Raw genomic sequence first — 126,729 nt, 5'->3', positions numbered from 1 at the left:
GATTTTGGTTGTTGCATGACATAGCCATAATCATCAATTTTCTTTTTTAAGTTTAACAAGAACTTTAATGAATATGATAATAACAAAAGGTTTGCGTGAAAAACATCAGTTTCAGCTGCCATTATCACCCTATTGCGCATCAACTTGAGAGGATCTGGGCAGGTGGACCTTTCTCATCTCAATTTGCTATTGAAAAGATGGATAGATAGGCATTGAAAAGATGTTTCTGACAAAACTTAACTCCATTTGGCAATAACTATGATTCACGAGACTTCGAACCTGGTCTTTTTGCAAGTTTTCTAGACATGCTGAAAATTGACAATAATAATAATAAGCATTTGCTTGTCTCGTGAAAGACTGACCTTCGCACTTTTGGTGACCATCCATCAAATTAATATTTGAACAAATTAAAGAAAAAACGATTCATGTGTTTTGATATAGTAAAGAATATGTTAATTGTTGAATTATTAATTAATTGTGCGTGTTTAGAATTAAATACTTATTGCAAAATTAAAGCAAGGTAATGTAATGATATCATTATAGAAATTGGTTTCAATCTTGGTTTATCTATGTTTTATTTTGATTTCTAATTTTATTTAAGGATAGAAGAAAGAAAAAAAGATGGAAAAAAGAGCAAACAACCGATAATCTTTTATTTTTAGCTAAGAAAAATGTCATAAAATTGTTTTTGATGAATCACTAGAAAACTAAAGACCCAATAGCATAAATAAAATAAAATAAAGAAATTTAGTTTCAAAACTTTGAATTTTTTTTTTTGCATGGATTTTAAAGATGATTAAAATTGAATTTGAAATTAGTAATTGGATTCTAAAAGTTGCAGAGATGATTTTAGATGTTTTAGATAAAAATAGTGTTGGGAAGCTTACTCTTGAACAACTATATAATCATATTGTTTTTAGATGATGTATTTTTCAATTTATTTTTTATTTTTTAATGGATTCTTGGCTTAAGCAAGCCTTTTCTTTCAAAAGATATAAATAAAGGAAAAAAAACAAAAAAGTATATTAATTCAAATTCAAGAAAAGTTTCCTCAATTGAATTACAATTATTAAAACTTGGAAGGTTTCTTTTCACCATCTCTCTTTTCAATGTATGGAACCTCTCGAGGAATGAGCTTTGTAATGGCTTCCTAGTATTCTTATTTGCCACCTTCTTGAGGGAATTTCTCTTAGTTTGGCATGCAAGCAGTCGCAGATTTCTTCCTATCATAAGAGAGAAGGTACCAGAAATGTGGTTTTCTATAAATTTTACCTTATTTATTTTTTATGATTTCTGCTGCCTTGTCTCGTCAAATGCTCATTATACTTTTCAATTTCATTAATAATTCAGTACACATGAAGAATAATGGCATGGTTCCCGACGATATTTTAAACTTATACTCAATCCACATGAGATTTATGTAAAATAAAATAAAAATCAATTAACTATGCATTGATAATTCACCACATCATCATATTCTTTATGATGTCAGTCTTACATCAAACAAAAAAAACAATAAAAAAGAAACCTTTAAAGGGGTAACTAAACTCATTAAACCTTAAGTTTGTTATTCAGTAATCACCGATTCAAGTTTTTTTAGTACCATTATAGATTTACATAGTGATTAATTTTAAAATATATAAAATTAATTAAAATACATACAAATTAATTTGAAGATCTATATTAATAATTAAAAAAACAGAGAAAGGGGGATACACAGTATTGTCCAGTCAATTGGTTGTGGCTTTATAGGGTGTTTGTTTTTATGATTACTTTTGCTTTTAAAACAAACCACATAAAATAAATATTTAATAAAATATAAAGTGTTGTTTACTGTTTATGAGCCCCAGTTAATTTTGCACTGAAAAAGTAGTTGAATTAAAAGCAGCTTTAAGCTACTTTATTTGAACTATGTAAATGAATTATAATTAACTATTCGCTTTAGAATTATAATTCACTCTACACTGTTTATTTTACAAAAATAAATAGTGCAAAGTGAATTAATTTACTTGCACAGCTCACGTGAATAGTCAATGACATCTCCACTGTTCATGGTCAGACCGAAACCTAGCTAAATGTATTGGACTGGTCTGATTTAATAAAAAAATTTAATTTTTTTATTTTTAATTATGTTTTATTAAAAAAAATTAGTGTTTAACAATATTTAATGACATTACATAAATTAGAAGGAAATCACATGATAGCATAGCATTTGCAGAATTTGATCATAATTCTAATTTTATTCCTAATAATATTTTATCTGATTTTGTTGCACACTCAAAAAACCATGAAAATTATAGTACTTGTCAGATGAATTTCGTACGTGATAGAATTGTAGATAGTTTAATCAAATAATAAAAAATATTTTATATAAAGTATTATTTATTTCAAGATATAATAGCAATAATTAAATCTATAGTATTTAAATGAAAAACTATTAATATTAATATATATCTTTTTTAGTTATTTTATAACCTTAATTTAAAAGGAATTATTAATCAGACATTTTAAATTATTTTTTATTTGATTTTAATTTCAACTACAATATTAATAAAAAAATATATAAATACAAAATCAACCTTAATTAAAAATATTTTTTATAAAATATTTTTTTTAAATCACAATTAAATTACAAATACTACCGGAACACCAAATATACAATCCAAACTATCGGAGTGCGAGGCTGCCATCGGAGGTTAGATGAATTCTTATGTGCTGTACTCACAAGTGGGCAGGCCTAGTTCATATGCTAGACGCCAATCATTTTTTTCCTGCTTTTCCCGATTCAATCCGTGATTCAAGAACAATTCTCCAATTGATGGCGGAACGCAAATATATGCACAGTAAAAATAATTATTTTTAATGATTACTCTCACACCATATATCTGTTAAATTAACTAAGAATAAATATATTAAAAAAAATTATAATTCTTAATAATATGTTTATTGTAAATATAAAATCTTAACCTAAATACAAATAATATATATATATAAATTAAACTAAAAATATTATTTTACTCTTAATAAATAAAACTATGTAAATATTATTTAATAATATCTACATCTTCACTTTTCATGAGACAATTTCATATCATCAATGTATATAAATACCTCATGTTATAAAATAACAACAAAACAGAACACCGTACAATGCCACACATAACAATATTCACAATTACACCCTTATATGTTTTTTTACATTATTTTTCATTTATAGTTTACCCTCTTAAATATCAAAGAATCTCCTTTCTAACATGGAACTTGCTTCGTAGAAGTTTGTGAACCGCAGACCCCGTCTACAAAGACTATAGTTCAATTCACGTTCATTCCAACGGCTAGTCGATCAAAAGACTTAAAATCCCATTCAAAGTAAGCTAGACCAGGCAGATTTAATTTGAACCTGTGTGTTGAACTTGTTAGATTTAAAAAAATAGACAAGAGAGGAAAGGTTGAAGATATGAGACTCTGTTCCAATCACTACAACAAAGGATAAAAAAAATAGCATCAACTGTTATGGAAGCAGTAAATCTTTCCCTGTCAGCATGAATAATAACCATCTTATTTTGTGCAAAAGTAATACCTTGTTGCCAAGCGTGTAAAGACCAACATCTGCATATTATATAAAGTGAGAGCGGCTTGTCTCCTTCCACTACTATGAGTTTGAGCTTTGGTGTGTACGTCTATCACCCTTGCAGTGTTTTACATGCCTACTAGATTTGTAGGGTATTCAGTGGGTCATGGGGATTAGTCGTGGTGCGGTCCGGATACTCTACATAAATAAAATAAAAAAACAAAAAAAAAAAAGTAGAGAGTGGCTCCATATCAGGTAGAGGTCTAGTTTTCAATACTTCCTGGGGTTAATTAGGTTGGAAAACATGTGCATTCGGAAAGTCATTCGGAAAGTCTTCGTAATATGAGTTGAGGAATCCTGATCTCCTGTTCTCATGAAAAAATTATGACAGTGAGTGTCAGAAAGTGGATAGATTAATGAAAATATCCGTATAGAATGAAAAAATAGGACAAAGAATTATGGTAAAGGTAATAAAATTGATGGTGCGTATTTACACCTGCATATTGTTCCACTGGAATTTCATATTACATAGTGTATCTATAAATATAAAAAAAAAACTATAATTCTTAATAATATGTTTATTATGAGTATATAGTTTTAATCTAAATACAAATAAAATATATATAAATTAAACTAAAAATATTATTTTACTCTTAATAAATAAAACTATGTAAATATTATTTAATAATATCTACATCTTCACTTTTCATGAGACAATTTCATATCATCAATGTATATAAATACCTTATGTTATAAAATAACAACAAAACAGAACACCATACAATGCCACACATAGCAGTATTCACAATTACACCCTTATATATGTGTTTTTATTATTATTATTATACATTATTTTTCATTTGTAGTTTACCCTCTTAAATATCAAAGAATCTCCTTTCTAACATGGAACTTGCTTCGTAGAAGTTTGTGAACCGCAGACCCCGTCTACAAAGACTATAGTTCAATTCACGTTCATTCCAACGGCTAGTCGATCAAAAGACTTAAAATCCCATTCAAAGTAAGCTAGACCAGGCAGATTTAATTTGAACCTGTGTGTTGAACTTGTTAGATTTAAAAAAATAGACAAGAGAGGAAAGGTTGAAGATATGAGACTCTGTTCCAATCACTACAACAAAGGATAAAAAAAATAGCATCAACTGTTATGGAAGCAGTAAATCTTCCCTATCAGCATGAATAGTAACCATCTTATTTTTGTGCACAAGTAATACCTTGTTGGCAAGCGCGTAAAGACCCACATCTGCATTATATAAAGTAGAAAATGAATGATAAAAACTTGAAATCAAGAAATTTGTTTTTTTTATAGTTTCAGATTTGAATTATTAGTTGTTTATATGATGACAACTGAAGGCTTATATGATCATTAATTTTAAGACTCGTGGGATTAGTTATGATATACATAAGTTTATCTAGACATTTATATTAATTAAAAAAAAAATAGAGTGGCTCCATACCAGGTAAAGGTATGGTTTTCAATACTTCCTGGGGTTAATTAGGTTGGAAAACATGTGTATTCGGAAAGTCTTCGTGATATGAGTTGAGGAATCCCTGATCTCATGTTCTTATGAAAAAATTATGACAGTGAGTGTCAGAAAGTGGATAGATTAATGAAAATATCCGTATAAAATGAAAAAATAGGACAAAGAATTATGGTAAAGGTAATAAAATTGATGGTGCGTATTTACACTTGCGTATTTTAGGCCACTTAGAAGATATTGTTCCACTGGAATTACATATTATATAGTGCATCTTGTTTTTCTAAAAGTCATTTCTAAAAAAAAATGCATTTTATATTTATAAATAACCAAGATCATTATCTCTTAGTTGTTATGAGATAAATCATGTTGTCATAGTCTTTTAGACAAGGGGCTTAGAAAGTCGCACATGATTGATGTTTCCATAAATAGCATCAACTTTTATGTGTGTCCACACCTATATATAGCAGACACTCCAAAAGTTATTATTCTACTATTTTGTTTAAACATCTTGTGAAAAGAGAGTTACCTTTTGTGTTTATAAGTGATTAAAGTAATTGTCTCTTGATGGAAGTGAGATTGATGGGCTTATTATGGCCTCTTAGACAAGGGATTTAGGTGGTAGTTAATGTATCTATAGATGACACCAATGATGATGTGTGTTCACACTCATATATGATAGGCTTCCTAAATTATATTATTTTAGTAAAATCATATAATATGTTAATTGATGTGAAAATCATCAAAAATTAATTATATTAAACAGTTAACTTTCTAGGAGGAGCCAAATGTGAGGTTATGGATAATTACTTTTAAGTTAAAATTCTCTTAATTCTTTACTATTTATAAATATTTTAAATTTTAAAATTATTTTTTGTTATTTGATATTATATTTGTATTTTATAATTTAAAGTTAATTTATTATTATTATTATTATTATTATTATTATAATAGAGTACTACATTGGTCACAATGGTGAAATACAAAAGAAATGCAAGGCTCTGGAATACCAGGAACACCATCGGCTAACAATGAACTCAGAGGACGACAACGACAACAACAGAACACAATCAATTTTCACTCTTAACAACGACAACAACAGAACACAATCAATTTTCACTCTTACATGGATTATTGAATAAACAGACACAACAATTCCTCAAGGCTGAGATTGGACATAAGTGTAGAGATTATGAGAACAGCCTCTTGACACTGCTACTGCCGCTTTCCATAAGCTTTTTGCCAATCTTGTACGTAGCATAAGCATCAATGGTTGCAGACTCAATCTGTTCAGGGCAAAGAGTATGATCAAACCAATTTGACCATAAAACATTGAGAGGTTTTGAGTCAGATTTTAGTGAAGCTATTCTGTAAGCCAATTCCCTTGCACTATAAACAGCGAATCGAGGTTGGTCATATATTTTAGCAGCCAGTTCACTCAACTCCACCGAATTCCGAACCACCAGACCGTCAACACATCTTAGCCTTTGAAGATCTTCCTTGACATGAACTCCTACAAACATAATGTCCTTAATTGAAAGAAAGCGTTTTAGAGATGGCGAGATATGATTAGGAGAGAGCCTTATTAGGACGCAGCCAAGTTTGGTGCAGAAAGTCAACACGGCAATGTGATGTTCTACTCTCCTAGGAAGGTGCTCTGACTTGTCAGACTGAGAATGATTCTCGGTGTTTCTGCCAGACGTGCTTCCTGATCTGCTAGCAGAAGTCCCTTTGAAGCCCCACTCGATGTCAAACCCAACAACCATGTCACCAATTTTAATCATGTCCTGCAATAATATATAGAGGCAAAGATGCGAATCATCATCCGATACCACCTCTGTCACCAGTGTAGCACCATCGTTCATTGTAAGCTGAGGTCCACGAAGTGTTTCCATTGTTGCATACACCGAGTGAACGCTGAGTGAACTTCTATCGGGTGTATGATTACACGGATTCTGATTTTAATGCTGTAACACGAAATAGAAATCCCAGATGAGGGCATGATCAGAAGATGATTAATTATGCAAGAACAGCAAATCAATGAGGATATCTACTGGCTCTTAGCAATTCAGCTTTGTCTTATCTACTGTACTTGTAGCATTTCTGTATCAATCTGCAGTTGATGCAACCATAGGATATTCAAAAAAAAAAAAATCAAAACAATCATGTTCGACAGTAGCAACTAGCAATGAAACACGAAATGAATCATATTCTGACCCAGAAAGCAGCCTTACACAAATTTCATTTACAGCAAAGAATTACAGAAACTTTACCAGATAAATGAGAAAAGAAACGAAAAAAAAATCATAAAGATACTTATCTATCATAGTAACGATTCGCGGGCCAATCTCATGAAGAAAAAATAATGTACATTAACTGAGAAGATGTTGCAGAAACAAATACTCCACAATTCCTGCATACTAGATTTTAAGATTTTGAAGTTCTGATATTATAGATTCTGAAAGATTAGTTGCATAAGAAATGTTGTCCTTAAACAGAATACAAGATGTAATAGTCATAACAGGTGAAAAAATAAAATCTATCTGTCGAAACACCTTCCTGGAGGCTCAAAACTTGATGCTAGGAGTGCAGATGAACGTCTTCAAGCAATTTTATCAGTGCATAAAATGTATCCTAAGATAATCATACAAGACTCCAAACATAAAGACTAATGCCAAAGGAAAAGTGCAGAGGAGAAAATCCGAAACAATGTGCTATCAGGATCAAGAACAAATAACCTCATCAACCCACTGCGATTCATAACACAAAGGCAGGCCATCATATCAGAAGGAAAGGAAAAATAATCATATATCAAATATTAAATACAAGAACTCTTAATGCCAATCTGTTTCAGAGCCAAAATTTCCTAGAAAACTTGTTTGAACGTCCATTTACGTATACAAAAAATTGAAATGAAATGAAAGACACATTAAGGAGGGAGAAGGAAACAGCCAACTGTGAATTCATAAAAATTAGAGGCTGCTCTTTCGTGTTCTGACGCAAAATTTCTCAGAAAATGCCCCCATTGCTATGACAAAAGACATGGAGAGGGGAAAAAAAATAACTCTCAAGCAAATCATACAAGAATTTCAAATCCAAAACAAATGGTCTTTAGATATAATAACAAAACCATAACCATATTTCCCTACCTATTCTTTAAAGCATTACTAATTTAGAGAGTCCGAAAGAGGGAGAGAGGAATAAGAACTTACATAGAAGCTATGCAGCATTTTCTACCAGTATCAACAATGACAAAGGAGAGGGTACCTTAAATTCATACCTCGAAAAAAACAGGCATGCAAATTCATGCCTTAAATTTAGGTACTACTGCTATTTTAGGATAGGATGGTCAACATGGATTGATCAAGATAACTGAGAATCTTAAGGTTTATCCCTAACCATCAATTTTTCCGAGAAACTTGTCATTTTTGCCAGACGCCAAAGAATCTAGCAGAACCACGCATACCGACCATATCATAATGTACTGAAAGGATCAACACTAACCACAGCCCATTAGACATGCTGACTGTTGCTCCTAATAGAGAGAAAACCCATCTCTTAATCGCTGGTAAAGTCCACGACTGTTTCTCCAACCTTATATGCAAGTCTAATATTTTAATATGATCAAAGCTTAAGATATTCTTTATGTCAACATGACCATATAAAGCCATGGCTGGCTAAGAACCTTAGCTTGCCAATTCACTCAGCTCCATTGGGACCTCATCACAACTGATCCATAGTCATTTCTAGCTTTTCAATTTTAAATGAACCACGACAAAAATAGCATCTTTGAAAGTGTAGGAAAGCACAAGGAAAAGAGTTCCACGTGAGAAAGAGTTGTATATTAATCCGCAATCTTAAAAAGAATACACAGTGTATAAGGTTTTACAGATAGATTATCTTTAACCTTCTCCTCAACGTTAGCTATTTTAAAACTAAAGGATAATATCACAACGTTAACGAACAAATTAGTTATCCCGAAATACCAGCAAGAAATTTCATTTTTGAATTCAATCTCCAATATGCCCCCTCAACCGAATGGGTAGGTCTTGAACACGAAGGTTATCCTGCAGTAGCTGAAAACAAATGGCTGACAGTGGCTTAGTTAATAAATCTGCAAACTAATCCCTAGTCGATACAAAGGAGACCTGAAGTTTTTTTTGCTAAAACTTGATCCCTGACATAGTGAGAATCAATTTCATTATGTTTAGTTCTGGCATGAAAAATTAGATTAAAAAACAAGTAATTAGTTGCTCTAATATTATCACACTATATTCTTGGATTGGTCACTAAGGAAAGCTGCAGATCTTAGAGAATGGATTGGAGCCAATGCATTTCAGCTGCTGTATTTAAGAGGGATTTATAATTAGATTCAGTATTGCAATGAGTAACATTGCAATGAGTAATAGTTTGTTGTTGCAGCTCCAATTGATTAGATTGGTTCCATGAAAAATACCATAACCCCAATACTATGTTTATCATCTTTGTCACCAGCCCAATCAGCATTATTAAACCCCTGAAGAGAGTGATCTTATATACTTCTAAAATGAATGTCATAGGTCACTATAGATTTTAAGTATCAAAGGATGCATTTGACAGCTTGCTAATGATTGTTCTTGGATTGATGCATGAAGTTACTAACACGGTGAACCACAGAAGCAATATCTAGATGAGTGAATTATTAAGACAGCTAATGGCAAAACGAATCCACAGACTTCTAGTTGGAAATCATGTGTATATTAATGCAAACAGATAGTGCAGCAGTATTTTAGAAAAATAATTGTAAATCATTCTATATTTAACTTACTATAATTTCTCTGTAATTCCTTATATTCAGCATATATTGTATATAAAACTGATCCTCAACAAAATCAAAAATGTGTGCAAAATTTCTGTTGAAAATACTCTGTTAGAAGATGACTTACATAACCAACCAACAGATTATGAAGTTCTTTGAAGGTCAAGGGTTTCTCCCTCACGCGTGAATTGGTGTAGCAATTTCCCTAAAATCATAACTTAAACCATAAATAATGCAAAGAGTTAGATCATCATCAGAGATGAGATGATCGATTAGAGCAATTTCATCGACAGACACTTTTATTGCATAGAGATACTCCTGACATCGATCGATTTTCTTTTAAAATCAAGGTAATTTCTTTCTTGAGTTGCATAGCTCTCATTTGAGATAGACTAGCATACATGTGATTTAGTTTTTTCCATGTCTCATGAGATGTTTTAGTGGTGGAAATAAGGGGAGTGATTAAGGTGGAGGTGAAAACAGGAATCGCATTGAGAATTAATTTATCATGCTAAACTCAATGGGTTATTTTCAAAGTAGATTGGGGAGTGCTATAAGATGAAAGGTACATTGATAGACCAGTGACATGGTCCATTAGATCATACCCAATTGAAAGAGTTTTGGATTGGGCACGTCATTATAAAAAGGTGGAAGGGATTAATTTCTCATTGATTTGAGTTGTAATATTGAGAGTAATCTGCGGATTTTCTATGTGGGAGGTGGACTGGTTGGTCAGATTTTGAGACGGAGACATGTTAGCAGCAAGGATCATAGTCTCATTTGAGTTATGGTGCTTTGATACCATAAAGAAAAGAATAATAAAGAGGAGAGTATAATAGCGGGGAGTGTAACGAATTACATAAATCGCAATAGCACTTTTGGGAACTCTTTCTAGAAGAATCATCATAAACCAACCGGTTTCTCACGAATCCTTGGGCCCTAATAAAGACAACTAGTATAATAACAAGTCATTAGGCCGACCCAATACAAATCAAAGAAGACATCAGCCCTAATGCTAATTTTGTGACCAAATTGGTCACACAGCCAAGACATGACCCCGCTTGAATTCTCACACAGTCACAGCAAATTACACTTCTACCTTTAATGCCACAAATAATAAATGGCTCATGGACTCTGTTGCATCCCATAATATTATTGGTAATCTCAACAACCTATCAATTCACTCAGAATATGATGGAATTGAGGAGGTTGTGCTCGGTGATGGTTCAGGTTTGGCTGTCTCACATGTAGGATCCGTAACTTTAAAATCAAAACACAAAACTTCTATTCTTAAAGACACTTTATGTTCCAAATATCTCTAAAAATCTTATATATGTGCATCATTTTACTACTCAAAATAATGTCTTTATTGAATTTCACCCGTCTTATTTTTTTGTGAAGGACACGAACTTGAGGGTGATATTAGCAAAAGGTGCACGTGAAAATGGTCTCTAATATTATCACACTGTAGTCCTGAACTGGTCACTAAGGGTAGCTGCAGATCATGGAGAATGGATTGGAGCCAATGTATTTCAGCTGTTGTATTTGAGAGGGATTTATAATTAGATTCAGTATTGCAATGAGTAACAGTTTGTTGTTGTTTGCAGCTCCAACTTATTAGATTGGTTCCATGAAAAATACAATAGGCCCCAACACTATGTTTATCATCTCTATCACCAACCCAATCAGCATTATTGAACCCCTAAAGAGAGTGATCTGATGTACTTCCAAAATGAATGCCATAGGTCACTGTGGATTTTAAGTATTAAAGGATGAATTTGACAGCTTGCCAACGATTGCCTTTGGGTTGATGCAAGAATTTACTAACACGGTGAACCTCAAAAACAATATCTAGACGAGTGAATTATTAAGACAACTAATGGCAAAATGAATCTACTAGACTCCTAGCCAGAAATTATATATATATATATATATATATATATATTAATGCAAAGAAATAGTGAAGCAGTATACTAGAAAAACAATCGTAAATCATTCTATATTTAACTTACTATAATTCCTCTGTAATTCCCTTACATTCAGCATATATTGTGTATAAAACTGATCCTCAACAAAATCAAAATCATGGAAAATTTCTATTGACAATACTCAGTTATACTCTCCTCTTTGTTATACTTTTATTTGTGGTATCAAAACACCATAACTCAAATAAGATTATGATCCTTGCTGCCAACATGTCTTTGTCTTAAAATCTGACCAACCAATCCACCTCCCACATAAAAAATATGATGGTTATTCTTAACATTACAACGCAAATCAATGAGAAATTAATCCTTTCCACCTTTCCACAATGGCATGTCGAATTTGGAGCACTTCTAATTGGGTATAATTTGATGTGTTATGTCACTGGTCTATTAGTATACCTTTCATCTGATGGCACTCCCCAATCTGCCTTGAAAATAACTTATTGGGTTCCACATGACAAATTACTTAAATCACTCCCCTCATCGCCACCACTAAAACGTCCCATGAGGCATGGAAAAAACTAAATCACATGTATGCTAGTCTATCTCAAATGAGAGCTATGCAACTCAAGAAAGAAATTACCTTGATTCAAAAAGAAAATTGATCAATTATAGAGTATCTCCACACAGTAAAAGCGTTGGCTGATGAAATTGCTCTAATTGATCAACCCATCGCTGATGATGATCTAACCCTTTGTATTCTTCATGGTTTGGGTTTTGATTTCAAGGAAATTGTTGCACCAATTCATGCGAGAGAGAAATCCTTGACCTTCAAAGAACTTCATGATCTACTGATTGGTTATGATAGTTACCTTCAGCAGTTGGAATCAGTTACCTAACAACTTGTGGCTTCGATGGATTACACAAATCCCAAAAGCACTTTTGGGAACTCTTTCTAAAAGAATCATCACAAACCAACTGGTTTCTTATAAATCCCCAAGCCCTAACAAAGACAACCAGTATAATAATAAATCATTAGGCTGATCCAATACAAATTAAAGAAGATGTCAACCTAATTGCCAATTTTGTGACCAAATTGGTCACACGACCAAGACATGACCCCGCTTGAATTCTCATGCAGTCACAACAAATTGCACTTCTACCTCTAATGTCACAGACCATAAATGGCTTATGGACTTTGTTACATCCTATAATATTACTGGTGATCTCAATAACTTATTAATTCACTCAGAATATGATGACATTAATGAAGTTGTGCTCGATGATTTAGATTTCATCACTAATATGAATTTAATCATTGCTAGAAAAATCATCACTTCTGATGTTTAGATTACTTATGTTATTAGTCAGATGATGTGTTGCGCTAGAGTTAGGATGTCACTCTTGTTTAGCTAATTATTGCTGAGGTTGATTAAAGATAAGGTTTGCTTGAAGATTTGGAAGTGGTTGTGGAGTTTGAAAAATAGGATCAAAATGTTTCCAACAATAGGAGGTTATATGACTAGATTTCTCACAAAATTGACACAACAAACTATTATGTTTCCATGACCATTGCCACGATTGTCATTGAATTGACCATATCACCTACCTTTGGGAGTTGTTGAGTAGTTGCAACTTAGTCAACCTGTTAAGGATTGTTGTTAAGTGATAATATTGGTAAAGGTAATTGGCTAGGATAGAGGTTGATTATTATGTTGAATACAAGTCTCACACGTCAAGAGCTTATAATAAACCTCTTCTAAGATGAGAGAGGTATCATAGTGAGTGACCATGGAAACAAGAGAGTCATATTCTGAACCAAACCTAAAAATAAATACATGAATAAATACATGATGATATCATTACACATTAGTGGTTGTCTAGCATTAACCAGCTCGTCTATGAGATATGTGATTGCCATGAATTAATCACTAGTAGATTAACTTTTTTTTTCACAAAGTAAAAAGAGCTTAAAATCAAACTTGTACTACTTTAGTATAAGACTTCAGAGGAGGTGTTGTAAGGAGCAACCTATGTTAATACCTCATCTAAAAAAAAGGAATCGATGCAGCTAAAGATGCTATTATTTTGGGCTTCCTAATTAGCATAGGATGGGTTAAGAAGTGTAGAACCATTAGAGGTAGTGATGGTTTTAGCAAGCTGGTGAATGGTGTCATTTAAGTAGCCATAAACTTTTTGACCATTGAGGTGGGGTAATATGGTGGCTTTCGTTGTTGGGTAGTTCAGGCATGTGTGTTTAGTGAGGTTGAGAGAAGGACGGGTTGAAAATATAAATATTGCATTCAAAAGCAGTTAAAGTTATGAAATTTTAGGAGTCAGACATTTAGATGTAAGTCTTAGACAACTTTAATACCATATAGAAAAGCATAAGAAGAAGAATTTTAAAAGAAAATAAGTAGTATATTAATCTACAATCTTAGAAGAATACAGTGTATAAGAAGGTTTTATAGATAGATTATTTATAACTTTTGTTGGAAAAGTCTTAATCCTTTTACCTCTATATGTAATTAAAATTAGAATCACCCAATCAACAAAATAATACAATTAATCACACAAATCAATATCAAGATTTTACATGAAAAACTCAATATTGGAAAAATCACGGAACTACAGTCCACTTAAAAAACTTCCACTGTCAATAAATAATAGGTTCACAAGTGTTCTTCTTTATATATAACTAAGGGCTACAATATACATATCATCAAGAATAATCTATTCTTGAAATACAATAAAATTAAAGAGAGAAGTATTTGAGAAAATCTCATAACATCAATACCCTCGTTTTCTAACAAAATAGTCAACTTTTGCACCACTAATCTTCAATCCAACCATCTAGAATGAAGAGTGACGTGTTTAAAAGTTGTCAAAATCTCAGACTAATCCAATGGTTAACGAGCTGGAAATTATAGAATGGAGATAGATTATTCAGATGTCTCTTCTTCCTTTCTTTATCCTATGTTCTCTCCTTTCTTTTCTAAAATTCAATTATGCTGCTATAGAGCAGATCTTTTTTTATTAAAAAAAATAACTTTCCCCTCTTTTAATTAATTTTATGGTGGTTCCATTATCACATGGTGCTAGACCACGCACAACAAATCTCTCCCTCACATACTATATGAGGAATTCACCATATTGGTTATCAACTTATAAGCTTTCATTTAGGAGGCTCTACCAAACCTGTTTCCCTTCTACAAAACTCAATTTTTTCTCTTGGTTGAGGCTTGGTCATCATATTTGACACATTATTATCGATATGGATATTCTCAACAACAAGAAACTTCATTTTCATAACATCTTGAATTCATTAATATATAACCTTAATGTGCTTTGATTGAGAGTGAAAAGTAGGATGCTTACTGAGAAGGATTGCACTTTAATTGTCATAATGTAATATAAAGTTTTACTGAACTAGGCTAAGTTTATGTAAGAACTTCTTCATTTATAAAACCTTTTGTCCCCATTAGTAAGAGCAATATATTAAGCCTTTGTAGTGGATAATACAACATATTTTTGTAACTTTGATTGTCATAAGACTATTCCCCCTACAAAGTTCATCAAATATCCTGATATGAACTTTCTAAAATCAACATCACCAACTATATTTGCTCTGTATATCCATACAACATAGATTTATTATTGTCAAAACATAAGTTGAAACTAAAAATACCTTTGAAATACCTGAGTATCTATGTTAACCAGTGTTCCTTACCAAGATTGGAGAGGAACCAACTAACCACACCAACAGCATAAGCTATATATAACCTTGTATAAACCATGACATACATTAAACTATTAATTGCGGATGCACAAGGAACATTTTTCATCTTATTTATTTCTTCATCACTTGAAGGACACTACTTAGAACTTAGTTTAAAGTGGCTTACAAGTGGAGAACAAACAGGTTTGAGTTGCTCATGTTGAATATCTCAAGTACCTTTTGAGCATATCTCTTCTGAGATAGCCAAAGTTTCTTTTTCTTCTTGTTATGTATAATCTTCTTGCCAATAATCTATTTTTTTGTCCTAAGTCTTTAACTTTTCCTTCAAAATCTGAATCTTTTTAGCATTATAGTCAATCAACATATCATTCATATACAACAAGAGAATAATAAAGTTTCCATCTAAAAACCTTTTCATAAATATACAATGATCAGAAGTGGTCTTGACATAACTATGATCCATCATGAAAGAATCAAACTTTTTGTACCATTGCCTTGAAACTTGCTTTAACCTATATAAACTCCTTTTCAACTTGCAAACTAACTACTCTTTGCCTTTTGCTTTAAACCTTTCAAGCTACTCTATATAGATTTCTTTATCTAAATCACCATAAAGAAAGACAATTTTCACATTAAGATGTTTAACTTCAAGATTCAAACTAGCAGTTAATCCAAGCATAACTCAGATTAAAGACATCTTGACCATTAGTGAAAAAATTCTTCAAAATCAACACCTTTTTTATACCAAAACTTTTCACAACCAATCTAGCCTAGTACCTTAACTATGATCATCAATTTTCAACCTAAGCACCCATTTGTTCTTGAGTGCTCTCTTACCTTTAAGAAGTTTTATTAACTCAAAAGTATGGTTTTAATGCAAAGATTTCATCTCTTTTTGCATTGTTTTCAACCACTCATTTTTCTTTTCATATAACATAACTTTATTAAAGCATTCTAGCTCTCATCCATCAGTAATCAACACATGCCCATGAGGAGAATATTTGGTGGAAGGTTGGCGAGGTCTAGTTGACCTCTTTAACTATAGCTCATCTAAAGCTTCTTGAATAACTTGTTCATGAATAACATTAATATCATCATTAGCTAACTCATGATCACCAACTAATCATTTAATAAGAAAACCATCATTATCATTATTTTGCAAATCTTTTCCATAATTAAAAGTCATCAAAGGTAATTATGGAGTAGGTCTTGGATTTGAATTAAATGGAATAAAAATAGTAAACTATGTTTTCTCTTTATATTCAAAGTCTTCAATGGTTTAATCTTCACTTTTGGATCCCACAACTTTTAGCCAAACTCATCATCTTCAAAGCCCAAGAAAATACACTGTTTTATATTGCTATTAAGCTTGGACCTTTCATATCTAAGAACATGTACAAACGATCGACATCTAAATGCTTTGTATCCAAACACTCTTAAGTATCTATAAAAAAACATCATTTCCTTTCCATACCATATCGCTCTGATACTAATAAAAAATTATCACAGGGTTAAATTTTTCACACTAAAAACCAACCCTATATGGTAGTCTAGTCTCAACTAGACTAAGCTTTACCTCACCCTTGTCGCTCGTGTTTCCTACAACTATTTATTTTGCTCACCCATAAAGGTTCCCATAATCTCCTTATCATAAACAAATAACAAACACAAGCAAAGCACGTTGAGAATACAAGAAGATCTCTTAATATTTATTGATCTCATCAATAAAGAATTACACAATATAAGGTGTGTATTGCATAGTAATTGCATCCTACACAGCCAAGGCTTTGTAGACTATTTAAAGACAAATATATGAGTTATAAAGCACAATCATAATTCTTATTTTTCAGGACATAGTGGGGCACTTTCTCTCCTGTGTTCTCTATGAACTTAGTGGCCTATTTGCCAGCAAGTAGTGGGGACTTTCTCTATTATGATCTTATGATCTTAGTGGCTTGTAAAGTATCCTAGTTCTACTATGTTCTGCCTCTATGATCGTTTTATTTGTCCACCTAGTAATCCAAACTGCCAGTTTCTACTACGTCTGATGCTAACTTAGAAGGTCCATGATCTAAGCCCCACGTCCATTCTAAGTCAGGAGCTTAATGACTGCACGAACCATCGCATGTTGTCTACCAAATTCATCACTACCTATACAAGGCTACTACTTTCATCTTTGCCAAATTCTATGCTTTGTGCATTCATTAGCGCACCATCATGCCTGGAGCTCTAACAAACCACCCTTACTAGAAGAGTATGACATCCTTGTCATAATAGACATGAGGTAACCTTGCACCTCATCCTTGAATTGGCACAAATCAGTGTCTTTCTCCCATGAAACTTTTGTGTTTTTCTCTCATTTTACTTACTCAATTCATCAATTCTTTCTATGTTAGCTAAGTCAATAATGATCTATAATCTTGACGATACCATTATCAAATTGTTTGTGAATAGTTGGAGGAGTTCTTTGTGAATTACTTATTTTGGATCTTCTTGATCTTCATGGAATGATCACAAGTAACATACATAAAAAGTAGGATGAAGTTTTATTTGTTCGAGTAGCTTTAACCTATAAGCAACAACCCCTACCTTTTTTATAATTTCAAAAGGTCCATTGTACTTTGGCATTAACCCTTAATGCTTTGTCTTCACCATAATTTTATTCTAGATTTGTGAAGTTAACTTGAGCAACACCTTGTCACCCTCGCTGAATTTTAGTAGTCTTCACTTTTGGTTGGTGTAATTGACCATCTTTTTCCTTACCCTACATAAGCTATCTTAGGTTGCTTAAACAATTCTTATCACTCTATCACAAACTTATACACCACGGGACTTTTCCCACTAGATTTTTGCACTGCAATCTCAGCAGGAGTTTGGGGTTGTGCTCCCCAAACCAACTCAAACAGACTTACTTTTATTGCCAAGGATTTTTAAAGACTGTAGCAAAATTGAGCACTATCTAGCAACTTTAACTAGTTTTGTTGCATTGTTGTCATGTAGTGTCTCAAATATTCCTCTAGTAAAGCGTTTATCCTTTCCATCTGTCCATTGAGTTGCAGATGGTTGACAGTCAAAAACTTCAGCCTTGTCCCTATCATGTTAAACAACACTGTCCAAATATATCCTTGAATTCACATCACAATCACTTATAAAGGTACTCTAAAATACTTCACCATGTTTTAGTAGAATAATTTAGCAGCCACTTCTGTTGTACACACTATCAAGGCAGCCACAAATACTGCACGTTTGGTGAATCTGTCTACAATAACCATGATAGTGTTCATGTTATCAACCTTCAAAAACTCAACAATAAAGCTTATCAAAACCGACACCTAGGGTTTGTCTAGGATCGACAGTGGCTATAACAAGCTTATCTCTCGTTGTTGTAAAGTCTTGTCTTGTTAGCACACTAGACAATTCTTAACATAAAGTTCTATGTCATCATCCATCTTTATCTAATAATAAGTCTGTGATAAAAGAGCAACCATCCTTTCCCTACCTAGATGCCCATCCCATTACGGGTCATGAGTCTTCATTATTAAATATTTTTGTAACTCTCCTTTCAACACAAAGATTCGACCCCTTTTTGTATAGAGTAGGTCTTGTTCCAGCCAATTATGTATTGTCCATTCTCATATAAGATCAACGAGCTTCTTGTACACTATATTTCCCCTAGCACCTTAATGAAGTTGATCCAACATGTTTGACTCCACCTTAACAATAACAAGAATAATAATAATTATCTCACGTCTATTGATTGTATACACAACTTAATTACGCCTCCCTAATTTGTGCTCCCATACGAAGTCATAATTAGCTAAGAATTTGTACCATCAAGATTATTGCTATGATAATTTCTTCTATATTTGGAAGAATATGTTACAATGTTGTCAGTCTTGACAACAAATCTTAGCCCTAACAGGTATACTATCCATATACCAGGGCAGTGCTTCATTGTCATCATCTTTTTCTCATGGGTTGAGTATTTATGTTTAGCATTATTTAACTTGTTGCTCATAATTTTTTACCTATGTTTTTGATAAATTTTTAGAAAAAATCAAAAATAGCAAAAAAACAACAAAAACCCTAAAACAAAAATACATTTTGATATATTTGCATTATTTTTAGCATTTTTAACATCATCTTAAAAGAATTTAAATTTTCAAAAGTATTTTAAACGTGTTCAACTTTTAACACGTTAATTTTACAATCACTGATTTTTTAAGTTGATGTTGATATTGCTCGCTTTAAAAAATATAAAAAAATCAAAATTATGCTACTGTGAAATAGAAAAGGGGGAGAAAAATTTACTGACAGGGAGAGAAGAGAAAAATTTACTGAGGCGGAGAAAAATTTGCTTGGGAGGGAAGAAAAATTAAGAGAAAAAAAAAGGGAAAAGAGGAAAACCAAAAAAATCTATCCTCTCTACAGCTGCCTCTTTCCCTTTGAAAAAGCAAAAACCTAAATCCACTTTGAGGAGCCGCGGTTGCAAGTTCTTTATTGAAAAATAAAGAACTGGAGCTCTTTGACTCGAACAAGAGCTTTGGGTCCCACAACCATTTCTTCCCCAACTCACCACCACAAGCCTCGACCCTAGCATTTCCCTCTGCTGGCCAAAAAGACAGTCACCTCGCCCTTTAAAGAAAAAACTCTGCCAAAAAGCCGGTCACCCCACCCTTTGAAGAAAAAACCAGAGTTCTCTTCCTTGGGGGCTTTCCCAAAAAACCAAAAAGCTCCCTCATTTTCCTTCATCTCCCAGCTGGCTTGCTCTTCTTCTTTACCCATAGAAGTCAGCCGCCGCTGCACACACCGAACAAACTCCCCTCCGTCAGCTACAGCAGCGGCAACAGAGATGTCCCTATCATCACTAGAACCACAGATTGGCCTTCCCCGGTGATATCTCCGCCTCAACACCGTCAGCCACCTCTCCCATCTCCACAGCAGCTCCAGCGGCCGCGGGCGACAACAAATCTCTTCTTCATCTCCACCTGTCAAACCTAACAAAAGCCTAGCAGCTGGCGGCCCTCTTGGTCATACAACCAACCACCTGAAATAAAGAAGGGGAAACAAAAAGGAAAAGAACCGATCTGTAGAGGAGCCGATCTGAAATGGAGAAAAAGAGAAAGATGTAGATTTGAAAACAAAGGAAAGAAAACTAAAATCGACTGCCTGTTGTGTTTTTGGGTGTTTTGCAGGTCACACCAGCAAGGATGGGAAGAGGGGAGGAAGCTATGACTGACCCCTATTTTTTCCAGTGTTTTGTGAGGCGGCGCGTGGAAGAGATACGCCACCACTACTTTTGTGGTCCAAAAGGACTCCCCTACAATTCATGGAGCTTTAGGGCTTATTTTGCAAATTTTAAATTTTTCATGTAATTTTTTTATTTAGTTTTGAATTTTTATTATTTGTAGTGTTGATGTAACAAAAGAAAAGAAAAGAAAAGAAATATAGTGAAAGTGTATACGTGTTTGTATTTGTTCTATGGATGTTTCTTTTTGTTTATGATAAAATTGCAAAGAATAAAGAAGAATTTAATATTTTGATTTGCTCACGGTTAAGAATTATAAACTTAAAAAATAAGTTACATTTCTAATATCTAATGAAAAGACAACAATTATTAAAACTTTTTTAACACATCAAAGTCACGAAGCAGCTTACCTCAGGTAGGGTGTTTTAGGGGTGCTAAAACCTTCTCTAACCACAACCAGCCATTTCCCGTGAATTTCTGACAAGACCATACACCCGAGTTTCTTAGTAGCCCTTAATTAAATACTAGATGGCAACTCTAACGAACCAAATCAAGCAACATAATGAAAGATCGCCAACGAATCGTCGCGTGGTGATGTGCGACATAACTTATGACTCTTAAAAGTAATTGAATACCCCTCTTGCATGAGCAATCCCTCTAATGGCCCTATTCAAAGCATCAGTATGCATTTCAAAAGGTTTATTAAAATCAGGTAGCCTCAAGACTGGAGCTGACGCTACTGCTATCTTCGACTTCTCAAAAGTTGTTAACAGTCAACTAACCATTTCTATTTTTTATTCTTCTTTAGAAGATCTAAGAGAGGAGTTTTTTTTTTTTTTTTGTATAGTCCTTAATGAATTGTTTGTAGTAATTTGCAAGCCCAAAAAGTGATCTCAACTCCAGGACTGTCTTTGGTGCTGACCATTCAAAGATGGCTTGAATTTTCCATTGATCCATCTCCACATGTCCCTCCCTAATTAAATGGCCTGAGAACATAATCTTAGTTTTTGCAAACTCATATTTTTCTCTCTTTACATAAGCCCAAAAATCATATTGGGGTGTAACATGGTAAGAAGCTATTGAAAGTGGTATCCTAACATACAAGATTTTAACATAACCATCATCGCAAACAATGGCAACATCATAATCAAATACAATTGTAGTTGCACCATTCTCTTTATTCTTATATTTATCTTTGTCCTTTTTATCTCTTTTATATTTTCTACAATCTTTTTTAATATGCCCCAACTCATCCCAATAATAAGACTTAATTCCCTTTTTTGACTGAAATCTTCCTCTTCCAATTGCCTTTTTTTTTTTATCAAATTCTCTATTACTAGATTTGATATCTTGTTTATTATAAAAAAAAAACCTATTTTAACTTCTCCCTTGACTTTCTGTAACAAATGCATGGGACACATAAGTGTTTGTCTCTTTCCTTCTCTCTTCATTGAGAATAATATCATCCTTCACTTTCTTTAAAGTGATCTCTCTATTCAGAGTAGAATTGTTAAGTGACATCACCTAAATCTCTCAACTATCCACCAATGAACTTAATAAGATTAGTGTATCTCATCAGTTAACTCAATAAAATAATGCAATCAATCACACAAATCAATACTAAGATTTTTATGTAGAAAACTCGATGCGGGAAAACTCATGGGGTGATAGTCTACCTAAAACACTTCCATTATTAATAAATAATTAAGTACTACAAATATACATATATATCATCAAGAACAATCTACTCTTGGAATACAATAAGATTAAAAAGAGAAGTGTTGGACAAAAACTCACAACATTGATAGTCACATTTTCTAACACAAAAACCAATTTTTGCATTACCAATCTTCGATACCACTTTGTTAGAAAAAATATGAACAATTAGACACTAATCTAGCCAAATCACAATTCATAATTGTCAAGTCCTAATCATTTTCCCTTTTCCCTCCTTGTATAATTGAAATTAGGATCACCCAATCAATAAAATAATACAATCAATCACACAAATTAACATAAAAAATTTTATGTGAAAAACTCAATATAGAAAAAAAAATCACGGAACCGTAATCTAGCTAAAAAACTTTCACTATCAATAAATTAAGCACTACAAATATACATATCATCAAGAACAATCTACTAGTAGAATACAATAAGATTAAAGAGAGAAGTGTTAGACAAAAAGTCACAACACTGATAGTTACGTTTTCTAACACAAAAACCAACTTTTTCATTACCAGTCTTCTATCCAACCATTTAGAATAAAGAGTAATATATTTAAAAGCTATTGTAAAAATTTCAGTATGATCCAACTGTTAACGATTTGAAAATCAAAGAATGAAAATAAACAATTTAATTGCCCCTTCTTCCTTTCTTTCTCCTATGTTCTCTCTTCCTTCCCCTCTCTTAATTAATTTTGGTATGTGTGGTGCACCATGTAGCTAGATATTCCTACCTTCATTCTTCAATTTCCAACTCAACATCGGGTTGAGATTTTGACAATTGTTTCTAGACACATTACTTTTCATTTTAGATGGTTGGATCAAAGATTGATGGTGCAGAAATTAGTTTTCTTGTTAGAAAACGAGACTATCAACATTGTGAGTTTTTTTCAAATACTTCTTTTTTTAATCTTGTTGTATTGTAATAATAGATTATTCTTGATAATATATATATTATAACCGATAGTTATATCTAAAAAAGAACACTTATGAACCTATAATTAATTTGTTGGTAGTGGAAATTTTTTAGGTGGCTTATGGTCCCATGGTTTTTCACATATCAGGTTTTCCATGTAAAAATATTAGTGTAGATTTGTATGATTGATTGCATTACTATTGATTAGACGATCACAATGAAAAAAAGAGATTAGGACTTGGCAATTATAAATTATAATTGGTTAGATTAGTACGTAGTTATTCATATTTTTCCCAAAAACCTTCACCTCTGCGTTGCTATTTTAAAACTAAAAGACAAATGTCACAACGTTAACGACTAAATTAGTTATCCTGAAATATTAGCAAGGAATTTCAGTTTTGAACTCAATCCCCAACAGAAACTAAGAACAGGGAGAAATATTAGCCTCACAAGACCAATTCGTTTGGAAACTGATATGTGTATGCTAGAGTTTTGTCACAGTTGTGAATTATCTATTTTCATGCCTTGTTTTGATTTGAAAAGTGAACTTGATTTATTGTTCTATATTTGTACTTATTTTTTGTTTAATATATTTGTATGTTCACTCTCTTCTTATTATGTTTATATTAATTATTTTACAAATATACAAATATATAAATAAACGATTTCCAATATATAAATAATCTTTCTCTTGGATTCTTTCTTTGTTCTTTTTACCTAATAATCTTCTCTAGATATCTGATTTAACTCATGTTCATGTTCAATCCAATGTCACAAATAAATAAATAAAGCATCAAAGAGAGAGAAAGAAGACAGAAATTTTACGTGGTATTGTATACACATCCAACCAAACCCCCTTGGAAACCATTCTTTTATTGGAGAGAAGGGTGTCAGGATGATGAAATGTGGAGCCAAATGATTGCGCTATCCCTCCTGACAACAAGTTGTTGTTTTCCCTGTAACCTCAACAGATGGCAGGAGTTTTGAGATATCTGTGGCTTCATTACTAATTTATATACTAAGATCAGACAAATTTCAGAAAATGTATCTACCCTGGAAGTGGTCGCTCTGGTCAAACATATGCACACAAGAGGCAGATTGGTTCTGTTTTGATTTCAGAATCAGCGAATGCGATTCAAGTGAGAAAATGGCTCTGGATTTGCTTTAGGAGCGGCCTTAGCAGCAATTTCAGGAACCCCAAAAACATTCCAGAATCTGAGTGTTTCATCCCCTGCCGCTGTTGCCACTGTACAACCATCCGGACTCTGTAGGAAAATGGCACAAAGTTAATAAATTAAAGCTTGAAATAAAGATTATTAAGAGAATCAATTTCGGTTTTCAAATTATTACCTGAGCCATGTAAAGGACTCTAGAAGTATGGCCAGTGAGCTCTGCCATTTTCACCATTGATGGATATTTCCAAACAGTGAGTTGATTCTGAGTAAACCCATGAGAGCTAAGTAGTTCCCTTTCATTCTTGTTCCACAAAAGAGAACAAACCTGAGATCCGGTATCAATCGAGTTCAAGCAGGCACCTGTATGTGTATTCCAAAACTTAATACTCCTATCTCCTCCACCTCCTCCAGAGGCTAGCAAATTCCCTTGGAAAGGACACCATGCCAGGGCTTTCACTGCTGAAGTATGGTCCTCAAGCCTGTGAAGCCACTGTGTTGCTGAGTTTGATAATGCTGTAGATCTATCCCATATATGGATTAGATTATCATTGCCTCCACTTGCTAATTGCTGACCTGAAGCGGACCATTTAAGCCCACAAACCTCCTGTGTATGCCCTCTGTAAGTCTCAACAATGTGTGATCTAATTCTCACGTCATTGTTAATGATTTGACCATCCATTCCCCCTGTTGTCAGGATGTGATTATTCCATGCCATTGACCCAACTCGCGATCTGTGGCCTCCTTTCAAAGCTCTTAGCTGTAGGGAAATCACCAAAACAAATACTATAAGCAAACAGTAACAAGAGAAACTTTACCAAAGAAGGACAACATCAAAAGAGGTATGGGCTTATATATTACCTGTCTATTGGAAGCAGAATCCCATAACTGTATATGAGAATTGTTCAAGCCTATGGCAATATGGCGTCCATCAGGAGCCCAATTGACACTGGTAACGGGTCCATCTTCATCATCAACCGTGACCAATTCTGATGTAGAACCGTCTGAAGCATCCCACAAATAAACAGTGCTTCCAAGAGCTATAGCTAAAACATTGCTGCTGCCCCAATCCAATAAGTTGAGGTAGAAATCATCCACAAGATCCGGTGCATCCAATGTCCTCTCAGAAGTCTGAGGAATATGTCGGCGAGGCTTGGCTGTTTTGTGCTGGTGGTGATGATGAGAGTGGTCTTGAGGCATCAACTCAACAGGTGCAGGAGGCTTGTTCTTGAAAGCTAGAATTCGAGTTCGGTTCATGTTCAAGGAATCAGCAAGTTGCTTCCTGTAAGCCTCTCTTGACGGCGAGTTCACTGTTGGGTTCTCTTTTCCTTTTCTCCCTTCTGTTAGCATGAAACGGGCATAATCCATATCCATGGCTGACCTGTTTGGTATAAATCTATCCAACTGTTGCAAGAATCATATTACAATAACAACTGATAAGAACACAAAATTCGTTATTACATCATTATCAGATATCATCAAGAAAACCAAATCAAAATCTTACGTTTTCTTTAGAGTTCGTTCTCGGAAGAAACTGCTGTTGAAGAGGGAAACGAGATTGTGCTCTCAAGCTTGAAGAAGTGTTCATAGATCCTGCATCCATAACGAAAAACAGCCAAAAACAAATAATATACAGATAGATAGGAAAAAAAACAAAAATAAAGAAACCCTACAAGATTGTGCCTTCTGCAAAACAGAAATGTTAGAGATGAAATTAAGAAACGCAATTAATAAGAAAGAAGGAGAAAGAGAAGGAGAAAGTCAGAGAAAGAGAAGGAGGAAGAGGGGGTCTAGGCGATGTGTTCTTGATCTTTGCAGAGTATTTGATTCGATTTGATTGGGATTTTTCGGAGGAAGTTGATAGGTTTATATAGTTTTAGAATGCGGCTTTTCAAAGATGAAGAACGAATAGAGACTAAACCCTAGGGTTTTGTTTGCAACGGCTACTTTTTCTTAAAGAACCGTTGTAAATTTGGTTTGACCAAACTGTCCGTTCAGGAGAGCTGTAATTGGAAATTTCATTTCATCAATTCTTGGACTAAAATGTAAAAAAGGCTTAGGTCCCAGCTGCTTAAGGAAAGGCCCAAATAGAATAGTGTTTAAGGTTGTGTTTGTTAAATTTCTCTTAATAAAAGGGATATAAATTTATTTGGATGGAAAATAAATATAAAAATATAAAAAAAAATTATCATATTTTAAATTGAATTTCTTTCATTTTAAAATATAAAAGATCGATAAAAATATTTTTTTTTCTATCTTTATTGTGGTGGTTTTATATATCTCGGGATAATAATTAAACAATACTTAAAAATTAAAAAAGAAAGACGTTACAATTTATATAGTGGACTATATATATTTTATTTTATATTCAATGGGAGGATTATGACTTTAAATGGAATGACTTCAACAGAAAATAAATGGGAAATTATAATAATAGTTTTTTAGATATCTTGAAATTACGTAGAGCATTTAAAAGTTTGAAGATTTGATATAAATCTAATTTTATACAAAGAAAAAAATTCCTTGATGACAATTAAAAAAATATTTAAATAAATTTATATAAAAAATAAAGAAGAAATTTAAAACGAAACTCATAACAAAATTGACCAAAATTAAATAATAAAATTGCTATTATTCACATTCTAAAATAATAATCATACATGTCCATTATTTTATATTATTTATAGTGGCTTTTTTAAATGGCCGTGTTCCTTATTTTGGATTAAAAAAAGGTGGGATTCTATAATATTTTTTAAAATTAAATATATAAAAAGGTTTTTGTCAAATCTTCAAGTATTTTGATGGTTAAAGAAGATTCTCATGAGAGTTATCATTAACAAAACCTTATTGGTAAACTCTAAATTAATTTTTAACTTAACAAGATTTATTAAAAACTCGATTATAATTTGTTAATTATTTTTTATATTTTATTAAAATAACATAGTTTTGATTTATAAAAATATTAGAATTGATCGTGTGACTCAATCAAAACTCAGTAATTGTGTTCCAGATCTTAAGCTAAGTGATTAGTACTTAAAAGTGCATTTTTATCATGGTTTTATATCATCATTTTGCACTTGAAGTATCAATAACTCCTTAACTAAAGCATGTTTTATAATAATATATCTAATAATATAAGATACCTATAAATTGTGGTAAATGTCTATTTTTAATGCAGGTCTATCACATAAATGAAAGGATTGATTGATGACTTGAAGAACTTAAATTACAACGATAAAGAGATGGCCAAACTTAGAAAAGAGATGTCGGTGCAATCCAAACCGGAACACTGTTCGGTAATTGGGTCATATCTAGAGCTACAGATCTCAGATTTAGGTCCAATTTATATGGATAGAAAGGTAAGACATAGGCCTACAACTTTCATATGGAGCCCAAGATCTAAAAAGGCCATTATCAAGTCCAAATTGTAGCAACAACAAAGAAGCCCGAATCTGTCTTCCAGCCCGAGCACTGTTCGGTATTTTGGCCATATCTGGAGTTCTAGAAGTCCAAATGAGCTGAAGTTTTTACACAAGAAAGCTGAGACAATTGCCTACAACTTTCATGTTTACAACTGGCTCCAATTTTGACGTTATCAATGACGTTTTGGGCAGACAAGAGAAGATAAGGATTGTCACCAAGTCAAAAGTTGGTCACCCACTTATCAATTAGTCATCAAATCAATAGTTCCCATTTTTGGCCTATAAAAGGAGGCATTTGCCATGCATTTAGGCATCTTGATTTCCAGATCAAGATCATGCTCTTCCTTTCTCTCTTTGTATTTTTTATGCTTTGTTTTCATTAATATTAAGTTTATGCCTTTCATTTCCTTTCCTTTACTTAGTTAACTTTTATGTTCTTATTTTGTTTATCTATTTTGCTTTCTTTCATTATGTCTAGCTAAGTTAATTATGTCAAGGTGAAAAGGTTACACTAATGGTGTAAGAATAAGTATAATGTAAACTTAATATGGACTTTAATGTTTGATACTAACATGTTTTATATTTGCTATCTTGTTCACTCTTTAATACTTTGCTTGTTAAATGACTAATCTTGATTTATGTTATATAACACTTGGTACAACAAATGCTTGGCACTTTCATAGCCCATAATGTATGGTATAACCGACACCTGAGCTATGAAAGGAACTTGATTTGTTGTTAACATAAGTTATAATCATGAATGCTTGACGAGATTTACAAGTATTAGCATTAATTGAATAAGATGACTAATGTAATCATGTTAACAATATATAATCTGATTGGAACCTCCTTTGTGTGTGGTTTCCAATTCAATAATAAGAGTTTATACTATACTTGTTTGATATACCATTAGTGGAACCTCTAACCTTGACATTTGTTATTATCATTGTTTAATCGTTACATTAATATTCCATCTCAAAGTTCTCATCATCTTCTTCTTCTTCTCTTTCTTTATTATTATTATTATTATTACTACTACTACTACTACTACTACTACTACTACTACTACTACTACTACTACTACTACTACTACTACTACTACTACTACTACTACTACTACTACTACTACTACTATTATAGTGGCTTTTTTAAATGTCCGTGTTCCTTATTTTTGATTAAAAAAAAGATGGGATTCTATAATATTTTTTAAAATTAAATATATAAAAAGGTTTTTGTCAAATCTTCAAGTATTTTGATGGTTAAAGAAGATTCTCATGAGAGTTATCATTAACAAAACCTTATTGGTAAACTCTAAATTAATTTTTAACTTAACAAGATTTATTAAAAACTCGATTATAATTTGTTAATTATTTTTTATATTTTATTAAAATAACATAGTTTTGATTTATAAAAATATTAAAATTGATCATGTGACTCAATCAAAACTCAGTAATTGTGTTCCAGATCTTAAGCTAAGTCAATCACTGGACTATCACTGGACTAAGTTTAACTAAAATTAAAAATTACAAACAAATATTCAATCACTGGACTAAGTTTAAACTGTAGCAAACTAAAATTAAAAATTACAAACAAATATAAAAGAAAGAAAACAATAAAAGATAAAATATACAACTAAAAAGGAAAGCTCACGACTTATTTGGCAAACTTTCTGATCTTCTTAGTAAGCCTAATCATATGTAAATAAAGTTTCTTTCAGCTGTTTTCAACCATAAAGCTAGATGATGAATAATTAATTCAAATATCGAATTCTAATATGGGATTTCATCTTGAAAAATCAAAATATTTCTAGTCAACCAAATACTCCACAAAATACTATAGGCCAGAGTAAAGATAGCTTAACGTGGAAACTTCCTTCTAATTAGAACACTTCATTGAATCATGGGAGATTCTAAAGAACTTGGCATGCACCATTCTAAACCTATCCATTTCATAAAACAGCTTCATATCTTCTAGATTTCATAACACTCAAAGAAAAGATGCTCAATAGTTTCCCTATCAAAATCACAAAAAGAATAGCTCACAAGTGCAATGTCTATTAAATTTCTTCTAACAAGGAAGTCTCTAGCACATATTCTGCAATGTAGTAACCATATGAAAACATCAATTTTTGGAGGAGCCATTCCTTTCCATAGAAGAGGAGAAAAGGAGGAGACGTCAGGATATGCAATCCTATCATTTAAGGTGTTACATGATTTGACAGTACTGTGTTTTTCATTTCTTTCAATACTCTAGTGTTTGGAGTCTTTATGATGTTGTTCCAAGCAAGCTCTGTACAGCTTTATAAGAAGAAGATTAAGTTGTTCAAGTTCCTAAGATCTTAGAGGCCTTTTCCAAGATAGATTTTAGGACCAACAATTATAATTCAAGAACCCCATCTTTTCAATTCTACCTGCTGGCTGTTGGTAGGAGAAATCACTTATGGTGGTTTTGAAACACTCGAAGGGGATAAAACACACTGTTTTATTTCAAGAACAACAAGCTTACAACATAAACAAAAGCTTACAATACACACCTTCTTTTTCTCTCTTTCTCTCTAGTATTTCTCTCAAATCTCTCCACACATTATAACATAAACTCGGCTAGCTATTTATACACGAATTCAAAACAAGAAAATTCAACCTTCAAGTGTGAAGGCAGTTGTGGCCGATAGTGTGAAAGCGACTCGTAGCTGGTGGCTGGCGGCTGGATGGTTGGACGGTGACAGCTGGTGGTTGCCTTCCTTGACCTTCTAGATTGAATTTACTTCAACACTGGCGTAGTAGAAAGAACAAACTATTGAGGAAATGGATACTTAAGAATATCAATTTTTAACCACTAATCTGTTTAAAAACAAATATCCTTCCCATTACCCATTTTATAGCAAATGTTGTCTTGAAGAGTTACTGAGATTTGATCTGCAGTGTTGGAAATTGAGTAAATACCTTGCCAAGTATCAGATAAAAGAGTATTAAAATAAGGAAGCCCATTCTCAAAGGTAGATCTATACTTCTTGGATGTTATCTCTTGTTAACCTCGTATATTTTGATCTCCAAGCCTCCATATCCATTTAAAAAGTAGAGCTTTGTTTTTTCTACTCTTAAACCACCTCTAATTTTTTCTCTCACCACTAAATTCCAAGAAACCTTGTAAATCTTTTTAGTGTCAGATGTTCTAGCCCAAAGAAATCTTCATTTAATAAATGTAATCACATGGCCAATGCCTATTAACATAAGAGAAATGGACATGTAGTGAAGATGCAAGGAGTTCAGCACGATTCTAATCAAACAGACACCACCAGTCATGATTAACAACCTTTTTTTCCACATTCCCAATCTTGAATGGATACGTAAAATCATTGGTTTCCATGTAGATCGATAGCCTTTCTGGGTTAGCACCCAATGGAAGGCATAAAATTTGACTAGAAGGGAATCCTATCTGTAAAAGATTGAACCTACTATACCAGTCGTACTTAAACTCATAATCTAAGTTTATTCCTACCAATGAGCTTTTGTGAAAGTTCACTCATAATCCTGAGGCTAGCTCAAACCATCTTATAATTAATCCCCTTAGCATGAGTCAATGAATTGTAGTTATTTAGTATAAAAATCAAAGTGTCATCTATATATTGAGGACGACCATTTCAATATGCAATACCTTTGAAATAACCAAATGTAGATGCTCTTTGAAATATATGGACTCTCTGTTTGGAATTGTGATATAATTGGCAAAAGGAGTGTATTTCTTTTTTGGGATTATTTTTATTTATATACTTACACTTTAGAAATGCTAAATTTTTTATATTTGTGGGCAGGATTTATGAAATAAATATTACAAGTTGATTCTCTAAAAATAATATTGTTTTTTTAACATTCTAATAAAAGAAAAAAAATACCAAACCAATCCTTTTTTTTATAGTAATTATTTTCCAAAAATAATATTGCTAGAAAAAAATATAAACAGTAAGTAAAAACACTATTCATTTAAATAGTGTTTTAACAATTTTAGCTTTTCTATAAAAAAAAACCTATAAAACTAGCTATTGTAAGCATCTAAGTCTTTTCATAAAGACCATTAATTATTATCAAATTAATAGGAACAAATAAGTTTTTGTACATTTCAAAAGCATAGTTAAGTAATCAAAATACTTTTGAAGATAAAATAAAAATTAAAACTTGCATTAAGGATTATTTTATATTTTCAAAATGATTTTTTTGTTGTTATGAGGTCAATTTGAGGTGAAATTTTATATTTAAAAAAATAAAAATAATTAAAAAATAAAAAGCACAATAAAACAACTAAAATACCTTTAAAAACAAAAAAGACTTATGTCAATCAGCATTTTTGTTATTTCAAAATGATTTTTATTTTATTTTTATATCAACTGAGGAGCAATTTGATATTAGACTAAATAAAAAAAATACAAATAAAAGGTTGTTTCCATGTATGTTTGCTCTCACCCTTTAAATAATGCATGCAACACCTCCTAATAGTTAAAATTCAACTTCATTATGTATTTGAAAGTATTATTATGTTCATCTTTTTAAGGTGGTGCCTATTGTTGGTGGTGGCATGACTTATTACTGATAATAAATTTTTTTCTTTTCTCTCTTCTTTCCCTTGAAGTTTACACTATCCATGTAAAATTTAGAGTTGTTCTTTGATGAGATTTTCATTTTGATTTTTGTTTTTTTAATTTTTAATTTTTGTTATTAACACTTTTATAAAATTTTAATTTATTTTTAATTTTATTATTTAATCCTAATTTGGGATATGTGGTTATTTTTTAATTTTGTCATCATTCTTTTAATTTTTTTTGTTCTTTTTAGGTAAACTGATTTTTCTTTTTAATCTTACCCTTCAATAAAAAACTTGTTTTTACTTTTTATTTCAATTGTAACCCTTATTTTTTTAAAACCATTTTATTAAATTGATCTTTCTTTTCACATTTTGTATTTTCAAACTTATTTAAAAAAAAACACTTTTAAAAAACACATTCTATCTTGATGTATTTTAAAATGTGTTTTATTTAAAAATATATTAAATTAATATTTTTTGTATTTTCTAATAATTTTAATATATTAATGTCAAAAACAAAATAAAAAAATATTTCAATAAATTTCCAAGGGGAAAATACTTTTTAAAAGAAGATTGTACGAAATAATGGTGTCTTTAGCATAAAGCCACGTGGGTCACCTAATCTTTGCACCCTCTGATTGATTCTAAAATGGTCACAGATACATTGATAAAGATCAATCACTATGCTTATGCTTCTAAGGTAATGTGAGAATGTCCCATGCCAATAATAATGGTGCTTGGTGTTCTTCCCGAAGGAAGCTGCCCTGAGCACATGGCCTCCAGCTTCTACACCATGTTTTATGGGGTTTTGAGCTCTTATTACCTTTTAAATGCACAAACATCTGTGTCTTCTTCCACAGTGGCTGTTATATTTTAAACCTGTAATAAATTCCAGGAGCCAGCTGAGCGCATGTGCAAACTTAGAAACACAGTACTGCAGTTATGTTTTGGTAAGGACAGCATCTGGTAGGCGAAGACAATGACTGTTAAGCCTGTCACTTTTGCAACCCCGTGAGACCCACCATCTTCCTCTCACACAGATACAAAGTTCCGAGCTGTCTAGGGTTTTTCTTTTTCTTTTTTCTCTCAACATTGTAACATGGGGGAGATTCTCCTGTACCAGATAAATCCTGATTAGGTAAACATTTAGCATTATATTGTTTATTTCATGCAGCAGTATATAACATATGCAACATATTTAATTTTATTTGCGTTTATTCAGTAATGATGCATGAATCACCAACTTTACTTGTGGTTCTTGCTCGGGAAAAAAATCTTGAGTTATCAGGTGATTATTTTTTAATTATTTTTTGTTAAAATAACATTATTTTATTTTTAAAAAAAACTTTTTAATTATTTTTTATTAAAATAACATCATTTTACTTTATAAAAAAAAACTTTTATTAAGGTTGATTTGAGCGAGTTTATACAAAATTCACTAAAATCAATCCGCTTATGAATTAACTTATCGAATCAGCTAAATTTTACCAGATGAATATCTTTTTATTCAAATTTAAACTTAGGTAAAGTTTTAGTTCACAAATCTTAATTAATTCTGAACTATATGGTTAAATCTTATTTCAAAACTCAGCAAAAGGTGGGAAGTCTTGGACAAATATCGAAGAGGAGTGGAAAATGTGGCATGATTGTGCCTGGATATAGAAGGAGTGGACTCGTTGTACATTGAGGGATAAAAAGTGAAATGCTTACCGTAATCACCTTCATTAGTCATAATCATGATAAGTAATCTAGTTCAAGATAACATAAATTGCAATCTCTGTTATAATGATTCGGGTTTTAATTTAAATTAATTGACATTGATTTAGATAAATTCTATTTATTCCGTTAAAATTTAATCTAAACTTGATTTAATTGATATTAAAAATCAAATTTAAAAAAATAAGATGATATTTTTTTAATAAAATAATAATTCATTTAACTTGACTCCTGAGTTAACTCAATAACTTCTTTTAATATAATATTAAAAATCAAATTTAAAAAAAAATAAGATGATATTATTTTAATAAAATAAATAATTCATTTAACTTGACTCTGAGTTAACTCAATAACTTCTTTTAATATCAAACCCCTAATAAATGGAACAATCATACTTTTAATATATCATCCTGGGATTAACAGAAGATAGTTTCAATTAAATGTCCACAGGAAAAGTACAGATTCAGTTTCAATTAAATGTCCACAGGAATGGAATCACCAAAAACAAATCATCATTACCAGATTATTACCAGTTGAGTTGACCATGGGATCAATCAATAATAAAATTAAGTATCAGAGAATAATCATTTCCATGTTTTGGTGTCTGGTGGATTTCAAATAATTCCAAGCCTTTACAGTCATTAAGTACAAATAATTAGCTGGTTCAGATCCCGAGAACCCACGTAACACATTAAAGTAATGCTCAATGTTCATTAATTATAGCATGCTAGCTAGTTAACTTGTTCTTCTCTCGTACAACATCCTCTTGCCACGCTGTGTCTGTTCCACGGAGCCAGAAATGCCACACAACTAGAAGGAAACTAACTCGAAAGAACAAGAAGATGCAAACCCTTTTGCTGTTCTTCCTCTGTTGCTTTGGTCTTCCTCTTGTTTTTGTTGAAGGAGATCAAAGTGTGCAACAGTATGAAGAATTGTCAACTTTGTTGTTAATCAGATCTAGCCTGATTGATCCTTCAAATCAACTTGAGGGTTGGAGAATGCCAAGAAATGCAGCTGAGAATCAGTCACCCCATTGTAACTGGACTGGAATATGGTGCAACTCCAAGGGGTTTGTGGAGAGGCTTGACCTTTCCAATATGAATCTCACTGGCAATGTATCGGATCATATTCAAGATTTGCAGAGTCTTTCTTTTCTCAACTTCTCTTGTAATGGGTTTGATTCTTCATTGCCAAGAGCACTAGGAACTCTTACATCATTGAAGACCATTGATGTAAGTCAGAACAACTTCGTTGGCAGCTTCCCAACTGGTCTTGGAATGGCCTCAGGCTTGACTGCAGTAAATGCATCCAGCAACAACTTCTCAGGTTATCTTCCTGAAGATCTTGGAAATGCAACATCTCTCGAAAGCTTAGATTTTCGAGGGAGCTTCTTTGAAGGCTCAATTCCTGGTTCTTTCAAGAATCTGCAGAAATTGAAGTTTCTTGGCCTCTCTGGTAATAATCTGACTGGAAGGATTCCAAGAGAGATAGGCCAACTTGCTTCTCTAGAGACCATCATTCTTGGGTACAATGAGTTCGAAGGTGAAATCCCAGAAGAGATTGGGAACCTCACCAATCTTCGGTATCTTGACCTTGCAGTTGGCAGCCTTAGTGGTCAGATTCCAGCTGAGTTGGGTAGGCTAAAGCAACTTACCACAGTTTATCTGTACAAGAACAATTTCACAGGAAAGATTCCACCAGAACTCGGCGATGCAACGTCGCTAGTGTTCCTGGATCTTTCTGACAATCAGATTTCAGGAGAGATCCCAGTGGAGTTAGCAGAACTGAAGAATTTGCAGCTCCTGAATTTGATGCGCAATCAACTGAAGGGTACAATTCCTACCAAGCTTGGTGAGCTAGCCAAACTGGAGGTGCTTGAGCTATGGAAGAATTTTCTGACTGGTCCTTTGCCTGAGAATCTAGGACAGAACTCACCCTTGCAATGGTTAGATGTGTCATCAAATTCATTGTCAGGTGAGATTCCACCAGGTTTGTGTCATTCTGGCAATCTCACTAAACTCATCGTCTTCAACAATTCCTTCTCTGGCCCAATCCCCACAAGTCTCTCAACCTGTAAGTCATTAGTACGTGTTCGCATGCAAAATAATCTTATTTCTGGGACAATTCTAGTTGGTCTTGGAAGTCTTCCAATGCTTCAAAGGCTGGAATTAGCTGACAACAATCTAACTGGCCAAATACCAGATGACATTGGTTTGTCTACATCACTTTCGTTCATTGATGTCTCTGGAAACCACCTTCAATCATCTCTCCCATATAGCATTTTATCCATTCCTAGCCTTCAGATATTCATGGCCTCCAACAACCACTTGGAAGGACAAATCCCAGACCAATTCCAAGATTGCCCATCACTAACTCTTCTTGACCTTTCAAGCAACCATTTATCTGGAAAAATCCCAGAGAGCATTGCTTCATGTGAAAAGCTGGTGAATCTAAACTTGCAAAACAATCAATTTACTGGGGAGATCCCGAAAGCAATCTCAACAATGCCAACATTGGCCATTCTTGACCTGTCCAACAATTCTCTGGTCGGTCGGATCCCGGAGAACTTTGGGAACTCACCAGCCTTAGAAACGTTAGACTTATCATTCAATAAGCTTGAGGGTCCGGTTCCCTCCAACGGAATGTTGACGACCATAAATCCTAATGATCTTGTTGGCAACGCTGGTCTTTGCGGTGGCATACTCCCACCCTGCTCTACTGCTTCTTCTGCATCAAAACAACAGCAGAATTTGCTCGTCAAGCACGTTATTATTGGATTCATGGTCGGAATCTCAATCATCTTATCTCTTGTAATCGCATTTTTTACTGGGAGATTGATATATAAAAGATGGTATTTATACAACAGTTTCTTTTATGATTGGTTTAACAATAGCAACAAGGAATGGCCTTGGACATTAGTAGCTTTCCAACGAATCAGTTTCACTAGTAGTGATATTATAGCTTGCATTATGGAATCAAATATCATCGGCATGGGAGGGACTGGCATTGTGTACAAGGCTGAGGCTTACCGGCCACATGCGACTGTAGCAGTGAAGAAGCTTTGGAGAACAGAAAGAGACAATGAGGACGGTGATGATCTATTCAGAGAAGTGAATCTCTTAGGGAGGCTTCGGCATAGAAACATTGTTCGGCTTTTAGGGTATATTCATAATGAAACAGATGTACTGATGGTTTATGAGTACATGCCTAATGGAAACCTTGGAACAGCTTTACACGGTAAAGATGCTGGAAATTTGTTGGTGGACTGGGTCTCGCGGTACAACGTAGCAGTTGGAGTTGCACAGGGGCTAAACTACCTCCACCATGATTGTCACCCACCAGTCATCCACCGCGATATCAAGTCCAACAACATACTGCTTGATTCAAACCTCGAGGCAAGGATAGCAGATTTCGGCTTGGCCAGGATGATGAGATACAAGAATGAGACAGTATCAATGGTGGCTGGTTCTTATGGATATATTGCACCTGGTAAGTTGCTTGTCTATTCTTCAGATAGATTGTTCTATATCAGTGCATGAACCATAAATTATGGATAGGTTGTTCTTTCATCTAAGTAGCTTGCTATACAAATCATCTCATATCCATCCATTCACATGCTACTTTACCAAGGCTGCAAGACCAAGAGTTGGAAAAACTCTCAAATTGCATGTTGATAATCTAGACTGCTGCTGATGTTTTTATTTCTCGTGACAGAATATGGATACACTCTGAAGGTTGATGAGAAGAGTGACATATATAGTTTTGGGGTGGTGCTTTTGGAGCTACTGACAGGAAAAATGCCATTAGACCCTGCATTTGGTGAGTCTGTTGATATTGTTGAATGGGTTCGAAGAAAGATCAGAAACAACAGAGCTTTAGAAGAAGCACTAGACCACAGCATAGCTGGACATTGCAAAGATGTGCAGGAAGAGATGCTTCTTGTTCTCCGCATTGCGATTCTCTGCACCGCAAAGCTGCCTAAGGACAGACCATCTATGAGGGATGTCATTACAATGCTTGGAGAGGCAAAGCCTCGAAGGAAAAGTATTTGTTACAATGGGGTGCAAAATCCTAGCAAAGAGAGGCCAATCTTTAGCAACTCACCTGTAATAGGCCTTCTGTAGGAGGAATTTCCCCAGGCTACTGTTCTTGCGCACCTCTTTTTTTTCTCTCTTTCTTTTTATGTAAATCTTTTGACTCTCACTACAAAAAATTTTCCGTTGAGTCTAGTTGCAGATATAAACTATATAAATGCTCATGCTTTCATTTAGTCTTTCAAGGAATAAAATAAGCAGATGTCAAACTGCACTGCAAACTGATATGAACTAAGCTTCTGCTCAAGAACTAGATCCATTCCAGTGTACAAGTCAAGAATTAAAATCCCATCATAAGCACCAGAAAGCCTTCAAACATGTTTCCCTTTTGTTGCTGAAAAATCAGAATTACAATTCAAGGAAAGAGAGGAGCCACAAAGTCCTCCAACCTAAAAGATTGAGATCACTAAAGTTGAGAAGGAAAAAAAAATGGGTTCTCTTCTCAAGCCTAGCTCCTTCCTGTACAGCTAATTTCATGATATTTCAATGGTCAAAAAGACTGCTAAATTAAGCTATTAATAAGAACAGAAACCTACATTTCATACATGAACAAGCAAACTAAGTTGGTTATAGAATCAGCCTTCGTCTCAGTAGCACAACCACACGTTCCCTTCATCCTAGGTGGGTACACCCAAAAGAGCAGGTCCTGCTCCATTTCCCTGATCTAGAAAGGTGCTAGACAATGGCTGAAGAAGATCAAGGATAGAACAGAGCCAAGACCAGTCCATTTACACACAAATGAAGGCAGTAAGTTGAATCACAGACAATTAGGAAAATCATTTGGTGCACCTCTAATGTTGAAAAAAAAATAGATGAGGAAAAGAAAAAAAAGTTTCTTTCGGTCAGTGATTCAAGGACAGCAAGTCCATTGTTTTTCCTTCCAACTCATGCTGCCTAATGTGAGATTTTGCCAGAGGTATCTTTAGATTGATCAAGGGGAACTGCTAAAGCGTAATAATACTGCTCAACAAATTTCCAGGAAAACAGATCATCCGCAAAGTAAATACGTTTGGTCACAAATTCTTACAGAAAGCAACATTTGCAATCCTCCTGTCCCCCTCCCCTCAAGGGAGGTTACGGGGGAGACACAGAAAGAAGATTGAAACCTACCTCTGTATAATTAGCTCTGGTAAGAGAAAAGGGCTCCTTCTCCCGCATGCCACAATCATCTTCAAACATTCTCTCTAAATCCTGAAAGAAAATGAAGTTTTATCATAATTAACATTAATATTACAGCGACAACAACAAACAGAATCAACTTTTATATTAATAGGCTCAAGTGAAATCAGCAAAACCTACACTGTTAAGCAGTAAAATACCAAAGGTTTGTTGAGATAATACAATTCATTATTTATCAGAATGGTTTGAAAAATTATCAGAGAAAAATTGGGTCAAGATCTTCGCTGAACAAATTAGCAAAAATGGAAGCCTGGTATAAATGTTTCAAAAGTAGCATTCACCAGCTTTTCCGAAGCTGCTCAAGAAGCGTTAAACAGATTTAAATGCCTGATAACTGGAGACAGAACAAGGAGTCTTCAAGGTAGAGCAGCTTAAATGGTTTTAGTGTAACAGCTTTTACCTTGCCTGTTAAGATCTCAAATCCGAGCAATTCTTCAGCAATCTTTTCAAGAACTCGATGATTTGAGCCACAACGTAAGTTTCTGTCCTCCAATATATTTAAGGTTGTAAAGAATAGGAATACCCCTTTGTTAGTATAGTAAATTGCGGGAATGTCACGAGGTAGCTGTCTGTTGCGATTAGCTTATGACAAATAAACAACAACAAAAAAAAGTTACAATGACTAAAGAAAAGAATGAATGCTCACGTATGAAAAGATATTTTTTAAATATTTTTATAAAAATCTTAATGATTTTATTTAATGATAAAGTAAAAATTAAATGAGGAATGAATAATTTCATAAAAATATATAAAAAATATCTTAATTATCACCGAATCAAATGTTAAAGGAGAAATTAAAACAATTAATTTAAAAAAAAAAAACAAAAAACTCACTCTAATTTACACATCAAACTCACAAACCGATTGAAAGATTGGGATAACCTATACAAAATAAATAAAAAAATGATGAAAGTCAACTCTCAATCAAAATAAATAAATAACAAAATAAGAAAAAAAAAGTTAACTCATAACCTGTGATATAAGTCGAGATAATATCATATAAAGAAAAGCAATAAAAAATATAAAGTTAAAGGTCCAAAACCTAATGTCAAATGATAAAAAAATTGAAGTCAAATCAAGTTATTTTTTAAAACTTGTAATCTAAGTTATAAGATTGAATTATCCAATTGAAAATATATAACCCAAAAAAAATCATGAAAAAAAATTCAAATCATCCAAAATTAACAAAAAAAATAGCAATCAAAAGATAATGATCAAATCTATATAAAAATTAAATAAAATAAAGTAAAAGGAGATGAAATTTGAAAAATATGATAAATCAAGAAAATGATTAAAAAATAATAATTAAAAGAATGGAAACAAACATGATTGATGAAAAAATAAAAGGAGGATGAAATTGAAAAAAAATTAATTTTATAAATTATTTCAAATAAAATAAATAATAATTAAAAAATAAAGATCATATCTAATTAAAAAATAAATTGAATGACTACTTTGAAAAACTTAAAATTCATACACAAAAATCAAGGATGAGAAAGGAAAAAAAAAGAAAAAAAAGGAAGGCTATCAATATCAAACAAGAGATTTGTTAACAACATGCACTATTTAGTCATCTACCGAAAAGATTCCAACATTTCCTGGTAAGCCAAGTTTTGGTCATTGTACGATTCCACATGTTTTTTTTTTAAATTGTTTGCACCACTAAGTGTAATGTATTTATTAACCTTTTCAAATAAAATTTATATTTATTAAATTAGTACACCACACCCTAGTAAACTTGATGCTAGCTTAAAAAATCATGTTGAAAAGACAAAAAAACTCATATATCCCGGTTGAAGAAATTTGGCATTTGAGGGTATATTAGTAATTTTATTCTACTTTAGAAAATAAAAATACAAAAACAACCTATAACTCCAATTATTGAAAGTCTTTCAAGGCTAATTTAATAATTTTATTGTGCTAAAATATAAAAAATGCCTCAATCCTCAATCCTCCAATTAATTTAATAATCACCATTGGGTTTTGTAAAATAATTATTTTATCTTTAATAGTTAGTGTAACAATTTTTTGATGAAAATGGCAAACAATAATTTCACTTCAGCAATCTATTATCATTTGTGTTTCTAGGTAATAATGCCATCCCTATAATATTATAGAAACAATTTGTCAATTGCTACCAAAAATCTAGACTTATGGTAGCTGGTAATTTTTTTTTTTCTATATCCTACTACATCATAGCATCTTAGGTGAAAATCTAATGGATTTATTATATGAGCCTTATAATCATGTATTTCTAATTTTTCTATAAAAATGGGATTCCTAAATGAGAGGGGAAAACACTATACACACATGAATTACTATTCACTACAATAGTTAAATAATTTATTTTTATACTTCAAAGAAATAAACAAAGATACACTTAATTTTATATTTTCACACAACTCATCAATCATTTAATAATTATGTAGGGTATCTACATCTTTTTTACATTTTTAAATAGTTAAATGACTTAATTATCACCGAGTTAAAAAAAAATTGTTAACCAAGTATATTTATCTCTTTTAATGTTTTTTTAAATAAGGTGAAAAGTCATCTTAACCCTTGAAATGAAGAAAGAATGAATCATAAGCCTAGGGCCTTCTAGTCTTTTCACTTAGCTTTTTTTGTAAATTTCAGAAACATAAAGGGTAAATTGGTCTTTCCATGTTGATTTATTGATTTTTTAACTAAAAAAATTGATAATACATATTTTTCATGCGTGGGAGGTGCCCACTCTTTTTGTATGTTGCATCAAATTCATCATTCCTATGTGTTGTTCAAAGCACTTTGTATCCTCCCTCGCTTGGTGTGGCATATGTCAATGGCTGGACAGTTTGTTATTGGTAGACATTTTTTTTTCTTTTATTTTTTTTTCTTTTTTCATTTAAAAAAAATTGTTCTTTTTGTTTTTGATATTTCAATTTTAGTCCTCATTCTTTTAATTTTTAATTTGGCTGTTTTATATAAGTTTTAATTATCTTTAATTTAGTCCTTTAATTCCAATTTGCCATATATTTGTTTTTTCCAATTCAGTGCTTATTGGTTTGGTTTCTAGTTTTTTTATTGGTCATTTTGTAAAAGTTTTAATTTTACCATTCAATTCAAGTTTATAATGCATTATTTTTTTTAATTTGATCCTTATCATTTTGATTTTTTTTAGTTAAAGTTATTTAACCTTATAATAAAAAATATTGAGTTGCCCTTAAATTTATTTTTTGTTTTAATTTTAACCTTTTAATTATCATACTTTTTCATTAGATCTTTTCAACTATTTTTTTTTTCAATTTCATTTTTTAAGTTTTGATTTACTGGGATTGAGTTTCATAATTTTTTCATATATAATGTTTTTGATTTAATGACTTAAGTCACAAATTTAAAAAGTCAATGCGAGCCAACATTCTTTTTTTTCTCCTAATTTTATAGTTTGAAATTATTATTTTTTTTAAATTTAACTTTGTGATTTTCTTCGATTACTATTTTTTCAGGCTATCCTGATCTTATTACTTCAACTATAAGTTTTATATGTCAACTCGGGTTGATTTACTTTTTATTGCCCAAGTTACTATATTTCACTATTTTATGTTTTTTTTTGTTATTTTTATTTATTTTTATATCTTTAGAGGTTTTTTTTTCAAGGTAGCATAATTTTTTTAATAAAATTTTATCTATTTACTATCATTTTCCATTTCTTTATCATCTAATAAAAATAAAATTAGCTTAGCAAACCTAAATGAGGTTATAATTCAAGTTGTTGGTTTCTATTATTTTTTTAAAATGCATTTACGGCGCACAAACATTATTTTTTATGAAAAAAAAAAAAGACCCACAAAGCAGCAAGTGTCATGTCTAGTCCAAAACTACTTTCTAGCCTTAATTTTTATGAATTTAATATTAAGGGTTGTTTGTTTACTAGGCCCTGCACGACGACGTACCTTGCAAAAGCATATATTTCATGCTTTTGTATTAATGGATGATGTACCTTGCAAAAGCATGTATTTCATGCTTTTGTATTAATGGATGATTCTGTGATTACAATGTAATTAGGGACTACTTTGTAACATAATAAAAGTAAAAGGACAACTTTTGTTCTTCTTAAACATTACGAACCATATGCACCTTAAAACATAAATTATAATTAAGTTAAATTCAAAACAACCCCATACCAAAATTCAAAATCATAAAAACCCTATTCAAACACATTACCAATTAATTAAAAGCCCCAAATCCTCTTCCCTGTACATCAGAAGTCACGTTCAATCCTCGAGGCTAATTCTCTAAAGTAAATTACTTTCCTGCTAAAATTCTGTTGTGTTTTTGTTATTCATCGATTTCGATTCAGTTTCGAATTAAAAATTCTTATTTTTTTTATTGAAAAAACAACGAACATTACTGGGTTTTGTAGTAATACATTAAATTTGAAATTTTGAAGGAATAATCGGCATTATAAGCATGATTCCTCTCTGGTTTTTGTTTCTTTTAAGATTTGTTGCTGTTTCTGTTCCTGGGTTTTGCTTGAGTTCCACATAAAGCTCATTCCTGTTTTTTTTTTTTTTTGGAGGGGCTATATTGATAGCCAATGTGAGTAAAAATGGAGGAAAAAAATGAGGAAGTTGAGGACATTGACAGTGCTTCAAGTGATTCATTTATTGATGATGATGAGAATGATGAGCCTTCTACATCTGGACAAGAGGATGGGACCCGTATTCAGGTTTTTTTCGTTGCTTTATGTTAAGTGTTAAGTGTTATTTATCACTGTTGTTGATAGGTAAGTATACTACTTTTTTTATGTGAATGTTATTATTTTTGGATATTGGTATTATAGCTTTGAACCCAGCAGTTTAAACTTATGAAATAAGAACCTGGTTTGATGCGGATTTTCCAATGACCAATCTTGAGTTAATGAATATTTCATCAAGTGGAAATTTAAAGAGACATGCTTGATAAAAGGGCAGAAAGAAGAGAAACAAACGGTTTTAGGTTAACAATAGGACTAGCGAGAGTAACAATAGTTGTTTTCCATGGTAGGATATGGTACCATATGAAAGTTATAGGTGGATTATGTCCACAATAAGAGATCATTTTAAACTTTGTGTAAGTTTAAAACTTGTCAATCTTGTAGAGCAAACAGTTCCATTTTTACTTTCATTGTGCAGGTGCCTTTGACTGATCAAGAAGTAGAGGAATTGGTTGCCGAGTTCTTGGAAGTTGAGAGTAAGGTATCTTTTTTTGGCTTAATCTCAGCATTCTGCTTCTTCTTTTTTTTTTTAATTATTTGAAAAGATTCACAGAAACTTACTTTAGGCTGCAGACGCCCAAGAAGCACTGGAAAAAGAGTCTGTTGCAAAAGTTGAGAGTGATGTGAGAGAGGAGTTGGCACAAAGTCTTCAGGGTGATGATGTTAGTTTCTTGTGCTGCTTTTTAACTTTTTTAGGAGTTCTCATTATATCAACCTTGCCTATCATTTATGCTTTTCTTTCTTATCCATGTCTATAGCTGGAGGCGGCTGTTGAAGATGAGATGGCAACTTTCAGGGAAGAGTGGGAAAATGTGCTTGATGAGCTTGAGACTGAGAGCTACCATTTGTTGGTCTGCTTCTTTCCTCAGTTTGTGTAAATTCTTCTGTTCTTAATGCATTTTACAGTGCACACATCCTTTTTTTCCTGAAATACAGTGCATGTATCTTGAGACATTAACCAGGCAAGGTCCAAATTTGATACATCTCCCATGTCATTTTCGCTGCAAAAAGCTTCTTTGATTCATGAGCTGTTGCTGTATTTTTTTTGCTGTTGTCTTGCCCTTCAATATCCACAATGCAATTCCATTGTATATGAAGCTTACACAGGAGGGGCTTAAATTCATTCTCTTGTTGTTGCTTCTATTCTATTTTGAACTTCTTGCATCAGGATATTGTTGCTACTGTTATTTATATGATTCTAGCATATTCAGTTTGGCTAGTGGCTGCATGGGCATCGCTCAACTTATGCTTTTTACCATTTTTCCATGGTTTTGAGTTCATGCATACAAGCTATCAATTTGTCAAACAGACTGATTGAAATGGAACAACTGAGCATTGTAGTTATCAGCAAGCAGGTCTGAGTTGTGATGTGATGCGATGTGAGACAGAATGGTTTTAAGAATAGTATATATAGGGTTGTAGGGCTTGCAAATTAGTTGTGATTGCACATTTACCAAGAAGTGCTGTTTTAGGAGTGTTAGAATGAAGGAGGAGGACCAAAGATGTATACTATTCTTAGTTTGAAGAAAGTAACTACAGATCAAAAGGCAGATTCCAGATGTCTTCAAACGCACTTGAATTCTGAAATCAGCTGTTTTAGGGCTTTTACATAGACATGGAGACCGCTCAACCCCTGCACACCCTGTATTTAAGGCAGTTTTGAAGCATCATTAGGATTAGAATCTTGGGAAGTAGATAGTTAAATACTTGACCAAAAGACATATTAAAGGATCACAAAAAACTTGGTGTAGGCCTTATTAGGATATAACTAAGGCCTGTTCCAAGAAATCAGATTTAAACTCTTTGATTTTGAAAGGGGTGTTCTATGTTAAGCTAGCCTGAGATGCAACATCATATATTGTATTCTTATGGAGTTGGATTGACTGAATCATTTGCAGTTGATTTTGCAAAGGAAAGTGAAGTGGTAGAATCTTAAGACTCTTATCTGTCGATTCTGGAGTGTGGATTCTCAGAATTGTTTTGAATGGTTTGGAGTTTGGTTGTTGACTACATTCCTTTAATGATTCCAGCTGTAGAAGAGCTACTAGATCGCAATCATTAAGTCTAACTAATCCATTAATCCATGAAGTATGAGCAGTTCTTCAAAATTCACATATTATGGAACCGTTAGATTTTGGATTGTTAAGGAAGTAGTATGATTTAGTGACAATGTTTATGGTGACTGTAACTGTTAAGGTAACATGGTTGCTAGCATGGACTAAGCCATTTTCTTTTTCTTTTTTATTTTTGTGAAGTGACCATCTTTGATCATTGCCTATAGGAAATGAAGTTGTCATGTTATATTTCCTTTCACTTCCCCTAATTCACATGCTTTGCCTAACAGGAACAACTTGATGGATCTGGTATTGAGCTACCAAACCTTTATAAGTGGATCGAAAGTCAGGCTCCTAATGGTTGCTGCACTGAAGCTTGGAAAAGGAGGGCACACTGGGTGGGATCTCAGGTGACCAAGGAAACTATTGATTCAGTTTCTGATGCTGAGAAATATCTTCAAATCCATAGGCCTGCTAGACGGTAAGGTTTTCATTTTTCAGCAAGGTGAATTGTGCAAGGTTTGAAATCCGTTTAAATGATATACTTTCTGGGCTTAGACGTCATGGTAAATTATTGGAGGAGGGTGCAAGTGGATTTCTGCAGAAAAAACTTTCCGTGGATGGAAGTGAGGCTATTGTAGAAAATGGAGAAGTAGACTGGGTCTCTATGAAGAAACTATTCTCAACTAGCAGTGGGGAGGATGTTGCTTCATTTGGTAGTAAGCATTGGGCTTCTGTTTACCTGGCCAATACTCCACAGGAAGCTGCACGTATGGGACTTAAATTTCCTGGAGTCAATGAGGTGACAAATTAAATTTGAGAGTATAATTAGCCACATTATGACATTTCTGCTTAATGCCTTCTGTCTTGAGCATTTCTCAACCCTTCAGCAGCTTGATGTTGTATCATTTGAAATGAAAATTGATTCAAAATATTACTGGGTGACAAGTGCTAAATGTTTTTATCTGATTCTGGTTGATCTGATCTATTGGTTCATTATGTTTTGTCTTCATGCTTAGTATAAACCATCTGTACTTTCAGGACTTGTCTTTTTATTAAATGGGGTTTTCTTTTCCAATTCTGTTTTTCTGCCATTGTAATTCAAAGCAAAGCAATCTAAACATTGAATCAGGTTTGAAGAAGCGTATCCCCTCACCCATTCATGGGAAAATGTTTTTAGCTGAGTTTCGTAATAGACTCTGGCTTTTTTAAGTTTCTAATTGACTGACAATTACTGTCAGGATTGGTTGGATATATGTTTTGTGGTTTTGGTCTCTCTGTTACAGTTCCTTTTATCATCATTATTCTAAAGTTCCAACTCGACAATGTTCTTTTTGATTGAATCTTCCAACGGTTTTGAGATTTTCTTTTTGTCAGGTTGAGGAGATTGAAGACATTGATGAGGATTCCATTGATCCATTTGTTGCAGAGGCTGTGGCAAATGAAAAGGAACTTGTTCTTTCAGAGGAACAGAGAAAAAGTTATAGAAAGGTTGGTCAATATTCTTATGTTGAATATTATGATTTTCCTTTCCTGAAAATTTAAGATTAAGATTCTGGACATTGAATTACTTGCTTTTTGGAGTACTAAAATGATTAGCTAGTTCATTAGAATAACTAGCACAGCCATTGAAGAACTTAATCCATCAATAATCAGATGGTTCAAAATGCTGCTTTCCTTGAACTATCTTTGCTCTGATGAGGTGATCCGAGTGTCCCTGGATTCTTACAATTAAAGTTCCTATTGATTCTCATTCCCATTGGTGGTCAAGCAGCCGTGTTTCTACTGGTGCTTTAGGAACTCCTTGAATTTTTTTTTGTTAGTGATTGAGATTTTTTTTGATATTTGGAACTTTGTGATTGTAATTTTTATTTCTTAATCCAGAAAATCCAAACCTTCGTGGTACCTTGGGATTATTGTATGATAATTTTCCTAGCTTCATTGTGATGTCATGCTTCTGTTGTTTCATGGGAGTTTTCTTAGCTGAGGTTCAGTGGGATTGGGCTGGCCTTCTATGATATTCCTTTTGCTTTCATCTCTTGGAGGATGACTTTTGTCCAACATGCTTTTGCTTTTCTTTTCAGTCAGTAAATATAATTTTCTTGTTTCTAGAATTGTATTGGTATTTCATCTTGCAATTTGTGTCCGGTAGATTATAGTGATTGTCAAGCTTCTTTGATTGTATGCTTTGTTGATATTTAAATTGTATATTTCTTGTGCTTGTACATTGAAAGGTTCTTGTTTCTGTACATTGAAAGGTCAAAGAGGAAGATGATGCAAAGATTGATTGGAAACTTCAACTTCATTTGAAACAGAGGAGACAGCGTAAGAGATGTAAACAGGTGAGACTTCCACTCATTGTTTTCTTCATTTGTCATTTCCTGTTATCTAAGCCATGAATTCTATCTTCTGGTGGTGAATGATGGGACTCTTGACATGATCTCATAATAGCGGAAGGCTGTAAAATTTTGGTTGTTCTGAGTCTGAAATTGTTCCATATTAAACTAGGTCTTGGAAACTCAATTGATTGCATATGCTGATTCTGTCATGTTTTTAAAGTCCAACTGTTTCTAATTAAACTATTATAGTTTGAATTAGGTGTAGGAAATTTAATTCATTGTGTAGTGTTTGCTTCAGCTATTATGTCTTCAATAGTTCAACTGTTCTTTTTTTAATTTTTGGCGGGGATGCTACAGAGCATATAATCTCAAGGCAATCCTTCAATATTGAATTCCTAGTAATTAGAGTAAAACTATATGTTCTCTTGAAATGGACTGGTCATGTTCCTTTTTCTTGAACTCTTCTTGAACATGGATGAGCCACACAGCCTCTGGATGATGATTACAATGAAGTCACATGCCAAGATTTGAAGAAAGACAAGCTTTCTGTAGACCTTGTAATGGAACATTCTACAGGTAAGAGCAATTCAGTTTTCCCAGACTCTGCGCTACCTGATGCCACTGAACCTAGAAGGTCCAAGCGTCCAAATGAGAGTGAGGATCTAAGCATCAATGATAAGAAGATTCGGACTGTTATCATAGACAGTGATGATGAAGCGGACATTCTGGAGGATAAATCAGTACACAACATTAAAGTTGAGGATCAATCAACTTTGCAAGAGAACACTGGGGACCCTACAACTGATTGCAATCCTTCACAGGGTTCAAACGAGAAGTTTCTGTGCACTGCCTGTGATAAAGTGGCTGTTGAAGCGCACTCACATCCACTTTTGAAAGTAATAGTTTGCAAAGACTGTAAATTCTTAATGGAGGAAAAGATGCATGCAAAGGTATGAACTTTAATTTTTCCCTGTGCATTTAACCAAGTTGCTTTAAATAAGTTATAAAATGCTAAAATATCACGCTTCATAGATACACATGCAAGCAGTTACCTAAGATTATTGTCGTAACTAGGTGGTTTTCTGGTTAGCCATCGTAATAATTCTAATGAGTGGATCAGCTTACTAGGATTCTTGTTTTACTTGAACAACGTTAGGAAGATGCTCTCTTTTGTTGCATTTATGATGTGATATATTGATGAAATGTAAAATAGTTTTACATTTCATCAGAGAACAATGGAAGCACAATAATTTTAACCCTTATGGAATTATCAATGTTACTGTTATCCCTAGTCAGTAGCTAATAAAAACTCAAGATGTAACAAGAACATTTACCTCCATTTTTACAAGCCATAGAAGTCTGATGATTATAAGACTGCTGGTTCTTACAATTGGCTATGACAAATCCAAGCAGTTGACTCTATTTCTTTTAGCATGCGTAACAAAAACAACAAATTAGAACTCTGATTGCTTGGAGTCTGAAACATTTTTAAATCTTTGAATTTCTCCCTGCAGACTGTTACATCTTGCTAGGATCATGGAATTTGCAAAAAGTGAAAGATTACTAACTTATTGTTTTTATTTTAAATGCTTTTTATCCTATTATATTTTCCACAATTCCATTCCTGAGCTTAACTTGTTGCAGGATCCTGACTGTTCTGAGTGTTACTGTGGATGGTGTGGACAGAACATTGAATTGGTAAGTTGTAAGTCATGCAGAACATTATTCTGCACTGCTTGTATAAAACGGAACATTGGTGAAGAGTACTTGCCTAAGGTTCCAGCTTCTGGTTGGCAATGTTGTTGTTGCTCTCCAAGTCTGCTACAAATGTTTACATTACAGTTAGAGAAAGCCATGGGTTCTGGCGATACAATGATTACAAGCTCTGATAGTGATTCAGAGTCCTCAGATACAGATGGTGGTGTTACAATCAGGTATCCTGTTGTTCCTTATGAGACAGACCTTTGTCTGTAGTTTTATGTATTATTCCCTACCGTATCTAAAATTTGTTATGAGATTGTATCTCAAACATAATTCTCAAATTATGCTACTTTGTATCAGATCTAAGAGAAAGATGAAAAAGAAGATTAGAAGGATCATTGACGATGCTGAATTAGGAGAAGAGACCAAGAGAAAAATTGCTATTGAAAAGCTGCTCTTTTTTTTTTTAATGATTGATTTGATTAAATCAGGCATGTCAGTACTGATTATGCATTGTGTTGTGATCTTATGCAGGAACGTCAAGAACGCTTGAAATCCCTGAAAGTACAGTTTTCTGACAAATCCAAGATGATCAATCCTGCAGGCTGCAGTGGAAACTTAACTGAGGGTGCTAGTGTTGAAGTGCTTGGTGATGCCACAACAGGTTATATTGTGAATGTCGTGAGGGAAAAAGGTGAAGAAGCTGTGAGGATTCCTCCAAGCATTTCGTCGAAATTGAAAGCCCATCAGGTTTCATTCTATCCTATGCAGGTTTCCATACTTAGTTTAGTGGTCTCATTAGTTGGTTGCGTCATTCTGTTTCTTGTATCCAAACTGTAATTACAGTGCTTGAAAACTTAGTGCGCTACCCTTCAGGGTTCTTAACCCACCACCTTGTCAAAGAACCATCTCAATCCAACAACTTAAGCTTTTAGGTGAGGTCTCAAGATATAATTTTATATTATTCTCCAACACACCCCCTCAAGTGAAAGTGCTTTGGGCTTGAAACTTGTACAGGCATACATTACCTTGTGCTTAATTTTTATCAAATAAATAGGGATGATGAGATTCGAACTTGAGACCATTTAGTCATTAAGGCTTTGATATCATGTCAAAGAACCATCTCAACCCAACAACTTAAGCTTTTAGGTGAGGTCTTAAGATATGATTTTATATTATTCTCCAACACACCTTGCTCAAAATTAATTTTTGGTTCTCAACTTGCTTTCTTATTATTCCAGCAATTAAGATTTCAGCACATTTTACATCAGCAGGCATTAAATATGGGCATTTAAAGTGTAGGAAGCGAGGGCCTGAATGGGGGTCCATTTGATGTGCTTCCTTGTCAAATGTTACAGCTCTTATTTTTCATTCTTATTTCTATTTTATTATAAATGTTTCTTTTTATTGCTTACCCAAGTTGATTTGAGATTGCAGGTGGCAGGGATAAGATTTTTGTGGGAAAATATTATACAGTCAATTGGAAAAGCAAGGTCTGGTGATAAAGGTCTTGGTTGCATTTTAGCGCATATGATGGGCCTTGGTAAAACTTTTCAGGTACTCTGTTTGGTTCCTCTTTTGAATCCACTTCCCATGGGTAATATATGAGGGGATATAATGTGAGTGGTGTTGAGAATGTTTGCCACTAAATCTGATAAGTGTTAACTGGTGAGTTTTTGCCAATTTATTTCAACCTTCTAGATACGTTATTCTCTCTACCCCTGATGTCCGCAATTAAATGTTAACTCCAAATATTCTAAATTATATAATTATGTACTTAATTATAGCATGGTGAACAATCCGTTTAATGGTTGTAGTTTTAGTGGCAGTGCTAGTAATAGCAGGAACCCCTGAATGCTGACTGCCATGCCATAATTTAATTGTGCAGCATAGCATTATAGTTGTTTAATTTGGTTGGATAGATAGCTAGATTTAATGAATTGCATCTACAGGTCATAGCTTTTCTGTACATTGCCATGAGAAGTGTTGATCTGGGTTTGAGAACAGTGCTCATTGTGACTCCTGTGAATGTGCTGCATAACTGGCGCAAGGAGTTCATGAAGTGGACACCTTCAGAAGTAAAGCCACTCCGTGTTTTCATGCTGGAGGATGTGTCGAGGTTTTATTACATAACTTTCCCCTTTCTTTCTTTTGACTGAATGGCAAAGGAAATTGTCAAATTAATTTTACTTGTGAAGTTTCAAGTGTAGTATTATCTGAATATATGCTCTTAACTAAGCTAGATTGCAAGTTCTTTTATATGGATTGTTAATGATGGCAGCAATTCGGCATTTATCCCTTGAAAATATTGTGGAAATTGTTGTCAATGAGTTTTGGGTATTTTACTAAAAGAATAGCAAATGTACCTGATGTCCAAATATAAAAAGAAAAGCTAAGATTGCTAATATTTTTACAGCATCCACCAACTGATCAGGCAATGTCATGTATTCTTTACCCGTGTTCTAATCTGTGAGCTCACTTTAATTTTTACACTTGTCTTGTGAGGTTTAACATATCGAGATCCATTTTATTTTCTTAGAGTTTGAGCGCAATTGGGGAGAAAAATCAATTTTGGTGTTTCTTTTGTTGGAAAAGATACAAAAATGGAAAGACTGACATCTAATTAATCTAGGTCTGGCTATTGTGAACTATTGATAGTTTAGGTATCCGGCAGAATATCTTGAATATTTTACATAGAAAGGTTTAGTCAAGGCAGTGTCATTATATCCAGTTTAGGATTAGATAATAAGTCCACCTCACTCACTCACCCCCTCTTTCTCTCTTTCTCTCTTACACTCTCTCTTTCTGTTTGGATCTTCCATTCTGAACCTTTTTAATTTACTGTTGGTTTCTGGCATTAGGGAGAGAAGAGCGGAATTGCTTGCAAAGTGGAGAGCTAAAGGTGGTGTATTCTTGATTGGCTACTCTGCCTTTCGGAACTTAACCCTTGGAAAGAACGTGAAGGAACCAAAACTGGCTAGAGAAATTTGTAATGCCTTGCAGGTAATTTGTGTCTTAACCTTCCGCTCAGTCCGTGCTTTGAATCACTCAAGACCAATCATTGATCTTGATACACACAATTAAACATTGCATTGATGAAAATTGCTTTTCTAATATCAGGATGGACCTGATATACTTGTTTGTGATGAAGCTCATATAATCAAGAATACCAGGGCTGATACAACCCAAGCACTGAAACTCGTGAAATGCCAGAGAAGGATAGCATTAACTGGATCACCTCTTCAGAACAATCTAATGGAGTATTATTGTGTAAGTTGGTCAAGATGATTAAAGATTCTGATTCTCTAGTCAAGGGTATGCTTCTTATAGGATTTATTATCCGAAACAGATGGTTGATTTTGTAAGAGAAGGTTTTCTTGGCAGCAGCCACGAGTTCAGGAATCGGTAAACTTTATATCTGACATTTTTCTGGCTGCTTTCTCCTTTTGACCTGCTCCAGTACATCTTAATTAGGTGTTCTCATGCTTGCAGTTTCCAAAATCCTATAGAAAATGGACAACATACTAATTCAACGGTTGATGATGTAAAGATAATGAACCAAAGATCTCATATTCTCTATGAACAATTGAAAGGGTTTGTTCAAAGAATGGACATGAGTGTGGTGAAGAAAGACCTGCCACCTAAAACTGTATTTGTAGTGGCTGTAAAGCTCTCGCCATTACAGAGGAAATTGTACAAGAGATTCCTTGATGTGCATGGGTTCACAAATGGCAGGGTTTCGAATGAAAAGATGAGGAAGAGCTTTTTTGCTGGTTACCAGGCATTGGCTCAGGTTTGTTGTTGATTATTATGTCTGTCGTGCCTGTAGTAAGCTCTTCCTTTATGATAGATGGGCACACACTTATACATATGATATCATGTCTTTTATGTTCCATTTACCCATTTTGGTAGTACAATGTGACATATGACCATGTGTATGTGTATGTAACACCCATCAATACAACTTAAAAGTAATACCCCTGTCTTAAAGTCTTATAAAATTGATTTGGTTTATCTGGACATTCAATTGCTTAAACTTTAAAGTTATATATCCATTATTTCACAGTTTTCTTTCATGCAGTCAAAACCAAATTACCGAGGTTTCCTCCCTGACTATTTTTGTTGAAGAATATTGCTAAAGTTGACATAATAAATAGTTTGGCATTATGAAAGAAAACTTAGAAAACCAAAATTGGCTAAAACTTTTGCTCAATTTTAATGTGCAAACTTGTGTCAACTACCAGTAAAGAATATGATCATTTTACTGTAGGTATTGTTACCAAATTCATGGGACATTTGGGTCGTGGTACAGGGTTTGGGAATTACATTTGCAGATATGTGAATTCACGATATTTAGGGGGCATTTAGTACATTGATCTGTGGTTAGTAGCAGGCCATTGGTTATATTTTGATCATTACCTAGTTAAATTTACTTGACTTTAGAAAAACTCTTCCTTAATTAGTTCTTTTTTTCTTCTTAGAACAATAGGATATTCTTTTACTTTTGTTGGAATGATTCGGGCCTCTATTAAAAGTTGGAAAATGAGTAAACAAGTTACAAGTAAATAAAATATAGGAGTAATGACACCAAAAAAGGATATTATATCACCGCCCCTGGAAAGAATTAGGATTTTTTGGTGTTTTTATACACATCCTTGATCCCACTATCTCTACAATTTCCCCATCCCCTTCATTTCTCTTTCTTCTAATGTACAAAATTCAAAACAGACTCCTTGTCTTCTCAAAGGGACTCCAACCTAGTGCTAGAAAAAAAGAAAAAATAATTCTCCTCTGCTGCCTTCTCACCCCCATTTCCATGAATCTGAACACATTTGAGAATAGAGGAGAGAAAGCAGAATAGGATGAAATTTTACTTCTTTTCCTAAGCATTGGGTTAGAGTCTTTGAAAAGATAAAGAGTTGTTTTTGAATTTTGTATATTAGAAGACAAAGAATAGAAGGGGAAGGGGTAGAGATAGTGGGATTGTAAATTGTGTAAAAATCAGCTAAAAACCTATTCATTCCTTTGGCGCATCAATATTAAATCCTTTTCTTTTTAGTATCAGTTACTTCTATATTTTATTTACTAGCAACTTGTCTTTGCATTTTTCAATTTTATTTAAGGTCAGAATCTTTTCCAAATGAATAAAATAAAATAATTATAATAATTTATTTTTTTGGGATAAAAACTAACTGAGGAAGAGTTTTCTTAAGACAAGTAAATTTAATACTGTAATTGGTCAAAGTATAAGAACTAATTGCCTACTACAAACCACAAATTACCATAATAACTACCCCATACACATCATAAAGGCACGGATCTGCAGATTACATTCCTGAACCCTGTAACATCTCTTGAATCTGGTTCTGGTTGGTGGGCGTAACTGTATTTCCTTGAAGATCTTAACTCATTGCACATAAAGAACCCTCTATACATCCATGCTTTTACATTTTCTACAAAAATAGACAAAGATTCAGGTTAGTTTCTCATATGTAAGATTTTCTATGAAAAATGGATCATCAAATCATACAATCCTGATCATGCTGGTGCATGATCTAGTATGTGATTCACTATGTTCTGGATCGTTCATTCTGAAACGAAAAATGTGAGTGATTTCATGAATTGAGTAGCACTCTGTAGAAGTTGCAGTGAGCATTTAGAAAACTACAGGGTACAACAGATTATTTGTGCCACAGCGTTTGTGGAAGGTTTAAGTGAATAGGATTCGTTGTGATGGGAGTAAAATGTTGTATATATGGTTGTTGTGAGTTCATTTTGATTTGTGAAAGATTTCATGCATAGCTGGTTCTTCGACTTGAAAAAAATTATCTAATGATTCCTGCAAAAAAACATATTTGTAATTGGATTTTGCTAGTATCTGGCACCTTTTGTCTTTATATTTGTTTGTATTTTCAATTTTCTGCGGTCTCCATTTTAGATGACTTTGGTAGGTGATATGTAGAGGCTTCTAGCCATTTTTTTTACAATAGCTAGTGGAAGCAAACATCTGAAATGGTTACTACAGTTTCTCTGAGAGTCTAGTTACAGAGAATAAGGGAGTTTGTTTAAATTTTATTGATGTTGTCTTTAACTGTTCACTCAATTGTTGAAGGAATGGAGTGGGTTCCATATATCTAAGGCAAATCTTACTGAGCAAGATGGAATGCTGTCATTATCATCAGTCCAATTCTCAGTCTTATTTGCAATTAAGATATTGTAGCCAATGTTAAAAAGGCTGGCTGAATCAGCTTTCAATGATGCATGTTTAAATTAATTTGTCCTTTTGTTCTCTTGTTTTAATGAGCTTTTCATTGTTCATTGCAGATATGGAACCATCCTGGAATATTGCAATTGAGGAAAGGTAGAGATTACATTGGCCGTGAGGACAATGTTGAGAATGTTCTTGCAGATGACTGCTCTAGTGATGAAAATGTAGATTACAATACAATTGTTGGAGGTACTCTATTTCACAATTATATCATATTGCTTAGCAGTTCATGCTTGTGTTTAGAATTCATGGATATCATTCTTCTACAACCAGATCCACCTAAGTTCTCCATGTATGGTGATGTGTCTATTTTTTATTGCCTTTTGTGCTTGCAGAGAAGTCAAGGAATCAAAATGATGTCGTTCAAGGGAAAAGTGATGATGGATTTTTTCAAAAGGTGTGAGAATAAACAAACACCAATCAATCACTGTTCTTTACTGAAGTTTTCTGAAATTGCTGAATTCTCTCCCTCTTGTTGATTGAATAAATGTTTTCCTTCGTTTTTTTTTTTTTTCCTTTCCAGGATTGGTGGAATGATCTTCTGCATGAAAATAATTATAAAGTGATTGATTATAGTGGCAAAATGGTATTGCTGCTTGACATTTTAGTCATGTCTTCTAATGTGGGTGATAAGACATTGGTTTTTAGCCAGAGCATACCCACTTTAGATCTTATAGAGCTTTATCTTTCAAGATTAACTCGACATGGGAAAAAGGGAAAATTCTGGAGAAAAGGAAAAGACTGGTATAGGTGCGCATATACAGCTATGAAGTGCTTTCACTCGTGGTTTCTCTGCTTTTTCATGATATAGATTTGAAGTTATTTATATGGACTTCATATGTCTTCATAATTGCAATAAGAGAATAATAGTTTACTTCCTTTCCTGTACCCAACAGGCTAGATGGAAGAACAGAGAGCTCTGAAAGGCAAAGGTTGGTTGAGAGGTTCAATGATCCCGAGAATAAGCGGGTCAAATGTACTTTGATTTCTACTAGGGCTGGTTCTCTTGGGATTAATCTCTATGCTGCTAACCGGGTGGTTATTGTTGATGGCTCTTGGAATCCAACGTATGATCTTCAGGCCATATATCGGGCTTGGAGGTGGGATCCATCTATTGTTTTTATTCAACTGAAACATGCCCTCTTTTGTCATGATTGAACCTAAAATTATCATTTTTCAGGTATGGCCAGACTAAGCCAGTGTTTGCTTACAGATTAATGGCACATGGAACCATGGAGGAAAAAATCTATAAGCGTCAGGTGATGGAATTACTACTTGTAGCATTAAATTAGCCTGTATTCTGAGTACTTTTAATGAAGAGAATGATTTAATCAGGTCACAAAGGAAGGACTTGCTGCAAGGGTGGTTGATAGACAACAAGTATATAGGACCATGTCCAGAGAAGAAATGTTGCATCTATTTGAATTTGGTGATGATGAGAAATCTGACACTCTAAATGACATTAGCCAAGAATATAGACATGCAGATACCAGGAATGTTACCTGCCAAACCGGAAATTCTTTGAAAGAGAACATTCCTTGTTCTCATGGAAGCTGCTCATCTGATAAGTTAATGGAAAGCTTGCTTGACAAGCACCGTCAGAGGTAGTGTTTTTTTTCTTTCGCTAGAAAAGAAAAATAGTTTCTTAGCTTCAGTCCATTTTGGATGCTTACATTCAACCCTGTCATTTGGAACAAGGTTGGAACGTAGGAATATCTGATTGAGAGTATATTGATAACTGATTTCTGAGCCACAATCTTTCTTCTTTTTTAACATGTCATAGACTGAATTATACTTTCTTCCAGCAGTTGGAGTAGGTTTTTGAATCACTCAATACAGTAATAACTTCGACTGCCTATTGGTACTTTCTTTCATGCATTTATTTCACTTCATAAAAGCTTAGCTTCTGATCTTCTTCCTTGTCTTTAGGTGGATTTTTGATTACCATGAACATGAGACTCTTTTGCAAGAGAATGAAGAGGAAAAACTAACAAAGGAGGAGCAAGACATGGCTTGGGAAGTATACAAGAGATCATTAGAATGGGAAGAAGTGCAGCGAGTTTCCCTTGATGACTCTACATATGAGCGAAAGCCACAAATGTCAAACGGGGCATCTTCTGCCCTAGACTTTAGCAGCATATCTGTGCCAAGCATGGCCCCTCCTGCATCTGAGGCTTCCAATGCAGCACCATCCAAGAGCATTTTAAGGAGTCGTGTGGTGCAGCGGAAATGCACTAATCTCTCTCATTTGCTAACCCTAAGAAGTCAGGGCACAAAAGCTGGGTGCACTACCGTCTGCGGGGAATGTGCCCAGGAGATAAGTTGGGAAGATCTGAATCGGGAGGGTAAGGCAGCACGGTAAAGGCATCATCCCTTGATTTTTTTTCTTTTCATGTACGCTATATATCTAGTGTAATGTATTTTGATTGTAAAGGGAAGCAGCTGCAAGTTCAAATTCATTTGTTTTGGTAGATAATATTGGCAGGCACATTCTAGCTCATCTTTTTGGCCCCTTTCGTTCTTTGAGGGTACAGAGGAACAGGGATTTTGGGATGGTTGTAGATAAATTGGAGGGAATGAGCCTGTGTAAATCTCAGCTCATACGATCCTTTTCGATGTAGGAATTGTTGTGGAGGCAGTTATAGTCAAGAAAGTAGTTCCACTAATTTCCAACACTAATCCTTTCAAAATATGTTAATAAATGTTCTTGTATGTTCTTCCATCGTTTCACTGGATGTTCCCGAGTCTATTTCCAATGCGCAATTTAGATTCCTGTGGTAGGTTCTTGGTAGAGTTGGAGCAACTACACGCTGCTTACATATCAGCATCAAGATTAGCTTTTCTCTGTCATTGTAATTAAAAACTTGCTTGTCTGATGAAAAGCATCTATCACCGTTTTAGCAACACAATTATAGCAAGTTCGTAGCATTTTCTGCACACTTTTCCGTTAGGTTTTCGCCAATTCTTCTCTTGTGGAGGACGTTGGTGCTTGATGAACTAGCATCAATCTTGATATAGGATTGTTACACGCAGGTCAATGATGGTACTCGCTAGCAGCCAGCCTCACTTGTGTAATGGTTGGCTGCCTTTCTCATGGATAGTTCTCTCTCTACACAACTACAAGTATATTCACCTACACTTCCCAGCAGATCAATATCAATACTAATTTTTTTTTAAATATAAAAAAATATGTTAAATATATAGAAAATAATTTAAGCGTAGTCTTGGGTTGGATCTGAGCAAATTGAATTTGACAATTATTATAGAATTGAATTTGACAATTATTATATACCCTGTCAAATTCAAATGAATTATGTCAAATTCAAATGAATTATATTTGAGATGGCTGTTGGATCTAATTTATTGGGAAGCCTATGAATAATAATAATAATAATAATAATAATAATAATAATAATAATAATAATAACAACAACACTAACAATAATAATAATAGTCCAAGCAAATAACAAATAAAAAAAGGATAATTATGTATTTTAGTTGTTAGAAAAAAAAAATATAATTAATCAATAATTGATGGCAATTATATTTACACGTGCCGCTCTACGTTGAAGAGAAGAGAGCATGATTATGCATCTAGTTATAAAACAAATGATCAAATTTAGCTAAATTTAGTTTTCGAGAAGCGTTTCATGTGTTTTTTTTATGACAAAGACGCTTTCCACAATTTTTTTTTATTTATTAAAATAATGTCATTTGAGATTTTTTTTTAATTATAAAATTAAAACAATATTATTTTGTTATTTTATTAAAATAAAGTTGTTCTCATAAAAAAAAGAATATTAAACATGAAATCCAGTTCGATCAAAGTTTTAAATATACAAGTCATTGAGTTAAACCACTAGGTATGTAGGATTCTGTATCTAATGATCCCAAACAAAACAAGAATTCCATACAAGCTGCTCAACATCTCTTTATTATTTACTGTAATTTATGGTGGAGCTGCCTCCTCTTTTGGCAAATGCATGATTATTTTACGAAATTATAGTGACAAGTCTTCATTAGAGAGACTTATGACCTTCCAATATGTGGGGTAACATTACGACCTTTTAAGCTGACCAGATAAGTCTAATTTATTGTGGTGGGTGAAGAAAATGGCCTCACCTCATTTCTTGTTGCGCATTGAGGTGCCTCTCTTAGGCCTTTTTCTTGCCTTCATTTTCTTCTCAGAGCTGCTTCCATTATACAGGGACTCTTCATCGCTGACAGAGGTATATGGAGCTCCATATAGTCCATATGGAGGAGGAGGTGAATGATGAGAGTCAAGAAGAATGGTACCATTCCTCATGATCACCTGTTTTCTATGAAAGTTTCTATGGCAACCACAAGCTTCACAGATGAAAGCTTCTTTAGTCCCTTGATCTCCATTTGGAGTGAACTCTCCACAACCATCAACAGCGTGGCCACCAGTCAAGACGGCATGGTTCCGCCAACACTCTCTATACTCGGCGATTATTCTTGATTCTTCATTCAGAGGCTTGGATTTTGAATCACTATTAGCCATGGGAGAGAGGCTGGAAGGGTATCTGTGCTAATATGTCTGACTTTTCTCTACATTTCTTGCAAGTGTCATAACTTATTATAGTTGTAGAATACACTTTCTTTTACTGTCGACAGTATGTGGTTGGTGCTTTTTGCTGCATGGTTTAGAAAAGGCGAAGGTTTGGTGAGGGCCAAAGGACTCAAGATGCATCTGTCAAGATCACTGAGAGATAGCTTTTGCCGATTTCTTGGTTTAACTTGCAAGTTGTTAGAAAGTTTTGTCAGCTTATGGAAGTACCTAGAATTGGTGCATTTATTTCCCTCCCATTGACTCTTTCTTTGAAAATGCAGGATTCTATCATTGTAAATGAATTTATACTCAAGCATGCAAGGATTCTTAGGGGAAGAAAAACTAGCCAAAAAAGGAGTACTGTAAATGATGTCGAAAAACAGGTTTGAAAAATCATGTATCCTGTCCACACCAATAATGATGTCAGAGTTTTTCTGGTTTCAGGGTTTGACAGCAGACCATTGTCATTTAGTAGGTGGACTATTTCATCAAGTGATGAGGCCTGTATGCCCTGAAGAGAAGGCATATTTACAGTCATATTGTATAAACCTTACCCGGCTGCCCCTGCCATTATCTTTGACAAGTGAAATTGTAACTCAACAGAAGGGAAATTGAGGGCTTGTAACGTTTCCTTGTATCCCCAGAAGAAATAGCACATTGACAAGAGAAATGATAGAAAAATGAGCCCGAGTTGCAAAAAAGAAAAACAGATATCTATTATCCTTTGATATTATAGTGCAAATCCTCCTTCACCAGCCTTGGCCATTAGGTTTATGCACAAAAATCCCCAACAAACAATAAGTACATCATTCATCATGTACAAAGAAACAACCTTTTCTCTCACAGTATACAGAAGCAAAATGTCTACTAGCAACCAGGGATCATAAAAGAAAAAGACGTACAAGCACCATGACTTATTTCAAGTCATTTTCAACTTTCGTTTTGTGCTAAAAAGAGACGGGACAAAAAATCTCGTTGTCATCTTATAAATATGATTGACTGTCCACAGAGCTAAGATGACAGACTTTGTGATTTCCACACCTTTTCTTGTTATTGCGCCCACCGCAAGTAATGGAAATTTCACACCCGAAGGCATTGCCAAAACATGAAAACAACCGCCCACCTTCTGACCTGCGCCTGTGCTTCTTGTTTCTGCTTCTCGACTGCATCTTCCGCAGATCATTATCATAAACTGGAGGAAGTTCTGTTCTCCATCTCTCAAGCTTTGTTCGTAGGCCTTCGGCACTATCGTTTTCTGTCCAATCCTCAAGAATCGAGCTTCCTGCACCATCCGTATCATGTTGACCAGCATTTGCTGGTGTTTTAATCAATCCTTTAGCAATTGCTGCTGCCACAACAGACGCAGAAGGCCCCACATCAGAGCAAAGAGATCCATTGACCATGCTGCCATTGCCATTGCCATTGTCTTTAACACTAGGTTTAGCCACCGAAGAGTTAATCAACGAGCCACCAAGTGACCTGACACCACCCTCTTTCAGTCCAGATTCATCAGTGGTGGTGAGGTCAGTTCGGTCACTCTGTGTGCGTCGCAATTTCGCACCCTTTTCTTCAAGGTCTTTCCCGTTGGTTTTGGCATTAATGAGGTCATTGAAGCCAACTGCAGACGCGCTAAGTTCTGTATATAAAGGCATGCTGCGCATTGTACTGTCCAGCACCTGCACCCCCATGTTAAGGATCCCTTGAGGTCTTCCTGATGGGCGGCGAACCTGAAGTGCAACAAAGCGCATTTTGTTGTTGTTGTTGTTTGAAGGAAATAAGTTGCTGATCAGAACTCTTACAGACCCAATCTGAACATCGCGTAGCCATGCCGCAGCATAGATTTCTATCATGATAGAAGAGTTCTCAGCATTTATGAACGTGTCATCAACGCGGAACACAAACTTCTCGTTCCATTGAGGATTGATGTGGCCATTTTGGTCAACCTTGGTAGACAATTTCCTTCCTGGATGCACCCAAGCTACTGCATAAGTACGCATAGATTTGGACACAGGAGCCAGGTCTTGGCCTGATATAACATTGATTTCTAAGAGCTGAAAAGGGTGTGCATTAAAAGTCATGCTGATTGTTCCTATGGTCGTGGGGCTAGCGCTGGCTGGAGGGCGAGAATGGTAGCCTCTTCGCTAGTCTTGCCCCGCGCCAACATAGAAGGGACACAATGATCATAGATGAAAATGAAGAAACACTTGAAGGAGTTTTGTTGGGTTATAGTTCATGGGGTGCAGCGAAATGAAAGGGGGAAAATTAGTCATATAAAGTCTATTTTTAGACCTTGATTGTGTTACACTTTGACAGAGAATTTTCTGCGAGTTTGTCTCCTTCTCCATTAAATTCAGGTGACAAGCACCTGAGACTTAGAAGATTCGACCTACAATTTATCGGTCAATGATGAATATAGCTAAAAACAGTAAGGTAGAACAAAATCGAGAAGACATCCAAACCCTCCACATTTAACGAAATGCTCAAACAATTAGGTCCCATATTTGACACCAAAGAAGACTATTTAGCAGAGCCTTTTTCTTGGTGCCAACATCGCTCTTCTCTGATGGAAATGACAGAGGAGCAAGACATGGTCTGGGAAGGATATAGAGATCAGTAGGAATGGAAGAAGTGCGGTGAGTCGGATCCTCAATGATTCTAGATCTGAGTTAAAAGAAACCATTTTGCTCTAGATACCGGCAGCCTAGCTACTACCTGTGTCAAGCATCCCTCTCCTCCACCTGAAACTTCTTCATCCACTGATCCTTCCAAAGCCATTGCAAGCAGTCGAAGGGTGCAACCAAAACGAGCTAATCTTTCTCACCTGCTAACCTTTAGATGTTAGGACACAAAACCTTAATAGCGATTAGGGAAGATAGAGCGAAGACTAAAGAACATTGCCCCACACTTCTGCTCAACAAATTCTTTTCCTTTTGGTAGCTCACCAGACAAGCGGGCCAGGTAGAAAATATGTTAAAGGCGCGCTGGTTTTCTGGAGAAGCAAGAAACATACGTTTAATAATCCTGTTTAATTTAAAAATATGATTTAAAAAAAAAACATTGTATATAATGTTTACAAAAAAAACCAATAATTAACCCAAAATAAACTGTTAGTATCAGATAGAGAGAAGAGGAAACAAAACCCCATTAGAGACATACTGTGAGCACTGTTTAATCATTAAAAAAAGTTTATTGGGAAGATTCAAATGCTATTTTAAAAGGATATATGATGATATTTAAAAAATAAATTAAATAAAATATCATGTAATATGAGCATTTCATGTTTATATTTAATTAATTAATTTAATATAATTAAAAAATAAAAATATCTAAAATTAATAAAGAATAATAAATAAAATAACATAAAATAACCATGTCATTATCAAAATTAGTAAAAACTTTTATAGAAAAAAAATAAAATTAGGAGAAAAAACCTTAAGAAAGATGAAAGTGCAAATTTTTTTTTTAAGAATCATCTCATATAAAACAAATATTAATTAAAAGAATGGAAATCAAATATAAAAGATAACAAAAATACAAGAAAATGAAATTGAGAAAAAAAATAATTTTATAAATTATTCCAAATAAAATAAATAATAATTAAAAGAAAAAAAACCAAATATAAATAAATAATAAATTGAAAGGTTCTTTTCAAATTTTACAACGTCAACACAAAAATAAAAAAAATAAAAAATAAAAAGATAGCATATGTTAAATTAGAGATGTCTTTCTCTCACTCACAATGCAATAGCTGACTTAAGTTATAAAAAATTAATATTTATATTAAATCAATTATCACTTGACCAACAAAAAAAAATAAAAAGATAAAATACGCCAAGACTTAAGTTATTAAAAATTTATTTTCTAAGATGAAATAAATCATTGCATAATTTTAAAAAATAAAAAAAATAATAAAGCTCCCCAAACAAGATTTAGAAAAATTCTTTATTTTAAAAGTAATTAAGTAATTTTATCATGTGATTGTCATTTTATGGAGTGAAGAGAATATAAAAAAATAATAAAGCTACTCAAGCATAGTCATTATTTGTTATTTATTTATTTATTATTATTATTTTTATTATTATTATTTATTTTGTGGTCACCAAACATGTTGAAGAATCTCCATGGGATGGAAAATGAGAGTATAACTTGTGATGGACATGCCACCAGCCTTCAAGATAATTTATCCTATTCTTTATATCCTATTCTTTATTTTAAAAGTAATTAAGTAATTTTAAAAAATAATAAATCATTAGGATAATAAGTCTTTTTATCCCTGTTCAATTCATATTTATTATTAAAATAAATCAACTCCATTTATGGAGTGAAGAGAAAAATAGAAAAATAATCAATTCACTATTATAATTTAAAGTATATTTTCTCACAGGCCGCGGTTCATGCCTGCTGCCTAATTCATTTATTTTTTTAAAACTCTAAACTCTACCCAAAAATATGTATAGGCTTATTATCCTAATACTGATATTTATATATAAGCTAATTAATATGAAGCTTTTAATTGTGAACATATGCTACAAAATTTAAAAAAAATATGATGATAAAATATAAAAATAATTTTTTTGTGTTTTAAAAATATTTTTGGAAAAAACTAAATTTTATTTATTTATTTTAAATTAATATATTTTTAGTGTTTTCAAATTATTTTTATGTTTTAATATAAAAAATAATTTTTAAAAAATATAAAAATATTATTAATATATATTTTAATATAAAAATTATTTAAAAAGTAATTATAACCAGCAAAACAAGCTGTACAATATATCCGTTAAGTTATGAAATGTACTAAAAATTAATTCATTTTGTGTGTATGCTTAGAATTAATTCTAAATCAGGTTTATCATTTAGTAGTTTGTGATAAATAAGATGTAATTGAAAAAAATAAATTAAAATGATAATAAAATGAAATAATGTTATTTTATTTTTTAAAATATTTTTTATATTAGTATATCTAAATAATTTAAAAATAAAAAATTTTAATTTGAAATAACAAAAATTAATATGTTTTTAGAAACACCTTTTATAAAGTATTATGGACCTGATTGTGTCAGCATTTCCTTTGACAGGTAAATCCAGCCGTCCACGTCCCCAGGCATGATCCCAACCGTTAATCCCCGCTAATTATCTTCCCCAAGCTTCTGCATTATTTGTCACAGAGAGAGAGGGAGAGAGGGAGAGTCTCTGTCGTTTTGGGCAGTAAAAATACCAAATCCCTTTCTTCAATCTTCCATATTTGTTGCAAAGTGTACATGTCGTTTTGGTCAATAAAAAACCAGACAAGGAGAAGGAAGAACACAGCGGAAGTTCGATGTCGGCGGCGAGACGTCGAGGTTCAGAAGCCTTATTTATTCAGCGATGCCAAATGAAAATAATGGGTATGATTCTTCTATCTCCAATCACTTCATCACTCTCGTCTACCAACCACTACAACTCCATTTCTTCTTTTACCAGTAGCAGTAGCAGTAGAAGTAGATATAAACATAAAAATGATGATGCTTCTTCTTCTTTTAGAAAGTTTGATGATGCCCGTGCTTCTTTCAATCACATGGTTCATAGGAAACCCCTGCCTTGTATCATCCAATTCAACAAATTATTGTCTGCAATTGTCAGAATGAGACAGTACTACGATGTTGTGATTGCCCTTTACAAACAAATAGAATTAGCTGGGCTCTCTCCTAATACTTGTACGCTTAATATCCTGATCAATTGCTTCTGCCTGATGCAACATGTTGATCTGGGGTTCTCTGTCTTGGCCAAAGTCATTAAACTTGGTCTCCAACCCACTATTATCACCTTTACCACCTTAATCAATGGGCTCTGTAAAGCGGGTGAATTTGCCCAAGCCCTGGAATTATTTGATGACATGGTAGCAAGAGGGTGTCAACCTGATGTCTACACTTATACTACGATTATAAATGGCTTATGTAAGAATGGGGAAACTGCGGCGGCTGCTGGATTGATTAAGAAAATGGGAGAGGCGGGCTGTAAGCCGGATGTGGTGACATACAGTACACTCATTGACAGTCTTTGCAAAGATAGGCTGGTGAATGAGGCTTTGGATATCTTCTCTTACATGAAGGCTAAAGGCATTTCCCCAACAGTTGTCAGTTACACCTCTTTAATCCAGGGCTTATGCAGTTTCAGCAGATGGAAGGAGGCTTCGGCAATGCTAAATGAAATGACGAGTTTGAATATCATGCCAGATATTGTCACCTTCAGCCTATTGATTGATGTATTTTGTAAAGAAGGCAATATGTTAGAGGCTCAAGGTGTGTTAAAAACAATGACTGAAATGGGCGTGGAGCCTAACGTTATTACTTACAATTCATTGATGCATGGATATTCCTTGCAGATGGAAGTTGTTGAAGCTAGGAAGCTGTTTGATGTCATGATAACCAGGGGTTGCAAACCAGATGTTTTTAGTTATAGCATCTTAATTAATGGATATTGTATGGTCAAAAGGATAGATGAGGCCAAGCAGCTTTTTAATGAAATGATTCATCAAGGCTTAATTCCAAACACTGTTAGTTACACTACTCTTATTCATGCCTTTTGCCAATCAGGCAAGCTTAGGGAAGCACGAGAGCTTTTCAAGAATATGCACACTAATGGAAACCTCCCAGATTTATGTACTTACTCTGTATTGCTCGAAGGCCTTTGCAAACAAGGGTATCTTGGTAAGGCATTCAGACTGTTTCGAGCAATGCAAGGTACATACTTGAAGCCTAATCTGGTGATGTATACCATTTTGATTGATTCCATGTGCAAATCCGGGAATCTTAACCATGCAAGGAAACTATTTTCAGAACTCTTTGTCCAAGGGTTGCAGCCTGATGTTCAGATCTACACAACAATAATAAATGGACTTTGTAAAGAACGATTGTTAGATGAAGCATTGGAAGCTTTCCGAAAGATGGAGGAGGATGGCTGCCCTCCTAATGAATTTTCTTATAATGTTATTATCAGAGGATTTCTCCAGCACAAGGATGAATCAAGGGCAGTGCAACTTATTGGTGAAATGAGAGACAAAGGTTTCATTGCAGATGAGGGAACCACAGCTTGGTAGAAGATCTGTTATCAAATGAAGACAATCCTGTTCTGAAGAAGTATCTAGGATTACATGAAGTTCGTTAAGGTGAAAAGGTGATGTAAATTTTTATTTCTCTATGCTGCAAATGCATGTGCCAAAAATCAAGAATTTTTTTGTCAATGTGGAAGTTTTTTTTTGTTCAATCTTGTCAACATCTTAACAATGACACAGGTTATTTGCCACTAAATCATTGGAATTGCTAAACTTATAGTTCATCTTGATGAATGGTTCTGGCCTTACATTGAATCAGATTTCTATATTATGTTTTCAGTAGCCAGCAAAAAGATGTTATGCAATTCGCCTACAAGATGTTTACCAAGCAAGTCTCGTTATGTGCTGGAGGCTCCCTCTGACATCTGGGATGCATAGTTTTTGCAATGCTTATAGGGAAGCAGTTCGGGATTTCAATCCTGAAACCACCACAGAAGAACTTCTGAGAAAGATTGCTCATGAATTGATGAAAATTCCTCCTGATGTTTCCAAGGATGCAAGAGATGTCTAGTGAGGAAGCCTATGTTCAGATTGTCTGCTGAGAAGTTATTAGATCATCCTCTTGTGTCTGGATTTGATAGCAGAGAATTGGCAGACTTTTCAGATGCAGAAGGGGCGGCGGACTCCACTGACAACGAATTCAGTGCCTCATCTTGTTCTGAAGAATGGAGTTTCACATAAGAAGAGGTCTTTTATTCCTCTTGTTGATCAGATGACGCAGAAGGGTTGATGCAAATTCTTATGATCAAGATGGCAGTATTCAAGACAAAGACAAGCAGAAAGGGGTGATAGAATTTGACAAAGATCAAGCTAGTTCCAGTAAAGGGAACCACTCTTTGCAGGCCAAACTTCCAATCTTACACTTTGGCAATAAGGAAAAATTGGCATCCAATAAATGAAGACAATCTTGTATCTTCCAGTGGCAGTTTTAACTATAATGGTCATTGTTCTTATCCTTAGCAGTTATCTATCAATAACTGTCCATTATAACTCTATTTATTGTCGAATATTGTTTCTGGTAGGATACTTTGTAATGGAAATCTACTTGTTATTTGGAGTGATTTCAATATGCTTTTGTAAACTAGGTGTACTTGGAAATCATTGTCTAGAGAATTGGTTTCTTTTCTTTTTTCTGATGAAGACGCTCTGAAGAAGCATCCAGTCTTTTTAGAAGATATCATGATGTAAATTTTTGTTTCTCCACGCTGCAAATTAACGTGGCAAATATTTAGTAATTTTGTCAATTTGGAAGTTGTTTTTCGTTCAATTCTGTCAACATCTGAACAAGGGCACCAGTTACTTTCCACCAAATCATTCGAATTGCTAAACTAACAGTTCATCTTGATGAAAGGTTCTGGCCTCACATTGAATCAGATCTCTATATCATGCTTTCTGTAGCCAGCAAGGTGTTGTTGTTATGTTAACTGAAGAAGTCTTGTTGATCATGTGCTGGAGGTTCTCAATTTGCTGCTTTCGTTTTTTTTTTTTTTATCTGAACTTTTGGTGTTTATAGGATAGTAGAGTTTATTTTTTAAAGTGTTTTTTATTTAGAAATATATTAAAATAATTTTTTTATTTTTTTAAATTTATTTTTGAAATCATCAATACTAAAAAAATAAATTTAAATAAAAATAAATTTCGAATTTTGACAAAAAAAAACATGTTAAACCTTAATGTGAAATTACAATTACATAATAAATAAATAATACTGGTGGCTTGATATCTACGTGGGGGATGTAGCTCAAATGGTAGAGCGCTCGCTTTGCATGCGAGACGTACAGGGTTCGATCCCCTGCATCTCCAAATATTTTTATTCTCGTATTTCATAAATTTTAAATATGTATTATTTTTGTATTTATGTTTCCGATGAAATTTTATTAATTCCCAATGAAATTATTTTTAATTAATATTTTTAAATAAATTAAAAAAGACAAAATTCTGAATGAAATTCCCCTAGAAAATTATGTTGGAAAATGTTTTCCAAAAACGAAAAACTAGTGTTAGAAATCAACTTTCTACAAAACTCAAATATTCCATCATATAATTTTTTGAAAGATTTAATTTCACTATGCAAAAATGAATCTAATATACCCTAACTGTTTAAAAATAAATAAAAAATTATATATATATATATATATATATATAAACCGTGTCTTGCTTCTATTTATTTTTATATTTTATAAATATTTGCTATGTGTTTTTAAAAAAAATATAATTTTTTTTTTAATTTTAAAATTAACACATTAAAATTAAAAAATATTAAAAAAATAAATTTAATAATTTTCTAAACTAAATAAATTCTTAAAAGACAAATAAACACAATTCTAATCCACAAAAAAACAAAAGGTAAATGTTGAACGAGGTCTGCCAAGGTCAAAGCTCTCTCTCTCTCTCTCTCTCTCTCTATATATATATATATATATATATGATGCTGTTGTGTTTGACTGATTTTGTGACAAAGCAGAACGGTTGGTAAATACGAAGAAATCATCATCTCCGTCTTGTAATGATTGACTGCGTTGTTTGTTACCTTGATATATGCCGGGTTAATAAATTGCCATACATGTAATATAAATAATAAAATAAAATTATTTAGAAGCTTGTAGAATTTGTTTGAACATGTTTAAAATTATAGAAAGATTTATTATTTATTTAAAAATTTAATTTTTTTATTTTAAATAAATTTTTAAAAGTTACTATAAACCGTTCAATTATTCAATTTTTAATTGTAATTCACGTGTATTATTAGTGAAAAATATCTTAAATTTTTATCTAGAAGCTCTGAAGAACTACTGTGCCTAATGTATTAGCTCTTTTTTTTTTAGAATGACATAGTTTTTTTTATTTAACATATTAAATAGTCATTTTATCTAACATATTAAATGTATTATCTAGTAATTAGTTATAATCCTTCAAATATTAAAAAAGTCATTAGTGATTTGATTTTATTTTTTAATGAACAGTTTACTAGTATAATTAATATCTTTTTATCAATAATATTTTGATTTAATGTTAAAGTATGAAGTATGTCTGCCATATTAAATCATGTTTGCTCTTTATATAATAATCAATGATCATTTGAATAAGATTTCAAACTCTTTTTAAATTTTATTCCACTTTAACCAAGAATTTCTAAGTTAATACTATTTGAGAATAAATGAAATATTTTTTCTAATTTACAATTTACTTAGAATGATGAATCATATCTTAATCACTTAAGTATTTTTATATAGTTAATTAAAATAACATATAACAGAATTACAATATAACATTCTTTATATAAGATAATTTAGTAATCTCAAGGTTAAGAGTTACATACATAATTGTCACTTAAGTATTTTTATATAGTTAATTAAAATAACATATAACAGAATTACAATATAACATTTTTTATATAAGATAATTTAGTAATCTCAAGGTTAAGAGTTACATACATAATTGTCACGCGAACTTTTTCATATTTATAGATGATCTTTCAATATAAAATTCTCATGCGGATCAGTTCAGTATATATTTCTTATAGCAAATACTTATGTATTAGTTCTAGATATCTCTTACACCATAACTTATAAAAACAATCACTTTCTTTCATAAAAAAATAACATAATATATATCGATTTTTATTGCTATAATAAATATCCAGTATTAAAAAGAGTATTGACTTAAAAGATTTTAGAAATAATACTTTGATGTAATTAAAATCTTATAAAAAGAGTATTGACTATGAAGATTTTAGGAATAATACTTTGATGTAATTAAAATCTTATAATTATAATAATTTTATAATTTTCTTTGCAAAATATTTTTGTCCCATGAATTTTATTTTTATTTTAGATTTACAAATCAAATATTAGATTAACTTATCTACTATTTTATAAATATTAAAAATTAATTAATTTTTAATTAATTAAAAATATATATTAACATGAATTTAATAATATCATATATAATCAGTCAATCAATTTATTATAGAACATATTAAACTAACATCATTTTCCTTTAAAAATATGCAAGTTTTAAACCACACAGATTCACAAGAAAAATGAAATATAATCTCAGCTGACAACCTTTTGTTTTCTATTGTTGCAAAATATTATTTGATGTTATCCATCCTTATGTTTATTAAACTAATTTAAGAATAAAAATAAAAGTCTCTTATTTAAAGTTCCATTAATATTGTTATTAAATTTAGTTTAGTAGATTAATTTAAAATTGATCAATTCATTTACTAACTCTAGTAAACTTTTTTTTTTATAAAAAAAATCAATTAAGAGTTGATTTATAGTCAGTTAAAACACTCGAATTTTTTTCTCAACCATGTTATTTTAATTATTTTTTAATAAAAAATTGATTAACCTTAGTCAACCATTTTGTCACATAACCAACCTGGGTATTGCTTCAGGTTGATCCCTTGATCAATTTTAATGAGCAATCTGAGGTACAAAAGAAGGTACTTTTGAATTAAAAGCTATAAAATAAAATAAATAAACAAATAAAAAATTATTTGAGATTTATATTGGGTTTTTAAAACTTGTTATTGATGAATCAATAAATTTACTTGTAGATTAAAAAAATTAGTCTGCATGAATATGATTTTCAAATTAAAAAAAAAATCTCATGTAATTTGTGAATCAAACTTAGATTTTAATTCAAGTATGATTGAGGTGATCACAAAGTATTTTTCTTAATTACTTTGGATCAAATTCTAGTTTAATTAATTAAGACACTCACTTAGTTAAATTTAGTTGATTTTGCTAAGTTTTTATTAATTTAATTAACCTAGACAAGCCACTACTTTGTAAACAAATAAATAAAAATATATTATTTTAATATAAATATTCCATCCAATGATTTCATGAATTAGTGTCTATTTATTAACATACATAATGTTTTTACAAAATACTTTTTATTTTTTTAATATTAGTATATTAAAAATGTTTAAAAAAATCTTTAAAAAATAAGAGAGCAACCCTAACTTTTTTTTTTTGAAGTCAAGCATTGTTTTTTTTTTTTGGTTTTTCTCTTTAAATTTGAGTGTGTTTGGATTAAAAATAAAAATTAATATTTGTAATAATTTTAATATACTGATATTAAAAATAAAAATTTTAAAAAATAAATTTAAGTATATTTTCAAATAAAAAATAATCTTTACCAAAATACATAATCTTACATAAAATTATACATATCACATTTAAAATTAAAAATAAAAATAGTAATAAAAGCTAAAGGAGATGTGAAGAATTTTTAGTATCGTGGTAGGCTGTTTTTAATGTATTATTTACTTAAAAATATATAAAAAATATTTTTTTTAATATTAATATATCCATGTAATATAAAAATATTAAAACATATTAATATAAAATTAAAATAAAAAATTCAATTTTTTAAAATATTATAAAAATACCAAAACAGACAGCTATCGGCAAACAGAGAAGTACCGGAAGAAACAAACAATAAAGCTAGGCCCCACCATGTTTTTTTAGCAGCCGTCAAATTCCCATGCACCACCGCAGAGGTTTGCTTGCTGCGTCCTCCAAACATGACCCTCCAAACTGACCCGAAAATCCATCAAACCATCTCAATCAAGATCAACGGCTAAAAGTAATGAGACAAAACCTGAAGACATGCATTTGTATTACCTAACAAACACTAGAAAACTAAATTACAATTTCCCTCATGATTGAAAGACAACAAGAGAGAGAAGACAACAAGGGAGAGTTTTGTAAGTTTCCTGAAATTTAGAAGACAAAAGTTTGCATCTTTTTTCAATATTCTTCTTCTTCCACAATATTGAGTTCTTATCCAATAGTAGAAAACTTCAATCTTTGCTTTCATTCAGTTTTTGGTGAGTTTTTATGAGCCTATTTAGAGCTTTTTTTGGGTTTGAAGTTCTATACTTTATGTGGATCATCTTGAAATTTTGATGATATTGTTTGTTTTAGCTAATGAAGATTGATGCCCAGATTTTTTTTTTGTCAATTTCACTGTGTTTTTTATGAGGTTTTGGTTGATTGTGAGATGGATTGCTAGCTCATTTATTGCCTTTCTGTGTTGTGAGTTTACTTCGAGTATTTTTGGTATTGGTGTTTTAATGTGATTTGATTCATCTTGAGCCGACTTCAGTGATGGGAGTTGTTTTGGGGTGGTTGGTATTGGTTTTTTTTTTTTCCGGTGGAAATTATGGTTTTGATGTGTTGAACTTGATGATCATCTCTACCAGCGATGGAGTTTTGATGGTTTATGCTAGTGACTTCTGCAGATTTTAGTTTCTAGGGTGTTTGTATGGATGTTATTTGGTTTTGAGCTAATTGTAACTGATTGAATTGGATTGTGTAGTGTGATTGATTTATAGGATCGTGTCTTTGTTTATGTTGCTTTTTTTCCTCCAGTTTTCTTTGATAATTCTTTCTCAAGTGTTTATGTGAATATTATCATCTGAACAATTTTTCTTTCTTAATTCCTTATGATATTTTATGCGGTTTCCAACACATGTTGAATTAAATTGATGAGATGTTGAGACTGACTGTTTCCATTCCAATCATATCATGTCCTTTAGTAATGTATTTAGTTGCATACGCTTTACAGCTCCTGGAAAGTAGGCTTTATATTTTTTGAAATGCTGTGGGTTAACAGCTTTGGTGACTGGAATGAATGTCAATGTTTTGGATTTGTTCTTTTTCTTCTCAGAGGTGCCAGAATCAAATTTCATTCCTGGTGTCTTCTATTGGTTCCACAGCGGGAAACATTTAAATTTGTGTCTGGTGTTTGTGTTGCTGGCGCTGCACTGGTTTCATTCTCTGCATTTGTCACTCAGTGATAAGGTGCGAGCCAACTTTCATTTGCTGCCTTAGTTACTCATGTTTAGGTGTAAATCAGCTGGGAAACTTCAGTGTTTCTGAGCTGATGTCGTCATCTTTTCTAGTTCTTCCTGGTACTGCTGAAGAAAAGTATTCCAAATTGATTGATTCTTTTCAGGTTTCTTCTGTAAGGGAAATGATTAGAAATCCAGCATCTCAGCAAGCATCACCACTGAGTTCTGGTAATGGGAGTGTTGGGCACTTGGTTTCATCATCTTCTAGATTTACAAATGATATGAGTGTTTCAGCAGTTTCACCACAAGGAAAGCAGTCTCATAATTCTCCATTCATTTCTCAGTCACTAAGGGACGGAGGAAATTTTCCACCAACCCATTATTCTCATTCAGAAGGGCTATCCACAGCATTCATTAATCACTCTGATGACAACAAGGATCTCTCCTGGGCTATAGATCCACTTCAGGACTTCCTTAATTTCGTTGAAAATGTCCCTGTCCAGAATGGTCAGGTGGAAAGCACTGCTGGTGTCATTGCCTCGGAGGATCATGCAAAGAGAACAGACTGGCAAGAGTGGGCAGATCAGTTGATCTCTGTTGATGATGAACTGGAACCAAATTGGAGTGAAATTCTGAATGATGTCAACATGAAAGATTCCAAACAGAAGGTCTATTCCTCTTATTGTTATGGTTTTTGTTACTATACAGTAATTAGCAGCATACACAGCATAAAGATGCCTCCTTGGTGTGTTCTTGTTTTTTCACATTCTCTTGTCACTTTCATTTACTTAAAACTGTAAATAATATACCAGATGTCGAGGCCGTCTCCTAATAACTCAGTTCAACAACCCCTAATTCATCAGCATCAAACTCCTCATAGTGGAGAAGTATGTGCTGTTACTAATCCACTGTTGGTTGCACCACCAACAAAATCTCGAATGCGCTGGACACCAGAACTTCATGAGGCTTTTGTGGAAGCTGTCAATCAGCTTGGGGGTAGTGAAAGTGCGTAGTCTTCCTTGTTATATTGTAACTTATATCAGAAAAAACTAGAGTGCATCTTGTCATGCGCACTTTGATTTTTGAATTACAGGGGCTACTCCCAAGGGTGTCTTAAAGCAGATGAATGTCGAAGGCTTGACTATCTATCACGTCAAAAGCCACCTCCAGGTATGTAAATCCCCTGCCTTATACTGTTTCCTCAAAAAATCTAGTTTTATATTTTACTTATTTACCTTGTATCATCTTTATATTTCAGAAGTACAGAACAGCCAGATATAAACCAGAGTCATCTGAAGGTAACCCCCAACTGCCTTCTCTTCTCTCACATTATGCAAGTTTTGCTAACCCTTCACACATACTTTATCCAAAAGCCTTTTGTAGTTGTATCTTTGCTGCCATATATTTCTTATTGTTGGATTAAGGCATAGCATGGAAAAGAATGTATTCGTATTCACCCCTCCTCTCTCTCTATGTGGTTTACGAACATGATTGTGCCACTTTCAGGAACTTCAGAAAAAAAGTTGAGTCCTGTTGAAGAAATGAAATCTCTAGACTTGAAGACGTAAGTTATCCTCTATCATGATTTCAATGTGACATTAACCTTTCTTGGTATCAAATCCGTTGTAGTTTTCGAAGTTATCCAGTAGATATATATATCACTTAGTATGGTTATAGAAGTTCACCTATATGAGTGCAGACCGTGGTTTACATTTGTAGATTTTTAACATATTTGATGACTAGAGGCCTTTTTAGCCTTCTAGGTTTCAAGTTCTGACTTTAGTTTCTAATATTTCTCCTACAACGGTGGCTGGCGGAATCTCCATGTGCTTTTACAAATGCCACCGTTGAAGGAGGGGACAGTATAGCTGAGGTGAGGAAGAGTTGGTGGAAAGGGAATGTGCAATTTTTCTTGTCTGGCAGACATTAGAGAAAATAACTTTCTCCTTAGTTACCTAAAGATGAAGAATATTTCTTCCTTACAAGCACCCACAAAAACCAATCGACTCAAAAGTTGACAGGTTAGAGAAAAAGGAGTCCAAATAAAGAGATTCACAAAACCAATCAACTCAAAAGTTGGGTGGAAAGCGAATGTGCATTTTTTTGTCTGGCAGACATTAGAGAAAATGACTTTCTCCTTAGTTCTGGTTTTAAGGAGATTTCCTAAAAACTATGGTGTTTGTGTAGCTACAAAGGTTTAGATTAGAAAGTAATAGAAACCACCATTTGGACTCCTTTTTCTCTAACCTGTCAACTTTTGAGTCGACTGGTTTTTGTGAATCCTTGAAGGAAAGTAATATTCTTCTCCTATCGGTGCATTAGTATCTCACCAGATAAAATATGAATACATCATTTTTCCTTCACTTATAAACCAGAGTGCTTTTTATAACAATGGACTACCAAGCTGAATTTAGGCTGACCTATTGTTCTAAACAGGAGTATGGGGATCTCAGAAGCTTTGCGTTTGCAAATGGAAGTCCAGAAGCAACTCCACGAACAACTTGAGGTATGATACTGGTATTTGAGCTTCTATGTCTGTGTTTTACAATTTTGATGCCAATTTCTTTTACCTTTTATGGAGCAGTCTAGGTGTAATGCTAACCTTTAGTTAAGTAACCATTAATATTAGCTTCATGGAGTGGAAATTCCACAAATGCGTGCATGGTTTTTGTAACTACTGTTGTGTGGTATGTTCTGATAATGATGTTTTATCCCCAATAGATCCAGAGAAATTTACAATTGAGGATTGAGGAACAGGGGAGGCATCTTCAAGAGATGTTTGAGAAACAAAAAAAGATGGAGGGTGACAAGTCAAAGGCTCCTCCCCCCTCCCAAAACGACCCTTCCCTTCTACAATCAAAGTTAGAGCAGTCACCTGCAAATGACAAATTAGAAGCCTCAGATCTGGACTGTGTCAAAACAAGGTTTGATACAAGTAATGCAAGTGCCTTACTAGAAGAAAGCTCCCAGAGTATAAGCAGAAAGCAAAAGGCACCAGAGGACAGAAACTGTCAGGTTGTAGACACAAATGGAGAGAAGACCAGTTTAGCACTAGTGAAACGACCAAGAACAGATGAAACAACAGCATTGACAGCGGAGCCTGCATCCAATTGAACATGTTTACTGCAATAGACAGTTTGCTGCTCCTGGAGATGATGCAGTAAGCCTTCACAGGAGTTACATGTCCCATGAGATGATGCAGGGTCACTGAAGACCAGGAAAGTTTGGAGCTCAAGTTATGTTTTCTTTGGGGTAAACATTTATGGTTATGGCATATGTTAACACTGTCCGTCTAGCAAAGAATCAAACTCTCCACAGCGAATTTCCTAACTGTGACATTTTTCAGTTTAGGGGATAACAGTATATGCTAGTGTTGTGGACCTCTTACTTCTGTTCTCATGCAATCTTAGTTATTGAAAGAATTTGTAGCGTACAATGAAACAGTAATTCAAGTAAACTGGTGTTGTATCAATTCAGTTTAGGGGATGACGGTAAATGCAATTGTTTCAACATGCCAATCACCACTCCACACCATGGTTAATTTTAAACATCATCACAAAGGTCTACAGGTATTGAACTCTTGTGGCCATTTCCCCTTATGAATTGCTTCTAACAGTTGGGACCTCTTAACTTATTCTTATTTCTTCAATCTCTAACTGAAGATCTTCGCCAACTTCTTCAGCTAGTTCAGCAATTACAGGCTGTTCTACGTTTGCATCATGCTCCTGTTCACAATCACTTGGATAAAAATTCCCACAATTCACCAGATTTTCAAATCCCTCGCTAAGCCTAGTGCTAACTAGATCCTCGTGCATTCACGATCACAAATGACATGGTAGCTCGAAAAGGAACTAGATGGTGGATTTGCAAGTTGGGTAGGAGGGTGATCTAGGGAAGAGGATGATGCCTTATTGCATGAGGCAATTCATTGATTCTGTATGGAGACCTTGATGTCTCTGAGACAAGATATGGGGTCAGATTTTCTCGTGGTTCCTCCATCTGAAGGGATCCTTTTCTTTTGGTGTCAGAATATATACAAGTACAAGTAGCTGTGTTCGTAATTCATCTCTTATTAGTTTTATATCTAAGAATAACTTAAAAAACTTATATGAATTGCGAAAAGACTTCTCATCTATTTTCAAAGAAAAACTTTCTATCTATTTTTTTTAAAAAACTGATAAAAATGAGATCTAGCATATTCATTATACTAGATCTAGCATATTCATTATAAAAAGACTTTTTATAAACCGACAAATAATTTTTTTTTTGTCAGATTCTCAAGACTATATCTAGCATATTCATTATAAAAATAAGATCATAAATAATGAATTATACATGTATATTTCCATTAAGATGAGTCTTAAAAATCAATAAAAAATTATTTAAAAACTTCTTATTCAAACCATTCTTAATAAATTATAATTTATTTTCATGATTTATAGATATCATTCTTATAAAAAGACATTGTCTTGTACAAGTCTATATAGCACAATAATTTATTTCCGTGGTAAACTTGTAATTATTTTACATGATATTTTCTTCACAAAAATGCTTTTACCTATATTAGGAATATATGAAATAAAAAATTGAATGACTCTTGATAATTTTACATTTGCTTTAATTATCTAACAAATATCTTCAGAAAATCCATAATGAATTAACAACTCAATATCTTACACCTAACACGGTAAATTTGTATTGTTGTATTTTAAGGCAAAACATGAAAATTCCTTTTCAATTTCTTGAGTGGTGTCCATCTCTCATATAAGAGGTGGAGAAGTGATGTAACGAAAAGAGAAGAAACAAATAATAATAAATGTATAAACAAATATTGGATATCATGAAAAACTAAAAGAATTGACTTAAGAGTTATAGAGTATTGTTATTTGTCATTTGACCATGGTTAGAAAGAGATTAGGAAAACCAAAGTCACTAAAAAAGAAATACAAAAAAAATATGAGATAAAATAATCAATTTTTATAAATAGAATCATTCAATAAATTTTTTTTTTATGAAAATTATCAAAGTATGCTTTTAAATAATGTTTATTCACTTTCAAAAAATTATCATTCTTTTGATTTTCGATATCAAATGTCTTATAAGAATACAAATGTTTCAATTTTAATTTTAACTTTCTAGAAAATAGATGCAGTCGAGAATTATAAAAAAAAAATCATTTGACCAACATCAAATGTTTTTCTTAATATTATCTTTTCATAAACCACCTTGATTCTTGCTTTATGAATTTTTTTAAATTTTCTTTGCATTTTTTTTTCTTAAATTCATTTATTTATAACTTACATAATTGATTATCATCATCAAGGTTTGAATTAAAAATTTTAATAGCTCAATAAGTTTTATGTTCAAGTTTCATAGGCGAGTAACAAGATTTTTCATAAACTAACCTATAAGATGACATAGCTAATGATGTTTTTAAAAACAGTTTGATAAGCCTAAAATGTATTATTAAGTCTTAAAAATCAATCTTTCTTATTAGAGTTCACTGTTTTTTCTAAGATTTGTTTAATTTCTCTATTAGTAAGTGTACTTGTTCAGTTGTTCGAGGGTGATAAGAGATGATAAATTTGTGTGTGATTTCATATTTCTTAAAAATTCAAATGGCTTGTTGTAAAAAAGTATTCCAACATCACATATCATGTCTCAAGAAATTCCAAATCAACTCAAAATGTTATCTTTTAAAAAATTAACCATAGTTGTGTGATCATTATTTCAATTTCAAATTATCTCTATTCATTTTAAAACATAATATAATGTGATTAATATGAAAAAAAAGAAGATAGGGGAAATGATCTCATGAAATCTATACCCCAACAATCAAAGATTACAATGACATAAATATGATTTAAATGCACCATGTGATATTTTGAAATAGATCTTAACTTTTGATAATTTTTACAAATTTTACAAAATGCATATGTGTACTTAAACATGATGGATCAATATAATTTAAATTGTAAGATTTTTGCAAATATTTTTTAAATAAAAAATGACCCCTATGCCTTAGAATAATCCAAATTGTTTCAAAACCATGCTGGGGGTAAGTATTAAACAAAGCTTTATACGGTGAGAAGGAAAAAATTTCTTTAAAAATTGTTATTAAACTTCATCTCAAGCATAAATAAATCTAAAAGATCAGGGTTGATCTATATGGATGTTAAGGATATAGAACCATAAATAATAAAAGAAATAAAATTAAAGAGATCTAAAAGAAATGCTATTAATGTAAAGATTTAACATAGATAAAATAATTATCAAGGTTAAAGGATCTATTAACGGTATTTTAAATAAATATAGTCCAAACTCTTTTTATCACCCAACTAGAAATCACGTACAAATAAGGTTTTAAGGTTTCAATCAAATAATTTATAATTAATGACTCATTTTAAGTTACTGACATGATCATATTAATTATCTTTAATTACATTATTTGAGTAACACCAACACATATAAATGTTGTCAAGTATTCATAGTACTAATTTATATTAACATCAAATCAAGATCTTTTTATAGCACAAATGCTGATTTTCCATGCGATAGGCTATGAAAGAATCAATTATTTGTTGTGCTAATGATTGTTCATCACAAATCAAGACAAATCAAGACACCATTTAATAAGAAGGGTATTAAGATTGATTATGATAATAATTATAACATATGTTAATAGGAAACTTTCTTGAATTTAAATAATAAACTTAATGTTGAGTTTATACTATACTTATTCTTATATCATTGATGTAACCTTTTGACACTAGAAAAAATAAATTTAACTAAATATAATTAAGAAGAAAAACGTAAACAAACAAGATAATAACATAGTTATGATATAAATTAACTAAGCATAATAAATAAAATGATAAGCATAAACAAAAGATTAATGAAAATTTAACATGAAATAAAACTTGAATATTATATATATAAAAAAGCAAGGATCTTGATATGAAAACCAAGATGTTTAAATATATAACAAATGCTTTCTTTTATAGGCTAAAATTTAGAGTTATTAATATAGTGGCTAGAGAAAATATTATTAATAACATCATAATTTGAATAAATGATTTTCATAAAAATTGTAGATATTTGTCTCATCTTTCCAACCTAAAGAGAATAGGAATTAGGTTTCTATAACTCTATATATAGGCTGAACATCAAACAATATTTGTTGGCTTGCATTATGGTGGCGTGAAACATGTCCTCTAGATTGAAACGGCTCCATTGATAACTCCTTTGTTTACTATCAAAACCGTTGCAGATGAAGAAGATGATGAACAGTTGTCAAGGAAACGACATTTTTAGATTTAAGGGATATTTCTAATTCGGTCCTTGTATGTTTTTACAAATTTTATAATCAAACCCCTTGGATGAATTATAATTGGATTGCTTGATTTTAGCACCTTTTCGAGTTTGGTTTTTGGTTTTTGATTGTTTTAATTAAGTACCTAATTGACCATCAAACATCAATAATTATACAATTAAGCCCCTATTTTGACCAAACCAACTCTTTAAAATTATAATTAGACCTCAAAACTTTAATTTCTTTCAATAAAAACCTATATTGACTTAAAATTAATTTTTTTTACAATCAAACTCTTCATAAATTCAATTAAACTTTAGATAAAATTTAATCTATAAACATCTAATTTTGAATAAAAATTTTTAAATTAAACTTTCTATACCATTTCTCGTTGCTCGATGACATACTCTCTCCCTTTTCAAATTCTAAAAATTAAAAAATAAAACAAATAAATTTTAAGATTAAAATATGAAGTCCTTAAAAACTCTAGTAGAAAAAAATGAAAAACCAAAAATATGAGGGATTGAATTATTGTTTATTATGCTCCATGAATAGCAAAAATGGTTGTGATGTGTACGAGTGTTAACTTTAATCTTTGTTATTTTAATTTTTTATTTGATTAAATTAAATTGTATTTTATTTTATAATATCAAACTTTAATTTAATATTGAGATTTTTTTTTGTTAGTATATAATATCACACAAATTAAAATAAATTAAGCCAACATAATACGAGAGAGATGATGAAATTAAATGCAAGGAAAAAGAAAAGGGGACTAACTTTACTAAATTGTGGGAAACCATAGGGCAGCTGGGTCTTGATCCGTATGAGAGTCTTGACATCTTCAAGATAACATTATGGGTCAAGTAATGACGTGGCTCCATGCATATAAAGCAGAGAAAAGATTAACAATAGAAAGTCTTGCATTCAAACTTGATGGTTGCTTGTTTTCAAACTTGATGGTTGATCAATTTTCTTGTTTCAAAATTAAATATTTAATTTAATTTTTGTATTTTTAAATCTAATTATAACTTAATAACTCTTTTTATTATTTTATAACTTATTTATTTCTTGTTTCAAGCGTTGAAGAGGAAAGATGGTTGGGAATGGATTATATATTTTTCTTAAATAAAACGCTATCAAATCAAGAATATTATTTAACATTGATAAGAAATTATTTAATTGTTTCAAATATTATGAAAATTAATTAATTTGTTTTGATAAATTTCATTAACTATAATATTAATCCTATTGCATTTACCTATTAAAAAATTAATAAGCATATATATATATATTGCTGAATATTAACCATAATTAAAGTAAATGGATAATTAACATGTACTAAGTTAAAGAATAATAAATTTAAAAATTATTTATAAAATTTCATCAAATTATAATATTGATGCCCAGATTTTTTTTTTGTCAATTTCACTGTGTTTTTTATGAGGTTTTGGTTGATTGTGAGATGGATTGCTAGCTCATTTATTGCCTTTCTGTGTTGTGAGTTTACTTCGAGTATTTTTGGTATTGGTGTTTTAATGTGATTTGATTCATCTTGAGCCGACTTCAGTGATGGGAGTTGTTTTGGGGTGGTTGGTATTGGTTTTTTTTTTTTCCGGTGGAAATTATGGTTTTGATGTGTTGAACTTGATGATCATCTCTACCAGCGATGGAGTTTTGATGGTTTATGCTAGTGACTTCTGCAGATTTTAGTTTCTAGGGTGTTTGTATGGATGTTATTTGGTTTTGAGCTAATTGTAACTGATTGAATTGGATTGTGTAGTGTGATTGATTTATAGGATCGTGTCTTTGTTTATGTTGCTTTTTTTCCTCCAGTTTTCTTTGATAATTCTTTCTCAAGTGTTTATGTGAATATTATCATCTGAACAATTTTTCTTTCTTAATTCCTTATGATATTTTATGCGGTTTCCAACACATGTTGAATTAAATTGATGAGATGTTGAGACTGACTGTTTCCATTCCAATCATATCATGTCCTTTAGTAATGTATTTAGTTGCATACGCTTTACAGCTCCTGGAAAGTAGGCTTTATATTTTTTGAAATGCTGTGGGTTAACAGCTTTGGTGACTGGAATGAATGTCAATGTTTTGGATTTGTTCTTTTTCTTCTCAGAGGTGCCAGAATCAAATTTCATTCCTGGTGTCTTCTATTGGTTCCACAGCGGGAAACATTTAAATTTGTGTCTGGTGTTTGTGTTGCTGGCGCTGCACTGGTTTCATTCTCTGCATTTGTCACTCAGTGATAAGGTGCGAGCCAACTTTCATTTGCTGCCTTAGTTACTCATGTTTAGGTGTAAATCAGCTGGGAAACTTCAGTGTTTCTGAGCTGATGTCGTCATCTTTTCTAGTTCTTCCTGGTACTGCTGAAGAAAAGTATTCCAAATTGATTGATTCTTTTCAGGTATTGATTCTTTTCAGGTTTCTTCTGTAAGGGAAATGATTAGAAATCCAGCATCTCAGCAAGCATCACCACTGAGTTCTGGTAATGGGAGTGTTGGGCACTTGGTTTCATCATCTTCTAGATTTACAAATGATATGAGTGTTTCAGCAGTTTCACCACAAGGAAAGCAGTCTCATAATTCTCCATTCATTTCTCAGTCACTAAGGGACGGAGGAAATTTTCCACCAACCCATTATTCTCATTCAGAAGGGCTATCCACAGCATTCATTAATCACTCTGATGACAACAAGGATCTCTCCTGGGCTATAGATCCACTTCAGGACTTCCTTAATTTCGTTGAAAATGTCCCTGTCCAGAATGGTCAGGTGGAAAGCACTGCTGGTGTCATTGCCTCGGAGGATCATGCAAAGAGAACAGACTGGCAAGAGTGGGCAGATCAGTTGATCTCTGTTGATGATGAACTGGAACCAAATTGGAGTGAAATTCTGAATGATGTCAACATGAAAGATTCCAAACAGAAGGTCTATTCCTCTTATTGTTATGGTTTTTGTTACTATACAGTAATTAGCAGCATACACAGCATAAAGATGCCTCCTTGGTGTGTTCTTGTTTTTTCACATTCTCTTGTCACTTTCATTTACTTAAAACTGTAAATAATATACCAGATGTCGAGGCCGTCTCCTAATAACTCAGTTCAACAACCCCTAATTCATCAGCATCAAACTCCTCATAGTGGAGAAGTATGTGCTGTTACTAATCCACTGTTGGTTGCACCACCAACAAAATCTCGAATGCGCTGGACACCAGAACTTCATGAGGCTTTTGTGGAAGCTGTCAATCAGCTTGGGGGTAGTGAAAGTGCGTAGTCTTCCTTGTTATATTGTAACTTATATCAGAAAAAACTAGAGTGCATCTTGTCATGCGCACTTTGATTTTTGAATTACAGGGGCTACTCCCAAGGGTGTCTTAAAGCAGATGAATGTCGAAGGCTTGACTATCTATCACGTCAAAAGCCACCTCCAGGTATGTAAATCCCCTGCCTTATACTGTTTCCTCAAAAAATCTAGTTTTATATTTTACTTATTTACCTTGTATCATCTTTATATTTCAGAAGTACAGAACAGCCAGATATAAACCAGAGTCATCTGAAGGTAACCCCCAACTGCCTTCTCTTCTCTCACATTATGCAAGTTTTGCTAACCCTTCACACATACTTTATCCAAAAGCCTTTTGTAGTTGTATCTTTGCTGCCATATATTTCTTATTGTTGGATTAAGGCATAGCATGGAAAAGAATGTATTCGTATTCACCCCTCCTCTCTCTCTATGTGGTTTACGAACATGATTGTGCCACTTTCAGGAACTTCAGAAAAAAAGTTGAGTCCTGTTGAAGAAATGAAATCTCTAGACTTGAAGACGTAAGTTATCCTCTATCATGATTTCAATGTGACATTAACCTTTCTTGGTATCAAATCCGTTGTAGTTTTCGAAGTTATCCAGTAGATATATATATCACTTAGTATGGTTATAGAAGTTCACCTATATGAGTGCAGACCGTGGTTTACATTTGTAGATTTTTAACATATTTGATGACTAGAGGCCTTTTTAGCCTTCTAGGTTTCAAGTTCTGACTTTAGTTTCTAATATTTCTCCTACAACGGTGGCTGGCGGAATCTCCATGTGCTTTTACAAATGCCACCGTTGAAGGAGGGGACAGTATAGCTGAGGTGAGGAAGAGTTGGTGGAAAGGGAATGTGCAATTTTTCTTGTCTGGCAGACATTAGAGAAAATAACTTTCTCCTTAGTTACCTAAAGATGAAGAATATTACTTTTCCTTCAAGGACTCACAAAAACCAATCGACTCAAAAGTTGACAGGTTAGAGAAAAAGGAGTCCAAATAAAGAGATTCACAAAACCAATCAACTCAAAAGTTGGGTGGAAAGCGAATGTGCATTTTTTTGTCTGGCAGACATTAGAGAAAATGACTTTCTCCTTAGTTCTGGTTTTAAGGAGATTTCCTAAAAACTATGGTGTTTGTGTAGCTACAAAGGTTTAGATTAGAAAGTAATAGAAACCACCATTTGGACTCCTTTTTCTCTAACCTGTCAACTTTTGAGTCGACTGGTTTTTGTGAATCCTTGAAGGAAAGTAATATTCTTCTCCTATCGGTGCATTAGTATCTCACCAGATAAAATATGAATACATCATTTTTCCTTCACTTATAAACCAGAGTGCTTTTTATAACAATGGACTACCAAGCTGAATTTAGGCTGACCTATTGTTCTAAACAGGAGTATGGGGATCTCAGAAGCTTTGCGTTTGCAAATGGAAGTCCAGAAGCAACTCCACGAACAACTTGAGGTATGATACTGGTATTTGAGCTTCTATGTCTGTGTTTTACAATTTTGATGCCAATTTCTTTTACCTTTTATGGAGCAGTCTAGGTGTAATGCTAACCTTTAGTTAAGTAACCATTAATATTAGCTTCATGGAGTGGAAATTCCACAAATGCGTGCATGGTTTTTGTAACTACTGTTGTGTGGTATGTTCTGATAATGATGTTTTATCCCCAATAGATCCAGAGAAATTTACAATTGAGGATTGAGGAACAGGGGAGGCATCTTCAAGAGATGTTTGAGAAACAAAAAAAGATGGAGGGTGACAAGTCAAAGGCTCCTCCCCCCTCCCAAAACGACCCTTCCCTTCTACAATCAAAGTTAGAGCAGTCACCTGCAAATGACAAATTAGAAGCCTCAGATCTGGACTGTGTCAAAACAAGGTTTGATACAAGTAATGCAAGTGCCTTACTAGAAGAAAGCTCCCAGAGTATAAGCAGAAAGCAAAAGGCACCAGAGGACAGAAACTGTCAGGTTGTAGACACAAATGGAGAGAAGACCAGTTTAGCACTAGTGAAACGACCAAGAACAGATGAAACAACAGCATTGACAGCGGAGCCTGCATCCAATTGAACATGTTTACTGCAATAGACAGTTTGCTGCTCCTGGAGATGATGCAGTAAGCCTTCACAGGAGTTACATGTCCCATGAGATGATGCAGGGTCACTGAAGACCAGGAAAGTTTGGAGCTCAAGTTATGTTTTCTTTGGGGTAAACATTTATGGTTATGGCATATGTTAACACTGTCCGTCTAGCAAAGAATCAAACTCTCCACAGCGAATTTCCTACTGTGACATTTTTCAGTTTAGGGGATAACAGTATATGCTAGTGTTGTGGACCTCTTACTTCTGTTCTCATGCAATCTTAGTTATTGAAAGAATTTGTAGCGTACAATGAAACAGTAATTCAAGTAAACTGGTGTTGTATCAATTCAGTTTAGGGGATGACGGTAAATGCAATTGTTTCAACATGCCAATCACCACTCCACTCCATGGTTAATTTTAAACATCATCACAAAGGTCTACAGGTATTGAACTCTTGTGGCCATTTCCCCTTATGAATTGCTTCTAACAGTTGGGACCTCTTAACTTATTCTTATTTCTTCAATCTCTAACTGAAGATCTTCGCCAACTTCTTCAGGTAGTTCAGCAATTACAGGCTGTTCTACGTTTGCATCATGCTCCTGTTCACAATCACTTGGATAAAAATTCCCACAATTCACCAGATTTTCAAATCCCTCGCTAAGCCTAGTGCTAACTAGATCCTCGTGCATTCAATTATCTCTAGTGAAGTGTCTCCCTGATAGATCAAACTTTGTATAATGTTCATTTAGAGAGAGGATTTTAGACGACATTTGATTACTATTTCGAGATATTTATTACACAGCATGCTGTTAGCAAATAGTTCTAATTCTCTTTCCTTCTCACATGCTACTACACGCCGGAGAGTCATCCTCAACACATGAATGGACATGGGTGGGCGAATGGAAATGGTGTTCATGCTCAACATTAGGTGGTAGTGGAATTCATTGTGGATGAAAATAACAAAAGTTTCACTCCAAGCAGACGTAGAAGGAGTCTTCGCAAACACCTTTGCAGATCTTGCATGGAGAGGACCAATACCTGGCACAAATCAATAGAGATCAATCCGGTGACACTCGATGTTTTACCAGAAGGAATTTCTTATGGCAGTTCTGTACAGGATTTGTGAAGGAAGAATCTGCAGTCCATGCAAGCAGGACCTGAGATCTACAGCTTGCATTCACTACAACTCTTTCCTGTTGATGATTGGCTACTTTCATCAGTTGAAAGAGCACTTTGGCATCCAGGTTGAATCGACTTTCTCTGCAATGGTAGACAGAAAAGCCCGAAGAAATAACTCTAAACCGATCACAAATGACATGGTAGCTCGAAAAGGAACTAGATGGTGGATTTGCAAGTAGGGTAGGAGGGTGATCTGGCAAGGGAAGAGGATGATGCCTTATTGCATGAGGCAATTCATTGATTCTGTATGGAGACCTTGATGTCTCTGAGACAAGATAAGGGGTCAGATTTTCTCGTGGTTCATCCATCTGGAGGGATCCTTTTCTTTTGGTGTCAGAATACATACAAGTAAGTAGTTGTGTTCGTAATTCATATCTTTTCTTGATTTTATATTTAAAAATAGCTTAAAAACCTTATATGAATAGGGAAAAAGCCTTCTCACCTATTTTTTTTTTTTAACTAACAAACCGACAAATAAAATTTTTTTTGGTCAGGTTTTTGAGACTATATTTAACATATTCATTATGAAAATAAGATCATAAATAATAAATTACACATGTATATTTCCAATAAGATAAGTTTTAAAAGTCAATAAAAAATTATTTAAAATTTTTTTCCTCAAGCCACTCTTAATAAATTATAGTTTATTTTCATAATTTAGAGATATCATTCTTATAAAAAGACATTGTCCTTTACAAGTCTATATAGCACATCCGTGGCAAACTTGTAATTATTTTACATGATATTTTCTTTACAAAAATACTTTTACCTATATTAGAAATATATAAAATAAAAAATTGAAAGACTCCTGATAATTTTACATTTGCTTCAAGTATCCAACAAATATCTTCAGAAAATCCATGGTGAATTAACAACTTAATATCTCACACTTAAGACGATAAATTTTTATTGTCATAATTTAAGGCAAAACATGAAAATTCTTTTTCAATTTCTTTAGCAGTGTCCATCTCTCATATAAAAGGTGGAGAAGTGATGTAAAGAAAAGAGAAGAAACAAATAATAATAAATGTATAAACAAATATTGGATATCATGAAAAACTAAAAGAATTGACTTAAGAGTTATAGAGTATTGTTATTTGTCATTTGACCATGGTTAGAAAGAGATTAGGAAAACTAAAGTCACTAAAAAAGAAATAAAAAAAATATGAGATAAAATAATCAATTTTTATAAATAGAATCATTCAATAAATTTATTTTCTTTATGAAAATTATCAAAGTATGCTTTCAAATAATATTCATTCACTTTAAAAAAAAATTCATTATTTTGATTTTCGATATCAAATGTCTCATAAGTATACAAATGTTTCAATTTTAATTTTAACTTTCTAGAAAATAGGTGGAGTCGAAAATTATAAAGAAAAATCTTTTGACCAACATCAAATGTTTTTCTTAATATTATCATTCTTGCTCTATGAATTTTTTTAAATCTCCTTTGCATTTTTTTTCTTAAGTACATTTATTTATAACTTATATAATTGATTATCATCATCAAGGTTTGAATTGAAAGCTTCAATAGCCCAATAAACTTTATGTTCAAGTTTCATAGGTAAGTAACAAGATTTTTCATAAACTAGCCTATAAGGTGACATAGCTAATGATATTTTAAAAATAATTTGATAAGCCTAAAATATATTATTAAATCTTAAAAACCAATCTTTCTTATTAGAGTTTACTATTTTTTCTAAGATTTGTTTAATCTCTCTATTAGTAAGTGTACTTGTCCACTTGTTTGAGGGTGATAAGAGATGATAAATTTGCGTGTAATTTCATATTTCTTCCTTAAAAATTCAAATGGCTTGTTGCAAAAAAGTATTCCAACATCACATATCATAGCTCAAAAAATTCTAAATCAACTCAAAATGTTATCTTTAAAAAATTTAACCATAGTTTTGTGATCATTATTTCAATTTCAAATTATCTCTATTCATTTTAAAACATAATATAATATGACTAAAATGAACAAAAAAAAAAAAGACAGGGGAAATGATCTTATGAAATCTATACCCCAACAATAAAAAATTACAATGACATAAATAGGATTTAAATGTGATATTTTGAAATAGATCCTAACTTTCGATAATTTTTATAGGTTTTGTAAAATACATATGTGTACTTAAACATGATGGGTTAATATAATTTAAATTGTAAGATTTTTATAGATATTTTTTGAATAAGAAATGACCCCTATGCCTTAGAATAATAATCCAATTTTTTTCAAAATCATAGTAGGGGTAAGTATTAAGCAAATCTTTATACGATGAGAAGAAAAAAAAATTCTTTAAAAACTGTTATTGAAAAGGAACTAGATGGTGGATTTGCAAGTTGGGTAGGAGGGTGATCTAGGGAAGAGGATGATGCCTTATTGCATGAGGCAATTCATTGATTCTGTATGGAGACCTTGATGTCTCTGAGACAAGATATGGGGTCAGATTTTCTCGTGGTTCCTCCATCTGAAGGGATCCTTTTCTTTTGGTGTCAGAATATATACAAGTACAAGTAGCTGTGTTCGTAATTCATCTCTTATTAGTTTTATATCTAAGAATAACTTAAAAAACTTATATGAATTGCGAAAAGACTTCTCATCTATTTTCAAAGAAAAACTTTCTATCTATTTTTTTTAAAAAACTGATAAAAATGAGATCTAGCATATTCATTATACTAGATCTAGCATATTCATTATAAAAAGACTTTTTATAAACCGACAAATAATTTTTTTTTTGTCAGATTCTCAAGACTATATCTAGCATATTCATTATAAAAATAAGATCATAAATAATGAATTATACATGTATATTTCCATTAAGATGAGTCTTAAAAATCAATAAAAAATTATTTAAAAACTTCTTATTCAAACCATTCTTAATAAATTATAATTTATTTTCATGATTTATAGATATCATTCTTATAAAAAGACATTGTCTTGTACAAGTCTATATAGCACAATAATTTATTTCCGTGGTAAACTTGTAATTATTTTACATGATATTTTCTTCACAAAAATGCTTTTACCTATATTAGGAATATATGAAATAAAAAATTGAATGACTCTTGATAATTTTACATTTGCTTTAATTATCTAACAAATATCTTCAGAAAATCCATAATGAATTAACAACTCAATATCTTACACCTAACACGGTAAATTTGTATTGTTGTATTTTAAGGCAAAACATGAAAATTCCTTTTCAATTTCTTGAGTGGTGTCCATCTCTCATATAAGAGGTGGAGAAGTGATGTAACGAAAAGAGAAGAAACAAATAATAATAAATGTATAAACAAATATTGGATATCATGAAAAACTAAAAGAATTGACTTAAGAGTTATAGAGTATTGTTATTTGTCATTTGACCATGGTTAGAAAGAGATTAGGAAAACTAAAGTCACTAAAAAAGAAATAAAAAAAATATGAGATAAAATAATCAATTTTTATAAATAGAATCATTCAATAAATTTTTTTTTTATGAAAATTATCAAAGTATGCTTTTAAATAATGTTTATTCACTTTCAAAAAATTATCATTCTTTTGATTTTCGATATCAAATGTCTTATAAGAATACAAATGTTTCAATTTTAATTTTAACTTTCTAGAAAATAGATGCAGTCGAGAATTATAAAAAAAAAATCATTTGACCAACATCAAATGTTTTTCTTAATATTATCTTTTCATAAACCACCTTGATTCTTGCTTTATGAATTTTTTTAAATTTTCTTTGCATTTTTTTTTCTTAAATTCATTTATTTATAACTTACATAATTGATTATCATCATCAAGGTTTGAATTAAAAATTTTAATAGCTCAATAAGTTTTATGTTCAAGTTTCATAGGCGAGTAACAAGATTTTTCATAAACTAACCTATAAGATGACATAGCTAATGATGTTTTTAAAAACAGTTTGATAAGCCTAAAATGTATTATTAAGTCTTAAAAATCAATCTTTCTTATTAGAGTTCACTGTTTTTTCTAAGATTTGTTTAATTTCTCTATTAGTAAGTGTACTTGTTCAGTTGTTCGAGGGTGATAAGAGATGATAAATTTGTGTGTGATTTCATATTTCTTAAAAATTCAAATGGCTTGTTGTAAAAAAGTATTCCAACATCACATATCATGTCTCAAGAAATTCCAAATCAACTCAAAATGTTATCTTTTAAAAAATTAACCATAGTTGTGTGATCATTATTTCAATTTCAAATTATCTCTATTCATTTTAAAACATAATATAATGTGATTAATATGAAAAAAAAGAAGATAGGGGAAATGATCTCATGAAATCTATACCCCAACAATCAAAGATTACAATGACATAAATATGATTTAAATGCACCATGTGATATTTTGAAATAGATCTTAACTTTTGATAATTTTTACAAATTTTACAAAATGCATATGTGTACTTAAACATGATGGATCAATATAATTTAAATTGTAAGATTTTTGCAAATATTTTTTAAATAAAAAATGACCCCTATGCCTTAGAATAATCCAAATTGTTTCAAAACCATGCTGGGGGTAAGTATTAAACAAAGCTTTATACGGTGAGAAGGAAAAAATTTCTTTAAAAATTGTTATTAAACTTCATCTCAAGCATAAATAAATCTAAAAGATCAGGGTTGATCTATATGGATGTTAAGGATATAGAACCATAAATAATAAAAGAAATAAAATTAAAGAGATCTAAAAAAAATGTTATTAATGTAAAGATTTAACATAGATAAAATAATTGTCAAGGTTAAAGGATCTATTAATGGTATTTTAAATAAATATAGTCCAAACTTTTTCTATCACTCAACTAGAAATCATGTACAAATAAGGTTTCAATCGGATAATTTATAATTAATGACTCATTTTAAGTTGCTGACATGATCATATTAATTATCTTTAATTACATTATTTTAGTAATACCAACACATGTAAATGTTGTCAAGTATTCACAGTACTAACTTATATTAACATCAAATCAAAATTCTTTTATAGCACAAATGCTGATTTTCCATGCAATAAGCTATGAAAGAATCAATTATTTGTTGTGCCAATGATTTTTCATCACAAATCAAGACACCACTTAATAAGGAGGGTATTAAGATTGATTATGATAATAATTATAACATATTTTAATAGGAAACTTTCTTGAATTTAAACAATAAATTTAATATTGAGTTTGTACTATACATATTCTTATATCATTGATGTAACTTTTTGACATTAGAAAAAATAAACTTAAGTAAATATAATTAAGAAGAAAAACATAAACAAACAAGATAATAACATAGTTATGATATAAATTAACTAAGTATAATAAATAAAATGATAAGTATAAACAAAAGATTAATGAAAATATAACATGAAATAAAACTTGAATATATATATATATAAAAGCAAGGATCCTGATATGAAAATCAAGATGTCTAAATATATGGCAAATGCTTTTTTTTATAGGCTAAAATTTAGAGTTATTAATATGGTGGCTAGAGAAAACGTTATTAATAACATCATAATTTGAATAGATGATTTTCATAAAAATTGTAGATATTTGTCTTATCTTTCTAACCCAAAAAGAATAGGTATTAGGTTTCTATAACTCTATATATGGGCTGAACACTAAACAATATTTTGGTTATAAGATAAATTCAGATTTCTTTTTTGTTTCTAAGATTTGAACATAAAAGTGGTAGTATCGAGTCTTAGACTCTTTATAAATGTTTGAGGCATATATCTTAGATTTCGACCAAGCTAAATCATACTTAAATCTAAGGTCGATAGCTCTAGTTATAACTTAAAAATCAAATGGTGGTTCAGTTAAATAAAGTTAGCTCATATAGGATTTCTTCTCTAAACTCAGCCTTTTATTTGTCTCTTGAGATAAATGTTAATATATATATATATATATTACAAACCTGTATTTAGAACCAAACATTTATCATAAATTAAATATATTTTATATTATCAAACTTGTTATTATAGAATGTACTTTAGGTTAAGGAATTTAATGACACTTTAAGCGTAATATAATTGTTGCACATGTGTGGCGTCGCGGTGAAAACATTCACCCTAAAAATATATCTAATGTGAAAAATATGGAGAGATAAGGAATTCTTGTTTTTTATTAGTGGAAAAATAGAATGGGAGTCTCCACTTGGTATTTTGGTCACTAGAAACACTAATTGGTCTTAGAGATTGGGTACAAGGGCTGGTTGCTTAAAAAAAAGGTATTAGCATCCCAAATGCATCCTATCTAAGGTAAACTACATTGTTTTATTGTCTGATAAAACCTAATATTTTTCATGTTTTCTAATTATTAGTCTGTCTATGGTTTAGGAAAAGTTTTCTTTGGTAAAGATATTTTTATTTTATCAGGTAAAACCTAACCATTCTAATATCAATAAAAGAATTTAACATCCAAGATACATTTTACGTATAAGGTCATAACCTCTAGATATTAAAAGAAAATAAACTATTTTTTTTGAAAATTTTGAAATATTGACCTAGTTCTCGTGACTTTAATAAACTGATTATCAAAGTCAAAATGCATGCTAATACATATTTTGAAATTTTCTTTGTTGTATGAAAATATAATCTGATTTTTTTCTTTTATTTTTAAGAGACTTAGCCGTATACATGAAAACAAAATATTTTTTTTATGTTTTGATAAAAACCAATTATTTCAATACTGAATTTATATCTTTATACTATAAAAAATATAAACCAATATTGATAAAAATACAGTAAAAAAATTTAAAAAATCACAAATGTTTTGAAATAATTTTTTTTAAAGAATTTTTTTTCCCAAGCTGAGCTAAACCTAACTAACCTAACATGCCCACTGGTCCAAGCCAGTGACCTAATTAGGCCATGCAACATAAAATTTTATGCCTGCATGAACAGTGCGAAGGTAATTAAATTACCTTCGCACTGTTCATCCTCCTACATACCAATGAACCAAAACGCAAGTGATGTTTTTTTTATTTTTTTATTTTTTATTACAGGGACTATGGAAGGAATTGAACATACCTGGTGCTGGAGAGATGAAGACGATGGTGGTCCTAACCTCCTCTGCTATTCTGCATCCTCTGCTTCGAGTTGCTCTATATTCCTTTATTTTTTTCGTTCACTCTCCTCTCTCTTTTTTTTCTCTTTTTCTTTCTTTTCCCATTTGCTCTCCTCTATTCTCTTCTCTCTGCTTCCTTCTCTTGCTGCTTTTCGAGTTTCTTATGCTCTTCCTCCCTTTGTTTTTGCCTTTCCTCTCACATTCTCTCCTCCTCTATTCTCTTCCTTTTTTTCTCTCTCTCTCTCTCTGCTTAATCCTTCCTCTAGCTTTTATAGCTAGAGGATGCAGAAGTTTTTGGCAATAACAAAGTCCCAGCCGGCGTGCATTATGGTGGTGTGAAACATGCCCCGTAGATTGAAACGGCTCCATTGACAACTCCTTCGTTTACTATCAAAACCGTTGCGGATGAAGAAGATGATGAACAGTTGTCCAGGAAATGACATTTTCAGATTCAAGGGATATTTTTGATTCGGTCCTTGTATGTTTTTATAAATTTTGTAATCGAACCCCCTGGATGAATTATAATTGCATTGCTTGATTTTAGCACTTTGTTTTTGGTTTTTGGTTTTTGATTGTTTCAATTAAGTATCTAATTGGACATTAAATGTCAATAATTATACAATTAAGTCCTTAATTTGATCAAATCAACTTTTTAAAATTATAATTAGACCTCAAAACTTTAATTTCTTCCAATAAAAGCCTATGTTGACTTAAAATTATTATTATTATTATTATTTTACGATTAAACTCTTCATAACTTCAATTAAACCTTAGATAAAATTTAATTATGCCTATAAACATCTGATTTTAATTATATTTTTTTAATTTAATTTTTTTTTGTCAATAGAGCTTTCATCAATCAACGATATATTGTCAAATTTCAACCTTTTGTATTTTTAAACCTTCTCAATCAATTTTGATCTTTTTTCAGCATTTTAACATCCTTTTTTTGCTTTTATTATTTTTTAGATTTCTTCCGATTATCATCTTTATTTTAACAAGTATATGACCTCATTTTTTTATATAGTAGATAATAGTCACTTGCTCGGACAAATGACACATTGTTTTCTGGACAAATGACACATTGTTTTCTAGTTGACCTTTTGACCATCTTTAATGGTAGGAAAGTTATAACCCTAGTTTTCAGACCTTCCAAACATAATTTTTAACCTAATTTTAGTTGAAAATACACACAAAAAATCTCATGAACCTTAAATCATTTCAATAAAAAAAACCTTTATTCACTTTAAAAATTAAAATCCATCCGAATAAAAAAAAAATTATGGTTCCAATCAATATTTCATGACACGTTCCAAGAGAAACATAACCTTAATTGAACCTTTCTTTTCAAAACAAATCTATAAAATGTGGCTGACCAACACTTTCTATACCATTTCTCATTGCTCGGTGACTTACTCTCTCCCTTTTCAAATTCTAAAAATTTAAAAATAAAACAAATGAAGTTTAAGACTAAAATGTGAAGTCCTCAAAAACTCTAGTAGAAGAAAATGAAAAACAAAAAATATTAGGAACTGAATTATTGTTTATTATGCCCCATGAATAGAAAAAATGGTTGTGATGTGTATGAGTGTTAACTTTAATCCTTGTTATTTAAATTTTTATTTGATTAAATTAAATTGTATTTTATAATATTAAACTTTAATTTAATATTAAGATTTTTTTTTGTGAGTATATAATATCACACAAATTAAAATAAATTAAGCTAACATAATAGAGAGATGATGAAATTAAAAAAAAATAATTCACAATAAATGCAAGGAAAAAGAAAAGGGGACTAACTTTGCTAAATTGTGGGAAACCATAGGGCAGCTGGGTCTTGATCCGTATGAGAATCTTGACATCTTCAAGATAACATTAGGGGTCAAGTAATGACGTGGCTCCATACATATAAAGCAGAGAAAAGATCACAATAGAAAGTCTTGCATTCAAACTTGATGGTTGCTTGTTTTCAAACTTGATGGTTGATCAATTTTCTTGTTTCAAAATTAAATATTTAATTTAATTTTTGTATTTTTAAATCTAATTATAACTTAATAACTCTTTTTATTATTTTATAACTTATTTATTTCTTGTTTCAAGCGTTGAAGAGGAAAGATGGTTGGGAATGGATTATATATTTTTCTTAAATAAAACGCTATCAAATCAAGAATATTATTTAACATTGATAAGAAATTATTTAATTGTTTCAAATATTATGAAAATTAATTAATTTGTTTTGATAAATTTCATTAACTATAATATTAATCCTATTGCATTTACCTATTAAAAAATTAATAAGCATATATATATATATTGCTGAATATTAACCATAATTAAAGTAAATGGATAATTAACATGTACTAAGTTAAAGAATAATAAATTTAAAAATTATTTATAAAATTTCATCAAATTATAATTTTGAGAGAGAGAGAGAGAGAGAGAGAGAGAGAGGAGTGTCTTCTTCTTTGCTACTTCCTCTTTCATCACGTTCACAGTTATATACATGTGTATATATATATAATTGTGAACGTGGTGAAAGAGGAAGTAGCAGAGAAGAAGACACCATGTCTGTCGTTCATAGAATCTAGCAGCTGCTGGTTCTGAGAAATTTCCACAAGAGCTAGGAAAATAATAAAAAACATGACAACTTTTTGGGAAAATAAGACGACCAAGAAATCAAGGCCAAGCAATTGAAAATCTTCCTAGCTAGTTCCTCTTCCATGGAAAAAAGTAGAGAAATTTTGTCTTAATTTGGGTTCAGTATAGTAATGAAGAGTATTTTTTTTAAATTAATTTTTATTTAAAAATATATAAAAATAATTTTTTAAGTTTTAGAAATCATTACATTAAAAAGCATATAAAAAGTTAATTAACGATACACATCATGTCATTTACGTTTCCTTCAAAATTAAATGAATTTGAATATCTTAAAACAAATTATCTACCATGATTATTAATTATAAAATCTATGATAATTTGTTTTTAATCTTTCAAGTTAAATTTGATTTGATTCTAATTTATACATATCTCCACTGTAATTTTGGAACTTGTGATAAAACTAAAAGGTTTTCCCTTCATCTAGAAATGATAATACAAAATTAAATTAAAAAAATCAAGTTAAACAAAATATAATTAAGTTAAATTAGAAATAACCAAGTCGAATTAAAATTAATCAAGTTAAATTAAAAAAAATTAATTTTATTTTAAAATAACTAAATTAAAATCAATCGGTTTAAACTAATTTTATTTTTATTTAAAAAATAAGTTTAATTATTTTTTTCTTTATAAAAATCAACTAGAATAATTTGTACATCTTCACTGTAATTTTGGAACTTGAAATAAAACTAGAAGGTTTCTCCTTAATCTAGAAATGATAATACCAAGCTTCTTGTGATAAAAATATTATACTATTGAAATTAATATCCTTGAAAAAAAACCATAAATAATTAATTAAGAAATTATTAAAGTAAAATTATTTTTTATTTTGAGGGGTTACAAAACTGGTTCTTTTGATGCTTTTTATTATAATTTTCACCTTATATTATACTATTGAGTAGTTAGCCTCTAATAATTTAACTATTAATAATTTTGAGTGGTATAATTTAATTGGTTAAATTTTAAATTTATTTTTTAAAAATTAATACTAGTTTGAACTTTATAAACTTCAGGATCATCAAAAACTTATATAAAAATATAACTGAATTATTAATGGAATATGATATAACAAAAATAATAATGTAATGTTGGTTATATTTATTTTAAAAGGTTAATTTAATGGTTAAAAATGTATATTCAATCTTATTAAATTTATTTGAATGCTTGGAGAGAATTTAATTTTAATTAATGTATAAATTGAACCAAAAATATTCTTTATAATAAAATAAAAAATGTCCTAGTTGTGTTTTTTTAATAAATAAAATAACTAATCCAATGGTCCAGAGGCTGCTTCGTAGCCCAGGAGAAGACCACGTATATCTATTGTTCATAGAATCTAGCAGCTGGTTGCCTCGTTACTCCTGAGAACTTTCCACCTGCCCTAGGAACTTGCTAGGAAAAAATAATAATATAAAGCTATCAAAGTAAAAAGATACACATCTAAGTCATTTTATATTTGCTTTAAAATTAAATTAATTTGGATTTTAAAAAATAAATTAAATTCTATGATTATTGTGATAATTTCACTTATATATATATATATATTAAATTTGATTGTAGTTAGTACATGTTTCCACTGTAATTTAGAACATGGGTTAAAACTATATAGTTTCTCTTAATCTAGAAATTATAATATCGTGCTTCTTGTAACAAAAATAATTTTATTATCTTTTGGTTAAAATATTTGTTAATATCAGATAATAAGAATTACTCTAAACTTAATACATACAACTATTGGAAAGTAAATTAAAATTTATTTCCATCTTGAAAAATATGGAAAAAGAATCCAAGTTAATCTAAATTAATTAATTTTATTAAAATAATATATATGTTTTAAAAAATAACTTGATAGTTAATTAAATTTTTTAAATTAAAAATATTTCACTGAATTAATGTATTTTCCATTTAAACTTAAAACATGAGTTTTGAATCACAAATTTCATGAGAGAGATGGCTTCTTAAAGTAATGTTTTTTTTTAAAAATTATTTTTAATATTAACATATTAAAATTTAAAAATATTAAAAAAATATTAATTTAAAATATAAAAACTAACAGCCTTAATATCTATCAAATATCTATGGCTGAGCGATAATGTACACCACCGTCCAAACTGTATCGGAAAAGACAAAACTATGGTCCCAGAAGTCTGGCGTCATCTTCCTTGGAGGAACTATCAAGGAAAATACCAAGTTGACTATATATGTTTGCCAGGAAAGCCATTATACACGCCATCTTGCAAGACAAGCATGCTTGCGTCAATCGTGACACTGCTGACTTAGCCAATAAGATTAGCTATCTCCGCTTGCCGGGCTATAAAATTCTTGCACAAAACTCACAAGTGGAGAGGGAGGAGGAGAATCGAATAGAAAAAAGAAATGAGCCCAGCAGATATGTTTACTCAAGTAGGTTCTGTGATTGCAAGTGTTATGTTTGCTTGGGCCATGTTCAAGCAATATTGTCCGTATAGTGTACAAGAATATTTTGATAAATACTCCAAAAGGGCCTTCACTTTCGTTTACCCTTACATTCAAATTAGCTTCAATGAATTCACCGGCGATCGCTTCATGCGTAGTGAAGCTTACTCTGCCATTGAGAATTATCTTGGTTCTCGTTCATCTACGCAAGCAAAGCGGCTCAAGGCTGATGTTGTCAAGAGCAGCCAGTCGGTTGTTCTTAGCATGGATGATTATGAAGAGGTTGATGATGAATTCCAGGGAGTCAAACTTAAGTGGGCTTCAGGGAAACATATTTCCAAGACGCAATCTTTTTCTTTCTACCCCGTTACGGATGAGAGGAAGTACTACAAGCTCACTTTCCATAAAAGACACCGGCAACTCATCCTCGGGGATTACTTGAATCATGTCTTGAAAGAGGGTAATGAAATAAAGGTGAGGAATCGTCAGCGGAAGCTTTACACTAACAGTGGATCATACTGGAGGCATGTGGTGTTTCAGCATCCGGCTAGTTTTGAGACGCTTGCAATGGAGGCAGAGAGGAAGCAGGAAATCGTTGATGATCTTGTCATATTCAGCAAGGCTGAAGACTTCTATGCAAGAATTGGAAGGGCTTGGAAGCGAGGGTATCTGCTTTTCGGTCCACCAGGGACTGGTAAATCAACTATGATTGCAGCCATGGCCAATCTTTTGAACTACGATATATATGATCTTGAATTGACTGCTGTGAAGGATAACACTGAGTTGAGAAAGCTACTGATCGAGACAACAACCAGGTCCATTATTGTGATTGAGGATATTGATTGTTCTCTTGATCTAACTGGTCAAAGGAAGAAGAAGAAGGAGGAAGAGGGGGAGAGAGATGAAAAGGATCCAAAGCCGAAGCTGCCCAAGGAAGAAGATAACAAACAGAGTCAGGTCACTCTTTCTGGGATTTTGAATTTTGTTGATGGACTTTGGTCAGCTTGCAGAGGAGAAAGACTGATTGTTTTCACGACTAATTTTGTGGAGAAACTTGATCCAGCTCTCATTAGGAAAGGAAGGATGGACAAGCACATAGAATTGTCCTATTGTAGCTTTGAAGCATTCCAGGTTTTGGCAAAGAACTACCTTCTGCTTGAATCACACCACTTGTTTGCCAGAATCCAGGAGTTGTTGGGGGAAACCAAAATGACCCCTGCTGAAGTAGCAGAGCATTTGATGCCGAAGACTATTTCTGGAGACGCCAATGTTTGCTTGGAGAGCCTAATAGGAGCACTCGAGAAGGCGAAAGAGGACGCTATACTGAAAGCAGAAGAAGAAGCAAAAGAAAAGGAGAAGGAGAGTGCTAGATTGAAAGCAGAAGAAGAAGCAAAAGAGAAAGCAAAAGCTGAAGAAGAGGCAAAAGAGAAGGCAAAAGATGAAGAAGAAGCAAAAGAAAAGGATTCATCAGCTGGAGAGAATGCAAAGAAGCAAGTAAAAGACAATGGTTTCTGTGATAATGGAAATGGAGAACTGAATAACAAAGAAAGTAAGCAGGAGGGCTTCAGCCACTAATGGTCAACTCTGCAGTATTTGGGATTGAAGACGCTTGGTCTCTTGAGACAGAATAATCACATTTCAATAATTTTAATGACTGTAATGATTATCCCATCAATGGCGATGTCCAAATCAACAATCTAGCATGATTAAACCACTTCAAGCTTGATTAAAGATGTAGTAGTTTACCTTAATGCTATCTTTTTATGGTTATGTCTTCATTAGTCACTTTCCCCTGCTCAAAATCTTCAACTTCTGCTAGTCCAGAAAATCAGAATCACTTACAAGGGCATCTCCAAAATACTCCTTGCCAGTTATATCTCCAAGACTGATCTCAAATCATTAGCTCTCCGATTGAAGTACCTCTAGGAGGCATCTCTGTAAACCCCCACGTAAAAGTATAATCGAAGATAGTAAGACCTTGATTAGCAATGGAAACTCGGAACTAAAAGAGATTGATAAATGAGGACAATAAATGCAAATGTAGTATGTAATGGAGGGAATGACCGCTTATTGAAGTTGAAACGAGGATCATGACTATTAGTTTTAAAAAAATTCATAATGTCAGCAAAACTATCAACTTGATTTGATGGATAAAAAAATTAAAAAAATATATAAAAATAAATATGTTTCGAAAATGAGAAATAATTTGGAAGAAGTACAATGGACATGAAGAATGAAAGTTAACAAAGAATTGCATGTAAAAATATTGATGTAAACCTGAATAAAAATTGGAAAAGTTATCGCAAACTAGTAACAAGTTTGAAAATAAAATAATTAGTAAAAATAAATAAATATACTTGAGATAAGAAAATAATCTTGAGAATTTAGTGAAATAATTTGTACAATTTATACAAGGATAAAATAAAAAAATCAGATTTTTAATAAAAAATCATAAATAATTTAATTTTATACTAACAAATATAACTTTTAATCTAATTATCCAATCAAACTAAAATTTCACACGAGCCTCGTAACATGTCTATCTACCTTAGGTTAAAATTGTATAGCGATGAGAATTTTGAATGACCACATAAAATAGGCATTAGATAGACAAAAATAAAAATAAAAATAACATTCAAATTTATTAATGGTAATTTCATAAATAAGTGGAAGAAATGGAATAATTCAGTTTTTCCTCTCTTTATAAGTAACAAGTCTGCTTGAAAAATTAGAGGGGGAGAGTTCTTCATCTTTAGTTGAGTTATAATTAGAAAACCTAGGACAAACCATGTTTTAGGGCATGGGAGATGAAAGGATGAGAGTTTAAACACAATCAAACATAGAAATGAAAGAGAAATCAAGTGAGAGGATAGGGAGTTGGAGGGACAAGTCATGTCAAAGTGAGCAAGAGGGAGAAAGGGTGGAAAACAATTCGACTAGTTATTATTCAGAGCTTATTTTGGCGACTGGTGAACACTTCTAACCTCATTTATACAAGTTTAAGTGAGATTTCAGTGATTTTATATGAAATTCCTGAATTTTCAAGTTAGGATTCTTAGACTAGAAATGGGGGGAAATGGTGTTAGTTGTAAAATATTTCAAAGGACGTGGAATACATGTTAGATGTAGTATAATTGGAAGAAAAAAAAGCTGAAAAAAATCCGTCATGAGTAGCCATGGATGTTAGGGCCGACCATGGTAGGAAAATGGAGGGAATTGGAAAAGGTGATGTTATTGTGTTAAATTTATATACGAATGATGGTAGAAATACTTGAGTTTTGTTTGTATCGCAATTGAATGTTGATTTGTGTGCTGGGAAGGTTAGTATAATTAAGGTATGGTGGAAGGGATGGTTATTTGAAATGCTCCGTAAGTGTTGATAAATGGTATTTTAAAGTTTGGAAAAAAGGGTTGCTTGTGTGTGTTAGATGATTTCAAATGGATCATGTAAATCTATCAAAATGATAATGGAGTTCAGATGATTTCAAATGGATCATGTAAATCTAGCAAAAATGATAATGGAGTTTTTAGGTTGATGAGAATAAGAAATTTTGAAGAAATGATTTTGTTGAGCAAAATACTAAGCTAGTGAATTAGATTTGGGTTATATAGAATGAGAACTAAATGGTTGATATGAAATCCTTGCAAGAAATTAAAAAGAGATACCAAATAGTGATGAGTATAGTACATTATAGAATTCTGTATGAATCGATCTACTAATTAACTTGATTAATTTAAATTAGTTGACTGTTTTATTTGAAAGTGAGACTACAACAGCTACTATGAATGGCTAGTTTCTTAGAAATAATGCTAACATGTGTGGAAAGAGTGGAAGAACTTCATGATGAATATAAATTGTTGTTTGCGACGTGTTGGGCATTAATTAGAAATTTTATATGGAGCAAAAGTCTTGAATTAGAATTTATTTTGATGATGTAAAGATCAATTTGTTGTGTAGAATGGAAAATATGGAAATTTACAAAGAAAATAATTTGAATAATTTGAATGTGTTGTGTGGAGATTTTATGGATAAATTTATAAATTATAGTTTGAGTGATAATAGTTATTTTTTTTTTTAGATTAACGTGGGTGTCCGGGCCAGCTTGCGTGTACCACGACTAATCCCACGGGCCCTGAAGTTAACGACCATGTAAGCCTCCAGTGGCCATCATATGAGCAACCAAGGACTCGAACCTGAGACTATAGAGGGAGCAAACTTCTTGATCCCAAATCCTTACCACTTAACCACCACCTAGATGGTTAAGTGATAATAGTTATTAATTAGCGGGGAGTTTGTGGAAGAAGTGCCCAGAGGGAGACTCAACTTCTCGGGAGCTTAGATGGCAGGAGTAAAGGTAAGGGATTGACCCTTGTCTGTGATCGTGAGAGTTGTGTACGATTGCAACGATGATAACCAATGTTTGAAAATATAAATGATGAGAAACTGACATGTGAGATAACTGGTCAATAACTGGATATTGTTGTGGAGTAAGTGTTTTACTCCTTGAAAAATGTTTATTAGAGTGTTTGAAATCATTTAATTGCAATTTTTTTTAAATGTTCATGCATCTTTAATAATTGTATTATTATATAGTGAAAAAAAAAGGTTCTGAATTGGCTAGTATTAGTAGGATACTAAGGTATTAGTGCAAGACTTTGATGACCAAGATTTCTAAATTGACTAGCTATTTTGAGCGAAGCTAGAGGCATCAGAGCGAGAATTGATGATCGAGGTTTTTGAATCGACTAGTTGTTCTGAATATAGCTAGAGGCATCAGAGTGAGACACTAATGACCAGGATTTCTAAATTGGCTAGCTGTCCTGAGTAGAGCTAGAGGCATTAGTGCGCGACATTGATAGCTGGTATATGTGATTTTATCTAGTTACTCTATGTAGAGTTGATCATGCTTATATGACCAATTTGTCGGCTTGCTAATGAAATGTGAGACTGATTGTGTAGTTATTCCTAGGGCGTATGTTAAGAAATGTGTTGGTTGGATGCGATCTAATTGAGAAATGTCTAATCCCTGTGAAGGATGGGGTCAGAGAGACTATGCAAAGGAAGATAGATGATCAAGTAAATTCAATAGAGAGATTGAGTGTAAATACTATTATGGATAAATAATAGTAAGACGGTGAAGGACTGGATGGGAAAGGATCCTTTTCGGTGCCTCTCTTATTTTTTACCTAAACTTAAATTAACGTGAATTGAAGTAGTATATTGACAGCTCAACCCTTGTTACAAAGAGTTATAAGCACAGTGAGGGAGGGGTGGGGTGGGGTTGTCTTTTCACTAGAATATATTTAGTATTGAAGGGATCATTGAGGAGAAAATAGTCACTTCATGTTTTGATGGGGCTGCCTTGGGTGTTAGCCAGGCCCGCGCTCCCATGTGAGGACACCTAACACTTGAGTTGACCTGTTTTTACGCTGAGTTAGACTCGATCACCATGTGGCATTGGGCCAGCCCGAGCCCCGATGTGGGGACACGTGATGCTTAGGTTACCTGCCCTTGTGTTAGAGCTAGCTTCCCTTGCCCTGAGCGGGAGACAAGCCTGTGACTCCATGTGGGGACACCTGACACTTGGGCTGCTTGCTCTTTTACTGGATGAGACTTGTGCACTAAGTGGTGTGGTGTTGGGGCTGGCTTGCCCTATTCCTAGGGCTAAGGGTTAGACCCAACGTGGTGCTGGAGCCATAAATAATAATATTTTTTAATATTAATACTTTCAATGATAACAAAAATAATAATCTTTGTACCCCAAATAATAATATTTTTTATATTAATATTTTGAACTACAATAAAAATAAATATTATTACTTTCAATTATAATAAAAATAAAAATATTTGTACCGTAAATAATAATATTTTTTTGATATCAATGCTTTGAACTATAATAGAAATAGTAATATTTATAACACAAATAATAGTATTAATATTAATACCTTCAATAATAATAATAATTTTTAATTTTATCTTTCAAATCAATTATATGGTTTTTCTTTGGTAGTACTAACATATTAGATCTAGATGCGTCCACGCCAAACCCTACGTTGAGTGTGGGCGCGTCCCCACACAACACCATGTTGGCCTTGGACGTGTCCACGTCCAATCACATGTTAGGTCTGGACGTGACCGCGTCCACCTCTAGTCTAGGCATGGACGCTTCCACGCTCAACTCCACGTTGGGTCTAGCGCGTTCTCGCTCAACTACAGGTTGGCCTTGGACGAGTCCACGCCTAACCCTATATTAAACTGGACGCGTCAGCGTCCACCTCCAAGTTGGGTCTGGACATCTCTACGCCCAACCACACTTTGGACCTGAATGCGTCTGCACCAACCTCATATTGGCCCTAGACGTGTCCGCGCCCAACCCCACGTTGGGCCTGGATGCGATCACGGCCAACGCCATGTTAGGTCTGGACGTGTCCTCACCCAACTCTATGTTAGGTCTGGACACATTCGCACCCAACCACACATTGGCTTTCGACGCATCTGCGCCCAACCCCATGTTGGACCTGGATGTGATTACGTCCACCGCCATGTTGGGCCTGGACGTGTTCTCGCTCAACCCACATTGGGTTTGAACGCATCCTTACCCAACTCCATGCTGGCCTTGAATGTGTCCATGCCTAACCCCACGTTGGACCTGGACGCGTTCACATTAGCCCTAGACAGGACTGCACCCAATCTCACGTTGAACCTAGATGCATCCCTGCCCAACTCCAAGTTAGGTTTAGATGTGACCACATCCAAACCCTATGTCGGTTTTTTTAATATAATAATGTGTATTATAAATATTATTATTTCTGTTATAATTCAAAGTGTTCATATAAAAAATATTATTATATATATTATAATCATCAATGGAATTCTTAATATAATTATCTATGTGATGAATATTATTATTTTTATTACAATTAATATTATTAATAAAATAATGAATAAATTTGAAAAAAACTATTAATATTAAAAAACTATTTTTTATATTATAAATTTTTATAATATTTTTAATAAAAATAAAAAGTAAGCCGGAGTGTTGCACGAGCATCCAACTAGTATGTACATATATAAGAGTTGTTTGTGGCGCTTTTCAAGCGGGTTATTTCTACGTTTCAAAAATATTTTTAAAAAAATTTAATTTTTTTATTTGTTTTCTTTGTTGCAAATTATTTTTTTGATGTCAGATCGTATCGATCACATATTAGTTAACACAAAGATCTGAGAAGAATCGATAGGCAAGGAGATCGTCTTCTTGGATTTACTTGTGTTCCTCTACACATAGTTCTGTTGCCACATTCTATAGCACCGTGGATTAGGAACCATTCCAAATCCAGCTCTTTGCAGCAAAAGACCTTTGGATCAATATTTGATGGCAGCGATTCCGGAAGAGGCAACATGCCTTCTTCTCAATCCTTACTGAATAAGAGGCTTGTCTTCCTTCACCATTTTCCTATAAACAAGATCACCAAATAATTAAAAGCCATAAGCATTAATCTCATCTTTAAAAAGATGAAGAGACATCCAATTTCACATCAAATAAAGTAAACAAAGTCTTTTTCCTACAAATAATAAATAAACAGAGAAATCACTGAGAAAAACAAGTTTTAAGGTTGGGATGATATCAAAAGGAGGAGTGTAAAGGCCTTGAGGATAAAAAACAAGGAGTGATGCTCTCTAAATGCTTCACTTCTCTTTGTCTAGCTTCGTTAGTTGTTGATCAAATCTAATATAAACCCATAAATCATGACATGGTTGTGGTTATGTCTGACTCACTAACATTAATCTAAAGAAAGACAGAAAGAGAAAGATTAAGACTGAGAGGAATTAAAACAAAGACTGAAAGACAGAGAATGATTAAGACAGAGAGGAATTAAAACATGATGGTTACCTGTAATTCAATATTATATTTATATTAAGAGGAGAATTGACATCTACTAAAGTTGAACGAAGGGGCGAAGGACATCCTTTGCGTTAGGATGCTCCCACTCCACTACTGACTCCAACCATTCTTTTGGATGTATCCCAATTCTTCTAAGAGAAGGGGGAGATGGCTGGCCATTTTCAAGCAACGGAAGACAAATTGGAATCCTCTTCAGCTTCTCACATGTTTCTACTTTAATTTCTTCAAGAGAATTGCAAATCACTTTTGCACCACAAATGATTTTCAGTTCTGGTAGAGATCTCAATCTCAGAATTCACCAGCTGCTGATTTCTTCATCTGTTGTTCCTATTATCTCCTCCATTCTCTCACATTCTTCAACTACAAGCTTTTCCAAGTTTTTGAGGTTTGGCAGCAAGATAAGAGGGAGCAGCTTCTTCATACTCTTACAATTACAGAAATAAAACTCTTTTAAGACCAGAAAATGTACTGTTAGAAGATGGCAATGGAAGTGGAGCAGAGCAGGGCCTAGAAGATAAAACCTAGCTCTCCATGTTACTTGACTTCCGAATGTTGAGGAACTCTAGTTTAGTTGCATACATTATCACGGATGAAATGTTGCATAAAGTTGTTGCATAATTACAATTACGAATTTTCAGTTCTTGGATGTCATTTGGGAACATGACCTGAAAATCTCCATCTCCGTTGATACTCAACTTACTCAAAACAACTATTTTCCTTATGCTGGATGTTGCCCACATTACACAATAAGCTTCATCATCCAAAAGCCCTACACAGATGTGTATTTGCTTAGTGATTTGGTTTGATCCCGAGATCTGAGAAACTCCCCAAAGTCAGAGTAACCATCAAAATGGCATTCCAAAGTTTCCAACTTCCTTAAGCATCCTTGTTCCTTTCCTTTAACCTTAATCGAAGCACTAGATACAAACACTTGCAAGTGAGAGAGTTTAGGTAATATCCCACCGGGAAACTCCATTTTTCCATTTGAACCGAGTGCAAGATATCAGAGGTTGGATAGACATTCCATTCTTTGAGGCATCTTTGTAAGTCCAGTATTAAAGAGATCTAACCTCTTTAGTGCCCTGAGCTTTCTTAATGATGGTACATCCCTTAAGCCATAACATTAATTGAGCAATAATGCAGTGAGAGTCACCAAATCAGAGATAGAAGTAGGCAATTTTTGAATACTGGTGTCAGATAGATTGAGTACCTTGAGCCCACGTAATTGCATGAAAAATGAATCTGAAATAAATCGCAACCTTGTATTATCACATAGAAATAGAGTTGACAGACTGGGACACCTTGGTGAATGGCTCGAGGGAATTTCTTCAATTTGATTCCACATTAGTGAAACTCTCACAAGATTCTCTGTCCACTCCTTTGCATCCGGCAATTCTTTTAATTGCACACCTGCTTTAACCAAGCTTTGAGAGTTCTCTTGCTGTATTTTTTGTCCATTTGTTTGCATAGGACCCTTCAAACAACTTGATTATCAAATAATCTATATCTAATATGCATCAATAACAAGCATTCATGCATTTAGATTTTAAGTTTCTTTTAACTGCCGAAATTACACTTTGATCAAATAATAGTTTTTGAGTGATAATCAATGATTTTTTATGCTTGACTCTCGATCTATATATGCTTGCGAATAAAACCATACCTTTATTTACTTGAAATTTGGTCTAGTTTGGGTTGCACGTTGCTGGTTTTAAGCTATGTTCTTTGTATTCTTTGTTTGTTTTGTGTTTAATTCATTTTATACAAGTAATTTTAATTTTTTTCTGTATTTTATGTTTAATATGTTTTGGTTTTTTGTTTTTAGTTTATTTTTAGATCAACCTAGTTAGGTCAACTTAGTTAGATCAAAACCAGGTCACACGTTTAAAACTCTATTTAGTTTGCCACCTTTATAATCAAAGGATCTTTAGCCTAAAGATGTGTTTGACAAACACATTCTTAGGCATGTCTTGGCAGTTTTTCTAAAGAAAAAAAAAGAGTCTTGTCAAACATAATATTGTAAAAATATAAAAATAAAAATAACTCAAAAAATAGTAGTATAAATATTTATTTTTGTTTGGTGCATAAAATCGAAGTCTCTTAAAAATACAAAAATTATATATATTTTTAAAAAATATATAAATGAAAAAAAATACTTTGAGTGTTTTAACATTTTTATAAAAAATTCAAAAACATATATATTTTCATACATTTTAGATATCATAATCAATATTTCAATAAGCTCTGGAAAATTTAATTCGTGACAATTTGAAGATTCCATGTTCAAACCCCACTTTCACTCACAACCCTTCGAAGATCAAAGGGTATCTAGAGAACTTAACTTGATCAAAGAACAAAGAGCCAGGAGCCAGGAACAGAACAAGAACTTGGAGGTTACTGCCATCCCTCAAATTTTATTTATAGATAAAATCAAAGATTACAAGATCTTTATCATAAAGAAAAATAATCATAATAGCTTAATCCTGTCAGGGCTATAAATCCCGATCTCAAAAGAATGAGAAGCAGCCAAGCTCTTTGCAGAAGAAGATTGCTCAACAGTAAAATGAAGAACTCTGGTTCAATATTTGATGGCAGCGAATCCGGAAGAGGCAACACGCCTTCTTTTCAATCCTTGTTGAATAAGAGGTTTGCCTTCCTTCACCATTTGCCTATAAAAAAGATCACCAAATAGTTAAAAGCCATGAAAAGAAGAGCAGCCATCCAATTCCACATCAAATAAATAATAAATGAACAGAGGAATCAGTGAGAGAAACAACTTTTAAGATTAAGCGAGGGAGGGAGGGAGAGGAATTAAAACACGATGGTTACCTGTAATTCAATGTTATATTTATATTAAGAGAAGAATCGTCATACAGCTCGAGAACGTACAAAAGGTAGAAGGACGTCCTTAGCGTTAGGATGCTCCCACTCCACTACTGTCTCCCACCATTCTTCTGGATATGCAACGATATTTTGAAGAGAAGGGGGAGGAGATGGCTGGCCATTTTCAAGCAACGGAAGACAAATTGGAATCCTCTTCAGCTTCTCACATGTGTCTACTTCAATATATTCAAGAGAATCGCAAATCACTTTTACACCACAGATGCTTTTCAATTCTGGTAAATATTTCAATCTCAGAATTCTTAACTTTGGGAGTGTGGATTTTGTGATCGGATTGGAGCTGCTGCTGCTGATTTCTTCATCTGTTGTTCCTATTATCTCCTCCATTTTCTCACATTCTTGAACTACAAGCTTTTCGAGGTTTGGCAGCAAGACAAGAGGCAGCAGCTTCTTCATACTCTTACAATTACGGCAATAAAACTCTTCAAGACCAGAAAATATACTGTTAGAAGATGGCAATGGAGGAGGAGCACAGAAATACCAAGAAGATAAAACCAAGCTCTCCATGTTATTGCACTCCCAAATGTTGAGGATCTCTAGTTTAGTTGCATACTTTATCAAGGATGAAATGTCGCATAAAGTTGTTCCATCATTACAATTAAAAATTTCCAGTTTTTGAGTGTCATTTGGGAACATGACCTGAAAATCTCCATCTCCGTTGATACTCAAGTTACACAAAACAATTGTTTTCCTTCTGCTGGGAGTTGCCATATACATTCCATAATAATCTTCATCATCCAAAGGCCCTACAAAAATTCTGTATTTGCTTAGTGATTTGGTTTGATTTTGTGGAGATCTGAGGAACTCCACAAAATCAGAGTGACCTTCAAAATGGCATTTCAAAGATTCCAACTTCCTTAAGCATCCTAGTTCCTTTCCTTTAACATTTATCACAGCACTAGATTCAAACACTTGCAACTGAGAGAGTTTAGGTAATATCCCACTGGGAAACTCCTTTTTTCCAATTGAACCGAGTCTAAGATACCAGAGGTTGGATAGACATTTCATTCCTTGAGGCATCTTTCTAAGTTCAGTTTTAAAGAGATCTAACCTCTTTAGTGCCCTGAGCTTTCTTAATGATGGTACACCCCTTAAGTTCTGACACTCACAGAGCAATAATACAGTGAGACTCACCAAATCAGAGATACAATCAGGCAATTTTTTAATACTTGTGGTAGATAGATTGAGTACCTTGAGCCCGTGTAATTGCATGACAAATGAATCTGAAATAAATTGCAACCTTGTATTCTCACAAAGAAATAGAGTTGACAGATTGGGACACCTCGGTGAATGGCTCGAGGGAATTTTTTCAATTTGATTACACATTAGCGAAACTCTCACAAGATTCTCTGTCCACTCCTCTGCATCCGGCAATTCTTTTAATTGCACACCTGCTTTAACCATGATTTGAGAGTTCTCTTGCTGTATTTGGATGACCATGTCCCTAACCAAATCATGCATCTTGAAAAATATACCGCCACCAAGCCTTTCCAATAGGCAGACATTTTCAAGTTTATTAAGCATTGTGTGGCCCTCATCAAATGCTGCTTGACTACTCGTCATTCCTTTCATTATCCCCTCATCAATCAAATAATTTATGAGGACTTCCCTTTCAATTATATAATCTTCGGGAAATAATGCACAGTATAAGAGACAATGTTGTAGTGCTAAATCATCTAACTGATCATAACTGAACTTCAATAACCGGAATACCTCATTTTCCATGTCCTTAAATTTTGATTCTCTCAATTTCTTCAATGTATTCCTCCACTCATGGAGGTCATCAACTCCCCTTAAGCTTCTTGCAACTGTAATAATTCCCAATGGCAAACCGGCACATTCCCTTGCAACATCTACTGCAATTTGCTCCATTTCTAGAGAAAGTGCTTTGTCTTCTCCAAGTTTTTTCATGAACAAAGTCCAAGCTTCCCTCTCACAAAGTGGTGTCAATTTGATTTTGTGTTGGCTATCCATTCGTTTGCAAACCTCTTCTGATCGAGTTGTCATAATCAGCTTACATCCTTTTAAATTGACAGGAATTCCCACTACATGCAGCTCAAAAGAGTTCCATAAATCATCTAAGATGAGAATCCATTTTTGTTTCTTCACTAGTTCTTTTGACAATTTAACAGCTCTGCGTACAATATCATCTTCTTTAGAAAGATCTAAATCAAGGCATGTTGCAACAAGATTCTGCAATCTATTAATGCTGAAATCTCGAGACACAGTCACCCAGTATACATGATGAGAAATGTTTCTTCTTTCTAGAAGCTCATTATGAATATGTTGTAGCATTGTTGTTTTACCAATTCCCCCCATTCCATAAATACCAATAGTTGAGAATTTACCATCCATTAGCAGAGACCATATCACATTCTTCTTCTCTTCATATGCTCGACCCACTAACTTTGTAGAGCTAAGAGGAATTGGATCTCCTCTAGTCTCAGGTGTGTTGTATTTAAGGCCTCTGGAAGAGCTAGTTCCTGCGCCAGGCTGCACTAACCTTCCTCCATTGTCCTCCGCATCCTCCTCCTCCATTGAAAAACCAGCTGATTGATTCACTAGATCAATTCTTTGTGTTGCTTCTCCTCTCTTCTCATGTGCATCGACTGGGTGTCTCCCAAGAGAGAAACTTCTGTCAACATGCTGAATAGATCCTTCACCAGTGTTTCCCATGCCATTTCCCGCTTCTAACTGTGAACAATTTCCGTCCCCCCCCGCTCCTTGTTCCGTGCCCTGAACTCCCACTAGTATCCTTCCAGCATCCCCTGCCAAACAGTGATGTACTGCATTGCTTTGTTCCAACACTTGTAACACTGGTGCTGTCCTCACTGTAATCATGTTCTGCACTTCATTCATCATAACATCATTGCTTACTGTTGAACAGAGTTGATCATAACATCTTCCAAGGCGAAGACACAAAACATCTGTTGGTTCGGATGAATCTCCTTGAGACTCATCGGGCTGATTAATTGATGGTTCATTCATCATGCCATCATTGTTTACAGGTGGAGAGCAGAGTTGATCATAACATCTTCCAAGGCCAAGACACAATAGATCCGATGGTTCGGATGAATCTCCTAGATGCTCATCAGCTTGATTAATTGATGTCCTCTCATGAGAGCTACCTCTCTCCAGATGCTGCACCATTTCTGTTCTAGGTACAGTCTCCACTGCATCATGCAGAAGCTCTTCAGGAGAACTACGTCCCAACATAGACTCGATCTCTTGATCAGTGATGCTATCCATCCAACGTTCGAACGCTCCAGGGGAAAAGGCTTCTTCTTGTTGTGCCATGTCTAAATGCATCACTTCATTGTTCTGTTCTTTTGCAGGAGCTGAAATTGCATTAGTGACCTCATTATTGCTCGATCCTGCTTCATTTTTATTTATTTTTTCTGGAGGGCCATCAATAGCTGCACGGGCTGCATCTTGAACTTCTTCAGGAACTTTCTCACATATTTTAACACCACGCCTTTTCACTCCTGACAAATGCCATTTGATCCTCGAAATGGAAGTATTCTGGGAAAATAAATGCCCACAAAATTTACACTTCATGCCACCATTATTCATATCTTCATCATTCCAGAATCGATCGGTTGATCGAACCATTTTTTCCTATAGAGAAAAAGAGTCACAGAATTGAATAAAAATTAATGGAAGTTACATTAATTGGAAAAAGAAAGGTTAAAACAAAAAATAATTACATATATATATATATATATAAAGCTCAAGGTTAAGGGTCAATTTAGTGTGAACTCCGTAAGACATGGACTATAAAAACCGAGAAAGATCAATTGATTTATTTTTGGAAACTATTGATGACACTTGTCCTTTACTTAAAAAGATTCAAAAAATAGTTGCATGTGATAAACAAAAACACCGACAAGATGAAGTATAAATACTTCACCTTGATTCAAGATGTTCTGCAGGAGCTGCTTTGCCTGAGCAGTATTCGGACAAAAAAGAGCAGAAAGCACAGGCAAGAGAAGAGTATATGGATTTAAAAGATGATTTACTGGGAGCAGAGAATGGTATTAAGAGATTGTTAAGGTAATAGCGCAGAGAGAAGAGTATAAGGATCAAGCAACTCCAAATAAATTTGACAGACCTGAATGGTGTTAAAGCTAGCTAGCATTCATAGAGTCTGGTTTGGTACCGAGGTCTAATTGCTTTTTAAAAAAATTGAAAATTTTTCGGCTTTCAATATATTTTTTTAATATTTTTAAATTGTTTTAATATATTAATATTAAAAATTATTTATTAAAAAATTAAATATATTATTTTAATAAATTTTTAAATAAAAAATACTTTAAAAAATAACAACAACCTTATCTAAAAAACACTATCATAGCATTAGTAATGATCACGTCAATCATACATATATTTTGGAACTTCCGAAAAAGCAATTCAGCAAGTTATTTTATAAATAATAATTTTTTATAATATCATCTGATTATGTTATCATCAGTGCTACTATCTCTTCATTATTATCATTTCATTATTTTTATCACTATCATAATTACCACTATCATTATAATTATTAAAAAAATTATTTAATCATATACTAAAAAAATATAAAATATTTTATATTTTATATTCATGGCTAGAATGACTCTTTATTGACTTGCTTATAATTATTGTTAGCATGACTCTTCATAGCTGTATTTGGTATTGTATTTTAAAAGTATTTAAAAAAAAAAAGTTAATTTTTTTTTTATTTTTTGTTTTAAATTATTATGTTTTTGATGTACGGATATTAAAAATAATTTTTAAAAAATAAAAAATATATTGTTATAATATATTTTGGAATGAAAAACACTTTATAAAAATAACTGCTACCACACTTCTACAGGGTTTGGGAATGCAGTTGAACCTGCGTTCCCAAAAAATTCAAAAAAAATTTATTTTTTATTTTCGTTAAAATTTAATATGGTTTATACGTTTTGGATTATTTTGATAGGGTGATGTTAAAAATAATTTTTAAAAAATAAAAAAAATATTATTGATATATATTTTAGTATAAAAAATTATTTAAAAAATAATTGTTATCGCACCATAAAACACACTTTTTTAAACACGCTTCATCTCAATGGATAGCTGTTGTGAGAAGTCTATACATGGAAGAAAGAAAGTTTTACTTTTTCATGAATACAATTAAAATTAAAAAGAAGAGGTGCATCTTGTATATTTTTCGTCTTGCTATACTTCTTAAAAATAATTTTTAATTATAAAAATATAAAAAAAAAACAATGTTTTTAACATTTTTTTTTATTTTTAATATCAACAAATAGCAAAGGCAATGTCGAAAAGTCGTAAAGGAGAAGGAGCACTGTCGAGAAGTCGTCAGCTTTCCTTGGCCGCGTGCTGATCAATACTGAGCTGGAACTTCAGTGGTAACTTATGATGACTCGAGGACTCAGCAAAGCAGTGTCAAACGTTAAAAGCTTTATAATACTAAATACGTACTTGATATGGTAGAGTATTATCTGAATTGGTGCATAGGTGAAGTCAGCAGTATGCTTTCTAGGCATGCTTTCTCGATCAGAGTAGAATTAGTTTTTTTTTATTTAAATGTTTAATTGTCTAGGATTTTATATTTATATATAATAAAAGAATAATTAAAATATATAGAGAGGAACATCAACAAGAAAAAAACCTGCTTTCCTTTCAAATCTTCCTCTAAAAAAAAGATAAAAAATAAAAAAATATTAGCTTTAAAAAAAACAAACAAACTTGGACAAACCTCCTAAACCTTATCTAATTTTTAAAACTCACAATCCATAAAATATTGCATTAAATTCAATTAAAAAATTTAATTCCCAACCACTTTAGTTTTGAATGATTAAATCATAAAAAAATATTAATAAAAAAATTATCAAACAAAAAAAGTAACAAAAAAAAATAAGAGTAAAATTTGATAGGAAAAAAAAACTAAGTGGAGATGAAATTGTAAAAAAAATAATAATTTAACAAATGATTCTAAATAAAAAAAAAATATTTGTAATTTGATAAATTATTTAAAAATTAAAAAATAATAAGGTGAAATTACAAAATGTTTGTAATTTTATAGTTTATTCAAAATAAAAAAAAATAGTAATAAAGAGATAAGGATCAAATATAAATGTAAAATAAGTTGAAGGGGCTATTCTTAATTTTTGAATGGATTGGCACCGAGTTCGAGGAGGGGAGAGAAAGAGAGAAGAAAAATGAGGGGAAATGGTCGATACCAAACCAGAGACTTGTCTGGTAAACATGCCACCACATCATGTAGGGGCCGAGTTCTTGTAAACTCCGTCTTGAAAGGTAGTTTTTGATGGTCGAACAGTCTTGCATATGCCACCCTTACAAAAACAAGGGTTATTCACATGACGACACGTGCATAGATTTTTTTTTAACAGTATTTAATTTATGTCAAATATATTATTGCTCCCAAGTAACTTTTAAATTTATAATAAAATCAATGTAAAATGACAAAAAAAAATAAAATCTATGTAAGAGAGTTATGTTGATTTTGTTTTTAAAAGTACCAAAGCAAAAACAATATTTTGAAAAGGTAAAAAAAATACTAACTTTTAATATTTTAAAGAAAATTTATTATAATAATAAGCATCTATAAAAGGCTTTTCCAGAGGTGTAGAGTATAGTTTGGATCCATAATTATATTCAACTTAGTTTTTGATATTTTATAAAATTATAAAATTAATCCATTCAAAAGTTTTTAGACTTGAGCGGGTTTAATATACCAATTTAGAATAAGTTTTTCATGGTTATTACAAATATCCCCATGATGGACTATTAGAAACAAGATTTGGACTAGCTTAAAGAATATTGTAAGTTTTAACAGGCTTAATACGCCAACTGAACAAATCAACTAAAATGGAGTAATTAATTGCCAAAGGAGGACCAAACATATAAAAACAAATTATATTTAATGTTATAGGAATGCGGGTTGGGTTAGGTTGTCCGAATTTTAAAAATTATCACCCATATTTATTAATTGCCAAAGGAGGACCAAACATATAAAAACATCTCCGTCGATACTCAAGTTACTCAAAACAATTGTTTTCCCTCTGCTGGAAGTTGATAGATATGGAACGTCAACATCGAAAAGCCCAACAAGGATTTTGTATTTGCTCAGTGATTTGGTTTGATATCTTAGAAACTCCACAAAGTCAGAGTGACCTTCAAAATGGCATTCCAAAGTTTCCAGCTTCCTTAAGCATCCTACTTCCTTTCCCTTAACCTTTATCTGAGCACCAGATACAAACACTTGCAAGTGTAAGAGTTTAGGATATCCCACTGGAAAACTCCATTTCACCAATACTGAGGCTAAGATACCTGAGGTTGGATAGACATTCCATTCCTTGAGGCATCTTTCTAAGTCCAGTATTCAAGTGATCTAACCTTTGTAGTGCTCTGAGCTTTCTTAATGATGGTACATCCCTTAAGTTACAACAATTACTGAGCAATAAAGCAGTGAGAGTCACCAAATCAGAGATAGAATCAGGCAATTTTTCAATAAATGTGTGTTAGACAGATTGAGTACCTTTAGCCCATGTAGTTGCATGAAAAATGAATCTGAAATAAATCGCAACCTTGTATTATCACATAGAAATAGAGTTGACAGATTGGGACACCTCGGTGAATGGCTCGGGGGAATTTTTTCAATTTGGTCATGCATTAGTGAAACTCTCACAAGATTCTCTGTCCACTCCTCTGCATCAGGCAACTCTTTTAAATGCATACCTGCTTTAACCATGACTTGAGAGTTCTCTTGCTGTATTTGGATGGCCTTGTCCCTCATCAAGTCATGCATCTTGACATGTCTACTACCATCATACGAAGCACTTTATAATGGGCAGACATTTTCAAGTTTATTGAGCATTGTGTGGCCCTCGTCAAATGCTGCTTGACGGCTTCTCATTCCTTCCATTATTCCCTCATCGATCAAATAATTTATGAGGACATCCCTTTCAATTAAATGATCTTCAGGAAATAATGCAAAGTATAAGAGACAATATTGTAGTGTTAAATCATCTAACTGATCATAACTAAACCTCAATAACCGGAATACCCCATCTTCCATGTCCTTAAATTTGGATTCTCTCAATTTATTCAATGTGTTCCTCCACTCATGCAGGTCATCTACTCCCCTTAAGCTTCTTGCCACTGTAATAATTTTGAATGGCAAACTAGCACATTCCTTTGCAACATCTAGTGCAATTTGCTCCACTTTTAAAGAAAGAGCTTTGTCATCCTCAAGTTCCTCCATGAACAAAGTCGAAGCTTCCTCCTCAAAAAGTGGCTCCAATTTGATTTTGTGTTGGCTATACAATTGGTTACAAACTTTTTACTGTTTGAGTTGACATAATTAGCTTGCATCCTTCTAAATTAACAGGAATTCCCACTGGGTGTAGCTCGAAAGAATTCCATAAATCATCCAAGATGAGAATTCATTTTGTTTCTTCACTAATTCTTTTGATAATTTAACAGCTCTACATAAATTATCATCTTCTCTAAAAAGAACTAAACCAAGGCAAGTAATAATAAGGTTCTGCAATCTATTAATGTTGAGACACAGTCACCCAATAAACACTAAAATAAATATCTCTTTTTTCTAGAAGCTTATTATGGATATGTTATAGCATTGTAGTTTTTATCAACTCTGGCAATGGTTGAGAATTATCATTCATTAACAGAGACCATATCACATTCTTATTCTCTTCAAATGCTCAAACCACTTTGTAGAGCTAAGAGGAATTGGATCTCCTCTAGTCTCAGTTGTGTTGTATTTAAGGCCTCTATAAGAGCTAGTTCCTGCGCCAGGCTGCACTAACCTTCCTCTATCGTCCTCCACTTCCTCCTCCTCCTCCATTGAAAAACCAGCTGATTGATTCACTACATCAATTCCTTGTGTTGCTTCTCCTCTATTCTCATGTTCATCAACAGTGTGTCTCCCAAGAGAGAAACTGCTGTCAGCATGCTGAAGAGATCCTTCACCAGTGTTTCCCATGCCATTTTCCGTTTCTAAATGTGAACAAATTCTGTCTTCCGCCACTCCTTGTTCCATGCCCTGAACTCCCACTTGTATCCTTCCAGCATCCCCTGCCAAACAGTGATGTACTGCATTGCTTTGTTCCAACACTCGTAACACTGATGCTGTCCTCACATTAACCATGTTCTGCACTTCATTCATCGTGACATCATTGTTTACTGGTGGAGAACAGAGTTGATCATAACATCTTTCATTGCCAAGACACAATAGATCTGCTGGTTCGGATAAATCTCCTTGATTTAACACCATATTTTAACACCATGCCTTTTCACTCCTGACAAATGCCATTTGATCCTCGAAATGGAAGTCTTCTAGGAAAATAAATGCCCACAAAATTTACACTTCATGACACCATTATTCATATCTTCAACATCATCCCAGAATCGATCGGTTGATCGAACCATTTTTTTCCTATAAAAAAACAAAGTCACAGTATTGAATAAAGATCAATTGATTTATTTTTGGAAACTACTGATGATACTTGTCCTTTACTTAAAAAGATTCAAACCATAGTTGCAAGTGAAAAACAAAAACACCAACAAGTTGAAGTATAAATACTTTACCTGGATTCAAGATGTTCTGCAAGAGCTGCTTTGCCTGCGCAGTATTCAGAAAAAAATAGCAGAAAGCACAGGCAAGAGAAGAGTATATGGTTTTAAGAAATGATTTGCAGCTGGGAGCAGAGAATGGTAGAATGAGATGAGATGTGGAAGAGATTGTTACAGTAATAGCGCAGAGAGAAGAGTACAAGGATCAAGCAGAAACAATAATGGAGAAACCCGTTGGACATCAATAATGTTAAAGCGTGGACCCAGTTGTCGTGGAAACTGTGAAGACAGGGAGTAACGTGCACCTCATTTCCATTCTGTTCTTCTCGTATTATTTCAAAATATAAAATAACTTCAAATAAATTTTATATCCTTCTCAATTTCGATCCTTTGCCGCGTATGTTACAGTTTTATTCTGTTTGTTCCATTCTATAAATAGTATTATTCTTTTAATTTTATTTTTTAATATTTAATTTATTATATATTAAATTTTATAATTTTTTGTTTTCTTTCTACTATCTATGTTACAAGTTTGATAAATTATTCTAATTTATTTAATTTAATATCTTTAATATTTAATTAATTATAAATTAGGTTTTGATATTTATTTTAATTTATTTTTTATAAAATTATCTTAATCTTATAATTTGATTTATAAATTTTGTGAGTTTACTGGGGTAATTAAATTGTTTTATTGTATGTTTTTATATTGATTTTTTTCAATTTAATTATTCAATAATAAATTTATTAAAAATTAAGTTTAATAATTTATTTAAAATTTACTTATTTATTTAAAATTATCTCTTATAATATAAATCATGGATTTAGAGTTCATCCGAGTCCACCAAGTTATCATCTCAGTATACATAAATCTATGAACACCATTCAGAAACTTAATATATGGTTTGAAAAAGAACAGAGAGCACAGATCAGAGAAGTTGAGGGGGGGAAGTAAAATAGGGACTGGTAAAATGAGATGTGACGTGGAAGAAAATGTTGCGGTAGCTGACTAATTATTTTTAAAAAGAAAATAATTTTGTTTAATTTTAAATTAATTTGTTTAATACTTTTAATTCTATATATTAATATTAAAAATTAATTTTTTAAAAAATATATATATTTTTAATAAATTTCTAAAAATAATATACTTTGAATTCCACTATATTAATAATGGTCAGTGCAATCATAACTATTAATTATTATATTGTTTGATAAGAAGGAATAGAAGTAACCGATTACTTTACCTCCCAAACATTAGATTCCAAGTTGCTTTCACCTACCATGTTATTAAGAACTAAAAAAAAAAAACAGAAACTACGTATGAACTCACCCTCATCTGAGATGTGAAAACAAGAATTTGAAAGTTAATAGTATAATTTTGTTTGTTTTAATATTTTAATTTTTTTTGTTTTTTCCCTAAAGTAGATTTTTAAAAATGTGTGAGATGTGAAAACAAGAATTTGAAAGTTAATAGTATAATTTTGTTTGTTTTAATATTTTTTTTTTGTTTTTTCCCTAAAGTAGTTTTTTAAAAATGTTTTTTTATTTATTTCTTGTAAAATATTTTATAAAAAACCTAATTAATGAAAAAATATATTTTTACAACTAACCTCCTCCAAACTTAATTTATTTACCTAAAAATATTTTCAGCTTATAAAATTCAATAAATCATTTTACAGATAATAACATGCTTAGAATAGCATCCACTTTCTCAACTATTATCTTTTATATTATTCTTCTCTCACCATAATCATTATTATTATCGTTAAAAAATATAAAATATTTTACATGTAAAAAAAAATTACACAAAACAAATCAATCCTACTCCCCTGTCAAACTCAGTCTTACAAATAAGGTTTATCTGGATGTATTTAAAAATATAGTAATGATTATTTTTTAAAATATTTTTTATTTAAAAATATATTTAAAAAATTATTTTTAATATCAATATATCAAAATGATTAAAAATATTTTAAAAAATATTAATTTAAAACAAAAAAAAATATGTTTTTAAAAATATTTTAAAATATAAAAACAAATAAAATTTTCATCACCAACTAACTTCATATCTGGCTAGGGTTGACCTGCTTATACTCGTGGACAGGATGACCGAACATTTATTTTTTAGATTAACGTGGGTGTCCGAGTTAGTTTGTGCGCACCACGACTAATTTCACGGGCCCTGAAGTTAACGACCATGTAAGTCTTCAGTGACCATCATATAAGCACTTAAGAACTCAAACCTGAGTTCAAAAAAGGAACAAATTTCTTGATTCCAAACTTTTATCGAACATTTAAATAGTTATTACCGAACATTTATTGTTTGACCGAAAATGAGAAGGCTAGACGAATTGATTGTCGTCTTCGTGTGTGAAGACAGCAGAGAAATAAATGAGAGAGAACTCTCTGTTTTTTGTTATGTGAATGGGAGATTTGATGCACAAAATGAGGAAGGCCACTTCGTGATACGTACAATTATTCACAGTAAACCCACCACCAAAGTTTTAATCTGTTTCATGGATTTTGAGTTTGGATGTTGTAACATGATGTTTATTATGTTAAATTATTTATTTTTAGAGTAATTGGTTATTTTATTATTTTTATCTTTAATATTTTTAAATTATATTAAATATCTGTGTATTTAAGGATAAATATATATTTTAATCCATCAATACTAATTAATTATGTTAATATAGTATTTTTCTTGTTAATTATGCTGGCATACATGTTAATGTATCTTGGTTCTTAATCTATGTTAACATGGGTTAGCTCAAAAGTTTACTAACTAAATTCATGATTTAGTTATTTTATCAGTTATTAAATAAATTTTTAAAATATAATTTATATTATTTTTTAATATATTTCTTTAAATTAAAGTTTTTTTGAACTTGAAATTTGCACAAATCTATATTATTTTGTATCTAATTTTTATCAAATAAATAAAAATAATGAGATTCAAACTCGTAATCTCTTGATTATTAAAATTTTTATATCATATCAAAAAACCATCTCAATTTAAAAATTTAAATTATTAAATAAAATATAAAACTATAATATATATTATTTTCTAACAAATGGAACTTCTCTTGGCCGCGTGTTGGTCAATATTGAGCTGGAATCTTGAGTGGTAACTGATGATGACTCGAGGACTCAGCAAAGCAGTGTATCATGTTATGATATAAAGCTTTTGTGGCGGTGGAGAAATGAATAATTTTTTTAAGTTGATGATAAAAATAAAAATAAAAAATATTTTGATTTATGTTAAAATGAAAAGTATTATATATTATAATATTAAATACATACTTGGTAATTAAAATAAATAGGAAATTGTTGTTCTTAATAATACCGTAAAGAATTGTCTGAATTGGTGCATCGATCATATTAGAATTAGTTTTTTTATTTTGTTTAAATCTTTAATTTTTTAGAATTTTATATTTATAAATAAACTTATAATTAATCAGAAGAACAATTAAAATATATAAAAAGAAATATAAACAAGAAAAAAACTCGCTTTCCCCTCGAATCTTCTTCTAACATATCAGAATATAAACGTAATCTTGTAAGGACTGAATGGATGCACAATAAACATTTACATGCCTCTGCATATCTCCCAGGTTGAATCTATGCTTAGCCTCTTTCAACCTCTTCTAAATATTTATGTTCGTATTCCTACCTTTATGTGTATGGTTATCCAGAAGGAAATGCATAGAATTTTGGGTACAGAGTGGACTCATTTCGATATGAGTATCAGATCTTAACATTGTCTCGCAATTGCTACATGAACTGGACTGAAAGGGGTACAGCTGAAGCAAACCTAACAACAAAATGTATATCGAGTAAGAATGTTGCAGCTGGAAGAAAACCTGTATTAACTAGAGATTTTCACTTGACAGTAGGGTGCCTGCACTTGGGAAACTTGCTGATGAGCTTTGAGTCTTGAGATGAACCTGTTTGCTTTAATCTCCTGATGAGGTTACCTTGGCTCTTCATCCAGTTCAACATTTGCAGGGTGCTTTCCATTTCAATCTTTCATCTCGTGATTTTGCTTTCCCGGATCACTCTCAAAGAACGGTTCCACATTCCTCCTTGCCAGAAGTCTCTCCAGTGTCTGATCCCAGATCATCACTCCATGATGAATGTACCTCTAGCGAAGTATATCTCATCCCAGATTAGATTAAGAAATTGAATTTAGCTTCCATGTTAATTCAGCATTTTAACTAAATTTCGCCACTTTCGATAAGATAAACTTTTTAACAATGTTCTTAGTGATTTGCAATGTACAGATTGTTTTATGTGCGTTCACCAATATACCGAGCGTTACAAGCTTGCTGAAGATGTTTCAACATACCAATCACTAGTCGTCTATTGTAGGCAAGAAAACATCGCAAGGATCTCTGCAGGCACATTTCTCTCATTGCCTTATTGCCTTTGCATTACCCTCGATGTTTTAATCAAGTTCAGTAATTCCAGGGCCTTCCGTATTATGCTCTCCCATTGCATAACTCTCTAGATCAGAATGACTGGAAAGGGAGGTCCCATCATCCTCCTTGCTAGAGGTCTCCTCATAGTCTGATCCCAAATCTTTATTCCACCATTCCAGTATTTCTAATGAAGTGTCTCCCTGATAAATCAAACATTTTAAATGATCAACATGAGAAAATGTAGCAGGTACTAATTAAAGATATAGGCTTGCAGATGATTTGTTACAGAAGTTTTTTAACGAATAATCAAAGCAATTTATGGAAAAACAAGTTTCACCTCTTTAATCACGCATCCAATATGAGCAATGAACCAGTTATCCTTACACATCTTGCAGCAATAAACAGGATGATTTGGGTTCCTTTTATCCTGGCAAATCTCACAGTAATATTCTCCATAATCATCTTCGACTACATTTTCCATGAGAGTAAGAGGATCCAAATGATGGTCTTTTTGCTGAACTTTAAATGGCAATGGAATGCCCTCAAGATGTCGATTAATGTTGCATTCAACACAACGATAGAAGGAACCACTGCAATCATTTCCACAGGTCTCGCAACAAAAATTGCCTTTTGAGGGTTGTGGTTCTAGCGACTGGATAAAGCCCTGATCCCCTAGATCTCATGCTACGAAGGAAAAGAGTGTGTGCTCATGGTGGAACTCATGTATGAGA

General features: G+C 32.5%; 11 protein-coding genes, 1 long non-coding RNA gene, 1 other non-coding gene and 2 pseudogenes across 24 annotated transcripts; 7 read left to right on the top strand and 8 right to left on the bottom strand.

The window, feature by feature from the left end:
* Positions 1-6,083: 6,083 nt before the first annotated feature.
* LOC105133893 (uncharacterized protein At5g06450-like) lies at positions 6,084-24,301 on the bottom strand. 2 transcript variants are annotated; one of them, XM_011038050.1, is made up of 2 exons: positions 24,237-24,301; positions 6,084-7,031 (listed from the first exon to the last, which is right to left on the bottom strand). In XM_011038050.1, exon 2 carries the CDS (start codon positions 6,957-6,959, stop codon positions 6,255-6,257), a length of 705 nt encoding a protein of 234 aa, XP_011036352.1. In that variant the 5' UTR covers positions 6,960-7,031; positions 24,237-24,301; the 3' UTR covers positions 6,084-6,254. The 2 variants fall into 2 exon arrangements, with proteins under 2 accessions (XP_011036352.1, XP_011036353.1); XM_011038051.1 differs by lacking the exon at positions 24,237-24,301 and adding an exon at positions 8,277-8,297.
* On the bottom strand, positions 24,221-26,558 carry LOC105133894 (cell division cycle 20.2, cofactor of APC complex-like). Of its 2 annotated transcripts, XR_843890.1 has the most exons (5): positions 26,088-26,558; positions 25,445-25,987; positions 24,762-25,343; positions 24,464-24,676; positions 24,221-24,367 (listed from the first exon to the last, which is right to left on the bottom strand). XR_843890.1 is itself a non-coding variant. In XM_011038052.1 (4 exons), the coding sequence occupies exons 1-4, from the start codon at positions 26,184-26,186 to the stop codon at positions 24,533-24,535; spliced, it is 1,368 nt and encodes a 455-aa protein (XP_011036354.1). In that variant the 5' UTR covers positions 26,187-26,558; the 3' UTR covers positions 24,221-24,532. The 2 variants fall into 2 exon arrangements, 1 of the variants encoding a protein (XP_011036354.1); XM_011038052.1 differs by having other exon boundaries at positions 24,221-24,676.
* Positions 26,559-34,928: 8,370 nt separating this feature from the next.
* On the top strand, positions 34,929-38,569 carry LOC105133895 (leucine-rich repeat receptor-like protein kinase PXL1). Its single transcript, XM_011038054.1, has 2 exons — positions 34,929-37,785; positions 38,011-38,569. The coding sequence occupies exons 1-2, from the start codon at positions 35,139-35,141 to the stop codon at positions 38,418-38,420; spliced, it is 3,057 nt and encodes a 1,018-aa protein (XP_011036356.1). The 5' UTR covers positions 34,929-35,138; the 3' UTR covers positions 38,421-38,569.
* Positions 36,977-39,904, bottom strand: LOC105133896 (uncharacterized). Its single transcript, XR_843891.1, has 3 exons — positions 39,795-39,904; positions 39,501-39,581; positions 36,977-37,023 (listed from the first exon to the last, which is right to left on the bottom strand). It is a non-coding gene; the product is annotated as an uncharacterized LOC105133896 (long non-coding RNA).
* A 3,826-nt stretch (positions 39,905-43,730) lies between these two features.
* Positions 43,731-59,401, top strand: LOC105133891 (protein CHROMATIN REMODELING 20-like). 2 transcript variants are annotated; one of them, XM_011038048.1, is made up of 26 exons: positions 43,731-43,848; positions 44,128-44,277; positions 44,723-44,785; positions 44,871-44,966; positions 45,063-45,155; positions 46,649-46,839; positions 46,917-47,160; positions 47,736-47,849; positions 48,617-48,700; positions 49,186-49,647; positions 50,342-50,631; positions 50,759-50,847; positions 50,931-51,148; positions 51,836-51,955; positions 52,351-52,517; positions 53,260-53,401; positions 53,519-53,668; positions 53,748-53,803; positions 53,891-54,191; positions 56,723-56,855; positions 57,002-57,063; positions 57,190-57,416; positions 57,563-57,766; positions 57,847-57,925; positions 58,002-58,270; positions 58,596-59,401. In XM_011038048.1, exons 2-26 carry the CDS (start codon positions 44,158-44,160, stop codon positions 59,026-59,028), a joined length of 4,407 nt encoding a protein of 1,468 aa, XP_011036350.1. In that variant the 5' UTR covers positions 43,731-43,848; positions 44,128-44,157; the 3' UTR covers positions 59,029-59,401. The 2 variants fall into 2 exon arrangements, with proteins under 2 accessions (XP_011036350.1, XP_011036351.1); XM_011038049.1 differs by having other exon boundaries at positions 43,999-44,277.
* Positions 59,402-60,606: 1,205 nt separating this feature from the next.
* LOC105133888 (zinc-finger homeodomain protein 2-like) lies at positions 60,607-61,846 on the bottom strand. Its single transcript, XM_011038038.1, has one exon. The coding sequence runs from the start codon at positions 61,186-61,188 to the stop codon at positions 60,790-60,792; it is 399 nt and encodes a 132-aa protein (XP_011036340.1). The 5' UTR covers positions 61,189-61,846; the 3' UTR covers positions 60,607-60,789.
* A 138-nt stretch (positions 61,847-61,984) lies between these two features.
* Positions 61,985-64,011, bottom strand: LOC105133911 (Calcium-dependent lipid-binding (CaLB domain) family protein). The gene is made up of 2 exons (XM_011038073.1): positions 63,931-64,011; positions 61,985-63,287 (listed from the first exon to the last, which is right to left on the bottom strand). Exons 1-2 carry the CDS (start codon positions 64,009-64,011, stop codon positions 62,220-62,222), a joined length of 1,149 nt encoding a protein of 382 aa, XP_011036375.1. The 3' UTR covers positions 61,985-62,219.
* A 2,369-nt stretch (positions 64,012-66,380) lies between these two features.
* Positions 66,381-69,466, top strand: LOC105133889 (putative pentatricopeptide repeat-containing protein At1g12700, mitochondrial). 3 transcript variants are annotated; one of them, XM_011038042.1, is made up of 3 exons: positions 66,381-66,623; positions 66,760-68,391; positions 68,610-69,466. In XM_011038042.1, the coding sequence occupies exons 1-2, from the start codon at positions 66,604-66,606 to the stop codon at positions 68,312-68,314; spliced, it is 1,575 nt and encodes a 524-aa protein (XP_011036344.1). In that variant the 5' UTR covers positions 66,381-66,603; the 3' UTR covers positions 68,315-68,391; positions 68,610-69,466. The 3 variants fall into 3 exon arrangements, with proteins under 3 accessions (XP_011036344.1, XP_011036343.1, XP_011036342.1); XM_011038041.1 differs by having other exon boundaries at positions 66,381-67,958; positions 68,055-68,391; XM_011038040.1 differs by having other exon boundaries at positions 66,381-68,391.
* Positions 69,467-70,059: 593 nt separating this feature from the next.
* Positions 70,060-70,132, top strand: TRNAA-UGC (transfer RNA alanine (anticodon UGC)). Its single transcript has one exon. It is a non-coding gene; the product is annotated as a tRNA-Ala (tRNA).
* A 3,879-nt stretch (positions 70,133-74,011) lies between these two features.
* LOC105133890 (protein PHR1-LIKE 1-like) lies at positions 74,012-78,661 on the top strand. 5 transcript variants are annotated; one of them, XM_011038045.1, is made up of 9 exons: positions 74,012-74,174; positions 74,976-75,150; positions 75,305-75,808; positions 76,004-76,145; positions 76,234-76,310; positions 76,399-76,438; positions 76,647-76,704; positions 77,577-77,646; positions 77,862-78,661. In XM_011038045.1, the coding sequence occupies exons 2-9, from the start codon at positions 74,977-74,979 to the stop codon at positions 78,252-78,254; spliced, it is 1,458 nt and encodes a 485-aa protein (XP_011036347.1). In that variant the 5' UTR covers positions 74,012-74,174; position 74,976; the 3' UTR covers positions 78,255-78,661. The 5 variants fall into 5 exon arrangements, with proteins under 5 accessions (XP_011036347.1, XP_011036346.1, XP_011036345.1 ...); XM_011038044.1 differs by having other exon boundaries at positions 75,953-76,145; positions 76,656-76,704; XM_011038043.1 differs by having other exon boundaries at positions 75,953-76,145.
* A 5,201-nt stretch (positions 78,662-83,862) lies between these two features.
* LOC105133887 (protein PHR1-LIKE 1-like) lies at positions 83,863-88,248 on the top strand. 3 transcript variants are annotated; one of them, XM_011038037.1, is made up of 8 exons: positions 83,863-84,720; positions 84,892-85,395; positions 85,591-85,732; positions 85,821-85,897; positions 85,986-86,025; positions 86,234-86,291; positions 87,165-87,234; positions 87,450-88,248. In XM_011038037.1, the coding sequence occupies exons 1-8, from the start codon at positions 84,547-84,549 to the stop codon at positions 87,840-87,842; spliced, it is 1,458 nt and encodes a 485-aa protein (XP_011036339.1). In that variant the 5' UTR covers positions 83,863-84,546; the 3' UTR covers positions 87,843-88,248. The 3 variants fall into 3 exon arrangements, with proteins under 3 accessions (XP_011036339.1, XP_011036338.1, XP_011036337.1); XM_011038036.1 differs by having other exon boundaries at positions 85,540-85,732; positions 86,243-86,291; XM_011038035.1 differs by having other exon boundaries at positions 85,540-85,732.
* A 12,768-nt stretch (positions 88,249-101,016) lies between these two features.
* Positions 101,017-102,951, top strand: LOC105133880 (probable mitochondrial chaperone BCS1-B). Its single transcript, XM_011038028.1, has one exon. The coding sequence runs from the start codon at positions 101,128-101,130 to the stop codon at positions 102,739-102,741; it is 1,614 nt and encodes a 537-aa protein (XP_011036330.1). The 5' UTR covers positions 101,017-101,127; the 3' UTR covers positions 102,742-102,951.
* Positions 102,952-109,820: 6,869 nt separating this feature from the next.
* LOC105133882 (probable disease resistance protein At4g27220) lies at positions 109,821-120,823 on the bottom strand (annotated as a pseudogene).
* On the bottom strand, positions 111,441-121,800 carry LOC105133883 (probable disease resistance protein At4g27220). Its single transcript, XM_011038029.1, has 3 exons — positions 121,593-121,800; positions 111,900-115,589; positions 111,441-111,739 (listed from the first exon to the last, which is right to left on the bottom strand). The coding sequence occupies exon 2, from the start codon at positions 115,581-115,583 to the stop codon at positions 111,939-111,941; it is 3,645 nt and encodes a 1,214-aa protein (XP_011036331.1). The 5' UTR covers positions 115,584-115,589; positions 121,593-121,800; the 3' UTR covers positions 111,441-111,739; positions 111,900-111,938.
* Positions 121,801-125,076: 3,276 nt separating this feature from the next.
* The window catches only part of LOC105133910 (uncharacterized), a 3,512-nt pseudogene continuing 1,859 nt past the window's right edge, over positions 125,077-126,729 (bottom strand).

The sequence above is a fragment of the Populus euphratica genome, unplaced genomic scaffold (genome assembly GCF_000495115.2).
Source record: "Populus euphratica unplaced genomic scaffold, PopEup_1.0 scaffold54.1, whole genome shotgun sequence".
NCBI lineage: Eukaryota > Viridiplantae > Streptophyta > Magnoliopsida > Malpighiales > Salicaceae > Populus > Populus euphratica.
This window is presented reverse-complemented; position numbering and strand designations above follow the sequence as displayed.

What these genes read in the sequence shown, in the direction of transcription:
- LOC105133893 (XM_011038050.1), bottom strand. Translation starts at nt 6,959, where the DNA reads ATGGAAACACTTCGTGGACCTCAGCTTACAATGAACGATGGTGCTACA.
- LOC105133894 (XM_011038052.1), bottom strand. Translation starts at nt 26,186, where the DNA reads ATGGATGCAGGATCTATGAACACTTCTTCAAGCTTGAGAGCACAATCT. An exon ending in GAACGAACTCTAAAGAAAAC is followed by an intron (nt 25,988 to 26,087) that starts GTAAGATTTTGA and finishes TTCTTGCAACAG; the next exon opens with TTGGATAGATTTATACCAAA. An exon ending in ATTCTGCTTCCAATAGACAG is followed by an intron (nt 25,344 to 25,444) that starts GTAATATATAAG and finishes ATTTCCCTACAG; the next exon opens with CTAAGAGCTTTGAAAGGAGG.
- LOC105133895 (XM_011038054.1), top strand. Translation starts at nt 35,139, where the DNA reads ATGCAAACCCTTTTGCTGTTCTTCCTCTGTTGCTTTGGTCTTCCTCTT. An exon ending in TTATGGATATATTGCACCTG is followed by an intron (nt 37,786 to 38,010) that starts GTAAGTTGCTTG and finishes TTCTCGTGACAG; the next exon opens with AATATGGATACACTCTGAAG.
- LOC105133891 (XM_011038048.1), top strand. Translation starts at nt 44,158, where the DNA reads ATGGAGGAAAAAAATGAGGAAGTTGAGGACATTGACAGTGCTTCAAGT. An exon ending in ATGATGGATTTTTTCAAAAG is followed by an intron (nt 57,064 to 57,189) that starts GTGTGAGAATAA and finishes TTTCCTTTCCAG; the next exon opens with GATTGGTGGAATGATCTTCT. An exon ending in CTTGACAAGCACCGTCAGAG is followed by an intron (nt 58,271 to 58,595) that starts GTAGTGTTTTTT and finishes CCTTGTCTTTAG; the next exon opens with GTGGATTTTTGATTACCATG.
- LOC105133888 (XM_011038038.1), bottom strand. Translation starts at nt 61,188, where the DNA reads ATGGCTAATAGTGATTCAAAATCCAAGCCTCTGAATGAAGAATCAAGA.
- LOC105133911 (XM_011038073.1), bottom strand. Translation starts at nt 64,011, where the DNA reads ATGGCTTTGGAAGGATCAGTGGATGAAGAAGTTTCAGGTGGAGGAGAG. An exon ending in AGGTAGTAGCTAGGCTGCCG is followed by an intron (nt 63,288 to 63,930) that starts GTATCTAGAGCA and finishes CACCCTTTTCAG; the next exon opens with CTCTTAGAAATCAATGTTAT.
- LOC105133889 (XM_011038040.1), top strand. Translation starts at nt 66,557, where the DNA reads ATGTCGGCGGCGAGACGTCGAGGTTCAGAAGCCTTATTTATTCAGCGA.
- LOC105133890 (XM_011038043.1), top strand. Translation starts at nt 74,977, where the DNA reads ATGAATGTCAATGTTTTGGATTTGTTCTTTTTCTTCTCAGAGGTGCCA. An exon ending in TCAGCTTGGGGGTAGTGAAA is followed by an intron (nt 76,146 to 76,233) that starts GTGCGTAGTCTT and finishes TTTGAATTACAG; the next exon opens with GGGCTACTCCCAAGGGTGTC. An exon ending in AAATCTCTAGACTTGAAGAC is followed by an intron (nt 76,705 to 77,576) that starts GTAAGTTATCCT and finishes TGTTCTAAACAG; the next exon opens with GAGTATGGGGATCTCAGAAG.
- LOC105133887 (XM_011038035.1), top strand. Translation starts at nt 84,547, where the DNA reads ATGAATGTCAATGTTTTGGATTTGTTCTTTTTCTTCTCAGAGGTGCCA. An exon ending in ACGTCAAAAGCCACCTCCAG is followed by an intron (nt 85,898 to 85,985) that starts GTATGTAAATCC and finishes TTTATATTTCAG; the next exon opens with AAGTACAGAACAGCCAGATA. An exon ending in AACTCCACGAACAACTTGAG is followed by an intron (nt 87,235 to 87,449) that starts GTATGATACTGG and finishes TATCCCCAATAG; the next exon opens with ATCCAGAGAAATTTACAATT.
- LOC105133880 (XM_011038028.1), top strand. Translation starts at nt 101,128, where the DNA reads ATGAGCCCAGCAGATATGTTTACTCAAGTAGGTTCTGTGATTGCAAGT.
- LOC105133883 (XM_011038029.1), bottom strand. Translation starts at nt 115,583, where the DNA reads ATGGTTCGATCAACCGATCGATTCTGGAATGATGAAGATATGAATAAT.